Below are 144,179 nucleotides of genomic sequence, written 5' to 3' on the forward strand. Positions count from 1 at the left end.
CTTCCTTCTCTCTACAGAAAACAAAAAAACAGAAAAAGCACAAGAAATGAAGACACACAAAGCTCATAAAAACACAAAGTCAGAAACCGGAATATACAAGCAAAATACCTATAAGATAAAATGTCCAAACAAAGCATTATGAAACAAAAGGAGATGTATAAAAATAACATGGTGTTAGATTTGTGTTGGCCATCTGCTGGGCTTGGAGTCCACCTTTATGTGTGGATAGTGAGACTCCATTGGAGAAAAGTAATTTTTCCTTTGCAGCTGTCAAATTGAAATAGTTTTTTGTTGTTGTTATGCCCACCTTGCCCTCTCAACACTAGGACCCCATCTAGCTTAACCCTGCAGGCTGTGCATGCTGCCATAGTCTCCGTGAGTTCATATTACATCAGTCCTGTTTTGTCTGTAAGACACCATTCCTTGGTGTCATCCATCTCTGGCACTTAAAAATCTCTGCCTCCTTTTCCTCAGAGCTCCCTGAGCCCTGAGGGAGGGGTTGAATGAGGACAGCCCATTTAGGACAGTGTTCCAAGGTCTCTCTGCACATTGTCTAGTTGTGGGTCTCTATTAATTCCCATATACTGCAGGAGGAAGCTTCTCTGATGATGGCTGAATGGGATACTGATCTATGAGTGTAGCAGAACATCTTTAGCAGTCATTTTATTGCTGTTCCTTTAGCAGAGCATTAGTACTTGGTTTTCCCCTAGGCCCGTGGTCTATCTGGTCTCTTGGCCACCTGGACAGTGTGAGGCATGGGTTCTAGGTCATAGAGTGGGCCTTAAATTCAATCAGACAGTGGTTGGTTACTCCACAACATTTGTGCCACTATTGCACCAGTGTGTCATGCAGGCAGGTCACCATTGTGGAATGAGGGGTGTCGCTGGGTTGGTATTCACTGTGGTGGTATTGTGTTCCCCAAAATATTGTGCACCCTAATAAACTTAGCTGGGGTCAGAGAACAGAACAGCCATTAGATATAGAGGCCAGAAAATGGCAGCGCACACGCCTTTAATCCTAGCATTCCAGAGGCAGAGATCCATTTGGATCTCTGTGAGTTTAAAGCCACACTGGAAACAGCCAGGCATGGTGACTCACGCCTTTAATCCCAGGAAGTGATGTCAGAAAGCAGAAAGGTATATAAGGCATGAGGACCAGGAACTTAGAGCCTGATTAAGCTTTTAGGCTTTTGAGTAGTGGTTCAGCTGAGACCCGTTCAGATGAGAACTCAGAGGCTTCCAGTCTGAGGAAACAGGATCAGCTGAGGAACTGGCAAGGTGAGGTAGCTGTGGATTGTTGTGTTCTGCTTCTCTGATCTTCCAGCATTCACCCCAGTACCTGGCTTCAGGTTTGATTTTTATTAATAAGAACTTTTAAGATTCGTGCTACATCTCTGTGTGTTCAAGGATACAGCCAGCATGGAGACACATGCCTTTAATCTCAATACCAACCATAGAGACCTAGATGTCTGTATAGACAGGCAGTGACGAGGAGGTCATGTGGTTGGGTTTACAACCAATAAGAAGACAGAACAGAAAGTCAAAAAAAAAAAAAAAACAGACACACAGGAAATGGGCCTCTTTCTGAGGGGAAGGACGGCAGCAGCAGGAAGGGTAAGAAGGCTGTTTTAAGTCTCAGCTCTTACCTACTGCTCTGACATCTTGGGCTTTTAACTCTGATGAAAAAAAAAAAAAAAAAAAAAAAAAAAAAGATTCTGCAGGGAACCATGACCATGCCTAACAGCAACTTTGAAATTTTCAAAAAGATGAAAGGATCCCACAATGACAAATCCACATGGACTATGGTAAAGCCATTAAGCTGATTAACACCATGGAAAGACTGGAAACACTCATGCAGAGACTGGACAAATGATACAACTAACTCTCTAAGGACTTGACAATTAACCCAAAAATTTTCTTTTCAGGATTCCCTAAAGATGTCTTCACCCCAGAAAGCAGGAAGTAATTTTAAGAAAATGACACCCACATTCCCAAGAGGTGGGATGGGAGTTTTTTGGTTGTTTAATGAGTTATGGATATTGTCATTGTTTATGATGGTTGGTTACAAGTTGTTAATTGTTAATGGTCAGGAAAAAAGCTGAATAAGGAGATTAGATTCAGAGTTTTTGCTTAAAAAGAAAAAGAAAAAAGAATATAGATGTGAGGTATATCATTGAATCTACTCTGAGAAAAAAGATAAAGAAATAATAGGATAAATGAGTAGATCATTGAATCTACTCTAAAAAGAAAAGGGGAAGATATAAAAATGACAAAAGGTGGGTTATTGAATCTATTATGAAAAGAAAAAAGAGAATAGGGATATGATAAGATAAAAAGTTCAATTTTTAAATCTACTTCTAAAAAGGAACCACTTGTTTTAAATAGGATAAGTAATGAAATTTTTTGTCTGAGTTTATCAAATGTTACTAGACTGGACATTGTTAATATATATAATGGAATTTTTTGTCTGAATCTGTCAAATGTTAATGGACTAGACATCATTAATGTAATTCTTGACTGTATATATTATATATATTTATTGGATATAGTTTTTCTTGTATTCATTATAAGCTTTTTTAATTTTAGACAAACATATTTGCCTTTTTCAGTCTGGCTACCTCACTAGGTGTGATTTTTTTTTCCCCTTAGTCCATCCATTTACCTGTGAATTTCACAATTTTAGTTATTTGGTTTTAATAGCTGAATAATATTCCATTGTGCAAATGTATCATGTTTTTATCATCTGTTGATGGACATGTAGGCTGTTTCTAATTTCTGGCTATTATGAACAGAGCAGCAATGAATATGGATGAACAAGTGTCTCTGTAATGGGAGGTAGAGTCCTTTGCATATATACCAAGAGTGGTATAGCTGAATCTTTTTTGGTTTTTCGAGACAGGGTTTCTCTGTGTAGCTTTGCGCCTTTCCTGGAACTCACTCTGTAGCCCAGGCTGGCCTCAAACTCACAGAGATCCACCTGCCTCTGCCTCCCAAGTGCTGAGATTAAAGGCGTGTGCCACCACCGCCCAGCTTATAGCTGAATCTTGAGCTAGATCTATTCCCAGCTTCCTGAGAAACTGCCACACTGATTTCCATAGTGAGTGTACAAGTTTGAGCTCCCACCAGCAATGAATGAGTGTTCCCCTTACCACACATCTTTACCAGCATGAGCTGTTATTTGTTTTATTGATCTTAGCCATTCTGACTGGTGTAAGGTAAAATCTCAAAGTAGTTTTGATTTGCATTTCCCTATAACTAAGGATGTTGAACATTTCAGTGTTTGAGTCTTTCAGTGTCTTTCAGCCATTTGTTTTTCATCTTTTGAGGAACTTTCTGTTTAATATCCCTTTTTTAATTGGGTTATTTTTTTCTTGATGCCCAATTTTTTTAGTTCTTTATATATTTTAGATATTAACTCTGGTGGTTTGAAAGAAAATGGCCCCCAAAGGGAATGGCACTATTAGGGGGTATGGCCTTGTTGGAGAAAGTATATTACTGTGGGAGTGGTCTTTGAGGTCTCCTATGTTCAAGCTTTGCCCAGTGAGACAAAAGGTTACTTACTGTTGCCTTCAGATCAAGCTGTAGAACTCACAGCTTCTTCTCCAGCACCCTGTCTGCCTACACACTGCCATGCTCCGTGCAATGATAATGAACTAAACCTCTGAAACTGTAAGCAGCCACTGCAATTAAATGTTTTCCTTTATGAGAGTTGTGCTCATGATGTCTCTTCCTTGCAATAGAAACCCTAAATAAGATATTAACTCTTTTAGTTAGGGTTTCTATTGCAGGGAAGAGACAACATGAGCACAACTCTTATAAAGGAAAACATTTTATTGGGGTGGCTGCTTATAGTTTCAGAGGTTCAGTCCATTATCATCATGACAGAGAGCATGGTCTGCAGGTAGACATGGTGCTGGAGAAGTAGCTGAGAGTTCTACATCTTGCAGGCAACAGGAAGTGGACTGTAACACTGATCAAAAGTTAAGCAAAAGAGACCTCAAAGCCTGCCTCCACAGTGACACACTTCCTCCAACAAAGTCACACCTCCCAATAGTGCCTCTCTCTTTGGAGGCCATTTTCTTTCAAACCACCACATTCCACTCCCTGACCCCCAATGGCTTATAGCCATATCCTAACGCAAAAATTCATTTAGTCCAACTTCAAAAACCCCCATAGTCTATAACAGTCTCAAGCTTGTTTCAAAGTCCCAAGTCTAAGAATTCTGTATACGCACAGCAGCTCATCTGCTCAGGAGTCTCATCTGGTGCCTTATTACTTCATCAGCAGGCAACTGCGTCCCAGCCTAAAAGTGGACATGCATTCCCATGAGTTTTCTCTGTACTCTCCCTCTGCGTGGTCTCTCTGTCTCTCTCTCTCCTTCTCCTAATAAAGCTCTAAAAGGTACCATGGCTCTTGATTCCTCTACTCTCTTCTCCATATACCCGCGGTATCCAGCGCCGACCAAACCTTGGCTGCTGCAGTAGCCACAGTCAGCCAGGAGCGCCGCTCCATACCCTTCACAAAGTCTCTTCTGAGACTCATGGCAGTCTCTTAACTGGAATCTCCTGTAAAATTAAAATCAAAAGGCAGATCCCATACATCCAACATATAATGGGACAGGATATACACTACCATTCCAAAACATAGAGAAGGGAGCATAGTGAGGAAATACTGGACCAAAGCAAGTCTGAAAAGCAGCTGGGCAAAGTCCAAACACTGCATCTTCATGTCTGATGTCAAAATGCTCTTCAGATCTCCAACTCCTTTCAGCTCTGTTCACTGCAACACACTTCTCTCTCTTGGGCTGGTTCCACTCCCTGTTAGCAGCTTCCCTTGGCAGATATCCCATGACTCTGGCATCTCCAATATTTTAGGTTCACTAAGGCAATTCAGGCTTCAACTTCATAGCTTCATGCAATGGCCTCTCTAGGTCTCCATTCAGGGACACCCTTGGCACATGCCTGGCCTCAATGCCTTTCCTTAGTCTCAGGAGCAAATTCTATAGCCCCTTTCTTCTATCCTTAACTCCAGAACCACGTGGCTGAAGCTGCCAAGTTCTGCTACTTGCTGGAGCTGACCCGTGTTAGGCCCAGATGGCAGGAACCCCCAAAAGACCACCATAGAGACCGAATCCTGTATGTAAAAGCGAAGAGCCTTTCTTTATTCAAGCAAGCTCGAGCCTGGACCCTCTGTATGTCAGGCCCAGTAGTATGATCAGAGAGTGCTGAGCCTGGGCAGGTTGGGGTTTTTTATCACAGTAGAGGAGATTTCCAGGGTTCCGGAAATTGAACTAATTTCCTAATTGGCTAGGGGCATCTTGGTAAAAGGGAAATGGGTGTGTGCTTGAGCTAAAGGACACCTGGTGATACCTTATAATGGTTGGAATGGAATGCTGGAATGTCAGGTGTTTCCCTTTAGATGCTGGCCCTCCCTCAGTGGGATCAGCTTATGACTTTTCCTGGGGACCAGGTGGTACCTGCCTGTAAGCCTATCACCACAACTATGTGGTCAAGTTGTTTTGGGCTCTTCACAGTGTTATTTATTATCAATGTTGTTTATTAAGCAGTGCTGTTTACCATATGAGAGAAGCCACGAGGCATAACAAAGCCCACTATAAGAGTTAATTAAGCGAAGGGAATAGAAGGGTTATGCATAGGCCTATGAAATGATCATGTAGGAGGAGAGGGGAGGAATAGATGGAACCTGCTTTCATAGTTTCCCCCATGCACATATGGGCTTGTGTAGCTATACCACACAAGTTCATACATAGATTGAGTGACCATGCTGCCCACAGATTACATGATCACGCAGCTCACGGATTATGTAGGATGTAAGGCCCTAGGATGACTTAGCATCTTGCCTGGCTACTGGACAGCACACAGGTAGTCATGTAGCTGGGGGAGTGGCTAGGAATTCTAACACAGAGACCCCTTGTTCAATTACATCTTCACCAGCTTTCTTTCCTTTACTGCCTAAGCTTAGCTGTCCTGAAACTAGATCTCTAGACCAGGTATCCACTATCCTCTGCTTTCCCAGTGCTAGGATTAAAGGTGTGCCTCACCACACCTGGCTCTAAGCTTTTCTTTAATTCCTTTTTACAAGTTGGAAACTTAGCTGGGTGGAATCTTGCCCTGAGGTCACCACTTCCTTTATTCTATATCTTAATCCGTTTATCTTCTTGAACACAGGACAAGGCTCCGTTCCACTTCCTGGTGCTCTTTTTCTCCTCAAAATTTACATTTGTAATTTACCCTGCTCAGCTTGCTCCTTTTCATTATGAATCTCACTAGAGTTAACGCTAACAACCACACAACAGAATCTATACTATGCTGGGCTGAGGGTGAGAATAGAGAGATCATAATGGACAATAGGAAGGACAGTGTGACTTATGCACCTGTGTCCCTGTCAGATGTGGCCACTGGGAGTTCCAGGTAGAAAGTGTTTTAGGTGTTGTGGGCTGACATAAAGAATGGGAATGGATTAGTCGGGAGGGCTGAGAGGGTCCATAGGAAGGAAGGAAGCTGGGTCTACACCAAGGTTTGGTGAAGTCCCCAGGGAATGGGGGTAGGGTTGGAGGAGAGGCACCTACAAGCAGGGTGACACAGGGCTGGAGAGATTGTGTGGGCTTTGTAGATGCTAAGAAGCTGCTAGGAGCATCATGTCATGGATGATTTTAACTAAAATTAAAAATGGTTGATTGTGTACTACCTATAGCTCTGGGATAAGACTAGACTAGCCAATGAGTTCCAGGGATCTTCCTGTTTCAGCCACCTTCACCCCCAACCCTGTAGTTACAGAGGTAGCACCACCATTCTTCAATTCTGGTGGGTGCTGGGGATCTCAACTTAGGTTCTCAAGCTTTCCCTGCAGGTACTTTACTAACTAAGTGTAGGCAGAAGTTTCCTGTCCAGACCTCCTGCTCCCAAATAACTGGCAGCTGCTTCCCAAATAACTGACTCAGAGACTTAATATAAATTATAAATGCTTGGCCAATAGCTCAAGCTTGTTACTAACTATCTATTACAACTTAACCTATTTCTATTCATTGACATGCTGTCCTGAGGCTTGTGGCTTTTGCCTCTATCTTATTTTGTGTATCCAACTTGTTCTCTGACTGGCTGGTGACTCCTCTGACTCTGCCCTTCCTTATCTCATCATTCTTAGTTTGGCTTTCCCACCTAACTCTATCCTGTTCAGCTATTGGCCAGTCAGCTTGTTTATTAAACTAATCATAGTGACATATATTCACACAGTGTACAGAAGAATTATTCCACAGCAACTAAACCATCTTCCCAGCTCCATTTATTTTTAATGAAAATAGTAGGCACTCTGTTTAGTTTGTAGAGAATGTATGAACTTTTTCAAATACTAATTTCAAAAGGTATTATATGCAAAAGCATACTGCCAAACTCAGTGCCTATCAAGGATTGTGTCCAAGACATACTAGCAGAACTGAGAAAATATCTTCTCAACAACCACAACAACAAATTTTGAATTTCAACTCAAATTGTAGTCTGTGGTAGAGCACTATCTTAGTCAGGGTTACTATTGCTGTGATGAAACACTATGACCAAAAGCAAGGTGGGAAAAAAGGGTTTATTTGCTTACACTTCCATATCACAGTTCATCATTGAAAGCAGTCAGGGCAGGGACTCAAAACAGGGCAGGAGTTGATGCAGAGGCCATGGAAGGGGTCTGCTTACTGTCTTGCTCCTCATGGATTGCTCAGCCTACTTTCTTTCTTTTTTTTTTTTTTTCTTTTCTTTTTTTAAAGATTTATTTATTATGTATACAGTGTCCTGTCTGCATGTGTCCCTGCAGGCCAGAAGAGGGCGCCAGATCTCATTACAGATGGTTGTGAGCCACCATGTGGTTGCTGGGAATTGAACTCAGGACCTCTGGAAGAACAGCCAGTGCTCTTAACCTCTGAGCCATCTCTCCAGCCCAAGCCTACTTTCTTATAGAACCCAGGACCATCATCCCTGGGGTGGCCCAGTTCACGGTGGACTGGGCCCTCTCACATCAATCACTAATTAAAATGCCCGACAAGGTTGCCTACAGTGTGATCTTATGGAAGCAGTTTCTCAATTGAGGTTCCCTCCTCACAGATGACTTTAGCTTGTGTCATGTTGACATAAAACTAGCCATAACAATTGACCCCTTGTCAACTTGACACACCAATACACTAGTTAACAATAACCTTTTCTTTTTGTTGTTTATCCCCATATCATATCATAATATAAACATGTTACAAACTTAAAAGCATCAGTCTTTACAAATTCAAGTACTTTAAAACTCCAGTTTATAAAGCATACAAAATCTCTTTTAAAATCAAAAGTAAAATCCAAAATCTTTTTAAAAGTCCAGTTACTCAACTATGGGCTATTATTATAGGGGTCTCTGCAAATGCCACAGCCAGCAGAGTAACAATCCGCATGAGGCGAAAAAGAAATCTGGTTCAACAGGACGTAGTTAGCCAGTGTTGGTTCAAACTTCTAGAGTCTGACCCAGGGCAGTTTATTTTAGACATATTTAAGTATAGTAAAATTTGGGAAAATGTTTCCTGGTATAACACAATCCTATATGCACAAGGAGGCATAATTATACTGAAACTCTCCTCAAAGTACAAGACTTCTTCCATGAAGATGGAGTCTATAGATAGGCTACAATGTGTTATCCTAGGGGAGGATCTGGTGTGGTCTCGGTCATACAGATAGCACAAAGGTCCTCTAGACTATTAGCCACCTCAGTCCTGCTTGTGGGAGCATGAAGGAGACCCTGGCCATACAGATAGCACAGAGGTTACCTAGACTATTAATTATCTCTGGTCCTGCTTGTGGGAGCCTGGGAGAGTCCCTGGCCCTACAGGTAATACAAGGGTTACCTAAGCTATTAGCTATCTCCATTCCCAGCCTTCTAGGCAGAAAACAGGTTATACATCTTTTCTCTTAAAAAGACAACCCTGTATATTTAATATTCCTGGCTTTCCTAGTACTATCCATGGAAGTAAGGACCTTTGTGTTCCCGGACCTTTGTGTTCCCAACATCCCCTCCTTTCTAATTTTTTAAAGAAAAATAGTGGCTGTTATAGAGGCCAAGGTTGAATGCTTTGCCTGTATTGCTACTCTAATTAATATAGGCAAACATAAGAGAATTACACAGAGCATTAATTTGACTATCAATAGTATGAGAAAAATCTAACACATTAAAGCAACACATACCAGGAAATTGTAGACAATCAAGATTATGTTGAAGTAGCAAATAATCTATAATAGCTCTATTTTGTAAAACTGTGGCCCTCAGTTCGCCATCTCTTGATTAATTTCTGTTAATATTTTTTTTCTTGCATTGTCAACATGTCTGGTATAACTAAAACAGTGCCCTGGTAATGGTAGGGAAAAGAAAGGGACTTGTGAAATTAGAAAACAATGTAATTTCCAGCCTAAACTCAAGTTTATTAAACACCACTGCATAGTTATCAAGAATACTTAGGTAATATTATCAAAACAGCTAACTGTGCAAATCATCATCAAGACACAGTTTCATCGGGGCAGAGGGATTAGATCATCTGAGGTCCCAGGAATGCCTCAAGTGTTGATGCTGACTATGATGATGTTTACTCTCTGGAGTAAAATGGCTAAACTGAGGCCAAATGTTGAAAAGACTTAATTTTTATGTTATTATTCAGTTATGAAATAATTTGAAACATGGTTTCAGGATTTGGTACTCCCTACTGACTGGTTTTCACAGTACTAGAAGGTTCTCTGCTCTCTACCAGAGGAGAAAGATGAGCACCAGTCCAGCTACGAACCCTTTTATCTACAATGATGAGCTGCCTGCAGGACATGCCGGTGTGATAGTGGCAGAAACATTGCAGAAGCCACTATCTGACTGGATTTAAGTCCACTCCTTGAGATGCAGTCCATGCCTGACACTGCCCCGGTGGCCAAGAACCTGAGAGTAGACAGGCCATGGATCTAGGGGAAAACCAAATACTATTGGTCTGCTAAAGGAACATAGGAACAAAATCACGCCGAACTACATCCTGCTACACTCATAGGCCAGTGTCTCACTCAACCATCATCAGAAAAGCTTCCTCTTGCAGTAGATGGGGACAAATACAGAGATCCACAACTGGACACTGTGGAGAGAGACAGAGACAGAGACAGACAGACAGACAGACAGACAGACCTTGGAACACTAAGTCCTATATGAGATGTCTCTATCAAACCCCTCCCCTCAGGGGTCAGGGAGCTATGAGGAAGAGGAGGAAGAAAGATCGTGAAGACAGTGAGGATGGAGGACACCAAGGCCTTCCAGACGAAACAGGACTGACGCACATATGAACTCACAGAGACTGTGGCAACATGCACAGGGCCTGCACAGGTCCAAGCTGGATAGGGTCCAAGCACTTAGAGAGGAAAGAGACATGAGCACCCATCCCTAACCAAGAAGCCATCTCCAAATGACAACTGCTTACAAAGGAAAAATTGGTGTTCTCTAATGGTGTCTTACTGGGCATGCAAACCACATTTAAGGGCAGGCCCATGCCCAGCAGTAGGTGGCCAATACAACATGAACTCATTGGTATTTTGGGAGTTTTGTTTCTATTTTGTAATGCTTTGTCTGGGCCTTTAAAAAAAAAAAAACCTTACTAGTCTTTTGCTTATATAATATGGTTTCTGAAGTTTGTTTTCATGGGTTCTCTCTCTCTCTCTCTTTCTCTCTCTCTCTCTCTCTCTCTCTCTCTCTCTCTCTCTCTCTCTCTGTGTGTGTGTGTGTGTGTGTGTGTGTGTTTTTCTTGTGTTCCTTCTTTGTTACTTGTTATTTCTATTCTGGTTTGTATGTTTATTTTATTTGCCTGTTTATTTTTGAAAAGAGAATGAAGGTGTGGAATGGGGTGGGTGGGGAGGTAGGAAGGATCCAGGAGAAGATGAAGGAAACTATAATCAGAATATATTGTTTGAAAAAGATCTATTTTCAATTAAAAAAAAAAAAAAACTTCCTTGTGACCTGTCATTCAACATAGAGAAAAGTTAGATCATTTCTCCTTATTAGACTTCATTTGGTTTAAGATTTTTGTTTGTTTATTGCCATTATTGTTTTTTGAGACAGAGTCTCTCTACATAGCCCTGGCTGTCCTGGAACTTACTCTGTAGAGCAAGCTGACTGAACTCACAGGGATCCACCTGCCTCTGTCTCCCAGCGCTGGGACTAAAGGTGAGTGCCACCATACCCAGCTTCTTTACTACACTATAGAATCCTGTCTTTCCAGGGACAAATATCCTTTGGTTCGCAACATGATTTATTCATGTCATTACTTTCTGATGGCACTCATATTTGTGAGCAGCTACTTTGAAAAATGAAATTCATCAAGAGTAAAATTAAAACCAAAACACAGGATAAGCAGCCGCAGCTACAAGCGCCAGTGAGTTCATCTTGCAAATACGACATCAATATCCCACTAGTGTTGTTATTCTTTTTCACTTTTATAGGAACAAAAAAAAATTGATGAAGTTGTATTACTTAGGTGTAGTCATTTTACTAATTGATCTCAAACTTGGGACCTGCTCAGCAATTAAAAAGACTCTCTAAAATTTAGAATCTAAATGGAGCACCATATAATTATGACTATTACATGAGGAAACTTTTGCTTATCTGTGGAGGCAGATATCATAAAATTATACACTAACTTTTTCTCACCATTGATTTTTCTGTGTTTAATATGTGGTCCAAAATAATCCTTTACTCAACATGGCCCATGAGAAGCCAAGAAGTGGAGTACCGCTGCCTGATCTAGATGTCAGTTATGCTGTTTCCTTTGCTGCTATGACTGGGCCAAGGTTTCCCATAGGTCACCTTCTTAACACCTCTGCTTCAAGACATCAATGACCACATAAGGCCAAGAGAAAATATCTATACCCCACTCCACCTTTTCTTCCAGTTTTTACATTTTCCCACTCTTCTGCAGGGTTTCCTGGACCTTGAGGGTTTGATATGCATGTATGATTATGTTTTTCTCTGACGTTGGGATGCTGCGCCAAATCAATAGTAAAGACCACAGTAACAGCCGCTTGCTCCTAGTGCTTTGACCAGGTAGACACCCACTGTAACAAGAACTTCTCAAGGCTGAAAGCAGCCACGGTACATGGGTATGAGCACAAATGTTTAGAGGGCAATCTAATAGGGACCATCGTTTCCATTCACCCGAACAACAGACTCCTCACTGGGGCCCAGGTCTTTCCAAGACACAGGATTCTGCCCTGTTCTACAAGAGGAAGAATGCGGTGCCTCCTGTGAAGGGGGAGTTGTATCACTACAAGGTCACTGGGCACATCTTACCTGGCATGGTGCTAGCCTAACAGGTAGATTCCATCGCTAAGCAAGACTGTTGGTGACAATTCGGCAGCTTATAGGGCCCCTTCCAGCACTAGGAATTCCAGCCAGTTAGAGCTCAGGACCCCCTTGATTTCTCCACTTCCTGCAACTAAAATACGAGGGTGTTCGGTAATAGGGGCTTTTGAGAAAAATTGTTTCTTAGGCAAAGACATAGGGCTGGAGAGATGGCTCAGGGGATAAACTGTTTGCCATATAAGCATTAAGACCCAAACTTAACCCCCAGCACCCATGTCAAAGCCTGTAATCCAGTACTAAGCATCAGAGACAGGGGCACCCCAGAGGCTTGCTGGCTAGCTGTTCTAGCCAAAGTAGGAAGCATAGAACAATTGAGGAAGACACTCAACACTGGCCTCTGGCCCCATGGGAACATGCACACATGTGTGAATACACACTGACACACACAAAGTATTAGAGATATTACACATAAATAAGAAACAAGGAAATTAGAATGATTTAGTTTTAAATCACTTCACAAGTTGGCAAAATATTCAAATGCACATGAGAAGTTGGCAGTGTGATAGTTGCTCACCACATTGAGAATAGTCTTCTCTGTGGACAAAAGGCAGCACATACCACAGTGGCTTCATAGATTGGCATCTAGAAATATCTATTTAAAGTCGGGGTGGCGGGCGGCGGCGGCGGCGGCGCACCCCTTTAATCCCAGCACTCGGGAGGCAGAGGCAGGCAGATCTCTGTGAGTTCAAGGCCAGCCTGGGCTACCAAGTGAGCTCCAGGAAAGGCGCAAAGCTACACAGAGAAACCCTGTCTTGAAAAACCAAAAATAAAATAAATAAATAAAAAAAAAAAAAAAAAAAAAAAAAAAAAAAAAAAAAAAAAAAAAAAAAAAAAAAAAAAAATAAATAAATAAAGAAAGAAAGAAAGAAAGAAAGAAAGAAAGAAAGAAAGAAAGAAAGAAAGAAAGAAAGAAAGACCTATTTAAACTACGCACAGGCTAGAGGAAAGCAATTTCCCTTCATTGCTCTGTGATGGGTCATTTCTGAGTTTCTATCAAAAAGCTAGACATTACAGCTATCTTTTTCTTCCATACAGTGTACACCAGTGTCTAGACTTACGAGACTAGAAATTCATAACCAAGAAAGAAGATGTCAGTGTGGGTAAGAATTAGAAGAGAAACTGGGGGTGCATATCAAGTTTTAAAAGCACATTCAAAGATTTGGTCATGAAGGCTGATAGGCTATAAAATCTCAAATAATACTGAAGAAATGTAGGTTGATGTTGCTTCTTTTTGTTTTCTATTTAATTGGAAGGGCTTTTTGAGACAGTGTCTCAGCATGTAGCTCAGCTGGCCTCAAACTTGAAATCCTCCTGCCTCAGACTTTTGAGGTTGAGATTACAGGTGTAGTCACTGTACCTAGCTGATTTTTTTTCCTTTCCTTTTGTTTTTTTTGAGACAAGGTTTCTCTGTGTAGTCCTGGCTGTCCTGGGACTCACTCTGTAGACCAGGCTGGCCTTGAACCCAGAGATCCTCCGGCCTCTGCCCCGCCCTGCTCCAAGTGCTGGGATTAAAGGAGTGTACCACTACCACCTGGCCAATGTTGAATCTTAAAAGAGATGTTAAAACATTTGAGGGTTCTTCTCAGATATCCTGAGAGCAGAGTGGAGCAGTATGAGATTGTTGGCCTTAAGTCAGTCATAATTCTAGGAATTCTTGACACTGGAGGTCTTTGCATTGGGAGAAACATTGACATGCCTTTCTTTGCAAAAGGATCTACTGGGTTCTTTTTTAAATTATATTGTTTATTCTTTGAACACTGCATACAGTAGTACAATGCATATTGATCATATCCATCTACCGGCCTCTAATTTTCCCTAATATCCTCCCACCCCATCTCCCCCCCAGCTTGACGGCCTCTTTTCATTTATTTTTTGCTGTTAGTAATATCCCAAGTCTAACTAGTACCGCCCATATGCACATGGGTATGTAGTATCCACTGGGGCATGAACAACTACTACAAAGGCTGAAGGAGAATGATTTTTCCTACCTCATCAGCTACCGATTGCCAAAAGCTCCACCAATAGGGGTGAGCCTCAGGAGTTCCCTCCATCCATGCTTGAATTTTGACTGACTTGATCTTGTAGCTACAAATGCTGTAAGTTGGATGCCTGCAAAGGTCATGTCATGTCTAGAAAACAGCATTTCATAGCACTCACTCACCCTCCTCTCCAACTCTTAGATTCTTTCTGCCCTCTCTTCTGGGGCTCTCCCTGAGCCTTGAATGGTGGGAGGTAAATAAGATGACTCACCCAGAGCTGAGCCTCCCAGTCACTTATGTTGCTTATTTACTCCGCACCTGACCAGCTCCAAGTCTTTGCACTAATTGCTACCCACTGCAGAAAGGAGCTTCTCTGACCAGTTGCAAGCAGCTCAAATCTACTGATTCCCCCTTTAAAATATATTTTATTAAGTCTTTGAGAATTTCATACAATATGTTCTGATCATATTCATTCCCCGCTCTTGCTCCTAACCCTTTCCAGATCCATACTTCCCTCCCTACTGAGTTCTTTAATCATGACAAGTTTGGAATTCTAATTTGACAAAAGCCAAGTAGGACTTCCCTTACCCATCCTGAGCATGCCTTCCCTTATTACTAAAAGTAAGGGTACTGGGGTGGTAGCAGAGTATCGGATCTGTTGATCTTACAAGGCAGAGAAACGTTCCTAAGGCTTAAAAAAAAAAACAAAAAAAAAAAACTTTTCATCCACAAGGAAGGCAGCAGCAATATTTTTTCTCCCTTGCTTTCTTCCTTTTCCTTTTTTTTTTTTCTTCTTTTCTTTCTCTTTCTTCCATCATTCTTTGCAAACCAAGAAGAATCAATAATAGCAAAAGACCAGACTACATAAAATCTTGAATAATCTCTTCATATTACCACCTCATGTTGCCTCAAAAATTCCTGGGCCCAGTGGAGCAGCAGAGTTGAAGATTAGGGACACGTTGGAAATTTCCTTAACCTGTTGACTGCAGTCACCACGTGGAAATGTTTCTTGAAGTAAAGGAGGGAAGGGAATAAAAGAAGAAAGGTATATCTTTAGATAGAGTACTTAAGAGATAATGATGAAAAAACTTAGACCAATCTAGACTTGTAGGCATATTCAAAACTGGTACTCTAGTAGTAAGTGGGTCTCTGACTCTTGTGCCGTCTCTTGGGCTCTTTTCCTTCTGTTTGTTTTGTCCAATTCCAATGTATTAGCACTTGTTTTATATTATATTATTATATTATATTATATTATATTATATTATATTATATTTATTATATTATATTATTATCCCTTAGAAGCCTGTTTGTTTCTAACGAGAGACAGAAAGGGAGTGGATCCAGAAGGGAGGGGAGGTGGGGAGGGACTGGGAGAAGTAGAGGGAGGGGAAACCATAATCAGAATATATTATATGAGAGAAAAAAAATCTATTTTCAATAAAAGGAAAAACAAATAAAATGGGTACTCTAAAGGAGGCCAGGTTTTCAGAATAGTCAACAGTCACATTCTGGGCCATGATTGAGAAGAAAATTATTCTGTCCTTTCAAGCAGAAAATAGAGCTCTCTGGAACACGTTTTCAAAATTGTGACTCCTAAATCACCAACAGGCCATCAAATCCAACCTGTGCAGGTTTTTTTTTTTTTTTTTTTTTTTTTTTTTTTTTTTTAAGCAAATGGCACAGAACAGAAAATAGGCTGTCCTACACTGTTGGAGTAGTGTAAAACAAACATTTTACACATGGCTGTGTGCATATCTATGCTTAAGGTCTGACTCCAGGGAAAGGGATTCTGCTTCCATTGTCTATTTCTGAGTTGGGGGAGAGGGTTTTGTGGGGGCTTCTTGTTGTTTGTTTGTTTGCTAGATGCTGAGATTTGAACCCAGAGCCTCAGACATGCCGAGCCCAGCACAAAATCCTGTTCTTGTTTTTCCCCATGGGGATCTAAGTCAACAACAACACTTTGGGAAGCTAGTTCCCTGGGAAACAACTGCTGTTAAGATAGGTTCTGTGACAATGGTAACAAACAGATCTGTGGTGAATAACACTTAAAATATGGCTTTCCCATCTCACATTTCTGACATGTGATAGGATCAAGCCTCAAGCTACACACAGCTAAACCAGGATCCTCCCTACAATCACTGCTGAGAATATGCATTTAATTTCATCCTGGTACTTCAAGAATTCAGATGACTAAGGGCTAATATCACTTTTATGCCAGATTTCTAATCTGTAGCGTTTTTGTTTGTTTGTTTGTTTATTTGTTTTGGAATCTGGTCTCACTTGGTAACCCTGGCTGTCCTGGAACTTGATATATAGACTCCACTAGCCTTGAACTCAGTGATTTGCCTGCCTCTTGCTCTGCCTCTCAGACTGTTGAGATTAAGGGTGTGTACCATCATGCCCAGCCCTGTGGCATCTTTTAATCCAGCTAGCATCTATGACACGAGAGAGAAGTTTTCCCTTTAAATAATCCTTATACTTAGAATCCATGTCTTAGTTAAAACTTGGCTGTAATTCTTTCCAAGGACAGAAGACAAAATACCTTCCATTTACTCTGGGCCATATATTTCTGCAGCAACAGTTGGGATCTGAGACGAACATTGGATCCCGAGGCTTTGGCGGGCAGATGGTTTAACCACTCGTGTTTCAGACACTGGGTGGCACTCATCCTGCAGCTGTGGAGTCAAACACAATAGAAACTTCGAGTTGCATTAACCTTTGAGAATTGCCCAAAAGTCTGTTCTGTTGGATAGGAGGTCTGAGTCAATGGAACAGGTTCATCACTCAGGCAGATTCACACCATGCGCCCAACACACCCCTCCTTACAAGAGCCAGGAAGCTGTCAGTGGAAGTGTCCTGACCTCCTGGTAAGCTTTCATCCAGCTGACTCACACCACCTCCCGTGGAAGGCTGGGAAGCTAAGGCAGAGCAAAGGAAAGCCTGCTTGGATTGCTTTTAGGAGAATGTGATGCTTGAACAAAACCCGTTTCTCCGGCAGAGTCTTTAAAGCATCGGCCAGCTCATCTGCATTACAGGTTTGGGGTTTTCACCTAGAAAGTTTTTACAGCAGGAAACTCTGAAGATCAGAGAGCAGTGAGCTTTCCTAAAGACTGGACTCTTGGACCTTTCTCCTGGGAGTGTACTTTTGTTGTCATTGGTTATTTTCAATTATTTTATGTCTGAGTACCAAAAAACTCAATGGCTCAATCTATGACCTTGGTTGAGCTGCTTGTGCTGACTAATTTTAAGTCAACTGGACACAAGCGAAGGTCATCTGAGAGGAGGGGGATCCTCAACTGAGAAAATGCCTTCATAAGATGGGGCTGTAGGCAAACCTGTAGAACATTTTGTTGATTAGTGATTAATGGAGGAGGGCCCAGCCCATTGTGGGTGATGTCATCCCTTGGCTGGTGGTCCTGAGTTCTATAAGAAAACAGACTGAGCAAGTCATGAGGAGCAAGCCAGTAAGCAGCACTCCTCCATGGTCTCGGCATCAGCTCCGGCCTCCACTCCAGCCTCCAGGTTCCTGCCCTGCTTGAGTGTTCCTGCCCTCACTGCTTTGAATAACAAACTGTTACATGGAACTGTGAGTGAAATAAACCCTTTCGTACCCAAATTTGTTTTTGGTCATGGTGTTTCATCACAACAGTAGTCACTCTAAGGTGCTGCTGAAGTCTAAAAAGGCCTTTGTGGCCAAGAAATGAAGTACTCAGACTTGCATTCTGAAGGATGAAATCTTCATATATTGTTGGGAAATATTAGTTTAACTATGTAAAGATGTGTTGCATTTGTTTATGTTGTGGAATATTAGTTTAATTACATAAATATGTGTTGCATTTGTTTATGTTATAGAATATTAGTTTAATTATGTAACGATGTGTTACATTTGTTTACAGAATATTTGTTTAACTATGTAAAGATGTGTGTATTTGTTTACCTTGCCTGCCTAAGGCACCTGATTGGTCTAATAAAAAGCTAAATGGTCAATAGCTAGGCAGGAGGTAAAAGTGGTACTTCTGGGCAAAGAGAGTAAGTAGGAGGAGGAATCTAGGCCCGAGAGAGACAGAGGGAAACAGAAAGAAAAAAAAGATATGGGGGAGATGCCAGGGACCAACCAGGCAGACACAGAGGAAGCAGGACAGTAGGACCTACAGAATGAAAAAAAAGGTAAAAAGCCCCAAGGCAAAATATAGATGAATAGAAGCCGGTTAAATTAAGTTAAAAGAGCTAGTAGGACAAGCCTAAGCTAAGGCCGAGCATTTGTAATTAATAGTAAGTCTCAGGGCCATTATTTGGGAGCTGGCTGGTGGGACAGAGAAAGAGCTAGGCTATAATATCTCAACTTTCTTTTCAGCATTAGCTTATTGTAAGTGATAACTTGGAAATAGGACTCACTTGTAATATATACCTATGTCTAAGACTCTGTCTTGCCTATTGTTTTTAGAGTAATTCCCTTTGTCCTGCTGCTGCCCCTTTTAATGTCCCACTGAGTAGTGGACCAAGAAATCCCCAAAAAGAAAAGCATCCCAGCTCAGCAAGCAGATCAGGGTCCATTATAATGGCCACCAAGTGACCAGCAACTAAAAATACCTCTTCTCTTTGACCAGCAACCGGGAAACAAAGTCCTTGGCTTCCTCTGACAGTCCTTTGAAGGTATCAGCATCGAAATCCCAGCTACAGTTCACAATAAAATTCATGGTCTCTGCATCTGTTTCCCCTAGAAATGGGGACAAACCACTGAGTCTGCAGAGGAGAGAAAGAACCATGAGTGTGTCACAAGCTCAGTGTATCACATGCTCTACTTCTATTACTTCTTCATTGCATATGGCTCCACATGTTCATGTGAAGGAGGTGGATGGGAAAAGAATGTTCTCAACAATCTATAGCATGCAACCCTTCCCTTATCTCTAGAGTAACTGTAAAATGGAATCTAATACAATGTGTCCACTTATCCAGTATGTAGTTATTTATTTTTGTTGTTGTCTTTGTTTTTTGAGACTGTGTCTCTGTAGTTAGCCTTGGCCATCCTGTGACTCACTATGTAGAACAGGCTATCCTTGAACTCACAGAGATCTGCCTGCCTATGTCTCCTGAGTGTTGGGATTAAAGGTGTGCACCACCATGCCAAGTATGTGTATTTATTTAAAAATAGCTTTCTATTTTTCTGGGACAGCCAGGCTCTAATAGATATTGGCTTTACTATGCTCAGGCTAAGGCAGGGAGACAAGATAATCTAACTGACTGACTTTAAGACGTCAAGCTTCCCTAGCCTGGTACAGCGGACACAAAGTGCAGGAACATATGGTACAGTACAGTAAGAATAAGATAAGAAGCCAAACATTAATTGGCCCTGTATTAGTTAGCTTTAGCTGTCAGCTTGGCACAGCCCAGGATCACCTGAAAAGGGAATCTCAGTTGAATGATCCCCCAGATCAGACTGGCCTGTAGGGACTGTCTTGATTGTTAAATTGATGTAGGAGGACCCCGCCCACTATGGACAGTACCATTCCCCAGGCTAGAAAAGAAAGCTAGCTAAGCACAGGTGTATGAATGAACCACAAGCAGCATTCCTCTACGGTTTCTGCCCTGACTTCTCTCAGTGTTGACAATAATCTGAAACTCTGTCCTCCCCTAAATTGTGTCCATCTGGGTTTTATCACAGCAACAAGAATGAAACCAGAGAAGGCTTAAGGAAAAGCTGAGGAAATCTAGTCAGAGAGAGAAAAGAGGCTACTCTGTGTCAGAAGTGACACAGTTACACCACCCTGTAATGCACACCTTCCCTGGCCGGTACCCAGCTGGCCGGTACCCAGCTGGCCGGTACCCAGCTGGCCGGTACCCAGCACATGCATTTCTTTGCTCTACATCTTTCCAACTGAAGCTTCTTTTCACTACCCAGAAATATCAGGAAATTAACTCAGGCCCTGCACTTAAGAACAACCCACAAATAAGAACTAGTAAGAGCAGAGACAGGCAGACCTCTGTGAGTTTGGGGCCAGCCTGGGCTACTGCGTAAGATCCAGGAAAGGCTCCAAAGCTACACAGAGAAACCCTGTCTCAAAAAACAAACAAACAAAACAAAACAAAAAACCTAGTAAGAGCTGTGGTTGTAAACATTCAGCTCTTTTACCCCTCTGATAGAATAGCCCTGAGGGGTGTCCCACAATGGATTCAAGAGTTTCCCAACCTTGCACAGGTGTACTTTACTTCTGTGCTTTTGATACATTGAGTCACTTTAGTTGTTAATGTTAGATCTCAAAGAAACCCAGGAGAAGTCTCCCTCTACCTGTGGTTCCTCCCAGCACTTCTCATCTCACCCCCTTACCCTAAACCTCTTCCTCCTAGGGGCTGGGCTTTGCTTCTCCCAGCTTCCCTTCCTTATAGAACTCAGCCATTTTGGACGAAGCTCTCTTGGCTCTTGCTCTGTTCCTTGCTCCTGGTTCTCCTCTTGGCTCTCTTGGCTTGCTCTTGGCATCTTGGTGCACAGCTCTTCTCTTGATCCACTTCCTCCCCCGACCCCCCGACCCCGCGCACGCGCGCCACAGTCCAGTTCAGTCTGGACCCTTCCAGGTGCCTCTGGCTGTCCTCTTCCTCGTATCTACATTAAACCCTTTTCCTCAACCATTCCTAGCAGTGGTCAAGCCTCATTTTCATTCTTCTAGTGCCTAAACCGCAGGATTGGCAGAGTTGAGATCCCTTCCACGGGACTCGGCCTCTCCAAACCAAGCTGCTGACCTGACTGTCCTGAGGGATGTGGGATCATTTGTTTCTGCCAGCTTCTGCCATCCACCAGATTTGACTCCAAATTCTAGAGTCCTCCTCTTCATAGCTTCTTCCTTCTACCTGCTCTAACCACCCGCCTTTCCTTACCTACTCGGTAAAGTGTCCTCTCTCTGGCTCCTGGGGCCTCCCAAATCCTCATCTCTCTAAGAAGCCCCTACGCCCTCTGGGGCCCCACCATGTAAGCAACCCTTACACATCATCTCCCTCCATCGGAACCCTCCCTTTTCCCAGAGGCCTCTCCCAGTGCACCTCCCCAGCTGTGTATCCTCTACCTGCTCTAACCACTCATCTCTCCTCCTCTACTAGTAGGTGTCACCCAGGAGCCGCGTGCTTTGTCTTCTATTGCTACAAAAGCCCCACCAGTGAGCCAGGAAGCTCCTCTCGCCCTTCCCGGCCCCTCTCACGTGGAAGGGGACGCCTCTGCTCTGTGTTGGGACATTTCTCTCTGACAAGCCTCTCAGTTTGCATGGGGACCCCCTATATTGAAATTCTTGTCACCACAACACTTACCTCCTCTGCTCCCTTTGTGGTCAGCTCTTTCCTGGGAGCATCCTTGCCTCCCCTGAGGAGCCGCAGACCCTCAGCCTCTCTATACCCTTGTGGCCTCTATGAGTCTTCCCTCAGGCAAAGTTCCTATTGTGAGCCCTGTTCCTCATGGCTACACTGTTCTCATCTCTCAGCTCCCTCTTGGAGCTTAGAGGAACCCTCTCTTTGGTGGAGTTCATTTTTCAACTCTTTCTCCTTTTGTTCTTGGACTCAGAGATTTTATTAAAACCTCACTGTCTTGCTGCAAATGGTGTGGCCTCAGTGATAGGAATTCCAGCCATGCCCCCATGATCACACATGCCACTTAGTCATTTCCACATTGCCATTTCAGGTCATACATGCTATGTGACCCATACTCTGCTTGCTCACGTAAATTGTGCACGGCGTGACCACATGATCTATGCACATGCGTGGAGTAGCCACATGAAGTAGCCACGTGGGCCTTTGTGTGTAGGCTCAAGGAGATCCTTAAAAGGCAGGCCCTAGGTGGTGGTGGCACATGCTTTCAAACCCAGCACTTGGGAGGCAGAGGCAGGCAGATCTCTGTGAGTTCGAGGTCAGCCTGGGCTACAGAGTGAGATCCAGGACAGGCTCCAAAGCTACACAGAGAGACCCTGTCTCAAAAAAACAAAAAAAGGGGGGCAGGCCCCATGTCCCCCCTCCCTCACGCGTCCTTCCACAGGCCTGAACACCGCTATCCCTTCTCCCTTCCTCAATAAAATTATTGCTAGTGGGTTCTGTCGTGTTTCGCGACTTTTCCTTGCAGGCTGAGAGCGCCGCGAAAAACCATCACTTAGTACAGTTCAAAGGCCAAAAATTGGTACACTCAATTTTCAAAATCTTCCAAAACATAACAGCTTCTGCCACCATACAAACAAATGATCCCCAAATCTCTATATCTAAGTTTTCTCTGCTCTATACTCCCCAAAGTCTCTACTTTTCACTCTTCAAAATCCTTTATTTCTAGAATTCCTCTGCATTCTGCTCTCAAGAAATCTTCTAAGACTATTGTATAAACACTTTATCTCAGGATTTGTAAATTCATTGGGTGTGGTTAAAGAATCTGTAAAGTCTGCAACAAAAAAATAAGCTTAAAACTTGTAACAAAAGGTTTAATATTAATTTGCTATAAGTGATTCAACGCTTATTTAGAAAAATAGATCTACTTACTGTATATGTAACTTGAATTCAACTCATGTTTAGGAAAATAGATGTTTTAAACAGCAACATGAGGCTTGCCTCCATCTTGACTGATGATCTCATTAGGACAGAAGCAACCACATGGCTGGCAGCCATCTTTACTAAGGTTACAGGATACATACATGTAACTTCACCACCATCTTGAGTAAGATGACCACGTGGTATAAAATAACTAAAGCAACAATCATAAAACTTCTTAGTCCTACCACATCCTCTCATTATCATTGTATCTCCTTTTAGACTAAGGAGGCAACAACAGGTCTCCAAACATCTCAGTTTAGGAGGGATGATAAATTCCTGAGGCTATAAAGGTCTACTCAGGTTAACAGAAACTTATTTAGAGATGTATGTGTAACTATGTATGTCTTTGCTAAGTGTGTTCAACACCAGGCTTCTAGAAAATTTAAATTAGGAATAACATGTTTGATAAATAAGATTTATAAATTCCCATGGTCTACTTAGGTTGATAGTAACTGACTATACGTTATGTCTAGCCTCTTTGTCCTTGTTAACTTTGTTAAGCTTTAGCTATTTGGATAAATTGAGCCATACAAGAAACTGTGATATTCTGTAATCATGCACTATAAAAGGATCAAGAAAAGAAGGTCCCCAATCCCTTTGTGGATTTCATTTAAAGTTTCCAGTCTCTCTATGAACTGTATTTATGGTTTAAAGTTTTATTTTGATGGTAAAGAATCTTCAACTCAAATTTTTAAGGCTCAAACTTAACAGGAATAAAACTAAAATCCTAATCTTATGAGAGCTACTGACTTGTAAACTGTTAAAAATAATTAAGACATGCAAGTTAGGTCAGTCACCTTATAAAAATGACCAGATTCTTTAATGTGCTCAGAACTAGGCTCATAGTCATGCTAAGTGCAAATGTAATTCATTTAGTAACAAGTTTTATTTAGCCTCTTGTGTATGTTTTCAAGGTCAAGCCTAAAGCAAGTAACTAAAAACAAGTAAGGTTTGTTTAGATCAGGTATACAAATAGATAATGGTCCTCAAATTCTTCAGAAATCTACTGAATGTGGCATTTAAAGTGTTTAATGAAGAAAGCTTCCCATGATAGAAATGCCAGCTCCTAGCAACGACCAAAGAAGACAATGGGACATAGACAACTCTACATGGATTGTGGTCACTGTGATAAAAGAACTGCCCCATGCCTCACCTGCTGCCAAGACCTTGCCCAAACTGTGGACCCTGTTGGGTTGGTTACCCTACTCTGCCTTGACAGGGTATATCAGTTTTCTCAGGCTCCTCTGTGAAACAGTAAAAGTCTCCCCCTCTATCCCCTACAGACAAAGAGAAGCTTAAACCAGGATTCCTAAGTGTAAATAAGAACTTAGAACCCTTTTTCTCAGGTGGCGGTATCAACTACAGGGACTTTAAAAAACACAGTCAGGATATTTGACCAAAAGACTTAAAAAGGGAGGCGGGTCGTGGAAAATGAATTATATGGTCTGTGCCTTTAAGAATTAGCCTCACAAAGAAAGGGGAGCACTCCTTCCAACCTCCCTGCCAAGGCTTGTAAACTTAGAATACACCTTGCTTTTGCATTCTGTACCTAAAGTCTCCGTTGGCTTCTTTGGGAACGCTATCTGAGCATAACACAGGCCAGTTTGGGCTATAGAGATCCTGTCTCAAAACCAAATGGGATGGGAATATGGTGGCACACGCCTTTAATCTCAGCACTGGAGATAAAAGACCCAGACACAATTTCTCCAGAAGCCCAAAAGAGCTGAGAAAAGAGATATCTTAAAAATAAACAAAACTGAGTCAGTTTCCCCTTCCTGGAGAGGGTAAAGACAGGTGTTTTCAAAAGAACAAAGTCACTATGTCTGGTGGTAACCGATTAACCACGAGATGCCCCTCTTCAGAGATAACATGACCAGACCCCGGAGATGAGTTGTAAAACTCCTGACAGGGCAAACAGACAAGGTAAAATAAGACAAAGTCCAGGCCCAGGAAAAACTGGACCAATCAAGGATGGACCCGTACTAACCACCTCCCCTCTAAGAAATTTCATGGGTTTTGCCTATAAAAACTAACTTCCCCAAGGAAGAGTAACTCCTCCCTGACTCACTGCGCTGAGTGAATGCTAGAGATGAGTTCCCTGTCACGCAACTTGTAACAAAGATAAACCTTGCTTTTGAATTCTGGTATGCTCGTCCTTGTTGGTCTCTCTGGGGGTCACGATCTGGGCACAACACTCCTCCACAGAAAAATCTCTGAGACCTTCTGGGTCTGGCAGCTTATGCTGTCTTATGTGACCTATGACCACTGTCCCCAATGAAGCCATCAAGACCAAGGGAGGCTAGGGAAACCATCCAGGTAGAAGGAAGTCATTATCATTCTAATTGATACATAGGCCATTTGGATCATACTTCCTGCTAAATTATCCTTCTCAGATCTCTGATAATATTGGCAGCTAACTATGGCCTTCTGTTAACAGCAGCAAGCACCCAGCTGCTCCCCCTAAGGCTGTAGCTGCCTGCCCCACTCATTTCATATGTAAAATTAGGCTTCACTTCTCCAGAGCTACTAGGTCTCCAGCTGAGAAAGGCAGACACAGTTTACCTTGCTGACAGACTTCACACTGAGAGATATAAACTCACAAAACAGGCTTCAGTATACTTTAAAAAAAAAAAAAAAACACAAAACTTTTCCTTTATTTAAAGGAACTTGCTTTGCAATGACTGCTCTCAGTAATCAACCACTTGTGTCTCACGGTAAATGATTAGATGGAAAAAGAAAAGGTTTAAAACTTCTCTAAGTTGTGAGTCTAAAAAAGTCGATGCAAGCTGTAAAGGTCTGAGGTGTGCAAAAAGGGCGAAGTGTTTCTGACGTCTTTCCCTCTCTGTTATTGTCACACGAAGACTTCAGAAGTTCAGAGTTCTAACACGAATCAGTGGAGTTCCGCCAAGCTAGTAATCCAGCTCTGGTGGCACTGCTACTGTTACCATAGTCACAGCTCAAAATTCTAGATTCCCTTTGGTTGTCTTCTAAGTAGAGACTTAAAAGTGCTTCTCATCTGAAATCATCTCTGTTCAGTCTGTACACCCAGCCCTCTGGACAGAGGGAAGACTATTAATGCTTTTAACCCAGAGTCATTTCTTGGGATACCCAAGCGTTTACTATGACTCAAAGGCATGAATCGACTCTGGATGTTCACCCCCTCATATCTGCACTAACACCTTCTCCTCAACCACACCTAGGAACAGCTATGTCCTCACTTTCCTTCAGTATCTAGAAGTATGATAAAGATACTGAAAATGATAAAGACCCAGTTGTGGCACACCCTTAGCTGACTGCCTTTCTTCAGTCTCACTCCCCTGCTTCTCTATGAATGTTCCTGAGAACACTTCCCAAATTGTGATTTTCTGCTTCTAAAAGTACCAACGTAAGGTGGCTAATCCAAGCCCCACCCAGAATGAGGTCCCTGAGTACTCACAGCATGTAGGTGATAACTCCCACACTCCACATGTCTGTTGGGAATGAGACAAACTCATAGTTAACAACTTCTGGGGCCAGGAACTCTGGAGTACCAAAGTTCACTTTTAGCTTCTCCCGAGGCTTGTACCTGAGAAAAAAGGAGAGATGGCAATGTACCATGGGAGAGAATGTGTGGGGCAGATGCTGATTCTAAAAGGCAACATTTCCCCACCCTACCTATCAAGTATGTTGCCTGAACTCAACACTCATACTACACACAAAGTTTCCCAGGGAATAACTGTACCCTCAGACATGCCTTCCGGCCTTTTAAAGTTAGTGGTAGACCAGAAAACTATGGTCCTTTTGGCCACTTACAATCTGAAGATGAAAGGAGACCAATACATCTTGCTTGGCATGCAGCCACATGAATGAGTACGAACAAATGGGACAGAGCTTCGGGAAAGTGAGCGCTCTGTTGGTGTGCACAATGTGCTAGAGGGATCATAGTAAGGAAAAGACACCATAGTCATCATCAGCAATCATTAGAGAAATACAAACCGAAAGTACAATGTGGTTCCATATGCACCTATATAAATGTCTACAGTACTAAAACACACACACACATACATACGGAAAAAAACTATAGCAAGTGTTGACTAGAATGTAGAGAATTCTGATCCTCTATGGAATGTAAGGAATGTGAAGTGGAGCAGACACTGTTGGTGTCTTGAACTGTGATTCTCATGCCCCAAAGGCTAACACATGAGGACTGAGATGAGTGAGACCAGGATAAGTTACTAGGAGCTTAGGCAAGCATAGATGACAGACTCTCAACAAAACAAAACCCAGAGAGATAGCTAATCAAAACATTAAAAATAGAATTATGTGATCTAGCAATGCTTTTGAGCATGTTTTCAAAAGAATTAAAAGTAGGGCTCCAGGAGACATGTGTGCTTTCCTATACCCCATTTCCAACCCCTGCATCCTGAGATGTGATAGTCCTTCCACTACAAGTGGAAATACCTGGTTCCATTCCACTAATGCTGGGACTGGCCTTCGGAGTTGCTTTAGTCAATGAGATGTGAGGGGAAAATTACACAGGGTCGACTCCAAGCTAGGATATAACTGCTCCTGCGTTACTGCCACGAGAAGAGAATGAGAAACACAGTGCATATCTGACCTCACTGAAGGGCTGGAGAGGTGGCTCAGTGGTTAAGAGACTGCTGCTCTGGCAGAGGACCCGGATTCCCAGAACCCACATGGTGGCTCATAGTTATTTGTAACTCCAGTTCCAAGGGATCCAATGCCTTCTTCTGGCTTCTGTGGACACTGTGCACATGTGCACATACATACATGCAGGCAAAACACCGCCCCCCCCCCACAAATGTATATACATGTTGAGCCAGCTCAATTATCTCAAATAGTGGTTTGTAGGTAAATATTCAAAATTAGCTGTCCAGATTTTTTTTAAGACTTGATCTGCAATAATTGCCAATTTGGGTGATATAATACTGATTTTTTTCAGGCTAGTGTTAAGGTACCATAATGAAGTTACTGAGTGGTAAGATTCGGTGGCCTTTCAAACTTTTGAGCCTAACATTCTAGTTCCTTCTTTTGTGTTCTTGTCTTCTTTGTGTGTGTGTGTGTGTGTGTGTGTGTGTGTGTGTGTGTTCTCATCTTCTACTGTGTTCTCTGTTCTCCTTAGTTTAGCATGCTCACACTCACACATTTGTTCTCAGGCCATAACTAATGCCATCTCCCCTGACTTCCCTCTACAGCTCCTGTTCACACTGGCTCTGGCTCTCAGAGAGCACCAGAGCCAATCGTGTTTATCAATTTATAAAAATTGGAAAATATTACAAGTCAACCCTCTGTTCTCACTTCCCTCCTCTTCTGAGCTGGTAGTTGAACATTCGCCAGTATATCACTCTCTGCACCTGACAAGTCCTGTCCATGAGAGAGGCTTCCCTCATACCAGGAGTTTCTAGTGAAGCTTCGAGCGTCTTCTTGCTCTGAATTCAGTGTCTCACTGTTAAGTGCTCATATGACAACTGGCATTGAAGTGTGTCCTGCAAATCTTGTATGCGCATTCCACTAAGTACAATGTTATGCCACAAGGATCCAAAGCGGGAGCTTTGGAGAATCAAAAAATGTTTAGCTATAACGGCTTTTCCAGATACACAGTGCTTCAGTGACACTGCACTCCACTGAATGGAGGACAATGTGAGTATGGAAAAGGTCTAAAAAGGCCTGCTGGAGGCAAATGGTGATAATGAGAAACAGGGTGAAAAGCACCACTCTCTTGTAGAAGACGCGCAATACGTGCAAAATAATCTCAACTTTAGGAGACATTATTTAGGAACCTATGAAGCAGGGTTTCTTTCTCTTTTTCTTTCTCTTTCTCTCTCTCTCTCTCTCTCTCTCTCTCTCTCTCTCTGTCTCTCTCTCTCTCTCTCTCTCTGCCTTATTGAGACAGGTTTCTCTGTGTAGCTTGGAGACTTTCCTGGAACTCACTCTGTAGCCCAGGCTGGCCTCACAGAGATCTGCCTGACTCTGCCTCCCAAGTGCTGGAATTAAAGGCATGCAGCCACCACTGCCTAGTGCTGTGGATATTGCTCTGTATAAATAAAATGCTGATTGGCCAGTAGCCAGGCAGGAAGTATAGGTGGGACAAGCAGAGAAGAGAATTCTGGGAAGTGGAAGGCTGAGTCCGACAGACGCTTCCAGCCGCTGCCATGAGTACCAACATGTAAGATATTGGTAAGCCACGAGCCATGTGGCAACTTATAGATTGATAGAAATGGGTTAGATAGAAATGGGTTAATTTAAGATAGAAGAACTAGATAACAAGAAGCCCGCTGAGGCCATACAGTTTGTAAGCAATATAAGTCTCTCTGTGTTTACTCGGTTGGGTCTAAGCGGCTGTGGGACTGATGGGTGAGAGAGATTTGTCCTGACCATGGGCCAGGCACGACCAGAAAAACTCTAGCTACAGCCCGGCACAGGTTTCTACATCATAAACAGAATGTGATTTTCAACTGTGTGGATAGAGGGGTTTCATATTGTTCACTGAAGGTGGTGGAGTGACAAACTTCTGTTATAGCAACAGCATGTGGGGGCAATAAAATGTATCTTTCACTCCTGCAAAGAGGTAACACTTTAACCAGTGGAGGAGTGACCGGAAAAGACTGCCACTGTGGTTCAGGATGTTGCCTGGAAGCAGGAGCAGAAGCCAGAGGCTAACTGCAGGCGAGTAGCTCTGCTTCCGGGTGGATGGTGGGGAAAGGGGAGGATACTTGGCAGATCAGAAAGCAGCAAAGACAGCTCCTTGTGGGAAACGCCATCAAGATGACAGAAAATCCGGCTGCAAAGGCACACACACATAATCTTAGCACTCGGGAGGCTGAAGAAGGAAGATCACAAGTTTGAGGCCAGCCAAGGACCACATAATAAGACCTTGTCTCATTGACAAACCGATAAACAAAGCTACGTGGTGGCACTTGCTATAATCCCGACACTAAAGAGGGGAAGGCAGGAAGATCAAGACTTCAAAGGTCAAGGTCATCCTCACTGTCAGAACAAGGTGTCAGAGACCACTTCCTGTTGCCTGCAAAATGTAGGGCTCTCAGGGCTTCTCCAGCACCGTGTCTGCCTGTGTGCTGCCATGCTTCCCACCATGATGAAAATGGACTGAACCTCTGAACCGTAAGCAAGGCACCCCAATTAAATGTTTTCCTTATAGGAGTTGCCGTGATCATGGTGTCTCTTCGCAGCAATAGAAACCCTGACTAAGACAGTTACTATACTCAGAACTACCCAGAAAATGTGTGATTCCCAAAGAAGAGTCCTTCCTGGAGGAAAGAAGTTTGGAGGGAAGTTTGGAGGATGGCACACAACTAGAGAATCAGTTTTAGTTAGCATCCTAACTGAGACTGGAGGTGTGGTGGGCAGTCTTCCTAAATACCACAGTGTAGCTAGAGTGTTCCTGCCTTGCCCAGTCAGGACAAATCTTTGTCACCCGCCAGTCCCACAGCCGCTCAGACCCAACCAAGTAAACACAGAGACTTACATTGCTTACAAACTGTATGGCCATGGCAGGCTTCTTGCTAACTGTTCTTATAGCTTAAATTTATCCGTTTCCATTAATCTATACCTTGCCACATGGTTCGTGGCTTACCGGCATCTTCACATGCTGCTTGTCATGGTGGCGGCTGGCAGTGACTTCCTCTGTCTTCCTGTTCTCTCCATTCTCCCCTCTGTTAGTCCCGCCTATACTTCCTACCTGGCCACCGGCCACTCAGTGTTTTATTTATTGACCAATCAGAGCATTTGACATACAGACCATCCCACAGCACCACAGATTTCTGTAGCCTCTTCTGGGAACCCATGCTTCCAGCTGTGCCTGTCCTGGGCTTGAGATTGTCAAGACTGGGAAGTAAAACTGTGTGCACTTTAGGCTCTGTGGATTTTAAGATATTTTAAAAATTATGGGGCTGGAGAGATGGCTCAGAGGTTAAGACCACTGACTGCTCTTCCAGAGGTCCTGAGTTCAGTTCCCAGCAACCACATAGTGGCTCCCAACCATCTGTAATGAGATCTGGTGCCCTCTTCTGACCTGTAGTCATACATGCTATATACAAAATAAACAAAAAAATCTAAAAAAAATAAAATTACATATAAGGAGGGCTAGAGAAATACTAGGTGGTGAAGAGCACGGGCTCCTCTTTCAGAAGACCCAGGTTTAGTTCCCAGCACCTATATGGAAATTCACAACTATATGTAACTCCGGTTCCAGGGGATCTTTCTTATCTCGGTGGGCTTTCACATATTTTTTGCAGACACACATGCAAACAAAACAGCATATACTTATACTAGAATAAATCAATCTTTTAAAAAGATTATATATAAGAGCCAGTAAGATACTCTGGGTGAATGTGCTTGCTGCCAGGCCTGATGACCTGAGTTCGGCTCCTAGGACCCATACACACAAAGAACAGAACCAGCTCAGCTCCCGGAAGCTGTCCTCGATCTCCACACAGAATCTACAGCACGCACTGTGCCTCTTTGCTCCGACATTAAATAAATGTAACAAAAATTTAAATTGTAAACAATATCCATTTAATGTACTGAAACTTGAGGACCTAACGGAGTTTGCACTACCCATGTAAGGTCCCATTTAGGCCTCGTGACTCTCTCCATATGAGCGAGAATGTCATTATGCCACCACTGTACTAAATTCCAATCTAGTCTTCAGTGGCTCCAGATCTACTTATCATGGCCCCACCCTGTTCACATTCGTGGTTTCATATTAAGCTAGAGATTTCTCTGAGTGCAAGGATGGCGGTGAATGTACTGCCTAGCTTGGCCCCTAGCAGAATGGAGAACTGACGGAATTCAGTCCGCCTTGAACCCTGTTCAGCAGTCCCCGCTAACTACGGTCTTCTGTTCACACAGGTGGTTTGAAATACAGTTAATTCTACAGTCTTTTAGGACAAATGGAGCCTGTACTATAACCCCACTGGATTAACAGCAAGCCAGAGGCCACCAGTCTCTGTGTGAGAATTTCTTACATCCATCTCCAAACTAAAAAATTGGCTAGATCTCAGACAGGTAAGTACATTTCAGAGAGCTGTAGGTGCCTCTGAAGAAGGGATTTTGTCAAAATATCAGGAGCCTTACCTTCTTGCCAGCCCAAAGTCAATGATCTTAATTTGATGTCCCGTCTGGTTGACACACAGTATGTTTTCTGGCTGGAAAAGAGAAGGAGGGGGGGGAGACATTTTATCCTTATTACCCTGGCTAAGGAAACCTACAACTCTCACGTTTATTTGTTCATAGGCTCCTTCTCCCAGAATCCAAGGGAAGCGAATGGCTTAGGGTAGTCATACGGTGCTAGACATAATAAAAATAAATGAGCTGCACTAACGGAACAGTTGTTGGCATGGGGGGCTGGAGAAATGGCCCAGTGGTTAAGAGCATGCGCTGCTCTTGCAGAGGACCTGGGTTCTTCCAGCACCCGTGTTGGACAGTTCACAACCACCTATAACTCTAGTGTATCTGACACCATCTTTTTGTCTCCATGGAAAACTGTACTCACCTGCACATTCTCACACAGACAGACAGATGGGCACACACACACACACACACACACACACACACACACACACTCACACAATGAGTTAAAAACAATATCTTGGGGAGGGCAAAGTCTGCAAGTCAGCAGTAATAACTATGACCCATAGGGTTGAAATTGTGGCCTTGACAAATTTTTCTTTTTAAGTCTTTCAGAGCCAGGCGGTGGTGGCGCATACCTTTAATCCCAGCACTCAGGAGGCAGAGCCAGGTGAATCTCTGTGAGTTCGAGTCCAGCCTGGTCTACAGAGTGAGTTCCAGGACAGGCACCAAAACTACACAGAGAAACCCTGTCTCGAAAAACAAAAAAAGAAAAAGAAATAAGACACAAGCCTAGTGAAATGGCTCAGCTGGTCAAGGCACCTGCCACCCGGCCTGATGGCCAGCTTTGACCCTGGAAACTACATGGTGAAGGACAGAACTAACTCCTGAAAGTTGCTCTCTGACTTCTACACAATGCATTGTGGCATATGTGTATCGTGGAATATGCACATCTATGCACACACACATACTCACACACCACAGTGTAAACCAGGATGCATCCTATGACCCTTTGTAGGTGTTCCTGTGTAGTGTTAAGGCACTCATACAGAAGGCCTATGTTCGTGAAGACTGGTTGGGAAAAACATATTTTACACATTTTTATGTTGCCCATACTTGTTACCACAAGCATATATCCCCTTTTAAACTGTGTGTGTGCATGCATGTATATATGTGCAGTATATGCATGTATGTACATATCTGTGTGTGGGTATGTATGATTGTATGTGTAGTGGCCAGAGGTCAACAATGAGTGTCCTCCTCTACTGCTCTTCACCTTATTTTTGAGACAGGGTCTTTCACTGAACCTGGAGCTCACCTGTTGGCTAAACTGGCTGACCCCAGAATCTTCTGTCTCTAGTGAGATTACAGACACAAGATATCACATGATACTCTTTACCCAGATAGTGGAATTCTGAGCTCAGGTCCTCAGGTTTTTACAGCAAGCACTTTACCCACTGAGTGGTCTCCTCAACCCCTTGAACTTTAAAAATAATACTTTTATGTACTTATCTGTGTGTGAGTGTATGCATGCTCCTGAGCACATGCACTGAGCTGGAAGAGGGCATTGGATATCCTTCTCTATCACTCTACCTGTCTTCTTTTAAGGCAGGGTCTCTCCCTGAAACTGGGACTCCTGTTTCCCCAGTTATTCTGGGAGCCAGTAACCCCAGCAATCCTGTTTCCACTTATCTTAGTGCTGGGGTTACAGGCATACTACTCTAGGGTGTGCTGTATGGGACACTGAGCTTGTTATATGGATGCCGGGACCTGAACTCTGACCCTCATGATTGTGTGGCAATCTCTCCAGCCACTCCAAGGATCTTTATTTATTCTTTCACAATTTTATACATGTTTATAATGTATTTTGGTTGTGTCACTTCCTACCCCTCCCCACTTCCTCTAGAACTCTCCCCTTGAACTTTATTTTTTAAATTACATTGTTATTTATTTGACTCTCTCTCTCTCTCTCTCTCTGTGTGTGTGTGTGTGTGTGTGTGTGTGTGTGTGTGTGTGTAGGAGTGGGTATATGGGTATGGGTGTGTCTGGAGGGGTGGAACAGGGGTGCGTGTATATTCATGTGCTGTGATATATGTATGGAAGCACAGGATCCTTTGCTGGAGTCAGTTCTCTCTTTTTCCTATGTGGGACCTGGGATCTGATCAAACTCAGATCATCAAGCTTGGCAACATTTCTTCCAAGCATCTCACAGGCCCATCCCTTGAGGTTTTTAAAAAGCAATTTTAAAGGTTTATTTTTATGTGTCTGTGTGAGTGTATGCCATGTGTATGTGGGTGCCTGTGGGGACCAGAGGAGGGTATCAAACCCCTTGGAGTTGTAGTTACAGATGATTGTGAGCCACCCAATGTGGATGTTAGGAACTTAACTTAGGTCCCTAGGGAAAGCAGCAAGTGTTCTTAAGTCATCTCTCCAGACCAAAAAATTAATTTTAAGACACTTCAAAAGAAAAAGGCTACTGTATTATTTAATATTCAAACAACACTTAAAGAGGCACAATTATCTATAAGTCCCAAACAAGAATAGAGAGGCAAAATAACAGGTCTGTTCTAGATGCCAGAACTAGGAAATGGCAGAGCCAGGAAAGGAAGCTCCTGGTGATCTGGGCACGGGATGCTCAGGAGGGACCTGCCGAGGCCCGGCACATCACTGACCTTGAGGTCCAGGTGCAGGATGTAGTGCTGGTGCAGGTAATGCACACCCTCACAGATCTGCTTCGTGAACAGGACTACATCCAGTTCCGTCAGGTGGTACTTCTCATCCGTGATCCGGTCAAAGAGTTCCCCTCCATCCACACTGCCAGACAAAAGTAAGATGCGAGGGCCAAACTGAGTGCAGCTCTCAGAGGGCCTGAGAGCAGCCAGTCTCGGTATGCCTAAAGTCACCTAGGCCACCGAATGCCAAGGCTGGTTACCAAGGGCTCCTGACACTGCTGTATGGGGTTGGCTTGGGTCTTTGTTCTGATACATATGCCACAGAAGGTTTTCCTTGAACCTGGATAATCTAAACTAGGGTTGTAAACTCAGCTGCTTGGGAGTGCCAGGTAGCACCCACATGGCAAGAAGCCTAAACGAGTCTGGCATGGTGACCCACAGCTATTATTCTAGCACTTGGGAGGTGGAGAAAAGATTGTCAAGAGTTCAGGATCATTCATAGCTACACAATGATTCCAGACATGTGCTACATGAAACCCTGTCTCAAAAAAACAAATTAATAAATTAATTAACTGAAAAGCTAAAAAAAAAAGTCTAAATAGGCAAATTAGATCACATGTGAGACAAAAGTTTTCTCTGTTTTCCCAAATATTTTGGCCAGTACTAGTGATTGAATGCCAGGTCTCAGACATGCTTGGCAAGCACTCTACCCACTGAGACCACTGTTTTCCCTACTTTTATTATGACAAAAGTTTAACTCTCATTACCCCTGTCTGAGGTAAACAACAACACAAGCACAAAAACAAATGGCCCCTAGTCTGCAGCTTCAGTGCCAAGGGTTAGTTTGTGGGCTAGAGAGAAGGATCAACTCCACTGAGGTACAGTACCCCAGAAGGCTGTGGTACACCAGTACACAGAGTAAGCTGTATTAGATCCACACACAGAGTGAGCTGCAGGACACCACACACAGAGTGAGCTGCAGGACACCACACACAGAGTGAGCTGCAGGACACCACACACAGAGTGAGCTGCAGTACACCACACACAGAGTGAGCTGCAGGACACCACACACAGAGTGAGCTGCAGGACACTTCTGCACAGAGTGAGCTGCAGGACACCACACAGAGTGAGCTGCAGGACACCACACACACAGTGAGCTGCAGGACACCACACACAGTGAGCTGCAGGACACCACACACAAGTGAGCTGCAGGACACCACACACACAGTGAGCTGCAGTACACTCTACACACACAGTGAACTGCAGGACACCACACACAGAGTGAGCTGCAGGACACCACACACAGTGAGCTGCAGTACACCACACACAGTGAGCTGCAGGACACCACACACAGAGTGAGCTGCAGGACACCACACACACAGTGAGCTGCAGGACACCACACACAGAGTGAGCTGCAGGACACCACACACACAGTGAGCTGCAGTACACCACACACAGTGAGCTGCAGGACACCACACACAGTGAGCTGCAGGACACCACACACAGTGAGCTGCAGGACACCACACACAGAGTGAGCTGCAGGACACCAACAAAAAAACACAGAGTGAGCTGCAGGACACCACACACAGTGAGCTGCAGGACACCACACACAGTGAGCTGCAGGACACCACACACAGAGTGAGCTGCAGGACACCACACACAGTGAGCTGCAGGACACCACACAGAGTGAGCTGCAGGACACCACACACACAGTGAGCTGCAGGACACCACACACACAGTGAGCTGCAGGACACCACACACACAGTGAGCTGCAGGATACCACACAGAATGAGCTGCAGTACACCTCTACACAGAGTGAGCTGCAGGACACCACACACAGAGTGAGCTGCAGTACATGCCTACAGACATAAATGTGGGTCCAATCTATATTTTTTATATTTTCATGAAAGCCGGATAGAAAGATTTTCCAATTTCTATCAATTAATCTCTCATACATAATCATTAACAACTATTTAGACCAAACCAACATAATATCTGCAGGTCAGATCAACCATGCTTACTACTGGTTTGTGAGAAAAATGCTTTGTCCTCCAACTCCACGCTCAGGTTTTAAGCACTAAACCAGGGAGGGTGGCAGGGCTTGGGCCTGCCTGTGCGGAGCGGAGACGGGGAGTTTTATGTAGACTGTAGTTTCTCCGTCCCTGCCATGAGGCCCTGGGTAGAAGCTAGCACCACACTTCTGAGATACTCACTACTCCATGATCAGGGTGAAGCTGTTCTTGCTCTCAAAAGCATCGTAAAGTTGGATCAAGTTCACATGACTGAGCTGGTTCATGATGTTGATCTCATTCTTCACGTCCTCCTTGTGGGACCAGAGGAAAAATGGTTTTCCAAGAAAATAGATCAGGAAGAGAAGCCACTTGTATCTCCCAAGATGTATGCATGTGTGCCCACTTGCATACACACAACAGTTATATTCACATGTATTTACACACTTACACATACACTCACACACATATACACACATTCACACATATATACCCTCACACATATAGTCACACATTCACACACACACACACACACCCCTCTTATGCTTCTTCCAACTTCTGCTGTCAAACCAGGTCTCCTCAACTCATCACTCAAACTGTATTCTTATAACAGAAAGGACCTTGGTTCAATCCACCCACTCACACCACAGACAGGAGGCCCAAGAAGGAAGAGCCCTTGGTGCCCAAGGTCCTGCAAGCATGCTGGCAGAGCCTGCTAGGCCATCCACATCAATGAGGTCTGGAGTAAGGAATGTGGGTATCTGAGTGACTGGTGTGTGAGAGCCAAGGTAAAGAGGGGGGGAATACATCAAGGTTCCTTCTTGGAATGGAGGGGGCTGGAGCAGGGTGCTAGGGAGGAAATGAAGCTTCAGGGTCTTGGCTAGAGGATCTGGCTGGCCTGAGGCACATGTCTTACCCGGTCTTTGATGTTCTTCACTTTGATGATCTTGGCTGCCAGTGCAAGGCCTGTGGACCTCTCTGTACATCTGTGCACTTGGCCAAACCGGCCCCTACAGAGACACAGGTACACAGGAAGCTGAGAATATGAAAAGCCTACCAAACTCCCGAGGGCCACCATTCCTCCCTTCATACACACCATGTGGACGGTCTTACACCTCAGGCTATTGTCTTAGTCATCACCCTGGGCTAACCCGAAGTCTAGAAAATCACATCTTCACTACTCACAATCATGTGATCATTTCTATAACCTAGAGGAAAACCTAGGTTTTCTCCTGACCTTACCATGGGCTATTCTGGATATGGGAATATCCATTCCACATCATACCAGCCTACTTATCGCTCCCATGCCTGGCATTCCTGCTACCTCGGGAATGTTTCCCTTGTCCTACTTCGAGAGTCTCCTACACTTCTCCTCCCTCACATGCACAGCCACCTGCATCCCAGGGAGAGCTCTGTTCATTCTCTGTGCAGGTCAGCCTCCAGGCTCCAGTCCCTGCCCCTCACCCAGGTGGACGCTGCACTTACCCTCCCAAGACTTCGTGTTGGGACACTGTGTAGCCTGCTGAGATCGAGGTGTCCTTGACACTCACTACCCGATGTTCAAAAGGGGCTGGGGGTGCGGCACTGTCATCTGTAGAGAGACAACAGAGAACCCATGAGTCTCCTGCAAGTACCCTCCCCATCTAAACCCACTAAACGTCACTTGGATTACCAGGTGGCAAGCTCACTACCCTTCTTACAGCCCCCCACATCAGAGCCCTGTCTCTAGAGTCACCCCATTGGAGCTACACGTTTGGCAGGAGAGGAAGCTGAGCACGCTACATTTTCATGAGGCAGCTGTGTTCAAAGGCAACAGGGCTATGGGAACTAGTCAGGGGAGTGTGAGAGGGAGACAGCTAGAAAAACAAACACACCATCCTCACTGCTCAGCCTTTGCCCTGAGAGCTGGTCTCAACTAGATCCCAGAGGACAGAGAGCCTGTGGTGGAGCCCATGGTGAGCATCTCTTAGGGCATGGGTTGTTGAGGAGGGATAATGGATCTAGAAGGGAAGCAAAGAGCAGCTAGCACTTGGGAAGACTGTAGGGAAAGACATTTAGGATTTTTTTCTTTTTAATTTTATTACTGTGTGTGTGTGTGTGTGTGTGTGTGTGTGTGTGTGTGTGTGTATGTGTGTGTGCATGTACCATGACACACATGTACACATGGAAGTCAGAGAATAATTTTCAGGGTCCCAGGAACTGAACTCAGGCTTGGCAGCAAATGCCTTTGCCTGCTGAACTGGCCCTCGGTATTCATTTTAATTGGGTAATATGAATGTTTAATTGGGTAATATAATGACACCTAGAAATGTCACATGAAATTATTTTTTTAAAAAGGAAACATGCAACAGTCATAACACTACAAAGTGATTCTTGCACAAACGGCTGGAAGACGCTGAGGCTGGGTCATTGTCTGTTTTCGCCTGTCCTCAAGAATCCTGCGTGCTCCCTGAGTGTAGAGAGTGCTCCACAGACAATTCTCCCACCAGGAGGGAGACTTCTGAACTGTTGGAGCTGAAGGTCTTTGTGGCAGAAAGACACAGAGACACCTAACACCCCTCAGGAATGACAAGTAGGTCAAAATCTCACCACTTCCACCCCATTGCAAAGGGCAGTGGAAATGACTCACTGTGTCTTACACGTATCAGTCAGTGTCTTTTCTCTATTTTTCTTTTCTTCTCCACCACCTCTCTGAGGGGAGAGCATCCTATGGAATATAGGCTGACCTCAAACTCATTATGTAGCTATGAACGACCTTGAACTTATCCTTGCACCTCCATCTCCCACATGCTTGGGATGGAGACGTGCCATACCACATTCGGTTTTATGCAACATTGGGGATCAAACCCAGGGCTTCAGCTTTAGGCATACCAGGCAAACACCCCAGCAACTGAGCTACATCCCTAGCCCTTGTGTTTTTGGCATTCTTGTCTGCTCTCATTTAAAATGGTGCCAGTGGTGGAACCCTCAGGTGGGGAAGTCGCTTTGAGAAATCTACCCAGTTGGGCCCCAGAGGTTCCCACTTCCCAACCATCAAAGCCATTTCAAGACCTGAGTCTAATCCTTCACATTTCTGTATCTTGGACTCTAGCACCAGGACTTAACTCTCCAGAACCTTAGGCTTCCTCAGAACCACATCATCTATGGAAGGTGTAGGAAGGCTCCCAGCCACTCACCTCAAGGCCATTTTGAGCTGAGCCACGGCCCTACTTACCGAGAACCATGACGGCAGCCTCTTCAGGAGCAGGCATCCTCCTTCCAGCTTCTGTTCCCCCTGAGCCCTTGGCTGCAGGGTCCTTCCCAGGCTCAGGCTTCCCTGCTCCTGGGTCTGTGTCTTGCTGCAGGTCTGTGGTCCCAACAGCCTCATCTCCACAGTCCCTTGTGGCCAAGCTTGGTCCTGTGAGAGGCTCAGCCCCAGGTCCTGCCTCCTCCTCTGTGCTCACTCCTCCATTGTCGCTGCCCCTCTCTGGCAGGGGTAGAGATGGTCTGGCTCCCTTAGGGATCTGCTCTTCCAGCTCAGTTCCAGGGCCTTTGGGATGTGGGTCCTGCTCATCAGGCTGGGTAACTGCTGGTGCTTCTGCAGAGGCCATGGGAATGCCCCTTTGTGTCTCAAGCAGCTCCCCAGCAGTATCCATCTCTTGCACATGGCTAGAGATCCTGGGCAGAGAGAAATATGGCCCTGAGGTTCCGAACAAGGAATTTCAGGGGATGAAACTCAGCAGCAAAGCATTGCTTAGTGTCATAGTTAGCTTCAGCTGTCAATTTGACACAAACTTCGAGTCACCTGGAAATAGGAAACCCTCAACTGAAGGGTTGTCCAGATCAAACTGGCCTGTGGCCATATCAAGGAAGCATTTTCTTAATTGCTAATTGATATGTGAGGGCCTAGCCTATTGTAGTCAGCACTCTGCCCAGACAGATGGGCCTGGGCTATATAAGAAAAAGGTAGCTGAGCTGCAGAGACCCTCAGTCCATACATTAGGCAGAGCTCAGGGAATCCTGCAGAAGAGGAGGAGGGATTGTAGGATCCAGAGAGGTCAATGACACCACAAGAATATGGACCAGAGAATCAATTAAGCAGGGCTCCTAGGGGCTCATAGCAACTGAAGGGATGATCAGGGAACTTGTATGGTCTGACCTAGGCCCTGTGCATATGCCTTATGGTTGTGTAGCTTGGTGTGCTTGTGAGTTTCCTAACTGTGAGAGCAGGGGCTGCCTCTGACTCTTTTGTCTGCTTTTGGGACCCTTTTCCTCCTACCGGGTTCCTCACCAGCCTTGATATGAAGGTTTATGCCTCGTCTTACTGCAACTGGTTATGCCATGTTTGGTTGATATCCCTGGGAAGCCTGCTCTTTTCTGAAGGGAAATGGAGGAGAAGTGGATCTGTGTAAGAGGGGTGGTGGGGAGATGGACTGGGAAGAGAGGAGGGAGGGGAAACTGCAGTCAGGATGTAATATATGAGCAAAGAATAAATAAATTAATAAAGAAAAAAGAAAAAGCTGAGCAAGCCATGAGGAACAAACCACTAAGCAGCACTCCTCCATGGCCTCCAGGTCCCTGCCTTGAGTTTCTGCCTTGGCTTCCCTTGATGATAGACTATAACCTATAAGTCAAATAAAGTTTTCTTCCCTAAGCTGCTTTTGGTCGCGGCGTTTTATCACAGCAACAGAAAGCAAACTAAGATATTTAGCATGTGCAAGTTCCTGGCTTCAATCACCGCCTTGTCAGAAATGTGTATTCTACAGAATATCTCTCCATCATGGTAGTCCAGTGTCCCTAATAATTTTGTCTTTTTTTAAGCCAACTGATGAAAGGGTCTGTTAAGATTTTAAAAGTGCTAGTAAAAAATAAAACAAATACTTAGAGATTTACAAATCATAATTTAAAATTTACAAATTAAAAATACAAATTTAAAAATCATAAGTTAAGATTAACAATATTTTAGTTCTTCATTTATCCCCTTGTGGAAAATTAGCCTCCAACTTTGAAGCTCTGAAAATGTTGGGGTTGGAGAAATGGCTGCCAATCAAAGACTGGAGTTCAAATCTTACAGCACCCATGTAACAATCTGGGTCTCATGAGTCTATAACTGCAGCTGTGACAGGGGAAGAGACAGGATGACTGGAGCTTCCAGCCTAGCAAGAATAAAACAACAAAAACAAAAAACAAAGAGCAAAGACAACAAAATACCCCATGAGCCCCAGACTCAAGGACAGAGTCTGCCACAAAAGAATAGAAAGTAGAGGAAGACCCTTGATGCCTTCTTCTGACATCATGCACATAGGCACATATACCTGCAAATACAAGTGTGCATGCTCTCATAGACATGTATACACATAAACAAATAGATAAAGAAATACATCTTTGTTTAAAAATGTCTACAAAAATAAACACAAATATGGCTCTTTTAGATTTTTAAGAAGAAATAAAAAATGGTTAAGATGGGCCAGGGGTGAAATGGTAGAGCCTTCATCTAGCATACACAATGCCCTTAGTTCCATCCCCAGCTAAACACACACAGACACGCAGACGCAGACGCGCACGCGTGCACGCACACACATACACACACACACACACACACACACACACACACGTGAGGATTCTGCCCTTACTTTAGCTCGTGACCGCACATGCACAGTTCAGGAGTTAAGCAAAAGATCTTGTGTCTTATGCCAGCAGTGTGCGCTGATGACTAGGTACGTGCCTTAAAAAGGTGGACGCAGACCTCATGCTCTCTCTGCTCTGCTTCCCCCCCAATCTTTCTCTCTCTCCAGGCATGCTTCTCCCCGCCCCCCCCCCACTTTTCCCTCATAATAAAGCTCTAAAAACTAACAGTGGGTTCTGTCATGCTCGTGACCTTTCCATGCAGTAACCAGTGCCGCCACCAGCGCTGTTTATCACCCTTTCAACAGACTAAGATAGATGGTAAATTCTATGTTCCATGTCATTTATCATAATAACAAGAACAAAGAAGAACACAAGACCTTCCTCCAGCAGCTGAAAGCCTAGGCTGCTCTCTGAGGTTTAGGCTTTTGAGAACGGAAGCTGCCCTAAGTGGTGCAGTTGAGAGACCTGGCAGCCTGTCTACAGTTAGGCATTGGCAGGAGTGCTTGGGACTAGATAGGCATCAGTGACCACAGTGGAGGAAAGGGGATATCAAAGCTGAGTCACAGGGGCCTACCTCAGACCACAGGGTCCACAAAACCTGACAAGCCAATTGCTGGAGGAGTTTCCAGGTGGTCAGTGGAAAAGGCCATTGGCCACTTCTGCCCTCTCTGGCCTCTTCCAGTGGGGTAGGAGGTGACCCCAGTGTCACGCAGCTCTGTGTCATGTTTGGTGTCCAGAGCTTCCTTACCTACCGCACAGCACGCCTACTACAGACATCGCCAATTAACCACAATCTCCGTGCTGCCAAGTTCAGGAACGGTCTCAGGATACCCATACAAGCAGTCCCTTCTGGTCAGAACTAACACTTAATTTTCAATCTACTTTCCTCAAAAAACACATTCTAGGTGGGGAAGGGCAGGTGGTGACCTCCCCACTTCCGGAGACCCGCTTCTAGTCTGGTGTGTCTGAAATTCAGCACAGGGCTATGACTGGGGTGCACAGTGCTCCTCATTGAGAGGTTTTTTGGAGATCCCTAACACTTTACAGGAAGTTCATGCCTACTGTGGTCGCTACATTCAGAGCTTTGGCCTGGATCCAGGCACATCTACCAGGAATCCCTCCTTCCAGTCTGTCAAGGCCCCTGGGACAGAGTGCGTGGGGTGCGGGTGGGGTCCCATTTCCTTCCAGAACCCATCACCACAGCAAAAAGAGGCTAGATAATCTCCCAGCACCAGGTCTTGTGGTCTCTGTGATAGGTTAAGGGAGTTGGGGCAGGTATGGCCAGCATCTAGTAACTCTGAGAAAAGCCTAGAAAGGCAGGGCCCTCTGAGTCTGTGACGTTACAGCAGGGCTGCACCACAACACTGAATACAGACTGGATACAGCCAGCCAGTTCTCTTTTCTACAGTTTCTACTGAGCATAGCTCCCAAAGCTATGTCCCAGGCATCACTGCCTCTCCAGAATGTCTGACATAAATCTCCCAAAAGTCCCTAGGATGATTCCACCTGTCTGCCCCACCCTTTCCTCATCACCATATTGTTTGGGACTTAAATGCTGGCCCAAGGGAGCAGGTGTGTGGTTAAGCACATAGATTTGGTAGCTTTGTGTGATGGTAGCACTCTGCCCAAATTTCACCACCAGTAAAATAATATGACAACCACTGCTGTGGGATGGTCTGTATGTCAAATTGCTCTGATTGGTCAATAAATAAAACACTGATTGGCCAGTGGCCAGGCAGGAAGTATAGGTGGGACTAACAGAGAGGAGAATTGAGAGAACAGGAAGGCAGAAGGAGTCACTGCCAGCCACCGCCATGACAAGCAGCATGTGAAGACACCGGTAAGCCAGTGGCAAGGTATAGATTTATGGAAATGGATTAATTTAAGCCAAAAGAACAGTTAGCAAGAAGCCTGCCACGGCCATACAGTTTGTAAGCAATATAAGTCTCTGTGTTTACTTGGTTGGGTCTGAGCAGCTGTGGGACTGGCGGGTGACAAAGATTTGTCCTGATTGTGGGCAAGGCAGGAAAACTCTAGCTACACAACCACCTTCACATGCTGGGAATACTGGGAGAATAAAATGAGATGATGGCTGCAGAAGTCTATACCAGTGCTTGGCACGTGACAGAGTGCTCTGTGAAACCCACTTGCTGAAGTAACTATTTATCTAAAAGTTAGTCATTCTCAGCCCTATTCCCCATTAGAAAGAAAAACAAAAATTCAAGAATGGCACCTGAGGGCCGGGCGGTGGTGGCTCACGCCTTTAATCCCAGCACTTGGGAGGCAGAGGCAGGCAGATCTCTGTGAGTTCGAGGCCAGCCTGGTCTCCAAAGCGAGTTCCAGGAAAGGCGCAAAGCTACACAGAGAAACCCTGTCTCGAAAAACCAAAAAAAAAAAGAAAAAGAAAAAAAAATTTAAGAATGGCACCTGAGAATCACTCCAGACCAAAGGAATCAGAATCTCTGGGCATGGATATTTCTTTGTAAACCCCACTCCCTACCTCCAGGTAATTTTCATGGCCAGGAAGATTCCAGCACCCCCAGGATCCCAAACATAAGATCTTCCCCTTTGAGTCTAGTGCAGCTCTCTATATGCAGCGGTCACCCAACATGTGCCACTGGCCGTGATGCATGTCAAGGGGTGCAGCCAACTCCACCCATGGCCAACACAGAAGAACATCCCTTACCTGGGGAGTGCTTCACCACTGTGAACTTCACTGGCTGGAGTCAGTGGCCCCAAGGGCTGAGAGCTAGGCCCTGAACTCAGTCTCATGCCCTCTTCTGAGAGCCAACAGTCAGACTTGCTGGATGAGGTTCCTTGTCCCTCATTTTGTGACATCTTGAGGCTGGTGAGGACCTCGCTGATTCTGTCCAGTGCTACAGACAATTCCAGGGTAGTCCCAGTATTCTCACTGGATGTTTCGGGAAGCCTGGATTCTGCTTCTGTGGGTGGGGCTACTTGACTGGGGCCAAGAACTTCAACTCCCTGCCTCAGTGAGGCTCCTGCCGGGGTGCAGTCAGCTCCCTTCAGTGAAGTGTTGATGATGAGAGGCAGCCTCTCCACTCTTCCCACTGGTGCGTCCTCCTGGCTCTCTGCAAGGTAACAGGAGGGGTGAAATGCACTCCAAGAGAAATGGATCACAAAGGAAAGACGGGCATATATGTGTCATTCCATGTACCACATCAATAAAAGCCAGAACTGGACATAGCCCACACATGGGAGATGTGTCTGGGTAACAGAACAGCCACCCAATGGAGTGTTGTATAGCCATTTTTAAAATGAGAAATAGGGGCTTGAGAGGTGGCTCACCAGTTAAAGGCACTGCCTACTCTTCCAGAGGATCCAGGTTTGATCCCCCAGCACCTACAAGGTAGCTCACAGTTGTCTGTAACCCCAGTTCCAGGACATCTAATGCCCTCCTCTGGTCTCCACAATGTGCACACAAGTGGTGCACAGACACGTGCAGACCAATACACACTGAGAGAAGAAGGGAGGGTGTTTGTGAGTGTGCACATGTGTAAATACATAACTACTTACAAGTGCTTTGCATAGACTGGACCTGGCAGGCAAGATAAGAACCTTTTAAATGATCACAAATAAAGGCCTTAGGGAGGAAGGACATACACTGGACTTCTCTTAGCATACCTTGTTTTGTCAATCTGACCTTAGAACCCTAAAAATATTATTCAAAAAAAGAATTTGTCGATTCTGGAGTGATGGCTCAGCGGTTAAGAGCACTGACTGTTCTTCCAGAGGTCCTGAGTTCAATTCCCAGCAACCACATGGTGGCTCACAACTATCTATAATGAGATCTGGTGCCCTCTTCTGGCACGCAGGCAGAACACTGTATGCATAATAAAGAAATAAATCTTAAACAACAACAACAACAACAAAAAGAATTTGTCTTCTTGAGATAGGGTATCACTGTGTAGCCCTGGGTGGCCTGAAACTCAGAGATCTGCCTACCTCTGCCTTCTGTGTGCCAGGATTAAAGGTGTGCACCACCATGCCAGACATGTAAAGTTTGAAGAGAGAATTAACCTCTATAAAAGCAATCCAGCCAAACCCTTAATTCTGACACTCTGTAGACGGAGGCAGGAGGACCAGAAGTTCAAGGTCATCCTCAGCTGCATGGTGGAGTTTGAGACCAGCCTGGGCTACATGAGATCCTGTCTCAAAAAGCCAAACAGAACTAAAACAACCACACCATGGTGATGCACTTGGTACTTGATTCTGAACCCTTACGTGTGCAGTAGAATCAAGCAGGTGCAGCCGCTCACCTTCCCACAGTTTCCTGGGGGGATCAGCTTGCTCACCTCGGGGACTCAGCACATGCTTCGACTTTACTCCCGTAACTTCTGCTTGTTCCTTGTTCTAAAATAACCACATAAAAACACATCATTCAGACATCCATGGACCACCTACCACACACTTTGATGTAGTTGGTTTATTTCAGATGATCCACAGTAGTGTTAGGGGATGCACAGTACTATCACTTTGGGGACAAAAACACCGAGGCCGGGTGAGCCTAGTCTCAAACCCAGGACCCACATCCTTCCCAGTGCTTCACTGAACAGCTAGGGCGCGGGGCCTCGTGAGAGAAGGTTCTAAACACACTGCAGTACAAGGCTCCTAGGCTAGGAATGGGAAAAACAGCTCGATCCTAAATCATCAACTCAGCTCTACTATTCATGCTGCTATAGCTCTGGTTGAGAGTGGATTCCAAAGTCAAATCCATGATTAGGGGATGGGGCACCTATCCTATTAGTCAATGGCTAACCTCAGCCTGGGAGCTGAGGAACGGCCTCCATCTGAGCTTTATCATTTGGGCCTAGAGTTGCTAGATCTTCTTTGTTTTACAAGAGAAACTGGAATTAGATTTTTGTTTAAATCAGACTTATTAAAGTATAAAATTAAATAAAAAATAATTTATTAAAGCATCATTTGTATACAATAAATTTCACATACAAACTATAAACTTTTTTGTGAGACAGTGTCTCACCATGTAGCCCTGACTGGTCAAGAACGCCCTCTAAAGACCAGACTCACAGAAATCCTCCTGCTTCTGCCTCCAGAGTACTGAGCTTAAGGTGTGCACCACCATACCAGATCAACAAATGTACAAGATATAGGACAGTTCTGCTACCTTCAAAGGGATTTTTTTTTTTTTGGTTTTTTTCGAGACAGGGTTTCTATGTGTAGCTTTGCGCCTTTCCTGGAGCTCACTTGGTAGCCCAGGCTGGCCTCGAACTCACAGAGATCTGCCTGGGTCTGCCTCCCGAGTGCTGGGATTAAAGGCATGCGCCACCACCACCCGGCTTCAAGGGGATTTTTAATCCAAAGATTTTTTTCTAGAGTTTTAATCCAAAGATTTAAATCTTCAGTGTTGGAAACCAATTAAAATCTTTTTAATGCTGCAGACAAAATGTGTCTTCAGCTGTCCTTATCTCTGGGCTCCCCATTAAGGAACTCTGTAACTGGGGCCTGAGAGAGGCCTCTTACTGGTGAGTCATATCCCCTGGTGTACGGGGGACCAAGGGTATGTAAACCAGGGCTATTTCTGTGACTTAACACCAGGAGCCACATTTGGGACTACACTGGTCAAAGGTTCAAAACCCTTGAGGGTCCCAGCAAGAGATGGAAACCTTTTCTGGAGAGCTCCCCGACAGTCACAGAGTGTCCAGGACCAGTACAGGGCTCTGAGCTTGTCTATCAGGCCCTGGTCTCTAGCAGACCTTTTAGGTTTAAAGGAGAGTTCCCCGGCATGTCTCTGGACCAGCAGCGTTCAGCATCCTTACACAGCGGCCCCTTGACACTGGTCACTGTTTCAAAATAGCTGTAGCTGTTGAGTAACTTTTGTGTGCGGGTCACACTTTTCAAACATTTCACAGATTAGGTCCCACTCTTCCTGCCCTCTCTGAGGCAGATTGTATTTACTAATGGGATGATTCCCGGTTCACAGAGAGAAAGTGAGGCGCAGAGAAGCAGAGGGTCGCCCAGGTCAGAGAGCAGAGTTCAAAGCAGCAAGTTTGACTGAGAGGCCAGGTGGCTGCCACAATGCTGCACTGGGAAGGCTGAAGTGGGGCCCCCAGGCGGCTCCCAGGCTCGGGTTAGACACTGACTGGGGTGTCCCATCCCCCGAGCATGATTTGACTTCGGAATTCAATCTCAGCCAGAACCACAGCAGCTTGAATGTTGATCTGACTTAGGGTGGGGCCTGTTTTTCCGTTCCTGGCCTGAGTCCTTGCGTCATCCTCCAGGGCAGTTCCCCAAAGTCCTCCCACCTCCCAAACCCCCTCCAGTTTTCCTTTGCTCCACTCACTTCTCTCAGTCCTGTTCCCTCCTCACTCCTTTGTGGTCCCAGAGCATCAAGTACTGCATTCATTCATTCATTCATTCATTCATTCATTCAATGTGTGTGTGTGTGTGAGTGTGTGTGTGTGTGTGTGTGTGTGTGTGTTAGCATGAGCCCCACCCTTGGAGATCACATGACAATTTGCAGGAATTCATTCTCTTCCTTCTGCCGCTGGTTTTTGACTCAGGCTTTCAGACTTTGTAGCAAGCGTCTTTACCCACTGAACCATCTTGCAAGCCCAAGGACATTAAGCTTTACTCCCACCTCAGTTTGCAGAGTTCTCTGAACTCCAAGTTCATTCCTGACAGCAGAAGCATGTCATGATCCAGTTAACAATTGGCAATGTAATGGAAAGACAGGACCCAACCCAGCAGACAGTCAATGGTACATGAACTAAGCACAAAACCAGAGGGAGATGCAGTGGGGCCACGAAGACAGGGAATCAAGCAAGAATGACATGACAGTCCCTGACTTCCCACTCTGCGATGCTTGTATATAACAACAGGGGCATCAGTTCGACCCATTATCCCACAAACAGCTCTTATAAATAAATAAGGAAAGGAAGGGAATGAAATAGGAAAGAGGAGGAAAGTTTGTGAACAGGTCGTTCACTGAAAATGCAAGAAGGTTTTAAACAATAGTCCATCCTTTAGTGAAAGATGTCAAAGCTTTAAAATATGTCATTCTGTCTGCTTGTGGTTATGTTTGAGGCTTTCCTTATTAAAAAGACAGTTTTTTTATGAGTTCAAAGGAAGAATTAGTTTTATAAGACATCACCAATTGCTTCATTTGGGTCTGATTTAATAATGAAACTGTAAGGATTTTAAGAAGTTTAAGACATTCGGGGATGCTTGAATACTAACTTCAAATAGTAGCAAAGCTGTTTGCTTCGGGGATACAGTAACAGCGATACAATTGTGTGTCTGAGGTAGCCCTTGTCTTTTAGACACAAATGCTAAATTCTTCTTGTTGTTTGTTTACTGTAGTGCTGGGTTTGAAACGATGGCCTTAGGGCATGCTGGGTAAGAGCCCCCTTTGAGCAACATCACTCATTCCAACTTAGTTCTCTGCCTTATATAAATGTGAGACCACTGCCTCTCAAAAGCATTGTCCAACATTTTAATCCTCTTCCACTACTCTTTTCATTCTGATGGATGGAAAATGGGATCTCATGTGCATTTTTAATATTTCAACACTATAAACTTCAAAATCATAAGCAAAACAAAACAACTTCTTCAAGAACATTCACCCCATAGCATCCAGGACACACAGGAGACTTAGTGTTTGCCTCCAGCCTCGATATTCCTGTGGACTTCAAATCCTCTGTACATTATACACTGTATAGTATGGTTCCTAATGTGATGTGCTATGTAAATAGTTACTATCTTGTAGCAGAAATATCCCTCAGGATGGGGTAGAATTCACTCCCCACACTCAGAAAACCAAGGAGAAATTTCTTTACTGAAGGCATAATGAACCTCCACCCACAGCCCCTGGAATGACTTTTTATTTTTTTAGACAAGGCACCATATAGCCCAGGCTGGCCCTAAGCTCCTCATCCTGCAGGCGAGTGCTGCTACACTTCCCCTTAAATGACATTTTTTAAAAGGCTGATTAGGCTTTACCCACATAATGTGCTTTTAGTTGCAAAACCTTTACCTGGGTAGCTCATAGGAACCTGGAAACTGAGTTTCCTGGGGACCCGGGAGTGAAATCGGAAGGAGACTATTTTCATGAGTTTTTCTTGGATTTATATTTGCTTGATTCCCCGCCCCCCCACACACACACACACACACTCACTTTGGTGTTGGGGATTAAACCTAGGGCCTCCTATAGCAAAAATGTTTTTCTTTTATCATGTTAAATTATCAAATTAAAAGCATTTTAGATTTTAGTTTAATTTTCTTTTTAAGGCCATTAATTCAATTTATTTTAGGAGTGTAATTAGATTCCTTTTCTTTCACAAAATCCAGGCTGGTTATCAGCAGCCAGAGCCCTGTGTCCCATGTTCTCTGCAGGCCAGCATTTCCAGGGCTGCAGAGCAGGATCAGGGAGCTGAGGGAGAAGTGTGCTCCAGGAGGAAGGAGCTTCAGACAGGGGGAAGAGGGACAGCTGGGGGGCTGGGGACCTGCTGGGCTGGGAAGGAAGGCATCCTCTTCAAGCACAGACCTCATTAGACCCCAATCCATTCCCTGCCAGGGGCAAGTGATAATCACAGAATCTTAAATGGTGGCTCCAGGTTATCTGGTGTTGCTAAGTGGCTGGTCCTCAGCTGTTCTCAAACAGGGTGTTCCCTACACAGACACAGACACACACACAGACACACACGGACACACACACACACACACACACATACACACACACACACACCCTTGACCATTGGGCAAGCTTCTATTAGCCAGAGGGTGTGATTATACAACCCTTGGGAACAGCTACTCCCAGAAATGCCATCTTTCACCTTGAGGGAAAGTCAGGCTTCTGCTTGTCCCCTGTGAGTCACTGTCAACACTCATTTCCCCACAGGCGGCCACACACTTTGCCTACTCTGGGACAAAGCACAGTGTAGGGGACAGAGAGGGTTGGGTTGTTGACCAAGGGCTGTGGGGTAAATTGACCATGTCTCTTATTCCAGGAATAAGGGGACAGAGAAGTCCCAGGAATGTTAAGTGCAACACCCTCCTCTTCCTCACAGCTAGTTTGTCCTCACATCTAGGTGGCCCAGGAGTTGCCCAAGGGACCTACCTTCTGAATGGACCACTCACTACCTCATCCTTTTTTAGAGAGAGCAGGGATCAGTGGACTGCACGAAAATCCGTCTATAGTCCCTAAGTTTCCATCTTTCATTTCCCCATCAACAGGACACAGAACGCATGATGAGGAAACAATGTCCCCAGCTCTTCTAAGAATCATTTCCTGGCCAGTCTCCCCACCAGGGTCCCGGAAACCCCTCCAGCCAGGGCAGGGAATCCAGAACCAACCTCCTCAGAGCGGTCAGCTAGGCTGCCTTTCCTCCAGGGCACGTTCCCTTGGGTGACGACATCACCCACCTTTGAGTGCTGGAAAGCGGTCCCTACCAAAGCAATAGCCCTGTCCACAGCCACCACCATCTTGAAGAGGGCTTCGAGCCTGGCACCGTGCTGAGCACCCTCCTGCCGCACGGCCCTCACCAGCTCCAGGACTTCAGGCCATGCAGCCTGAGCAGCGGCCTGAGGAGGACTGTCAGGCCCTGTCAGACCAAACTCCCGGGAGGCCTCTAGCCGATGAAGACCTTGTTCCAGGTGGTCCATGCCTTGGCACACACACTGCAGCTTCTCCGTGACATCTTCTTGGAAATGCAAGAGTCTGTCAACCTTCTCACTCAGCGCGTTAAGTTTCTTGTCCACGGTGGTTAAGCAAGCTCTGCTCAACGCTGGCAGACCCAGAGGGCCCAGACCCTCGGGATCCTCCTCCGAAACTCCTGACATCCCAATTCCGGCTTGGTAAGGGCAGAGGCAAGGAAACAAGCACCCCAGGCCTGCTTCTCACTTAGGTGGTAACGTCTGGAAGGCCATCGTCCTGGTAAGAGCCTTGCTGCACAGCGCCAGCCTGCCCTGCTGCCTGGGCTGTTTGGGGAGCTGAGAGGGCCAGGTTTTCTGTGTGTCTGCTCTATCTATCTCTCACTCAGCCACTGCCAGAGAGTAACAGGCTGAGTTTGGCCCAGGCCCTTCTCTTGGGGCCTCTTTGACATCATGGTAACAATTAACATTCCCCTTTGAGAGGCTGCTGACGGCAGATATTTTAAGAATCTGCCCGGAGAAGGCTGGGGTTCATATAGCTGATGTTAAAGGTTGGGAGAAAAATGTCTTTTAGCATGCAGACTGGGAAGGGGGAATCCACGGCACCCCACCTCTAGACAAAGAATTACAGGCAACTAAGGAGAGCTGAGAGCAGGAGAATTAGTCTTCCCGGGGATGAGCTCCCTAATTGGTTATCCAATACCAGGTGGTCAGCCCTGAAATAATATACAAGTAACACTAAACAAACTCAGTAGGTTGTAGTGATCAATTCATGTGTTTGTATGCATATAATAATAACAATAAAGAAAAAAGACATGACTTTGAGTGTGTGTGTGTCGGGGGGACATAGAAGGTGTTGGATGGAGGAAAAGGAAGGGAGAAATGCTATAATTGTAATTTAATTAAAAATAAAAATACCTGGGCAGTGGTGGCACACGCCTTTAATACCCAGCGAGCACACGTGTTCAGCAGGGCAGGTGGATCTCTGAGTTCCAGGCCAGCCTGGTCTACAGAGAGAGTTCCAGAAAAGCCAGGACTACACAGAGAAACCCTGTCTCAAAAAGCCAAAATAAAATAAACATAAAATACAGAAAAGCATGTTCTCATTTAACATACAAATTCACTTTGGTCTTTTTAAATGATAAAATTGTATGTATACCAACAAACTGTCTTAAAATAAATTTATTTGTGATTTATTATTAGCAAAAAAAAAATCCCTAAGAGAGTGTATCTGTCAGCTGGACTCCACAAGGTGGTTTTCAGACTTCCAGATGCTGAAGAGATGGTGTCCCAAAGGCACACATGCATTTAATTCACAACAAAAGGCAGAGTGAACTGAGAGACCGGTCCGTTATGTTCTGTCTTTTACCACCATGAAAATTTTAATGTTTCTGCAAGCTAAAAACAACCTTTCTGTTGTCGTTTCCTACTTGGATGATACATGAAATGTGGATTTGGGGAGAGTCTACAGGTCTTGTCCCTACCAAACATGCACATGGGTCCCTGCTTGTGCCTAAAAATAGATCTGAGGAAACAACAACCTAGGCTACTCACCAAGTGCAACCCCACGGGTCGTGTTCCTTAAAAAAGCCCTCTGGAGACTCTGATCAGTGACCCTCTGGCTCCCAGTAATGACGACGAACACATCAGAAGACCGATATCTAAGTTTCCAGGCTCTGGAGTGTCACAGAAAACAATAAGGCCTGTGTTCCTGTGGTTTGCAAACACTTTATCTTCAATAATTCTTAGCTCTAGTCAAACCCTTACAGAAGCATCGATGTCTGAAGTGGACACATTCAGGTCGTCACTGGGGTGGGACACACAGGTGAATTTGCACCTCAGAATGCCAAGGATGTCTGACAACTTTCAGTCAGTCCCTTGTGGGAAAGAGCAGAGCCCAGAAAAGAAAATATGTCCAGAGCACACAGGTACATGGGCTCAGAAGGTGGTTTTGCCACAGACACAGAGGCATCAAGGGAAAGGGACTTTAGAGCCCCCCAGGTCCCCTTTACTGAACACAAGCAATTTCGGTAAACCAGCCTGGAAATTTAGCATCCACAGGCACCATCAGTCCATTTTGCTATTTTAAGCCCATAGGTGGCCTTTCAATAGTGTCCTTGTTATGCTTGACCACCCCACCCCCGTACTCTCCTTCCTCTTCAGGACACCTGTTCCTCTGCATGGGAGGATCCACACTCATTTCTGGGGGCAGTGCTGAGTGTTGGAGATGGAATGATCAGCAAGCTCAAAAGGAGCTTGGTCCGTCCTATTAGTGAGATTAAAGGCAGATGCATAGAGTGGGGATGTGGCTGGGCTGGTAGAGTAATTACCCAGTGTGCCCAGAGCCCTGGACTCAGTTCCTGGCATTACATAAACCAGGTATGGTAGTGCATCTGTCTGGCAAGGGTGAAGATTTCCTACAGAAACTCTTGTGTCCCCTCACGTCAGCTTTCAGACTATTGAAACTGACAGACCTGCAACCCACAGTTCCCAAAAAGAAGCTGTGTGCAAGGGCTGACCGCCTTAAGCTCCAGGATTGGAGTTTGGAAGGTTGAAGTTTCAAGGCTAAATTACAATTTGTCTTGGGTGATCTTTAGCCTGCCAAACAGCTAGCCTTGCCTACCTGTATCAGCCCTAACATCCTGACAAACAGATAGAAATGCATTAACTTAGCAAAACCCTCCCCTCCACCACTGGAAGAGCTAAGAACGACGCTATCTCGGGGCTGGAGAGATAGCTCAAGATGGATGGCTCAGCAGCTTAACTGCCAGCGCTCACGGGGTGACTGATGACTGTCTGTAACTCCAGCTCCAGGGGATTTGATACCCTCTTCTGACATCTGCTGACACCATGAGTCACGTGATACATGTTTATATGCACACAAAACACTCATACACGTAAAATAAATAAATCTAAAGTAAAATTCTTTTTTCAAAGAGCATTATCAGAAAACACCTGAGGCCTGTTGAGATTCTCCCATCTTGCTGTAACTACCTCTCTGATGTGTACACCAAATGTATTCTGAAAATTCCTTGATTTGTGGCTTTGTCTTGTTCCCATAAAAACTATTTTCATGTCGGAACACTGTATTTGGGAAGACCTAAAGCTATGTTCTAGGGACCATGGTCATGTGTATCTTAGCTCTAAAGGAATCTATCTCTTGCTTCCTCTGAGTTGAGAGATGTATTTTTGTGTTAACCTCAAATTAGAGTACCCCAGGCATCACATGCCTAAAAAAGAGAAGGGCTAAAGCCAGGGCCAGCCTGGATGAAACATCTCCAAGAGAGAGAATGCTGTTTCCAGATCACCTTGAGGGAGTGTGGAGCCAAAGCAGTGATAAATCATTGCCGTGCAGGAGCAACACATCTTGACCAGGACTGCTTAGTTATGTAGAGTTCTGACCTCTACCTAATCCTAAACCTCAGGACCCTGGAGGTAGACTTGGGTGGGGCTCGCTGGATCTATTTCTTCCTTTTCCCAAAATGGCCACATTGAATAAATCTCTTTTTTCTGATTTTTGCTTTAATTTGGTTCTTTTAATCAGTTTATTGAGGGCAGGTGAATGATTCTACCTCCAGGCTGTGACCCTATCTGGTAACAATCATAGACACAATGAAGGGACCAAAAGGCACATTTAGGGGTGGCTGACACCCACAGAAAGTTGTCTTTGAATGGAGAAGAAAGACTGGAAGGTTCTCGTAGTTGCTGGTGTCATGTTATTTCAAGGACATTTTTCTATCTTACAACTTCAGGAGGCACCAGCTGCTTTTTACACCACAAGACTTTACATCACTTCTGTTGAATTATTGCTATGTTTTGTCCTCACGATAACATATGAGTGATAAGTATAAGATTTTTATTGATGCTTGTTGTGGAATAATCTTTTTATACACTGTGAAGATTTATCACTCATATTGGTTTAATAAAAAGTTGAATGGTCAATAGCTAGGCAGGATTTTCAGGCCAGAGAGGATCTGGAAGAAGGACCAGCCAGATGGAGAGGAAGCAGCATGGGTAGTATAGAGTAGAGGTAATAAAGACATGAGACAAAAAACAAATTAATAGAAATGGGTTCATTTAAGTTGTAAGAGCTAGTTAGTAACAAGCCTAAGCTATTGGCCAAACTTTCATAATTAATAAGAAGTCTCCATGTGGTTATTTGGGAGCTAGCAGGAGGGACAGAAAAATTCACCTACAGAGGCTGTGATATAAAATGCTGGATATGCATGTTTGTAAAAAGTCCTTGATAAGTTTCCTTTTTTTCAGGGGCTGGAGAGATGGCTCCATGGTTAAGAACATCAGCTACTCTGGCAAGGACCCAAGTTCAGTTCCCAGACCCCATTCTTTCATTGTAATGCAGAGAATAAGCACCCAATTCTCCATCTGCACACGGCTTGTCTTCCATTTGTCCCAATAATTCTGTTTCCTGGAACTTGTCTGGTAGGGAACTTGGTGCTGCAGTAGACTATGCTGAGTATTCTGTACTCGAATCTTGGCTGGGGTGTATCTCAGTGGGTAGACGATCACCTAGCCTACTAGAGGCTCTGGGTTTGACCCCCAGCACTGCCCAAAATGGGGTAGTGAAGGCACATAGGCCTATGATTCCAGGGGTGAAGGATCAGGACTTCAAAATCATGCCTAGCCTCAGCCAGCTCCAGGCCCACCTGGGCTATATTAGACCCTGTCTCAAAACAAGAGAAAACTGTATTGTGTATTGAAAACTGTAAGGCTATCTTCTCTTTTCTGCTATGACTCTGCTTATTGAGCTATTAGATGAGTGTGGTGGTTTGAACGAGATGCCTCCCCATAAGACTGCCATTTGAATGCTTGGTTTTCCGTTGGGAGCCCTGTTTGGGGAGGGTTAGGAGGTGTGGCCTTGCTAGAGGAAGTATGCCTTTGGGGGCAGGCTTAGAGGTTTCAAAAGACTCCCTCCATCTCCAGTTCAGTCTCCTGACAGTTGAAGATGCAAACTCCAGCTTTCCCTGCCTCCATGCTATGGTGCTGGTGCCATGCTTCCCCGCTGTGGTGGCTATAGACCCCTGTCCCTCTGGATCCAGGACCGTGAGCCCAGCAGGAGCCCTCCCTTCTGCAAGTTGCTTTGGCCATGGTGCTTTATCACGGCAACAGAAAAGTAAGACAGACAAGGAGCTGTAAGAGGACTTAATAAAAGAGCCCATTTTTAAAGAACAAAAGCATTCCTAAAAATCCATCATGTTTCCACTACCTTGCACCCTTTATCTTGTCTTTAAATCTACAGTTTAACATGAATTCATCAGTTTTCCTTTCTAAATGACACAATGAGCAGGCCTAAGAAACAGCTGAAGCTTCCTTTCCTCTTTGCACCGTCTGTTTTAAAAGACATGTCCCCTTGTAAACAGACGTTTGACATGATTTAGATTTCAGTAGAGGAAACAAGCCCATTATGCATGTTTTCATTTTGCCAAACTATATAAAAGTTTTTACCTAATTGAGAAGTTCATCTAGTTACTGTTACAGAAAAAAATATACTATTGCTTCTTCTTCTTCTTCTTCTTCTTCTTCTTCTTCTTCTTCTTCTTCTTCTTCTTCTTCTTCTTCTTCTTCTTCTTCAGGAAAATACCAAATGGTGGACGACGCCGGTGCAGAGGACGGGTGTGTGTGTGTGTGTGTGTGTGTGTGTGTGTGTGTGTGTGTGTGTGAGATATGTGGCCATGGTCAAGGCCGCAGGGCTGGTGGAGGTAAAGCTGAAGACAAGGAGTGGATCCCCGTCACCATGCTGGGCCGCCTGGTTAAAGACATGAAGATCAAGTCCCTGGAGGAGATCTACCTGTTCTCCCTGCCCACTAAGGAATCCAAGATCATTGACTTTTTCCTGGGCGCATCCCTAAAGGATGAGGTCCTAAAGATCATGCCAGTGCAGAAGCAGACTTGGGTTGGCCAGCGGACCAGGTTCAAGGCTTTTGTCGCTATTGGGAACTACAATGGTCATGTTGGTCTTGGTGTTAAGTGCTCCAAGGAAGTAGCCACTGCCATCCGAGGGGCCATCATCTTGGCCAAGCTGTCCATTGTCCCTGTGCGGAGAGGCCACTGGGGGAACAAGATTGGCAAGCCCCACACTGTCCCGTGCAAAGTGACAGGCCGCTGTGGCTCTGTGTTGGTGCGTCTCATCCCTGCCCCCAGGGGCACTGGCATCGTCTCTGCTCCTGTGCCTAAGAAGCTACTGATGATGGCCGGTGTTGATGACCGCTACACGTCAGCCAGGGGCTGCACTGCCACCCCGGGCAACTTTGTCAAAGCCACCGTTGATGCCATCTCCAAGACCTACTGCTACCTGACCCCAGACCTCTGGAAAGAGACAGTGTTCACCAAGTCTCCTTATCAGGAATTCACTAACCACCTTGCTAAAACCCACACCAGAATCTCTGTTCAGAGAACCCAGGCTCCAGCTGTGGCCACCATATAAAGGTTTTTATACAAGAAAAATAAAGTGAATTAAATCTGTTTATATATTTGTTAACACTTTGAAATTTGTAAAGGTCTTTAAAAAATACTTGTGAGTTAAAAATTAGATGTAATTCAATCTTTCGAGATTTAAAGTGGGCATCTATTGATGCCCAAAATACATTTAAATTTTGTTTTTCCTTTCTGGAAATGACTATGATGACTATGTCATCAACCGTCCAGAATCACGAGAATGCTGAGGAAGCAGACTATGCTGTTTCTTGGCTCTTACAATGTGGGCGATTATTTTAAAATAATTTGGGTGCTGGCTCGTACAGCATTTGTTTGTTGGAGACCTGGGAAAATCACAAGGCAGTCTGCAGCATAGATAGTTATGCCATCTTAGGATATTTTAAACCTGAAGTCCATTGTTCTGTTCTTAATAACATTTTATATTTAACCTAAAAGATGAGATTTGATATTTAGTTTAAAAAAAATTATAGCTGGGTGATGGTGGCACACACCTTTAATCCCAGCACTCGGGAGGCAGAGCCAGGCAGATCTCTGTGAGTTTGAGGCCAGCCTGGGCTATCAAGTAAGTTCCAGGAAAGGCCCACAGAGCTACACAGAAACCCTGTCTCGAAAAACCAAAAAAAAAAAAAAAATTACTTATGCTTCAGACTTGGGCTGCTTGGGAAATTACCTTACCAAAATGCAGATTCATTTAAGATGTGGCTGAGGGAGAGACAACAGCTGCAGCCATGGTCAGCCCAAGCAGCATCACATCAGGCCAGAGTGGGGTCCTGTTTCCCCTCGGCCTGTAGCCAAGCTAAGCCAAGCATGGAGAAATGCAAGGCAGCCCACAGCGGCACCCCAGGTGAGAAAGAAAGACAGAACATGAGGGGCGTGGATTATGGAGGACTGACAAGACAGTGTCTCCCATCCACAAGCTCTACCTAACTTGGCTCTTTAAAGGGAATCCTGGCACATTCTGTGTTATACCTTCCGAATGGTTTTCTTTACTTCCTGTAGTTCCCTACTGACTCCTGAAACTGAGTCAGTTTCTGCTTAAAATGGATAATGATGAACCAAGGAGATTCTGCCCACCCTCTGTGAAAAAGGCTTCATCGTACATGTAATGCTGCCCACTTAGGAAGCTTAAACAACATCCGAGAAAAATCTTCCACCTGGACAATCTTGCTGTTTGAAAGCCTGGTGAATAGCTGCTTGTCCTGACAGTGTTTTTTATTTTATTCGAGAGACACTTGTACATGATCTATTTGTAACAACTAACCCTGTCCCATAAGCCTGTAAGAGATCTAAAAATTTAGGCAGTGTTGTAGCCCCCATTGCCCTGCTGAGAGAAAAATTCTGAATCTCACTTCCATAGGAGAAGCTGGCTTCATATGTTAAAAAAACCTCCATATAACTCTTACATATCGTGGAGCTAGTTGTTCTGGCTGTCTTATATACGTACTCTATAAGCAGTCTACGATACAAAGCTTTAGGAAACACCTTACAAAGATGATAGTCTATAAAATAGAATTGTTAGGGATGCTAACCTTATCCAGGCTTTGTGTATTCCTGTGCTGGCTAGTTTTATGTCAACTTGACACAAGCTAGAGTCATCTGAGAGGAGGGACCATCAATTGAGAAAATGCCTCCTTAAGAGCTGGCTGTAAGGAATTTTCTTAATTAATGATTATTTGAGGAGGGCCCAGTCCACTGTTGGTGATGTGTGGGAGCCTGTTTTCAGGTTCCTTGTGGATTTACCCAGGAGGTCCGCATAGAGAAGGATGATTAGGACCACGGGCCTGAGTGCAGGTGTCTGAGATGGTCTGCACTTGGCTGTGCTGGGGGAGGAGGTCTTTTGCTCCACCCCTTGGTGTCTCTATAAATACCCTGGGGCAGAGACAGTCAGGGCCCATTGGAATAGGTTCCAGGCCCTCTAGTGGCTATTCTTTATTTTCTGTTTATCTCCACAATCTAAATCCTTCTAATATTTCCTGCTGCTCCCACTCAAGAAAACTCTGGGGAACTGTGGGGCTGGTGGGTAAATGCCCCACAGTGGTGCCACCCCTGGGTAGGTAGTCCTGGGTTCTATAAGAAAGCAGGCTGAGCAAGCCACGAGGAACAAGTCAGTAAGCAGCATCCCTCCATGGTCTCTGTATCAGCTCCTACCTTCAGGTTCCTGCCCTGTGCAAGTTCCTGTCTTGACTTCCTTCAGTGATGAACATGTAAACTAAATAAACCGTTTCCTCCCTAACTTGCTTTTTGGTCATGGTGTTTCATGGCAGCAATAGAAACCCTAACTAAAATAATTCATACCTGTATTAAGAATATGTTCCTCAGGAAAGGCAAGCACACAGGCCCTAACATTGGCCCCCACACTGGGCCTCCTGGTGATTAAAAGATAATGAACACTTATAACTCTACAAATAGTACTTAATATTCAAGTTAGTTTTACTCTTGGTGGTTTCTGTAAATTTCACACCTGTTGTCTGTTAATGTTCTGAGAAAACATTTGCTCTTGATCACTGTGTTCTTGTTAAGCTTTTTTTTTTTTTTTTTCTAACATAAGATCTGTAGGAAAGAAGATATGTGTGCTTGGATACAGATGTTGGTGGAGGCCAGAGGTGTCAGATTCCCTGGAGCTGGAGTTACAGTTGCTTGTGAACCGTTTGACTTGAACTCAGATCCTCTACAAGAGCAGGATGTACTGCTCTTCACCACTGAGCTGCCTATCTGGCCCTGCGGCTAAGCTTTATAACTATTGTATATGAACTGTCTACAGAACTATTTGCTCTTCAGTGGTGTTTCTAGAAAGTTTTATGGCTAATTATTGTCCTTTATCATGCTGCAGAAGTACAACTTCTGACAAAGGAACAGCAATGGATCCCTGAGACACTAGAACGTCATTCACAATGCCAACAGCTTGGACTCCGGGTATAGTCGACCTAAGAACCACTCCTTTCATACCTTAGTTGCTTAAAATTGGCCACCAAGGGTTGATTGGCACTGACTTCCTGGCATCTGTCACCCCACATTGTGGAATCAAATCAGACCGACTCTGAGCCTTGAGTCACTGACACCCATCAGTGTAAACAGCGGCACCAAGAGATTCATTCACAGTTCACTGTTCCCCACATCTCCGCACAGAGAAGGCACAGCTAGGAGACTGTAGCCCCGACAATGAGCCTGCTTCTAGGGACATGCAAGGGCCTGCAGCACAAGAGTTCTATGCACTGGAATAGAGAGGGCCCCTTGGAAACCACCCCCAGATGATCTTCAGCAAAACAAAGCAAGGCCTCAGCCACTCAGTTTTTAGTGCCATATTCTGAAATACACAGAGACAAAAAAGATCACCAGGTATTCAAAGAAAGCGTCCCAATGCAAATAGACAATTAACAAATAAAGAAATAAAATCAAGGAGGAGACAAAGACTATGAGAAACAATAATTCTAAATGGCTGTCATTTATAGTCAAAAACATGTGGAAGGCTGTCTGCTCCGGCAATTAGAAGAGGGCTATGGAAAGGATAGGATGCAAATAATGGAGAAAATTAAAAATATGAGCACTAAATTTTAAAACTACAAAAATAGGGATTACAAAAGAAAGTTAAGATACTATCTCAGGGGATAGTTAACTCCAGTTTCAGGGGATCTGGTACCCTCTTCTCTCTGTGGGCATAAGGTACACATACATATATGCAGGCAAAACACCTGTACACATAAAAGAAAATAAATCTTGAAAGTTTTAAAGATATTATCTCAGACAGTGGCACTAAAAATAAAGACACAGGGTCCGTGAGAGGGCTCAGTGGGTCAAGGCCCCTGCTGCCAAGACTGGCCACCGGAGTTCGAGCCCCAGAACACACATAGTGAAAGAACAAACTCCTACAAGTTGTCTTCTGACTTTCACATGTGTGCCATGGCATTTGAGTGCAGACACACATGGACATACAAATGCACACAGATTAATCAATCAATAAGAAACAGATAAATATAACTTAAAATTAAAAAATACAAAAAAATAAAAATGAAGAAATATGCATAAGAAGCAAAAAGAGGAATTGGAGAGATGGCTCTGTGGTTAAAAAACACTGCCTGGCAAATGGATGGAACTAGAAAAAATCATCCTGAGTGAGGTAACCCAAACCCAGAAGGACAAACATGGTATGTACTCACTCATAAGTGGATTCTAGAAATAAAGCAAAGAACAATCAGACTGCAACCCACAGAACCAGGGAGGCTACATAGTAGGGGGGACCCTAGGATGACTGTGGTTTATAGTAAGTTTTGGTTTTACTCAATTACTGGGCAAGCTTCAGTGAAACATTTCACTATTAGGATAAGAATTTGTACTCTATCAAGCTGATAATAGAAAAAAATAAATAAAATGTAGAAACTTAAAAAAAAGAAAGAAAAGAAAAGAAAGAAGGAAAACCAGCTGGAAAGACAGCTCAGCAGTTAAGAGCACTGGTTGCTCTTCTAGAGGTTTTGAGTTCAATTCCCAGCAACCACATGGGGGCTCACAACCATCTATAGTGGGATCTATGCCTTTTTCTAGCAAAAAGTCAATAGAGCACTTATATACATAAAATAAATACATAAATCTTAAAAAAAAAAAAAAAAAAAAAAAAAAACACTGCCTGCTCTTCCAGGGGACCTGGGTTCAATTTCCAGTGCCCACAACATCTGTAACTCCAGGTCCAGAAGATCTGACTCCCTCTTCTGGCCTCCTTGGAGACAAGGCCCATATGTAGTGCACAGACCACATGCAGGCAAAAACACCCACACGCATAAAATAAAATAAAAAATGTTTAAGGAAAGAAACAAATCTATTAGACTATGTATCTCCCCTAGCGTCACTTCTAATTAACTGGGGTTTCAGGGACTTATCAAACAAGTACTGTGGTCATCGTGCAGTTCCATGGCAGAGGTGGCCCAGTGGCTAGGAGTCTGTACTGCCTTTCCAGAGGACCAGCACCCAGGACCAGTCGACCCCACAGCCTGTAACTCCAGCTCCAAAGAGTCAGACACACACACACACACACACACACACACACACACACACACACTTTAAAATAAAATAAAATTTTAATTAAAAGGTAAATAAAAGCTCCCAGAAATTAGAAAACAAAACCATGCCGGGCAAGCCACCCCACCACACTTGAGTAAACCAACCAATGAGAACAACGTAAGTGTACCGCAGAACAATGTTCCTAGGAAAGTCTCCTATCCCTGAATCCTGATTGGTGGAAAATGTAACTGTAACTTGCCACAGATGTTTGTGGTTTTCAGGCTTAAAACATTCTGGCTCGGGGTGGCAGTTCAGCTCTGGAGTCTGTTCTGCAGCCCTGGTTGATGGGTAGCAGCTTGATTACAATAAATTTTTGTCATCCAAATTGAAAAAAACAAACAAACAAAAAAAAAAAAAACAAAAAAGCCAACATGCGGGGCGGTGGTGGCACACAACTTTAATCCCAGAGGCAGGCGGATCTCTGTGAGTTCAAGGTCATCCTGGGCTACAGAGTGAATTCCAAGAAAGGCTCCAAAGCTACACAGAGAAACCCTATCTCTGAGAGAGAGAGAGAGAGAGAGAGAGAGAGAGAGAGAGAGAGAGAGAGAGAGAGAGAGAGAGAGAGAGAGAGAAGAAAACAAAACAAAACCCCACAAGGAACAACTGAACTTAGACTTCTCATCCTGACGACTGGATACCAGAAGACAGTTGGGCAGAACCTAGACTTCTAGGTCAGGAAGTGTTTCCCTTCAGAATTTTGACTACACTGCACCCTTGCCTAAGAGATCTGCAGCTCGCAAAGATGTAGAACCAGGGACACTTTAGCTTCCTTTTCTCACTGCCCCCTCCCTAGGGAGCTGCTGTAGAGCTGAATTCTGGTCCAAGTAGGGAAAAAAAAAAACAGGTTCAACACAGTCTTGAAGTTGAAACAGGAAATGAGGAATCCCCCCAAAGGATGACTCTAAGGGAGCAGGAAACTGATGTAAAATAGCTCTAGGTGTGGCAGCCGGCGCCTGTGACCGAAGCAGCGGCAGGAGGATCAACAGTTCAAGCTTGAAGCTACATGAAGAACGTGAACCTTTGTCTCAAAATCCAGCAAACAGTCCCATCCCTCCCCTCCCCCTACCGCTGTTTTTGTTTTGTTGTTGTTAGAGGGTTGGGGGAGTGATTTGCACATGCATGCTAGGCAACACACACACACACACACACACACACACACACACACACACACACAGAGTTTTTGTTTGGTTGTTGGGGATTGGAGGAGTGATTTATTTGCACATGCTACGCAAGCCTTTTACCTCTGAGCTAGGCTCCCAGTCCTGAGATATGTGAGAAATGTTAAGAGCTTGTGCCCTAGAGTCAGAATGGCTGGATTTAACTCCTACCTCTCTCAGTCTCCCAGTTATTAGCTAGAACGGCCAAGGGTTACCTAACTTCTGAGTCTGCCATTCTTGCCTCTTCTGTGACATAAGAAAAATACCTCTGTGTGTATCTCATGGAGTTGTGGAAGGTTGCAGGAGAATGCTGAACCTTACATTGTTTATCAGTGATTGACACATCGGAAGTATTCAGCAGTTAGCCTGATGGTTGGCAGGCATGGCAAATAGAGAACAAACAGAAAAAGAAACCCCGAAAAAGTCTTACAAGAAAGAATGATGTTCAAGTACAATCACTGATTTATCAATGAATATATACAGCCCTAATAAAGTAAATACTTTATTATGCAAAACCAGAAATGTATCAACTTTTAGAATGAGCTTGAAAGCCTGAGTGAGAAAGGTCCTGTCCATTTATCTAAGAGGAAGTTCAGGGATGGAACTAACAACACAAATATGGCGGGGGGGGGGGGGGTGCGGTGTGCAAATAAAAAAAACAGCTGAGCCAGTCATGGTGGCACATGCCTTTAATCCCAGCACTCAGGAGGCAGAAGCAGGTGGATCTCTGTGAGTTCCTGGCCAGCCTGGGCTACAACGAGAGTTCTAGGATAGCTAGGGCTACACTGAGAAACCCTGTCTCGAAAAACTAAAACCAAAACACAATTAAAACACAACAAAAAACAAGCAAACAAACCAAAACAGCTGAAAATTGTCCACGGTTGTCTGTGGGGGAAAAGAGGTCCTGTTGTGGGGGAGCTCAAGAAAGAGAACACAGGACACCCCTCCTTTTTGTATATTCATAACAATATTGTATATGGCAGAGATGGGTCCTACTCTAACAAAATCATAATATTGAGATTTTTTCCAAGAGAAGGAAGCCAGTGGTCGGAGAGTGCCCCTCACAAATGCCACAGAGACTGCTGCAGGTGTGGAAACTACTTCACCGGGTCACCCTCAGCATTCCTCCTCACAGGGGTTCCTCCTCACAGGGGTTCCTCCTCACAGGGGTTCCTCCTCACAGGAGGCTCGCCCTGCAGTGTGGTTGACAATGGATGTCAGTACAATACCTGCACAGTGTCTAGCACACGGCTAGTCCTTCTAAATTGTAGAGATTAAAACTGCCATCGCCACCGTCTGCCCAAAGCTGTCAGCCCAGAAGGCAGTGATGGATACAGGCAGAGAGCACATTTCTGCAGTCTCCGGTCAGTCTGCCCTACACCTCCCTGTGCCTCCCACATGCAGCATTAGACGACATGCTTAGAACACACAGACACGTCCTCTGCAGAGCCAAGCTTAGTCAAGAAAGTAAAGCAAATGGAAATCGGTCCCAGAAATCCACAGAGTCCAGTGCCCGCTGGAGGGTTAGTTGACAGTTGACATTGCCTGTCCTTTACACCCCGCTAGTGGCTTGGGAGGCTCAAGATGGCTATCCACAGACTGTACCCATCAATCAAAGTTTTCTATTGACTACATTTCTTTGTCCGAAAGGACCTAAGCCTTGGGAACAATTGTCATTGTCTCCTTTAGTTCTGCGACCTTACCAATTGTTCCTCAGACTCTAACATCAAAGCATAATGGCTTGACGCCACTCTTACCGCAAATATCTGGGTGTAATCTGATGCCCGCTGCTGGCCTCTGGTGCCGGGCCTGCACAGTGCTGGGACAGGGCACAGAGTTCCCATCCTGTGGCCACAGTGGCCAAGTCGTGTTTACTTTGCCTGGAGATGTTGCCCAACTATGTGGAGCCCTGGGAATGAGGTGGGCTGGTTGGCTGGGGTGACTTCTCTGGAAGAGCTCGGGCTTAGCGATAAGCCTGGTATTTCCGCTTATCTTTGACCCTGTCCAGGCCCCAGAAGCTTCCAGAGGCTTCACTCAGTTATCTGCTTTGCTGGGCTGTATCTGCCTTCCCAGGGGGCCCCACTTCCTGCAACACTTAGCAGACTGTCTACTTGTGAAACAAACATCACGCCTACCAAAGAGCGGGGAGGGAGGGAGGCCTGGGGCTGAGCTGAGCTGACTTCAAACACTCAAATCAGAATCTGGTGCGGGCCTAGATGAACTGGGAATCCTTGTCTTCAACTTTCCGGGTCAGAGAAGGTCCCAACCAGCACCAGAATGGGTCAGGGGCTCTCATTTTCTTCTACAGGGCTGCTCACACTCTGGCTGGGAGTCTAATTGATCACCTCTGGGCTAGGAGGCTCCAACAGTTACCTTCCCAAATAAAGGGACTCGGGAAGCCATAACTATAGATTCCATAAGAACTCGGGCACACTGCCGTTGGGAGAAGGCAGTGACTCTAGGCATCTGCTACATGATGTGCCAAGGAGTCAGTTCTTTCCCAGAGTACCGTGTGGAGGCAAGAGAAACTTCAGATGGTCCAGGTCATCTCCCTTGGTTTTCCGATGGAAAATCTAAGGACCAGAGAGGGGAAGGGTGTTTCTGGAGCTCACCCAGCAGGTGACTGGCAAAGACAGAACCAGATGACTAAACTGATGACTTTAGAGAGATCATGGAACACCCCACCTGTTCTGTGGGTTGAGAGACCTCAGGGGCAGCTAGAGAGGTCAGACTGGCCTGTGTTCCATAGTCTCAGCTCTCACAGTCATTTGGGGGTGTAAGGAAGGGCTGAAATTCAGGGACTCCCAAATACCAAGATTGGTTGCTAATTCTTTCACAGAAAAAAAAAAAAAAAAAAAAAAAAGTCTATCACTTGGCTCATCATAGCAACCTCAGAAAGAGAATTGAAGCAGTCCCAAATCCTGACAGGATGAATCCAGAAACAGGACCCTGACCAGGCTGGCTCCTCTGAGGAGGCAGAGTGGGAGGGGCCCCTGGGCTGACCTCGCCTGGGTGTGGCGGTCCCCTCCAGCCCTTTGGTGTTGGGACATTTGCCTCCAGTCTGCTGCACTGGGTCACCTGAGCCCCGGCTGAGACCCTCTTGTTTCTTTTCCTTCCTCCCTGCATCCCCAGCGAAATAGCTCCCTGCCTCAGCAAGGTCAGACGGAATTAGCCTGACACTGGAAAAAAAACAAAAACCACCACCAGGAACTACTCCAGATGAATAGTAGTAAGTAATTTATGTACTTATTCATCATTTACTGAAAAGCACATGCATTTTAGGACTGGCAGACACTAGCACTTTCATGTGCCAGGCATTCGTGCAAGATCGCTAGATAGATGACCCTATTTGCCCTCCCAACAGGGGTAGGAGGTAGGAGCTGTTATCCTTGGGTTTAAAGACAAATTCAGGCTTGCAAGAATCAAGGAGATTTCTAAAGTACACAGAAGAACTTCAATTTAAATTTAGGCAATCATCTAGAAGTCTAAAACTTCCTCCTGTCTATCTGGAATCTGCAGTTGTCTCTAGAGGGCTGTATTTGCCAACTGCCAATCCAGAAAACCCAAATAAATTCATAAGTGAGAACCAGGCCAACCAGTTCCATGCTAGCAATTGCCTGGTTTATCCTCCAGCCAGCTCACACCACCAGGGAGCGTCTATCTGTGGTGTGTTTTCACACGTGCTTCCTCACGCTTGCTGCTCAGCTGAGGAAGAGGGATTAGCATCTCTGACTCTTGAGGAGGCTCATAGCGAGCTGGTGGGGAGCTGGGCCTCTGTATCCCTGAAGTTAGTGTTCACTGTAGAGGGGAGAGTTTCTGTAGACCTCTACATGCCACCCCCCCACACACACACATTGCTTGAAGACCTTATCTCATGTGTTAGGACTAGTCAGAGTAAGACCTTTAGACCTTTGATATTAAATGATCTTAATTGCAACCATATTTAAGCTCCTTGGCTGTATTTACTTTGAGCTCCGAGTTCTCCTTGTGCCACAAGAAATCCCAAAAGTCTGGATGGGAGTAAGGGTCACACAGCAGAACAACAGATGAAGGGTGATAAAACAGTGACCAAAAGCAACTTGAGGAAGACAGGGTTTATTTCAGCTTACAAGTTATAGTACATTACGGAGGGAAACCAAGGCAGGAGCTAGAAGCCGAAACCAGTGAAGGAGCGCTGCTTACTGCTCTGCCTCCTCTGCCTGCTCAGCTGCCTTTCTCAAACAGCTCAGACCCACCTGCCCCAGAGTGGACTGGGTCCTCCTGCCTCAGTTAGCAATGAAGAAAATGCTCCACAGACATGGCCACAAGCCAGTCTGATGATGAGGGTAATTTCTCAGTTCAGGTATCCCCTTCCCAGGTGTGTCAAGCTGACAGCCAAGGGGTGGTTAGCCATCACAAATCCACCCCTCTCCAACCTGACACACAAACACACCACTGTTAAATCAAAACTTTTCCTTGTCCCCAAGCTCTCATATTGATGTCACAATATAAAGCATAGTACAATTTCAAAAGTCACTCAATCTTTTAAAATTTCAACACTTTAAAAATCCAATGTCTCAGCCGGGCGGTTGCTGGTGCACGCCTTTAATCCCAGCACTCGGAAAGCAGAGGCAGGTGAATCTCTGTGATTTTGAAGCCAGCCTGGACTACAGAGGGAGTTCTAGGAAAGGCACAAAGCTACACAGAGAAACCCTGTCTTGAAAAACAAAAAAACAAAACGAAACAAAAGAAAAATCCAATGTCTCTTTTAAAAATCCAAATTCTCCTTACTGTGGACTCCTGTAAAATTCAAAATAAGTTATATGCTTTTTTATCCCTACAGGGCAGAACCAGGGCACAGTTACAATGAGATCCAAGCAAAACCAAACCCTAACAGTGTAAAAAGCTGTGTCCAGTGTCTGGGACTCACAGTTCTGAGATCCAAGGACTTGGACAGTCCCACATATCTGCAATCAGCAATGCATACATGTTGTCTGGTAGGCTCAAGCTGATTCTACTCCACACTTGTTGCTGTCTTTGGTAGACGTCCCTGGCTCTCTATTTTTCTGGTGTCTCCTCTGCAACCGAGGTAGCACTTTCAGCAATGGCATTCTGGCTCTCTGCAGGGACTCCAACCCTGCCACATGGTGCTGAGTCTCAGCTGCTCTCCATGACCCCCTCATGCCCTCAAAACCAGTACCATGTGGGAGACTCTTCACATTACCAAGTTTGACTCCTCTTGAAATGCAGCCCTGGCCCCCTCCGGACCACAGCTTCTATGTGCTGACCCTGAGGAAATACTTCCCAGAAGATTTCCCCTCAGAGACTCCAGTCTCTCGTTTATTGCAGCTGGCATTTCAGGCCTGGCTAACCAGCCTTGATAGTTCCAGTCTCACCAGTGGTGCTGGTCTCTTGTTAACCACACCTCATTCTTCAGCCCCCAAGGACCAAACACCACAGGTTCTTCATTCAAAATAGCACACCAACGGCCCTGGTAGATTCTTTAAGGGACTTTCAAACTTCCCTCTAAGACTTCATGAACCAAGCTTCCCTAAGTAGCATTGCCCGCAGCATCATCTTCAAGTTCCCATGACAGTTCATTAGGTCCTGAGGGAGCAATGGCTTTTCCAGCCTAAATCTTCAAACATTTCTGCAATCCTCCCTCAAAGCAACAGGTCCATTACAGCAACCCCCAACTCTAGGTGCCTATTTCTGCCCTAATTCTCTTTATGCTGTTGTGATAAATAGCATGATCAAAACTCATCTGTGGGAGTAAAGGGTTTATTTCTGCTTACAGGTTACAGTCATCACTGAAGGAAGACAAGGCAAGGTAGGAAGGAGAACCATGGGGAAGCACTTCATATTGGCTTGCTCCCATAGCTTGTTCAGTTACTTTTCTTCCATAGCCCCCGTCCACTTACTGAGGGGTGGCACCACCACAGTGAACTGGGCCCTACTGCATTAATTAGCCATCAAAACACTGCCCCCACAGAAATGCCCGACAAGCCAATCTGATGGAGGCAATTCCTCCTGTCAGGTGTGTGAAACCGATGACCAAATTTGCCATCACAGTCACTCACAGATATGGGCAAAGGACGTAAGTGTGATGGGGGAAACTGCACAATAAAAAAAGAAAGAAAGAAAACTGTACAATATGCAAGTGTTTCCAGCCTGCCTGTGTCTGATAGAAAGGAGTGTTATCTTCCTCTGTTTACATTCTTTCCTCCATCTCCCTTCTCCTCTTTACCTGAACCTATGTGTGCTCTGAAGGACCCGGGGAATAGAGAAGAGGCTCCTGGCTCATCCTGGTGACAAAGTCTTAAGAACAGGGAAAAGGGTGGGGACATGAACACACCAAGCAGGTCTGGGGTTCGATGACTGACAGACCCTCAAGAAGCCCTGCCATGTGAGGGAGTGAGGATGGGGTTCAGAAAGCAACTGTAGAAGGAAACAAAGGGTCTCCAGAGTCAGGAGAAGGAAAGGCATGGCAGTTGGCTGGATTACCACAACCATCTCTCTGGAAACTGAGGCACAGAGTGCCATTGTGAAGGAGGAGGCAGAGGGTTTGGGGAGTTTCTGGAGAAAACAGCTTTAAGCTGAGCCTTGGAGGATGAGTTTAAAGGGGCCAAGGAAAGACAATTCTAGTGAAGACCAAGCTAACGAAACTCCAAGAAGAGCCTGGCAACATCGGGCGTCTGTTTAGGGGCTGTCTTTGGGTTGAGGTGCCAGGGAAAGCTTGGTAGATCCAACAGGATGAGATGAAAAATAAGGAGAACTCTTTAGACTGAAGTAGTGAGGAGACAGCTATCCACGAAATTTCTTGAGGCAGGAAGGACCATGGTAAAGTCACTGGGGGAATGGATGGAAATGATCAAGGGTGCCTGACACAAAGCCCCTTCTGGGATGCAGGAGACATTTTAAATCTTGGGTGGTAGTCACATGTGAGATCAATTGCTGGGTCACAGCCAAACAAAACTCTCCAAAGGTGGCAAATCATGGGAGAAAGAACAACAATTTTTGTGTTTTTAGTTGGTATATTTTTTTTAAACCACTCTACAACCTAAGCTAGGCTGGAACTCACTACGTGGCCCAGATTAATGTCAAACACAGCAGTCCTCTTCCAAGTACTGGAATTGCAGGCTTGAGCCGTGATATCCGTTGTGCTGTTTTGTTTTGTTTTATTTTTTAATAGACTCTCATTCAACTTAGGAAGAAAGGTTCTTGACTTGCACAATTCATAACATACAAGGTAGAATTAATTTGGGCCTTTCTTTTTTTGTTACAAAACAAAGTTAGTAAACTTTGGGAACAGTCACCAGCTACCACATTCTCAAATGATTTAAGCATCTCTATTACTAATCAGAGCAAACAGTTTGAAAACCACTCTGTGAACTCTGAATTACACATGCCATTTCCCAAACCTAGTCAAACTAAAGCCAAATGTATGCATCCAAGACCAACAAGCTGTTCAGTTTTTTATTGTTTTAAAAACCAAACTCTAAAAGCATTTTCTGGAAGGTTTACATGCACCCAGCACACTGCTGAAAACACAAACACACAGTGAATTTGTCACCTGAACTCGAATAGCGCCTTCATCCACGGTCCAAGTGGCCAGTCAGAAACATCGTCTTCCTAAGTCTCCAGTAAGATGTGTAAATATCTCCATCTTACAGGCAGATGCCATTAGACCTGGGCAGGTAAGCAGCTCGTCAACAGTTATAACGCCAAACAAGATCTGTGTAGGCCGTCTCCTGGTCTGCCTTCCTCAGCTGGCTGTCCCTTTGAGCCTTCTCACTGGCCCCAGTATAAATCATGCACACGCCGATTTCACTGGTGAAGAAGGGGACATTCTATTTCCTGCCCTGAAGCTGGCCAGAGGCCCTGGCAGCACCACATTTAGACACAGATGCATCAGCCATGTGTGAGTGGGGAGTTTGGCTCCTTGGAAACCTAAGTGGCATGTGTCAGCTGGCCCCGCCCACTGAGGGCCCCAGCCCACTGAGGGCTCCTCTGGGCCATGTTGCTAACTCCTCTATTATCCACCTTGCACGACCTAATGGGAATGTGGCAGCATCTCTTCATACTGAGCAAAGAAATGAGAACTCACAAGCAGACCCACTGCCTCACACCTCACTGCCCTCGGAACTCACAGGAAGAAATGATTCTTGGCTCTCTGAGACTCGGGCCTATGGTCTAGGGCAGTCCCCCGTTACTTATTTCTGGCCATTGATTAGTTGCATAGTTAGCAACTGAACTCGCTTGTAATTTCCAACTGCAGCATTACTTTTACTTATTAATCTGTCATAGAACAGTCAATCAGAATCGAATCCAGAAAACTAAAGTTACTGCAGTATTTACCTGGTAACCCGGATGGTGCCAGCATTTCTGATAGCTGAGGTCACTACCAGAAATCAAAGTTGGGGGTTGGGGCTACTCACTGAGAATTCCCTCCAAGCCTGGTGAGACCTGAGAGAGATTCTGAGAACTGCAAGCAGAAACACAGAACAAAAAGAATATTATGAAACAAGGGCTTCGTGTGTGAGGGACAAAGTAAGAAGAAGCAGTACTGTAGGAAAAGAACGGCAGAGGAACCAGGAGCTTTTCAGACTTGGGTGTTGGTTAGGAAAGTGTAAACTGGTTCACTAACCCTAAGCAAAATCAGAGAGATTGGTTCTGCATCCCACGAGAGCTAGAGTAAAATAACATGAATTTTAATAGTCTTGGTGTGTCAGGAAGACAGCAGGCTGCAGAAGAGACTTCTAGCCAGCTGTGTGAACCAGGCAATGAGAGTTAACAGCAGCCATTTGTTTTCCTTCCCTGACTTACAGTCACTCCAGACATAAGTAAACAATGATCTGATGCCCATTGTCCTAGAGAATCTCGGGTTTTTTAGTCACCAACTTGGTGGCCCCTGAGCAAAGTCCTATCCTATTAATCAGGTGGCCTCAGGCTAAAAATTCATTTTAACCTTGCCGTATCTCACCAGAGCACCACACCATAACTCTCATTGTTGAGAGACATCCAATCCCATAGGTTCTCTTTCTTAAGTATGGCCACCAGGATATTAGCAAAAGTATCAGCCTGAAAAAGAAACAGCAACATATATAGACACGAAAAATCAATTCTACAGAAAATGAAGGTAATTGGGGAATAGAGAAAAATGACTTAAAAATAAGTCTGAAAAATAAGGAAGTTATTAGAAACCAATAATATGATACTTAAAATACAGTGTTCAAAATAATGAGATAAAGAGGAGTTATTTCTCAGAACAGACTGAAAAGAAAATGTGAAAGAACAGATAAAAGACAAGATAAGATCCAAAAGTCCAATATTCGCTAAATGGAGTTCAGGAAAACAGAGAGAAAAGGCCAGAAAGAATTGTCAACAAAGCCTCAAAAGTAATGAGGGGAGCTTATTCTGGAGCTATTTTGAGTAACCCTAGGGGAACACAAAGTTTGGTTCCATGTTCCAAGGTGGAAGCAGTTTCATGAAGTTTTATGGTTTTACAGAACGAAGGAAGTCATAAATCCAGGCAGGTTTCAAACACATTGATGGGAGCATCAGCGAGGTGGGGACAGTGAGCCTCTTCTATAGGCCCAAGATGCTATCTGATGACATCTTAGCCTTTGGTTTGGTAGGAGCTGGTGGTCTTAGGTAGGATTTCTATTGCTGTGATAAACACCACCACCAAAAGCAATTTTGAGCGGAACAGGTTTATTTCATATACACTTCCAGGTCATGCTTTGTCACTGAGGGAAGTCAGGGCAGGAACCTAGGGGCAGGAGGAAGGGCTGAAGCTAGCTCAAGCTAAGGTAATTAGTCTCTGGACCTGCAACATTCCAACCTCTCCACACATTGCATTCTCATCAGCCAATCTCTGCAGAGACCGCTTTTCTCCAGGAATTGTCACTGACGAAGGGATTTGCTATGGATTAATTCCAGGGATTTTCCTATCCTTGTATCACTTGTCCCCAGGGGAACTTTGATTTAAAAAACCCATTTGGTGGCCACTCTGGGAGAATTGTTTCTAGACTTAGCAGCCCTCCAAATCAAGAAGTGAACTGAAGGAGGGCAATCAGAAAATAAGAGTTCCATCTTCTCTTTCCTTTCCCTCCTTCCTTCCCTTCCCTTCCCCTTCTCTCTCTTCAAACCTCCTTCCCCTTTTGAGAGAGTGACTTGCTACATATGTAACATAAATATTTTCTCTTCAAAGGGAGGATCAGGAGAACAGTAAGGAAAGATCAGACCAATGCAAGACAGATGACATCACCACACCCCTCCAACCCTGCAGCCTACAGCGTGCACAGCCTCTCTACTGAGTGCCTGTTGTTTTCTTTAGCAGATGTCCCATGTTCCTGGCACCTCCACCATCCTGGGGGCTCCATTACACCTTTACAATTCCACACACGGTCCACATGGGAGCTCCATGGGAATTCAGCTCTTTGGAATCTTGATGCAAGTCTCCATGACCCATTACTCTTGGATCTTAGATAGGCAAAACCAGCACCATGTGGACAAGGTCCAGTTCAGCTGCCAGCTCCAGCAGTAGCATGGCCCTTTGGGGCCACAACTGCAGCAACTTCTGTGTGCCTCCACGACTGAATCTGGGGAAACACTTCCCTGGCAGCCATTTTCCAAGAGGGTACCACAAGGCTCATACTTTCTGTCAGTCTCTTTTCAAGTGTGTTCACACTGTTACACACCGGGGCTCTGGAGGTATAGGATCTTACTCTCCAGGCATCTTTCCTCTTGTCCCAGGGCAAGGCCTGAGGTCTCTCCTTAACGGTACTAGTCTGGTTCCAGTCTGTGTGGCAGTTTGAATGAAATGCTTTCCCACAGCCTCATGTACTTGAACACTGGTCCCCAGTTGGGGCACTGTTTGGGGAGGCTAGGGGAGTGTGACCTTGTTGGTGGAAGTCCATCCCTGGAGGTGGGCTTTGAGAGTTAAAGGACTTGTGACATTTCTAGTTTGTTCTCTCAGCTTTGTGCCTGTGGTTCAAGACATGAGCCCTCAGCTTCTCTTCTGTCGCCACGCCAGCTGCTTGTTGCCCTCCCTCTGCTCCACCGTCATAGAGGGAGACCCCTCTGAAACCGTGAGCTGGGATAAACTCTCTGTTGGCTGCTTTCCTTAGTGATGTTTTATCACAGCAACAGAACAGTGACTGGCAAACAGCTCCATCCCCAGTGGAGCTGGGTCCATATTCTCCTCCAAATGCACACTTCTCCCATCTTTCTGCTCCACTTTTTCTTCTCTCACTGTCAAAATAGGTAAACACAGTAAGCAAAAACCACACCACAGCCGTGCCTCAGCCTAGATGTTGTTCTGTCTTGAAATTTCCTCTGCCAGACAACTGTGTCCATTGCTTTTTTTGTTGTCATTGTTTTTGGATGTTGAGACAGTGTCTCTCTATGTAGCTCTGCTTGTCCTAGAACTCACTATACAGGCCAGGCTGGCCTCAAACTTTGAGATCTGACTGCCTCCTGAGTGCTGGGATTAAAGGCGTGCGCCACTGCATTGGTTTGTTCATTGCTTTTTCAGTTCAGCCTGACTCAAGTTTTCAGGACACAGGCCAAACACTGGCTCCGTGCCAGAATACAGCATGAACAGCAGAGTCCTCTAAAACCTCGTGTGCCCGTGTTTACTGTCCACTTTTCTATCCGCATTCTGGTCTTCTAAACGCCCACTAGAATGAACCATTTCTCTGCTTCTCTATCTACAGGTACAAACCTTCAACGTTTCTTCTAGAAATCCATTCCAAAGGCCCAAGAACCAAGTGTCAAAACATGGTCCAAGAATGGAGTCATATGAGGAGATTTCTGAGTGCTTGTGAGAAAACTCCAAGATATCTTGTGACCTCAGTTTCTTAAAACACATGGACTTGTTCTTGAATTGTGCTTCCATGCCCCTCCCAGGTATGGCAGATAGGAGTGAGTTTACTTCAGATTATTCATTACAGCTGGCTATCATTTGTTTATATGCTTCTACGGGAAAACATGTTTTTGCCATGTGTGACTTGTCCTTGTGATTGTATGCTTTACTCATGTGATTTTTTTTCTTAACTCTCATTATAAATTGGTCCACTGAATAAAGTTGACTATTGCATAAGACTATTGCATGAGAAAATAGTCTGCCTCATTTTCATGGCTGGCTCTCCCAGGTCCCACCTCCTCTAGAGCAGTAAACAACCAGATCCTCAGGGTTTTTTTTTTTTTTTTTTTTTTTTTTTTTTGGTTTTTCGAGACAGGGTTTCTCTGTGTAGCTTTGCGCCTTTCCTGGAACTTGCTTTGGAGACCAGGCTGGCCTCGAACTCACAGAGATCCGCCTGCCTCTGCCTCCCGAGTGCTGGGATAAAAGGCGTGCGCCACCACCGCCCGGCTTCAGTGCCAGGTTTCTGCATTTGTGCTTTTCTCATTGCTGTGACCAAATTCCTGACAAGAAGCAACTTCTGGGAGGGTTAATTTGGCTCACAGTTTGGGGATATATAATCTATCATAGCAGGGAAGACATGCTAGAAGGCATGGTGGCCTAAGAGTGTGGTAGCTGCTTGCTCACATCGGTGTGCTCACACATCAGTGTGCTCACATCATCGGTGTGCTCACATCGGTGTGCTCACATCATCAGTGTGCTCACATCAAAGCAGAAACAGAAACAGAGGGGCAGAAAGTGGAGCCGAGTCATAGGTCTCAAAGCCCACTTCCTCAGCCAGATCCGACCTCTAATACATTGTTACCACCTCCCAAAGCAGCATTACTGGCTCAGGAGCAAATGTTCAAACATGTGAGCCTATGGGCAGACATTTTACATCTAAACCATAACATAAAGATTTCACTTCATTGTCTTATATTACTACAGCCCCAGAAATGACATTTAAAACTTTCAGCTAAGATCTCTAACCAGGGGCAGAAGTCATGTATGTGGTGATGTTTTGTGTGTGCTCTAACAAATAATGCGTGACTGAAGATCAGAGTGCAGAGCTAAGCCACCAGTTAGCCATAGAGGCCAGGCAGCGGTGGTGCACACCTTTAATCCCAGCACTGGGGGGGTGGAGACAGGAAGTGATATGGCTGGGCAGAGAGAGGAATATAAAATGGGAGGAGAAAGGAGCTCAGGGCCCTTTCAAGCTGAAGATTTTGCAGAGGTAAGAGCTAGTGGCTGGCTGCTTGTTTCTCTGATCTATCAGCTTTTGCCCCGATATCTGACTCCAGGTCTTTAGTACTAAGACCAATTAGGATTCATACATTGGTCTGCACTGCTGGCACCAAGGTATATTTGGCTTCCAATTTGGCACTGATTGGCATGCAAGGAAGGGAATGAGGGTATTGAAGAAACTCAGTCCTTCTCTCTGGCTGTCTGGACCCTTAAAACAAGGCTCCCCAGGGATGGGCATTCCTCCCAGGAATCTTAAATTGGAAGATGAAAAGCCTGAAGCCCTGGAGGGATTTTCTGGCAGAAAGATTACCATTCGTCAGAGGATTTTGCAAGAGGGACTAGAACTGAGACAATGGGATGGGGACCCCACCGGGGCTAGACTGCTTTAGCTGTGTCTCTTGTCTTCTCTTTAAACCTTGTCCTCATGTTAGGACCCTGAAGATGGACTCAGGTGTGGGAGGTGAGTAGGGTAGTATCCTTTGGATTTCTTTTTCCTCTTCCCAAAGCAGCCATGTTGAACAAATTTTCACTATTAATTTCTCCTTTAATTGGTTTATCAGAGAGCATTGACTGAACCTGGCTGAACCTGGCTTCTTAGGGCACAGCTGTAAACCTCAGTCCTGCAACAATCATGGAGACCTAGATGGGGCAAAAGGTGCATCCTGGGGTACCCACCATCTGTAGCAGGTTCACCTCAGATTGAGGTGAGACTGGAAAGTCCCAGCGGCTAGTGGAGCCATTTTATTCTACAGACGTTTTTCTGTCTCCCCACTTCAGACAGCACCAGGTTTTTTTGGACTTCTGTTTCTTCCCAGTCAATCTGCCTCAGAAGAGGCAGCATAAAGGATGGAAGGCAGAAAAAGACAGGGATCTGACCTCAACAGACTGAACTGATTACTTCAGACAGCGAAGGACAGACACTTGCTCATGGGAAAGGGGTGCCTCCAAGGGGAAAAAAGATCGAGACCCTTCATAGGGTGGAGTGAGGGGCTTGAAAATGGGAAATTGTTGCAGCCTTGGGAGCTGGGTGCAGTTCTGTAGTCTCCCCTTCCCTAAAACTGTCTTCTGCCAAGAAAGACAAGTCATCTTGTGAGATATTATCTCTGCAAGCAAAATATTCCTTGCAGGGATGACAGAGGTCATCTAACCTTGTAGGAATCCAATTGGTTTATTCTGACCCTTGAGGTATAAAAAAAGTGGGGTTGGGGGCATCATCTCTACCTTAACTGCTCACAGCTGAGAAGGGTTATATGTGGTGGTGTGTGTGTGTGCATATCTTGATTTCTCGAGCCCATATATTGTCTCTTCAGGATCATATGGTTCCAGGACTCTGAGGGGTTGGGAGTTCTCAGGAGGAGTTGCGTGACAGCTGAGGAGGTAAGGACTTGTACTCTTGCTGAAACAGATAAGAGAGGAACTTTAATACACAAGGACCTAAGATTAGAGTCAGAACTATCATATGTGTGGGGTAATCTGTTAATCCCACCAGGTGAGAATAAGACCACTACCACAGTTTTTTAGCCAAATTCGAAGCAAGCTTTATTAAACAGCCAGGATGATGGACCCTGGCTGGGTCCATTCCCAGGATTTCCAGAAAATGGCCACAAATTATCTTAGGTGCTTATAAAGGCAAAGCCTATATGACTATATACTTCTTGCCTTCATCCAGTCAGGGGCAAACACACATCCTGACTTAACTTCATGCCTACACACCTCCCACCAATGTGTGATCAAGCACATCTTGTGCAATTGGGGCAACCAAGCTTGTTTACAGAAATGAAAACACATGGCTTGTTTACATGAACAACAGCCCCCCACATTCCAAGAAGTCATCTGTCCTTGGGCAAGTAGGGCTTATAGGTTGGAGGCATTTTTGTTTTATAGATCTCTTAATCACAATAATTTAATCTTAAAATATAACTTTAGCCCTCACAATCCATGTTCCCCAAGTACCCCCCAGAAACTTCTCAAGCCTGGTGGGGGTGTATGTGGCCCATGAGTCTATTCTTTTAGCTGTCTGGCATTCTCCCTTAGACACCTGGTAAATCCTGTAGAAGCAACATTCCTCCCCTAACATAGCACAGTCTCCTCCCTTCTTTGCCGTAACAAGATCGAATCCCCAGCCATTCTGTAATGCCATTGCTGCCAGGGAGTCCCACTGAGTCTGGAGTTTTTCAGAGCTGCCCTGTACCAGTGTCAGATCTCCTTGTTGGGTGAGTTGGCGATCTTGTACGCGTTAGAGTCCACTGTCTGGTCTCCCCAGGCCCACAGCCCCTGCTGTGATGACTCCTCATAAGAGTGGAAGTAATATGCTGTTCCTTTTGGTCCAGACAGGGGTGGAGGCGTCATTTATTTTAGGAACGATTGTAAGATTGAACTCAGTATACAATGAGGCAGGAACTGACAGAGGAACACGAGAAGAGGCCATTGGGGCATGTGAAACAGGTGCCATCGGGGGCTTCTGAGCTGGAGGTTAACCTGGTACAGTGGGGAGGGGGCCCCCAGACAGCTGTGCCCACACTTTGTACAGGCAGGGCACAGGGGCAGGTCATGGGTGTGGAGTTGGTAGCTAAAGGGATTTGAGTTAAGCCTGTGTAACTTGTCTTGTTCTTGGACAAATCCAACAGTCTTTTCCTAGGTCAGGTTGAATTTTAGAGAGCATTTCATGGCTGCTGTTTTTGAGGCAAGCATTTTAAGGAGGGAAGACTTGGGATCAAACGAGTGAAATCTGCTGGCACTGGAGCGAGGAATTGGGACTCCACATGTATCCCAGGAATGGATGGGAGCAGGAAGGCTGACAGCTCTCACCTCCAGGCAGAGGGTGGCCTTTGGAGGGAGATCCTTGCCATTAGCTACCCAACTGAGGCCAAAATCCCACTTTGTTCAGTTTGTAAGGTTTTTAAAAAAAACGTGATTATATTATTTATTGATTTTTTTTTCTAGTCTGTGTCCAGCTAGATGTCCTGGGAGTTCTAGCTACTGATTCAATGTAATCATTGGGGGTAGGGGCCCTCCGATGTACTTAGGGAGACATATTGGAACAAGGTCAGTCCTGCAGAAAGGACTAGCAGGTGTGCCTATAGTCACCAACAACAGGACTGTGGCCCTAGGGCACACAGCTACAATGTGGCTTGTTCCCATCGTTGAGGATAATGACAAGACTGGTACAATTAGGTTGTCATTGCCAAGAAGTCATGCACCATCTGAAAAGACACTAAATGGGCTTCCTGCATGCAGACTGTCTTATTGAGAGCCACAGAAAAGCCGTAGTTTCATCCATGGTCCAGTGTTGTTACCCATATTCTGGAACAGGGTGACTTCTCTTTTAAGATTTCAGACATGTTTTACAGGGGAAGGTCAGAGGTAGGAGTGAGAGTAAGAGAAGACGGATTTTATAATTAAGATGGGGTTCTAACGAAGGGACAGCACCAGGTAGCACCTAATGAAACAATAATCAGGTAAAAGATTACCAGGAACTTCTCCCCACAACCCCAGTCATGGATGGGGGTCATCATAGACAGCAAGACCACCGAGAAAAGCCATAATATAGCTAAATGATAAGGTCCAGGGGTTTCAGAATGTCACAGAATGGGGCTTAGAGAAGGAAATACAGGCAGATGGAGAAAAACTGGATTTGGTCTGGAGTGTCTGGATAAAAGTTCCCTGGGGCCACAAGTCCTACCTGAGGGTAGTCCCAGATGGTGACAGGTTGTGGCTTCCAATTAAGGTCATTCTGGAAGTCCTTTGGGAAGGATGGGACAGTTCCCTCAGGCTGTTCTGGGACAGAGTGGAGCTGAGTTTTAGTGTAGTAGGCCCAGTTCTGTTCTGGGACAGAAGGGATCTTATTTTAGTGTTGTAGGTACAGTTCTGTTCTGGGACAGAAGGGATCTTATTTTAGTGTTGTAGATACAGTGGGGACCGCTTTGTATGAGCAGACAGGTCTTTGAAGGTGGGACAGGTGTATCCAGGATGAATGCTTTTCTAGTTTAGCATTTGTGGGGATCAGGAAAATAATTTTGTAGGATCTTGTCCATTTGGGACCCAGGGTGGGGCGGTAGGCCTCTACCAGGTAAATCAGGTCTCCTATCCGGAGGGCTGAGTCTCCCTCCTCAGTGGGGAAAGAGGCCAGGAAAAGGAAGTATGTTCTTTTTCCATAGCGGCTTCTTGAGAAATGATAGGAATTGAGATGGTATCTTGGGGGAGGGGTTAAATGCCCCAAGGGAGAACACATGGCCTCAAAGGACCTGAGGTGTGTGGATTTGGGGGAGGGAGCAGACTCACAAACGGACTAGAAGAAGCTTTATCCAGTCTAATTTCAGTTCTAGGGAGAGTTTGGTCAGTATTCTTAAGAGGTCAGTTAGTTCTTCTCACCTTTCCAGAGAACTGTGGACGATAAGGGACCTGGAACTTCCAGTGTATGTTAAGAAAAGAAATAAGGTGTTGGAGAAAGCTGAAGAGAACTCACTGGACTGAATAGAGGTTGAGAAGCCAAAGGGGAATTCCCCTGCCAAAGAGGAGAATAATTGCAGAGAGAGGGAGCTGGGTAATGGTGGAGGAGGCTCTTTTGTTGGTGATAGGAAAAAACCTCCACCCACCCTGAGAAAGTATCGGTTAGAACCAAGAGATATTTGTGTCCCTTTTCCAGAGACATAAGTGTCAAGCCAACCTGCAGCTGGCAGAAATCCTCTCGTCTGGTGAGTGGGGAAGGTGATGGCCTAAGGTTAGTTCACAAACAGAAGTCTCATGTCTGGGAGAGCTGTAGAAGGAAAACCTTCTCTTCCTGCCTGGGCCAGACTGGGTATTGTTTGAGGAATGTGAGAGTCTGATTAGCGGGTGGAATAGGGAGTGTGTAGGTAAGAACTTCAGGTGTGTTGGGGGCAGGGAGCTTGAGGTTTAATGTATGTATTACCATTATATTATAGGGTGTGGGGATTAGCTTTCTGTCTCTCCAGGTCCTGGTGGATGAGGGCAGCTTCCCTGGCCAGGTTAGCCACCATTTATCAGCCAGGGAGATATAGTGTCTATTTTTTGATGTTCCCTGCGGAGTACCATTGCGACCGGGATGGTAGGCAGCAATACTGCCTCTGGGAGTTTCTGGGTTAAGAATCCCAGGTCTCCAGACCAGTGTGTTGGAGTGGATGCTGCTGTAGGCATACTTGGAGTCAGCATAGATGTTAACCCCTTTGTCTCTGGCCAGGGTGAAGGCCCAGATGAGAGCTGTCAGACCTGAGAACACGAGAAAAAGACCAGGTCCACAATTTTTGAGCCAAATTTTAAGCAAGCATTAATTAAATACTGGCCAGGATGATGGATTCTGGCCAGAACTATTCCAGGGTTCCCAGAAAAAGGCCACAAGTCACATTTTGCAGAAGCTTAAAAAGGCAAACCCATAGGCTACCATATTTCCCAACAGGTCCAATCGGGGCAACCATATACCCTGACGTACTTCATGCCTGCATATCTTCCCCTACATCCAATCAGGCAAGCATACATCTTGACACTTGATCTATTTCCTACCCATAAACCTCCCATCTACATGTGATTAAGCACATCTGGTGCAGTTGGGTCAAACTTGTTTAGGGGAGCAGTGAAAACATGTGGCTTATTATCTTCCATAAACAATACTTTCTGGCATTTCAGGAAGTATCTGTCCTTGGGCAAGGGGCTTAAAGGTTAGAGACATTTTTGTTTCATGGATCTCTTAGACACAGTAATTAAAATTTAAAACATAACTTTGACTCTCACACTGCCTGTGGAGAGAAGGTGCAGCGGCGGCGGGGGAAGAAATTTGGCCTCAATGAGAGTGTGTGGGGTGGGGGAGTGGCAGTGTCCTTGGATAATGGCATATCCAGCTGCATGTTGGGGGGCATTGTTGGAACTGCCATATGAACCAGTTCATGGTATGTGGGATAATCAAGGTATTCAAGGATGTAGGAGAAGGGATTCATGGCGAGACCCAGGATCTCAGAGCGGGGGTGATACGAGTCAGTGGCTAAAGAGGTGATGGTAAAGGGTTGAGTGTAGGGGAGGGTTCAAAGGTGAGGCTGGGGTCCAGAAGACAGGCATGGAGGATCTGCACCCCAGATGCAGGTAAGGAGAGGGAGGCTTGATGACTTAGAGATCCCTATGTAACTATAAAGTGTAAGTACATGAAGCAGGTTGTGTAGTGAAACTGTGTTAACTTCCAGAATGTGGAACAAAGCATTAGCCAAGGTTTGTAAGGATGGGGCCAGTGTTTTGACAAATAAGCTATGAGGAAATAGGCACCTCCTGCTGCTTGACAAAGGGCTACGAGCTTGCCCTGAGTGGAGTGAAAGAAAGAAGGATCTGAGCGGTCTGGGAGCTGCAGGGTAGAGGCCCAGGACAGGGCACGTTTCAGCTGATCTGTGGAGCTTTGGTAGGACTGCAGAGGAGAGGTTCCTCCATGAGGCCCTCGGTGGCCTCACAGAGGGGCTGGGCTGTGCAGAAGTTGGGGATCCAGATATGGGGAAAGTTAAAGAGGCCCAGGAAGGCTATGAAGCCTCCCTGTGTCTTGGGTGAAGGGTATGGGAGAGCTGCTGAACCAAAGGGGGAATGGAGAGGCTCTGAGGGGAGGGAGACCTAGAGAGTGAACAGTGGGAGGTGCATACGTGTGCCTTCTCTCTGGACACCCGATAGCCCCAGGAAGCCAGAGCACTGAGGAGAGCTGCGGATTGGCGGGGATCTTCCTGGTGGGTTGGGCTACAGAAGAGAAGATCATTCCCACGGTGCAGAAAGAAAGGAGGGAAGTCTAGGGAAGACAGATCTTCTTCAGGGCTTGACCGAGGAAGTGGTGTCTGTCTTGGAAGCTGTGGAGGACTGTACAAGTGAGTCCCAGGGGAAGGGAGGAGGGGGGGGAGGAGTAAAGAAGGTCTTTGATGTTGAAAACGGGAAAATAGGTGGTGCTGATGGGGATGGACGAAAGGAGAGCACAGGGGTTGGGGACTGTGGCCTCGTTAATTTTTCTAAGGTTTTTGGACCAGGCAGAAGGACCATTAGGTTTAACTCCCAAGACAAGAGTGTTGTGTGAGGAGTGTGTGGGAACTAGGAGTCCCGCCTGTGGGAGGCAATGAATGAGGGGGTTTTAGGCCTCTGTGTATTTGGGGATAGGGAGTGTTGTTGTATAGGAGAAAGGATCTTTCAGAGAGACAAGGACAAGAGAGTGATGACGGGCTACGGGGGGATCAGCAGTGTCCCATACCCCAGGGTAAAGAGAGGGTAGCACGGATGAGGGGGGGTGTAGCAGACAATGGCCTGCTGCCGGGTCTGGTTCCATGGCTAAGAGAAAGGTGGAGGTCGTTTCTAAGTGGGGTAATGTGAATAGAGGCTTTAAATTCGGTGAGCAGGTCTCATCATAGGAAGAGTAGGGGCGCAATTTGCCATAATTATGAATATATGTGTTAGAGATAAGGACACAAATTGACAGGAGTAGAAGGGTGCTTCTGTGTCATATGGGGACCCCAGATACTCTGGTAATTGTAAAAAGGGAAGGGAATGTATCTCCCTGCCATTCAGTTAGCGGAGAAGAGCAAGCCCCTGTGTCCAGGACAAAAGAGACTTACTGTTTCTATCACCCAGAGTTCAGAGGAGCCAGCAGATGCTCCAGCTATGGGCATATGTTATAGCCTAAAATAAGGAGCTGATACAAAATTACCCTGAGAAGGAACTGTTAGGATAGAGAGCCTCATAACCACTGTGGGTGGGGTGGGTGGTCAGGTTTAAGGTGGTCGAGCATTAGAAGAGAGAGCGCATCTTACATAAGCAGCAGGGTGGGGCCTTGAAGGGAGAGAGAATCTAAATCCTGAGAACAAAGGGGATGGGCACACTTTGTGTCACATTGGTAGATCACAGGCCTATCCCTTTAAGACTCCAGTCACTAAATCAATGGTTCTCAGCCTTCCTAATGCTGCACCCCATTAATACAGTTCACGATGTTACCCCAACCATAAGATTATTTTGTTGCTGCTCTGTAACTGTAATTTTGCTACTGCTATGGATCATAATGTAAATACCTGTGTTTTCCAATGGTCATAGATGGCCCTGTGATAGTCATTCCACCTCCAGAGGGGCTGTGACCCACAGGTTGAGAACCACTCTATAAGGTTAGCTCCCACAGCCTGAGAAAATCAGCCATGCCCCTCTGCAGCTCTCTCTCTATCCTGCTCTCTTTCTGGGACAGGGAGTCAAGGACCCATCTGTGCTTTGGATCTTACCCAGCATCTGACTCTTCCATCTTGTCATGTAGACTATCCCAGACTAAACCACACTGTGTGGAACTTCCTGCCACCCCCTAAAAAGATAAAGTCAAATATTTTCAGCTGTTCTGAGGACTTCTTGGCAGGCTCTCTTTTGTGGCCCCTTCCCCATCACCTGCCTAAGGAAGTCACTGCTTTTACTTTAAGCAGTTTTTTTCTTTTTCTAATTATTATCATTTTCCTTGTATTCATGTGTATGTATGTGTGTCTCATGAGTTTATGTGTAGCACACGTGTGCAAATGCCCATGGAGGCCAGTTGTGAGCCGCCTGATTCAGGTGCTGGGAACCAAACTCAGGTCCTCTGCAGGAACAGTATATGCTTTTACCTGCTGAAATCTCTCTCCAGGTCCCATTCTAAGATCTTCACAAGAGAAAGATGACCACCTCCACCACTTCTGCTCGACACAAAACTAGAAGTTGCACCAAGAGCAAGCAGATGGGAAAAAAGCATTAACATCAGAATATAACTATTAACCATTTGCAGAGAGCATGATTGAAAACTAGAATTAACAAACGTTTTCAGCAAAATTGAAACATACAGAATCATTTGAGGTTTTGTGGTGGTGGTGGGTTTTTTGTTTTTTGTTTTTTTGTTTTTTTTTTTTTTTTTTTTTGGTTTTGTTTTGAACACAGGGTCAAAGTTCTTTGTTTTTATTTAATGTGTTTGGGTGTTTTCCTGCATGTATGTCTGTATATTATGTGTGCCTGGTGCCTGTGGAGGCGAGGAGTCAGATCCCCGAAAACTGAGGTTACAGACAGTTGTGAGTCACTGTATTAGTGCTAAGAATCAAACCCAGGTCCTCGGGAGAACAGCCAGTGCTCTTAACCACTAAGCCGTCTCTCCAGCCTCGGGGTCAAAGTTTTGACACAGTCTGGCTTCAAAGTCCTGGTCCTTCTGCCACTATGTCCAAAGTGTTGGAATTCCAGATGTGGGCCACCACTCCTGGATCAGTTGCTTTTCTTTGTACCAGGAACAATCTATATGAAAGAGAAAAAAAACAAAACATTGAAATAGTATAAAAATAATGAAATAGGTAAAGATAAATTTAGTTAAGGAATTAAAGATCTATATCCTGGAAACTAGAAAACACTGATAAAATTCAAAGTCACAAATAAATAGATATTTCATGCTTATGGACTTGGATATAATGGATTTAAAGCACACTGTTCAAACATAAGTAGATAAACACAGTTCCTATCAAAATTCCAATGACATTTTGCACAGAAACTGAAAGCAATTTTAATAATGGAAGCAGAGAAGACTCCTCCAAAGGCCAAAACCATTTTCAAACAGAAAACAAAACAAATAAGAGGTATCACATTTCTTCCATTTTTATTTCATGTGTATGGATGTTTTGCCTGCATGGATGTCTATGTACCACTTGTGTGCCCAGTACCCCCAAGGCTAGAAGAGGGCATCAGATTCCCTGTAACTGGAGTTACAGATGGTTATGTGGGTGCTGGGAACTGAACTTGGGTGATCTGGAAGATCAGCAGGTACTCATGGTCACTGAGCCATCATTCCAACCCCAAGATTTCCTGTTTCTTGATTTCCAACGACATTACAAAGCTTCTGTAACCTTTGCACTGCTAGGACAAAACACTGGTCAGTGGACAGAACACAGAGCATGAGACAAGCCAGAGACGGCAAGCAAATGCTGGCATGCTGTTCGCTTACTGCACTTCACAGATCCTTATTTTTTAGATAAGATTTGGGTCTGACACAGCCCACTGCAGGTTGGCTTGGAATTCACTATGTAACCTAGCATGGATTAGAGTTCACAGCAATCTTTCTGTCTCATACTCCTGAGTGCTAGGATTACATGTATGAGTCACTATGCTTTAATGTTTATTATTTGTATGTGTAATGTGTGCACACATGTGCAAGTGTATGCACCTGTGTGTGGGTACAGAGCCCAGAGAACATGAAAGGGAGGAGTCCTGCTCCATCACTCTCCACCTTATACTTGAGACAGGGTCTCCCACAAAAACTGGAGCTAGTCTAGCAGCCAGTGTGCCTGAGTAACTCTCTCTTCCCCTCCACAGTGCTGCTGTTACAGGCACTTGCAGCCATGCCCAGCGTTCAGAGGATGCTCGTACAGCAAGTACACTTCCCCAGTCATCTCCCTGTGCCCCACCCCCGATATTTTCTTCAGAAATGGGAGATTGGAGGCTGAGATGATGACTGGGTTGGTGAAGTATCTGCTCCACAAGCATGAGGCCCTGCATTTGGATGCCCAGCACCCACATGACAGCCAGGTGTGGTGGCTCACATCTGTAACCCCAGCACCCACACGACAGCCAGGTGTGGTGGCTCACATCTGTAACCCCAGCACCCACAGGACAGCCAGGTGTGGTGGCTCACATCTGTAACCCCAGCACCCACAGGACAGCCAGGTGTGGTGGCTCACATCTGTAACTCCAGCACCCACAGGACAGCCAGGTGTGGTGGCTCACATCCATAACCCTAGCACTTGGGCCACAAAGATAAGTACACCCTGGGTACTCATTGACCAGTCAAGCTCCAGAAAGGGTGACTTCTGGATGCAGTGAGAGACTGTCTAAAAAAAATAAGGATGGTCAGTAAGAAGACACTCAATGCCTACCTGTGGCTTCCACAGATGCACATGCATGGGCAAGTGTACCGACACCCTCATATACACACATGTATTAACATATAAACAACACACAGGCAAGTGAACACATATATACATGTTTATGTGTATGCACATATATACAACACACACACACACACACACACACACACACACACACACACACACTGAAGATTTGTTGCAACCCTGTGGTGAATATGTACCTCTTTTGTCAAATGTTGGTAGTTCTTGCAGTATTTCAAACTTTCAATATAACTATGTGTTGGTGTGATCTGTGATCTCCACAAGCCATACCCACACAAGATGGCAGAAACATGCATGTGCTGTAACCGCTCCTCTATCTGGCTATTCTTTTCTGTCTTCTTGGTCCTATTCTGAGACAACATTATAATAAAATCAATTAGCAGCTCACAGTGCCCTCTGGGTGGTCAAGTGAAAGGAAGATTCATGCATTTCTCTAATTAAATAAAAAACTAGAATTGATTGAAGTTCAGATGAAAATAGCCACACAGACTAAAAGTTAGAACGCCAGTGGGTAACCATGCTGTACAGTATGAGGAAACGTTCCTCTAGTAAGAGGTAGGAAAGCTGCTTAAGAGAAGGCTGAAGCCAGCAGAGGTGGGATCAGGAGGTTTAAAATCCAAGTCCAAAACAAAGGCACACCAGGCAGTGGCGGCACGCTAAAGAACCCCAGCAGTCCTAAGGCAGAGGCAGGCAGATCTCTGAGTTCGAGGCCAGCCTGGTCTACAGGCTGAGCACCAGGACAGCCAGGGCTGCACAGAGAAACCTTTTCTCAAAAAGCAAAAACAAAAACAAGATGACAAAGTGAGTGCAGCAAGCAAGGGAGAAGAGCTAGCTAAAATCACAGACGAAGGTAGCTACAATACACGGATTTTTCCATGTAGTAACAAACAGCCTCATATTGCAAAATGCTGTCTAGGACTTTCATATCTCTACAGACATCAATGCTTGGCTTCAAAGTTCCAAAGGATCTGCTAGCTGACACTGGGGGGCAATACAACTGGGAACTACATTTAAGGCAATGCTTATTATCATTCTGAAAAAGTTCTGTAAGACATACATTATAGGCAGACAGTTCTCTCCTGCCTGCCAATTCCTGAATAACCACCCAGAGGCTTAATATTAATTATAAATGCTTGGCCAGGAGCTCAGGCTTATTACTAACTAGTTCTTACACTTAAATTAACCCATAATTCTTATCTATGTTTAGCCACATGGCTTGGTTACCTTTTCTCAGTACAACATTCTCATCTTGCTTCCTCTGCATCAGGCTGGTGACTCCTGACTCCGCCCTTCTCCTTCCCAGAATTGTTTGGCTTTCTCGCCTAAATTCCAGCCCAGCTACTAGCCAAACAGCATTTTATTAAGCCAATTCAAGTGACAAATCTTTACAGTGTACAAGAGGATTCTTCCACAGCAATACATAATGGATCTACCATGTACTATGGAAATGAAACAAGGCCTAGATGACATTGTTTACAGCATGATATTCTGAATCTTTTGAGCTCACTGTTGAGATCTAATGCTCAGTATCACTGCTCATCTGACAATGCATAAGAGTGACAATAAAAATGTGCAAGATGACTGTTTACTTGACTGTTCTCACATCCACTTTACAGAATAGAGATTAGGAGCAAGTGTGACTTTCAAGTCACAGGAAGTTTTGCAAGGTGCTAGAGTTGTGGATTCCACTGGATTCGGGATTCAGATGCCATTAAGATCCATGGGAGGTAGTTAAAGTATCAGGAAGAATTTGGGAGAAGCTGATTCCAACTTTCATAGTTTACTTGAAGCAGAACTTAAAATGTGAGTGAATTACTACAACAACAAGGTAAGATTTTGGTAGGGGCTGGAGAGACATCTCAGCAGTTAGGAGTACTGGTGATTCCCAGCACCCACATCTGGTGGCTCATCACCACCTGTAACCCCACCTCCAGGGGATCTAACCTCTAGTTTCTATGGACACCTGAACACATGTGGTATTAACTCACACAGACATGCACATAAATAAGTCTTTTAAAAAATGTGATAGTTGTATCTTAAAAATAAGCAAGTGGTATCCTGAAATGGAATCTACCACAGGTGAAGATGCTCTCAACAGAGTTAAAACAGAATTCCATGGGGGCTAAAGAGAGCCTGATGGTTAAGAGCTCTTGTTGTGTATGTGGAGGACTTGAGTTTCATTCCCAGCACCTACATGGTGGCTCACAACCATCTGTAACTCCAGTTCTAGGGGATCCTGATGCCCTCTTCTGGACTCTGGGGGGACCAAACATTCACAGTGTGCACATACATACATGTAGGTAAAATACTCATACACATAAAATGAAAATAAAATCTTTAAGAGTGGTTGGGGAACTGGAGAGGTGGTTCAGAGAGTTTAAGAGCACCCAGTGAGCTTGCAGAGGGTCCCGTGTCCTAGCCTCCTTGGCACCTACACCCATGTACACATACCCATACACAATACACATAATTAAAAATATTTTTTAATTCAAGTATGTGTCTGTTGATATAGTAGCAGCATCTGAGAGCACTGATTCCAATTTTTAAAGAAAGTCTATTGTAGGTTGGGGATTTAGCTCAGTGGTAGAGTGCTTGCCTAGCAAGTGCAAGGCCCTGGGTTCAATCCTCAGCTCCGAAAAAAAAAAAAAAAAAAAAAAAGTCTATTGTGAGTAAAATGCTAAAGAAAGAATCCATGCTGCCCCAACTTGAATAAATACAACTGTGACCAGTCAGCAGCCACCAACATCAAGGCAAGGTCCTCTACCAATGAAGATGACTTGCTGAAGTCTCAAATGATCATTAGCACTTTCTAGCAATAAAGCATTTGTAGATTAAGGAACTTTTTCTTTTTTTTATTTGTTTGTTTTGGGGTGTGTGTGTGTGTGTGTGTGTGTGTGTGTGTGTGTGTGTGTTTGATTGAGACTGGGTCTCACTATGTAGCTCTGGCTAATGTAGAACTCACTATATAGACCAGGCTAGCCTCAACTCACAGAGATCCACCTGCCTCTGCCTCTGAAGTGCAAGGGATTAAAAGTGTGCTCCACCACATCTGGTACATATTTTTGATATAATGCTATTGGTACATTTAGACTATAATAACATGAAAACTATTTTTATATAGACTGGGAAACAAAGATGTGATTTGCTTTATTTCAATATTCACTTTGCTGCTATAGTTTGGAACTACACCTTTAAGGCATGTTATGATTTCCAACAAGCCACCAAAAAAAAAAAAAAAATACAATGGAAAAAGACAGATCCTTCAGTACATGAAGCAGGGGAAACTGGATAGCCACATCCAAAGAATTAAACTGAAGCTACACCGCACAAAACAATCAACTTAAAATGGACTAGTTAAGACCTGAAACATAAGACCCCAGACTAGAAAACAGCCGAGGACAAGCTTCAGTGTAGGACTTTAACAGTGTTTTGGCCACACAACAAAAGCAGAAATAGAAGCTGTACGCCAAACTAAAAGTCTTCTGCACTGCAACGGAGAAAACAAAATGAAAGGCAACACACAGAATGAGAAAAAATATCTACAAGACATACATGTAAAGGACTTCAAACAACTCAGTAGTAAGAAAACAAATAACCTGGTTAAAAAGTAGGAAAAGGACCAAAGCAAACATTTCTCAAGACACAAATGCCCAACAGGTACTTGAAAAGGTGCTCAGTATCAATCATTAGGTCAATGAGATCAACCCCTGGGGGAGGTGTTATCGTGCACCTGTTACTGTAGCTATCAAACAAACAGCATTAAGTGCTGGCATGATGTGGAGAAATGGGAATCCTGGCACACCAGAGTGAGAATGTAAACCAGAATACCGATTTTGGAAAACAATATGGAGGCTCCTGGGATGAGATGACTCAGTAGGTAAATTGATAAAGGATGGCAAAAGATTATTTAACTGTCTATTATAATTATAATCCATGCACAAATATCTCAAGACAAATGGGGAATCTAAATCGATCACCTATTGAACTCTGCCACAGCTCATTCCTCACTCGAAAAGCCCAGCACTTCTCCACCTCGCCTTTTCTTTCAGTCACGTCCATCCCCAAGGAAAACCCCACCTCTTGTACCAAACCACTCAATTGGCTATGGGAACAGTGACAGAATTCCCATAACAGTAAATGCATTTGCTGCCAAGCCTGATGACTTGAGTTGATACTTGGGTCCCATACAATAGAAAACCAGCTCCTACAAAGTGCTCTGTCTCTCTCTGTCTATCTCTGTCTCTCTTGCACGCGCGCGCGCGCGCGCACACACACACACACACACACACACACACACACACACACAATCATAACTTTGTTGTTTTTCCAGACTGGGTTTCTTTGTGTAGCCCCGCTTGTCCTAGAACTCACTCTGTAGACCAGGGTGGCCTTGAACTCAGAGATTCACCTGCCTCTGCCTCCCAAGTGCTGGGATTAAAGGTGTCTGCCACCACGGCCAGGCTAAATTAACGTAATTTTTTTTAAACATGGAGGGTCCTCAAAAAACTAATAATAGAATTACTATATGATTTAGCAATCTCACCTCTTGTATTAAGCCAATGAAAAAGAGAGTAATAAAATGAAAAGATATTGGTATTCTCAAATTCACTGAAGCAGTATCTACAATAACCAAGATAGGAATCAAGCTGTCTGGTAAATAGGTAAAGAAAGTGAGCATTACACACACACACACACACACACACACATACACACACACACACACACACATGAAAACTAGTATTTAAAAGAATAAGATTCTATTTGTGACAACAAAGATAAAATGGAGATTAAGTAAGCCGAGTTAGTGGAAGATGTTCAAAGGACATAAAGTTTCAGTCACGCAGGAGGAAGTTCAAAAGACCTGTATATTTGATGACTAGTAACATTTTACTGTCAATTACTTAACAAATGGCTGAGTTTTTACCTTTTTTTTTTTTTTAATGTATGCAATGTTCTGCCAGCATGTATGCCTGCAGGCCAGAAGAGGGCACCAGATCTCATAGATGGTTGTGAGCCACCATGTGGGTGCTGGGAATTGAACTTAGCCTCAGGAAGAGCAGCCAGTGCTCCTAACCTCTGAGCCATCTCTCCAGCCCTCACCTTTCTTTCAAGTCTTTTTTCGTACAATATATTTTGATATTCTTTTCCTCAACTTCTTCCAGAACCTCCCCCTACCTCCCCAACTTCATGTTCGCGCTCTCGCGCTCTCTCTCTCTCTCTCCCTCCGTGTGTGTGTGTGTGTGTGTGTGTGTGTGTGTGTGTGTGTGTGTGTGTGTATTGCTCTGTCACTCTAAGGAAAACAAAACCAAAAAAGGGAAAACAACAAAAAACAAAAGGAAAATCAAAACAGACAAACTAAGCCAAGCAGTGGTAGCACACCTTTAATCCCAACACTTGGGAGGCAGAGGCAGGCGGATCTCTGTGAGTTTGAGGCCAGCCTGGTCTAAAAAACAAGTTCCAAGTCAATCAGGGCTACACAGAGAAACCATGTCTTGAAAAACAAAACAAAAACTAAAATCAAATTGCTAAGAAAAAATAACGGAACTAAAAGCACACAAAAAATATGGGGTCTGCTGTGGGACAATCTTTGTACACTGTAAATCTGTGTTGCTCATTGTTAACAAATAAAAAAACAAACAAACAAACAAAAAACAAAAAAAACCTGATCAGCCAATAGCTAGGCAGAAAGAATGCTGGGAAGAAGGGCAGAGTCTGAGGAGTCGAGAGCCAGACTTGGAAAAAGCAACATGCGAAGTTCACAGATGTGGTAAAGAAGCTGCAGTGCTTTATGGGTTGATTTAAGTGTTAAGAGCTAGCTAAACACAAGCCTAAGCTATTGGCCAAGCATTTATAACCATTAAGTCTGTGTGGTTATATTTGGGAGAGATTGATGGGACACAGAGAATATCTGCCTTCAAAGAGTCCATTTTGTGTTGGCCAACTACACCTGAGCATGGAGCCCATACCAGAATGGGGTTGATACTATAGTGATACGCCATTGGTGAAAACTGATTTTCCTTCCCCCAGAAAGCATCAAATGCAAATAGCTTTTTGGTTTTGGGGGGGGGGCTGTGTTGGCTTCTCCTCTGAAAAGAAATTTTAAGTGTTCTATTCAGAGGGCTGGCGAGACAACTCAGCAGTTAACAACACTTGCTATTCTTGCAGAACACCAGAATTTGGTTCCCAGCATCTATGCTGGGCAGCTCATAGTCACCTGTAACTCTGGCTCCAGGGACCTGAGGCCTTCTTCTGGCCTCCATAGGCACCTGCACTAATGTACATCTATACACCTACATGTACAAAATAAAAATAAAATCTACGAGGAAAATTAGAAATGGTGTGATACAACATAGCTCAAGGTATCCTTACAGTGGGGGGAAATGGTTCATATTTAAAACTAATAAAGAGCAAACTCAAGCCTCAAACTGCTCCCAAAAATATTTTAGAATACCATGAAGTTGAGTTGAGTGGTTAACATTGCTACTGCAGTAATAAAACATCATCACCAAAGGCAACTTAGGAAGAAAGGGTTTATCTGGCTTACAGGTCCCAGAATTAGTCCATTAGGGGAAGGTCAGGCAGAAACCTGAAGGGAACTAAAGCAGAGATGGTGGAGGAACACTGCTCTCAAGCTTTGTTCCTCATAGCTTGCTCAGCCTGCTTCCCTATGCACCCAGGCCTGCAATGAGCTCGTTCCTCCCACTCAGTCACTAAGACGAAGCCACAGACTTTCCTACGGGCCAATCTTACAGAGGCATTTTCTCGGTTAAGATTCCCTCTTCCCAGCTAAATCTAGGATTGTGTCAGGCTAACGAAAACCAGCCAGCACAGAGGGCAAGCACCCAGATTTGTGATTCAGCCTACCTCCCAAATTACTTTAATCTTGATCACATTTGAAAATATTTTCAACAAACCTAACCTAATCTTTTAATCATCTTTAAGAGATCTTGAATTATCATATATGGATAATACCACAGAATAAAGTTTGGGATCAAGTAATTAAAGAACTACCTGTTCCAGGGACATCTGCTAATGCTTCAATGCCAGAGACAAAGTAGTGTTCTGGGATGAGACACCTAGACAGATCCATTAATTTTTTAATGACAGCTTGCAATTAAAACAGAGAATAACCAGCCCCCCCCCACACGCCTTTAATCCCAGCACTCAGGAGGCAGATCTCTGTGAGTTCAAGGCCAGTCTGGTCTACAAAGCAAGTTCCAAGAAAGGCGCAACAAAAAACAGAGAATAAAGTGTTTAGATAAACTGCCTAAATGGGTTATGCTGTAAACAGTAAAAACCTAATTTAATTTGCTTCTCTGACAAAAAAAGTTGAAATAACCTCACAATTTTAATATTATCTAAAGTAAAATAAATTCTACATGGCAGGCTCAGCAGTAACTCATTATCATATTCAATGAAATTTTGTTTGTTTGTTTTTGTTTTTCGAGACAGGGTTTCTCTATGTAGCTTCATGTCTTTCCTGGAACTCGCTTTGGAAACCAGGCTGGCCTTGAACTCACAGAGATCCACCTGCCTCTGCCTCCCAAGTGCTGGGATTAAAGGCGTGTGCCACCATCGCCCGGCTCATATTCAATGAAATTTTAACTTTAAAAAATTCAGTTTTGAGTAGATAAATTCTGTTATCTATAATTCTTTATAAAGAGATGCTTTCTCTGCAAGCTATGCTTTACTTACACAAACTTACACAGAGAAACACAGACACAGAGATTCTTATATCACTATTAAATATTTTTGGTAAAAAACTGAATGTTTTTATGTTTCAGAGATTAAAAAAACTTTTATTAGGCGTTACAAATGCATATAACTACAGTAATATCTGCAGTTGCAGACAAAAGAATCATGAATTCCAGACCAGCCTGAAATACACATCAGGAGATCCTACACACTGAGGACTTGTCTCAAAGACACTGCTGAGGAGCAAGGGAAAGAAGGGGAAGAGAGAAGCAAGGATGTGGAGAGAATTCCTAAGAAAATCCTACACCCTGTCTACAGTGTCTCTAAAGCTCCCTCTGCTGGATGCCAATTTAAGGGACAAAAAATGTAGACCTTTTGGGAAATGACAGCTGAAACTAGTCATTCGAATGAGATGTCCCCTCTGCAAGTCTCGGGCAGCTCAATACTTGGTCCCTGTTTGGTGGCTGTTTAAGAAAGACTAGGAGGTGTGGCCTTGCGGGAGGAAGTCTGTTACAATGAGCAAGCTTTGAGGTTTCAAAAGACTTGTGCCATTTTGTGCTAGTTCACTCTGCTTCTAGATTGTGATTTGAGATGTGAGCTCTCAGCTACTGTCCAGCAGGCTGCCGCCTATTATCTCCACTCCACCACCATGGAACCCTAAGCCCAAAATAAGTTCTTCCTTGTGTAAGTTGCCTTGGTTCATGGCATATTCCCACAGCAATAGAAAAGTAACTACCATGTAACCCATAAGTATGTCTAATTTTACATCTCAAAAATAAACATACATACTGGAGGGGTTATCTTAAACGGGCAAAAATGTCTATATAAGCAGGGGCTAACAAGATGGCTCAGTGGTTAAGAGCACTTGCTACTCTTACAGAGGACATTTAGTTCCCAGTCAGTGTAACTAGTGACCTGTAACTAGCTCCATGAGATCCAACATCTTCTTACGGCCTTTTCAGGCATTGGTATGTATGTGTGTGGATGTGTATGCATTTTAATGCACATCACACACATACAAAATAATAAAATTATTAATCTTAAAAAAAAAAAAAAAAAAAAGTCCACTAAGCAATGACTCATGTCCCCAAGGCAGCTGTGGGAATTCCAAGCAGACTGGGGAAGAAAGAATGAAAGGAAGCAAAGCTGCAAGTGTGAAGAGATTAATCACTGCATTGCTGTGTCAACATGCAGTGCACTGGTGTGTCAACATGCAGTGCACTGGTGTGTCAACATGCAGTGCACTGGTGTGTCATCATGCAGGAGGCAAAAGGAACAATGATTTAACAGTGGAAAAACTGGCTGAAATATTTTACAAACTTCACTAGGAAAAAAAAAGCTATACCACACTAATCTACTCACTTTCAATATTAAGGTTTATTTTTTTCCAGAATGAAGTAACAGTTTAAATAATTACCAGAATTATGTATAAATGAACATTCATTCAGACAAAACATCACTGTTTATAAGTAGCTAAGAAATATTTTGCATGTAATAAATATATCTTGTGTTTAGGTTAACAGGCACCATCTTGATAACAGAAAAGTTTTTTTAAAAAACCAATAAATAAACATTCAAGAAAACAAGGTGTTTATATCTGAAATGATACAGCCTTAAATGCTTTTCTTCATATAGCACCCAAATTTCCAAACTGTCTAGAAAGTTTCTGAAAATATAACTCCTACCTTAAATCATTAAAATAGTGGCCAAGAAAAGTCAATTGAAGACAGAATAATCTATATTCGTAATTCTCCATTCAATAAAATATTACCAATTTATTAAAAGTCAATGGATTGTATATATGCAATCTGTTAATGATGAAAGCCTGAAATATATATATTTAAAAGTCACTCTCTTGACAATACTTAAAATATTGCATCTCTGGTGCAAACTTGAAAACTTTGAAGCGTTTCAATTGCCCTAGTTTTCATATTTCCACCTTTACTCCTTTTCCCTTAGTCTGTAAATATCTATCCAGTTTTGGGGGCTTATTTTTTTGGTAGTTTTTTCTGTAAATACATTTAGTTATATTCCAACACAAAACACTGATAATAACCCTTGGTAAACAAGGAAATCCCAGCAAAGTCTAAACCCACAGCTTCGCTCCCCAAGTGTGGCACCCGACTACGTAGCAGAGAAAAAACAATCAATGGCCCTCATTCATACAGTCAGAGTGCTCCTGAGAGTCCATAACTGTCTGAGAATTTGCTGATGTAATCCTGAAGAAAGTGTCAACAGACTTTGCAGACAAATATCAGAGAATAAGTCTTTGATTGATAATTTTTCTATTTATTTCTGCCAAGGCGACTGAAAACACGAAAGCCTTTTCATCAGAGAGGTTAGCATAGATGTCAATTTCCTTTTCCTGTTTTTCTGTTAAAAGAAAAAGGGAAATCTTAATACAAAGGTGCAGATGCAGTAGTTTAACAACATTTTTGAGGCTTTCAATATTTATTTGACAAATATATGTAATACTATAATTCTATTGAATTACATAATTTCTATAAAAATCTCATATTTTTCTTTCCCTTCACCAGTATGAACTGTCTCTGTCAAAATTAATTTTCAACCTAGAAGAATGATATCCCCTTCTGAACATCAATGATAATTTTCTGAATATATTAACCTTAGCCTCACTACAGAAATGATAGCCAACTTTTTAACTGCCATTTTCTCCACCCAATAACATATGCAAACCACATTCAAAGCAGAAAATTTGAAAATTAAGCAAAAGAAAAATCTCCTACAGTCATAAATCAGCTAAAACATCATCTTTGTGTATGTTCCAAATTATTTTTTCATATTTTACAATAATAATATTTTTGCTTTAGTATTTTGCTACTTGAATCAAAGTTAAGCATGCATATAATTTGGCCAATTCATTTTGGCAAAAAAAATTGTTTTAAAAAAATGCATCCCTATATGCACATTTCCTAATTTCCAACTACTTCCCCCTTAGTTGTTCCTTCCTTTTTATAAAGACAAATCTTTATCTGTGTAATAGTTACATAATGCTCCTTCTTAAGTTTTCTGCATTACTCATTTTCTACTTTGGAATATTAGAATTTTACTGTTTTGCATGTCTTATTGTCATCTCAAACACTGCATATCCCTTCATCTTATTTTTTTTAATAATTTATTTTTATTTTATGTACATTGGCATTTTGCCTGCATGTATGTCTGTGTTAGGGTATCAGATCTTGGAGTTATAGACAGTTGTGAGCTGCCATACTGTTGCTGGGAAATTGAACCCTGGTCCTCTGGAAGAGTAGTCAGTGCTCTGAACCCACTGAGCTATCTCTCCAGCCCATCAATTTTCAACGTCTACATTATGATTTTGTGAGTGATTTTCCTTTCTTTGAAGTACTAGTTTTCTCTGCAGAATCCTATGTATTTAACTGAGTGTGCATGTGTGTGCACACGTGTAATACTGCACACAGGTGGAGACAAAGGATGACTAGAGTCTGTTCTCTCTTTCCAGGTGGCTTTCAAAACTCAAATTCAGGTGGTTCATGCTTGACAGCAAGGGCCTTTTCCTGCTGAGCATTTCACAGCCTCGACTGATTCTTTGGTTTGCTTAGCTCTCATGTCTAACTCAACTCAAACTGTTCCAGGTATACAAATCTTCAGGATGTTCACACATAATTTTATCGTCATGGAAAGATCTCTGCAAGCCTCCCCACCTGCTTCATCTGAAATGGCTGCTCTCTAGGATCACAGGGCAATTATTACCCTGTGGCCCCCCCTCAAAAGGAGATCTGCCATCTCTCTTGAGTTGGCTGCTCTTTGTTCTAGATCCCAGTATTCTTTTTTGGCTCTCCTCTGTGGTGCATGCAACTTTCAGCAGTTTCCTGGGAAAGGAGTATGGGTAGCATACTTTTTGAAACCCTGAATATCACAAAGTATCATTAGTCTATTTTCACACTAAGCTGTAGTTTGGTTGAAAAAGATTTGTAATTTCCCCTTAGAATTATTAATGAAATGAATTGTCTTCTGACCATTGGTATCACTGTTGAGAAAATCCAAACCTTTTAAAGTTATTTTAATTACTGCTAAATTTACATGCCATGAAATAATGCACAAATCCTTTAGAATCAAAATGTGCTCTGACAGATGCATATATTCATGCAACCCAAATATTAATCAAGACACGTATGTTGTTTTGACTGAAAAATGCCTCCCAGTCTTGGGCATTTGAACTCTTTGTTCTCGGTTTGTTTGAGGTTTAGGTGATGTCGTCTCGATGGAGGAAGTATGACATTGAGGGGTGGTCTTCAAGCTTACAGGTGAGGACATGAGCTCTGCATGCTGTTCCTGCCCTACGCCTGCCACACTTCTCCACCACCATGCTCTCAGCATTCTGGAAGCGTAAGCCCAAACAAACTCTTCTCTATGGTGCTTTTAGTCACGGCATTTATCCCAGCAACAAAAGAGGAGCTAATGCACTCCAGAGACCTTCCTTCACTCCGTGCATTCCTCGCGTTCTTTTCCAGTCACTCCTCACTACTTACACTGCCCTTATTTGGAACATAATAGATTTTGGGTTTTTTTGTTTGTTTGGTTTGGTTTTTCGAGACAGGGTCTCTCTGTGTAGCTTTGGTGCCTGTCCTGGATCTCGCTTGGTACACCAGGCTGGCCTCGAACTCATGAGATCTACCTGGCTCTGCCTCCCGAGTGCTGGGACTAAAGGCTTACGCCACCACTGCTGGGCCGATTTAGGTTTTTCTTGAACTTTAATGACAATCATTTATTGTATGTAGCTTTTCTTTTAAGGCTTCCTTAATGCTGTTCATACAGCTAGTCAGTATTCCACTGTACTCACTCAAATATTTTAATTATTCTTTTTGTCTAAAAAAAACAAAAACAAAAACCTAAGCATTTATTTTCCTTTAACCAAACAGTGATATATTTTGTTCTAATTTTTGACCTTCCACTGGATTGAGAATTTCAGGGGCCCTATTAGTGTCTTTCAGGTTTGGGAAATTTTCCTTATCTTCCATCTTCTACATTCTATTTTCTGAAACTCTTTATATATAGTCAGTAGATTTTCGCATCGGTCCTTTAAGTTTCATATCTTCTATTTTCTCCACCTCTTCCTATTTCTATGCTTCCTGGAGTTTTTCTTCAATTTTATCTTTAAACCTATTAAACTTTTTCATTTTGTGACTCACATTTTGGTGGTTTTCGTATTTTAAAGCAATCCTTGAAGACTGTTTCCAGGCATGTTTTGTCTTCCCCCTGCGCTGCCTCTCAAGGCTCATGTTGCTCCTCCCACCAGGGAAGCATCTCTTTCTTATTAAGGATGTTAACACTGGTTCCTTTCCCTGAAAAACACTTTTTCTCTCCCCAGTACCTTTTTCTCCTTTTTATTTATTCTTGACCTTTTCTACTAGATGCTTTCTTCTAGATATCTCAGTAATTTCTGGTAATTTTATATTTAAAAGTACAAAAAAGGCCGATTAGAAGCAGCATGTGAATATGTGAGGCCAGACTGTAGCTGTGGTCTACTAGGTACATCTCTGTGAACTCCTAAGTAACAGTGTGTTTATTGTAGGTCTTTTCTCCTGGGCTTTTCCAGTTCCCTAGGAAGACTGCTTCTGGTCTCTCTTACCTGTAAGATAGAAGCCCGGTCAGAGAACTCAGTATTCACCATGTTCAACCTTCGTCTCCCTGAGCTTTTTTTATACTGCCTTTGCCCACCTTATCACTGCTGGTTCCCTAGACCAAGACTGCTTTTTCATTTCTTTTTCAAAGCACTGACCTAGTGGGTAGAGAAAAGACTTTCCTTTTCCATTTTCTCCTCTTCCTAGTCTTTTTTCCCCCAAAATAGAAAGCAATAAAGTCAATTAAAATATTTTTATACAGTGTCAAGTTTTTCTTAATTCATTGTGTTAAGATTCAATTTTAACTTAAAATTATGCTTACTTCAAAGTTTTCAAGTTCCTGAACAGCAAAGGACCAATAAAGACAAAATTAAATTAACCAGCTGCTTAGCCCTACAAAGCATTAGTAAGAGATCTTTTATAAAATGCATGGACATCATTAGTTGTGTTATATTTAGAGACCAATGAACTATATCATCTTCCTGTTTTTATGAAGTTTTACTAAAACACAGCTTTCTTGACTCATACACTGTGAGTTCAGTAGTTGAGACAGAGCCCACAAAACCTAAAATATTTATGTTTGAGCTCTTTACAGAAAAAGTTTACTGAGGTCCCATGTACATAAAAGATTCAACTTTATTCCAGATGTGATAGGATATGCCTATAATCCCAGCTCTTGGCAGGGTAATACAGGAAGATCTTGAGTCAGAAAACTTGGTTAGAGAGCCTTGGTTAAATAGCAAGATGCCATCTTTTTAAAAGGGGGGGGGCAGATTATACCCTGAAATTTTTATCAAAAGCAAAAAAACAAACAAAAAAATTTAAATAATTTGGCTTGTGGGGGTGTAGTTCTGTAGAGGTTCCAGGTTCAAGCTCCAGGAACTGGTGGTTAAGGAGGAACAAGGCCTTCTTGGAAAATAGAGATCTACCTGTCTCGAGTCTCCCACATGCTGGGATAAAAGGCATACACCATTACTCCCAGCCAAAAATATTCTTCAACAGAAAATATCTGAAAAAAATATTCACTGGCAAAGAAATGCTTCCTTTTTCAAGTAATAATAAAATACATTTTCAACGCTGCATCCCTAGAACACAGACATGCTCAACAACACAGCCTTTGTGTCCCCAGCCGTTTCTTTAATCTCAGAACCAGAGCACTCCTTCCCCATTTCTTTTCCGCTATATTCCCTTTACTTCAGTTGAAAACAATGTTCTGTTTCCTGATCAAGTAGAGCTTCTTTTTTTTTTCCTTCTCTGTGGACTTTTCTTGTCCAGTTTCTATTCCAAAATAGTCTTTCAAATAAGATTTTCTGATGACCTCACTGCTAAAAACACCTATTTAAATAACTCAAAGTGCCTGGAAGAGTATAGCAGAAGGAAAGAATAAGATTGCTCAACAAATTGAGGAATACCTAAGGGAAACCTTATACAATAATTCATTATGAACTTTATTTCTTTAATTGCACAGTATCAAGACACTTTTCATTTTGGTAAAAGCTAGAGATAGCTATATATACCAGAAAAACCATGAATAATTCTGTGTCTCAAATAACATTTGTATTTATATAGAAAATATTTGTCTATCTAAAATTAAATATCCAAAGATATGCAAAACATAACTAACAAATAATAATTATAAATTTCTTTCACTGAAGATGAAATCGTTTTGGCTGAGGATTCTAAATAAATACAAAGAGCAGCCACCCAACTCCACTAATTATTGACTTCAAAGTCTCAATTTTCATACAGGTATTACAGGGGCTCATTATATCATTCTTCTTACTCTTTAGTGGGGTGTGTCTTTTTGAGACAGGGTTTCTCTGTGTAACCCTGGCTGTCCTAGAACTAGCTCTGTAGACCAGGCTGGCCTTGAACTCAGAATTCCACATGTCTCTGCAACACCCCACCCCTCTAACCCCAGGCTACTTCTTGCTCTTTTATATGTTGAAATTTTCCATGATAAAATTTTCTAAAAGATGTACAAATAAAGGAAAAAGAGAAGCAGAAGTTCTAGCAGAAGTCTAGAAATAACTTATGAGTAGAAACACTACTTATCAAAAGAAGAAGACCTGTAAGGGGAGACAGAACACTCTGGACCAAGAACACACTATACCAGTTGTATAGGAAGCATGCAAACCTTCCAAAGAGCAATTAAAAAATGCATAACAAACGTCACTTTAAAAAAAATGCTTTAAATCCACAGTAAAATGGTTTAAAATAACTGCTTAGACCGGTCTTTAAAAAAAAAGGTACAATCATTTTTATTGATATCTGAAAGACATATATACAATTATCTTTGAACTTTTTTACTACCAGTTAACAATGTGGATTTTGCCTAATGTAAGCCTTCAGGTTTCTAGTAAGAATTTGTTTTGTTTTGTTTTGTTTTCATTTTAAAAGTAGGAATATAAGGGCTGAGAGTGCAGCTCGGTGGTAGAGGTTTATCTGGCCTTTGTGCTGGACTCAAAACCCAACACTGTAATTAAAACAAACAAACAAAAAACTACTTTTTTTTCTTTCACAATTCACAAACTATGAATTGTAGTATTTTTTAAGTCCAAGAGCTCAAAGCTTCCACCGCGTTCTAATTATGTCTCTCATCAATTTACTACTTGAACAGGGCTGCGGGGACTGAGCCATACCTCTTTCTTCCTCGTGTTTTTTGGCAGATGTACTTTTCGGTCGTCCTCTTCCTCGTCTGATATGATCTGAGTGGCTGTTACTTCGAGACCTCTTTCTGTTTTCTAAATCCTTATTTACTGTAGAATTTATCTTCTCTCTCCTAACTCTCTCTGTTCGCCTCCTCTTGGCCTCATGCTTGTTTTCTGTATGGATGAATAAAAGTGATTTATTTTAGGACTCCACAACAACTGTCTGCCCAAGTTTTCATCAACTTCCTTTTACTTTCTAAAAACACACTTCCCGGCACATCGTGTACTTTTTTAATATCTAGCCGTACCCCACACTCACACAGAACAAAGAAACAACACAATTCACATCTACGGAGGTAGAAAAAGTCTTGTAAGAGAATATAAGTTTCTTCACTTGGTAACTTACTAATTTCATCCCCTTAGGTCTAAACAAGTCCACAGCAACCTTTCCACTCTTTTCATCACATTTCCAAGTTTAACGTAGTGAACTACATGGGAAGGGGGAAACCCACTGCTTCCTACCCCTCCCTAAGTTACAGATTAACTACGATGTGAAAGATGAGCCACAAAACTAGCCTTAGGCATAGCAAAGGTTACAATACAAGCCAACCACAGAGCAACCAGACAACATGGTTTTAAAGCACAGAAAATAGGAATGTTCACTTAAACCACAAAGAAGGTGACCATTGACGTAACAGAATTTCTTCCATAGAGGAAACAAAGTCCAGGAACTTTACTAATAGAGTGATTTCATTACGCAAGAAGCCACTCCCCTACACCAAACCAAAATGTTAGATTAAAATTTTTTTACTTCAGGCAGTGGTGGCACACACCTTTAATCTCAGCACTTGGGAGGCAGAGGCAGGCGGATCTCTGTGAGTTCGAGGCCAGCCTGGTCTACAGAGTGAGTTCCAGGAAAGGTGCAAAGCTACACAGAGAAACCCTGTCTTGAAAAACAAAAACAAAAAAAAAAAAAAAAATTTTTTTTTTTACTTCAATATACATCTAACTTTAAAAGCCAGAAAATTAACTCCCCAAATACCTAAAATCACAATGATAAAAGGGGAAAAGGTGGAAACTTCAGGACCAGTCTAAGCTATACAGCGAGACTATCTTGAAAAAAAAAAAATGTGTTGGGGATGGGGAGATAGTACATACCCTCAGGAGGCAGACGTAGGTAGGTGGATGTCTGTGAGTTTGAGGTCAGCCTGGTCTTCAGTTTCAGGACAACCAGAGCTCAGAGATCTGTCTGCCTCTGCCTCTCAAGTGCTGGGATTAAAGGTGTGTGCCACAACTGCCCAGTTAAAAGAATCTGTTTCTATCTTTCTATTCAGACCACATCATTTGGTAGACAAAGAGCAGACAAAGAGAAAGTTTTCATTCTTAAGTTATTAAACCTACTAAATAAATGAGTGCTAGAGCCAGAGTGTCACCACTTTTTAACCTGCAATGAATTATTAAACATCAACAACTGTTTGCATCTCTAAAAGACAAACAGGCTTGAAGTACCCATTGCAGACAGGAAAAAATAAAAATAAAGAATCCGGTCTCATGGGTTTTTGTTTGCTTTGAGTAAAAGCTTGTGATTTTATTGTCTTTATAACAAATCAGCTTAGAACTGGACCACTGGCCCTTTCTCCTGTTACAGCCTCCCAGTTCAAATGCTCACATCTCTTAATGGCCAGCATTCCCTTAGATCTACAGTCAGGCTCGACACATTCTTTCTTCTCTGTAGTCTTAAGCCTTTTTACTGAGAACAGGCTTAGTCCGCCCATTGCAGTCACACTGTTTCCTGTCACAATGCCAATTTCCCTAGGCATACCAAGAGTCTTTTGCCTTTCTCTAATTTGTCACTTTGTGGGGCTGGTGCTTGTTATACTTCTTGCAGAAAGTCTAAAGTCTAAAGAATGCTCAACATGTTTGCAGAAAGACAAGAAAGTGTGCAGTTTTGTGAGGAAATGAATGCGAGCTTAAAGTTGTAGACAATGATGGTGCAGACAACGCGTCTTCGCTAGAGATTGGTGTCACTCGAAAGAGACCTCTAGTCTGCAGTGGGTCAGTCAGGAAAGGTGCTGGAGGCAAGCCATCACCCACTGATGGCCCACCTCATCTTGTAAAAAAACCAAATTCACCTGAATGGGTCAAGACTGACCTGGAAACTCTGCTGAAGGGATCCACCTAATACAACGCTTTCTCAGATTCAATTGCAAAGGCACAGAGGTGGTTCCAACTCTAGTCCAAGGGAGTCAGGCTACATCTAAACTGGCAATAGGACTTGGCATTATCGTCTACATGGTACTAGTTTTGTAGGAATGAAAAATGCAAAAGGAAGTGTTTATGAAGGCCTGTGCAACGTTCCAAAAAGCCACTATGGCCAGGGAGAGTAACAGGGTTGGATGGACAAGGAGGCACCAAGAAGCCATTACATTAACCTTGGAAATTAAAGCCTGAGCTCCAATAGAGACCCCAGGACACGAGAAGTCCTGGAAAGAAAGCTGCAGCATGCAGTACAGTAAGGCCAAGTGAGAGGCTGTATGTGCTACAGGTGACCGAGACAGAAGGACAGGCAAGGTTATGCAACCTGTGGAGCTCAGCTGACTCCTTCACAAGCACCAGATGTCAGGCATGGAGCTTCCGGTTTTGGTGCTTTCCCTGGAGGGTTTCCGTCCTGCTTCAGTCTGATCCTCCCCTGCTTCGCCCTCATTTCTTCCTTTTGGAATGTATACTATAGGTATCTAACGGTTTGGGTTTTGTTTCATTTTTTTAATTTTGCAGGGGTTCAGTTAATAGACTCTCGAGTCTTAGCAGATAATTTGGCTTTTGAACAATGTTAGGATTGTTCAACACTATGAAGACTTACAAAGTTGGAATAGATACATTTTCCATAATGACATGGTCATGAGCACATAGGTGCTAGGGGCAGAAGGTTGTATTTTGAATGTGAAATGTCTCCTATAAGTTCATGCGTTTGAATAGTTGGCACCTAACTGTTCTGGAAAATTTAGGAGGTGGAGCCTTGCTGGAAAAAGTGGATTGCTGTGAGCATGCTTTAAAGTTGTATAGCCCAGTTCCACTTCCTATCTACTCTCTCTTTTCTGACCTCACACTCCCATTTACCATGCCTTCCCGGTCCTCATGGACTGTGCCTCTTACAACTGTCAGCCAAAATAAACCTGCATCCCTTAATGCTTTCTATCAAATATTTTGTTACAGCAACAAGAAAAGTAACTAATACAGTGACAGAAAATGAAGAAAACACCCAATAAATCTGTAACATACCTGTGACAAAACCGTTATTTGTTTGGGTGGTGTTGTTTGGTTTTTTGTTTGTTTGTTTGTTTGTTTGTTTGTTTGTTTGAAGAAAGGGTCATTATGTAGCCATGGCCTTCCTGGAATTCAGAGAGATCCACCTGCCTCTGCCTCCCCAGTGCTGGGATTAAAAATGTGCACCACCATACCCAGCCTGACAGCTGTTAACAAGATGTTACACTCTCTCAAGACTCTCTTGCAAGAAATGTGGCCAGGAAAACTAGCACTGACCAACACATTTAGTGGAACTAGTAAGGTTTCCAGAAAGGTTTTTCTTTAAACATGGCTATTATGTCCCTTTATTCTTCTGTCCTTCCATGTTCTTCCTGTGTAGGAATGTTTATGGGATACACACAGACAGATACAAAAGTTACCTTATAAGAAGTATGGCAGCCCTATCTTTCCTGTGAGAAAGGAGCCCAATCCTTCACCCTTCCTCACTAAGTAAATTAACTATAGCCACTAAGTTACCAACTCCCAGTGGTCTGTAAACTGACATATCACCCACTAAATACACAAGAATAAGGAAGAGGAGAAGAAAAAAAAAAGAAACAATGATTTTAAACTGCTCCGAGGACAGCTCAGTTGATAAGAGTGTTTGCCTAGAATGCACAAGGACCTAGGTGTGACCTCCAGCACCACGTCATCCTAGATGCTTGAGAGGTAGAGGAGTTGGAGATGATCTTTGGTTACAAAGTAATCTTGAGCTGAAATCAGGATACATTCAACTCTGTCTTCAAACAATAGTTAATTTTCAAAAGATAAGTAAAAACTGCCCCAAGTAGTAGAAGCCTTGAGCTTCAAGTGGAAGACTTGTATATATGTATACATGCATGCTAGGTGAACTATCTACCTTGAGTTACTCCCCTAACCCTAAAAGAAAACACTGCAAACCAAGGAAAAATTAGAGTAATATTAGTGTTAATGTCATAATACAAGATAGGGAATACAATGCCACATGGTGGTTTTTTCTAGAACTTTCTAGGTATGAAACAACTTCTGATAAATTTGTTCCAGAAATAGAAACACATGTGATTAAAACACACACACACACACACACACACACACACACACACACACACACACAAACCACATGGGGTGGGGTGGGGGAGACAAAGAATGAATGAATGAATGAACAAACAAACGAATGAATATACAATTATCTTGAGAGTATGGCGGGAAGAAATTCCAATGCAAAACTGCACAGGAGACCTTAAAATAATATCAAGCTGCTTGGTTTATAGCTTGCCTGCCCTGTGTTTTTCCTCTCAACTAATAAAAGTAGTTCTTGAACTTGCTTCTGAGTCTGTTTTTAATTTTTTTTTCCAAGATAGGGTTTCTCTGTGTAACAGCCTTGGCTGTCCTGGAACTCACTCTGTAGACCAGGCTGGCATTGAACTCACGGACATTTGCCTGCCTCTGCCTCCTGAGTGCTAGATTAAAGGTGTGCACCACTACCACCTTGCTTTACATTATTTTATTAACAAGACTAAGAATCCACAAAAAAAGGAGCCCCTGACACTGTTCTTAGAGACCAAGGGTGGTTGGCCTGTAACTCTCAATCTTCCCACCTTTGTTGCAGAATATGTGGTTTACACTGCGTGAAGATGTGTCACTGTGACTGGTTTAATAACGAGCTGACTGGCCAATAGCTAGGCAGGAGAGAACAGGCAGGATTCTGGGCAGAGAGAGGGACTCAGGATGAATCTAGGTGCTCGAGAGACGCCAGCAAGACACTGAAGAAGTCGGACATACAGTAGAGGCGAGGTAACCAAGCCATGTGACAGAGCATAGATGAATAGAAACAGGTTAATTTAAGTTATAAGAGCGAGGTGGGAACAAGCCTAAGCTAAAGGCCAGGCTTTCATAATTAATAATAAGTCTCTGTGTCATTATTTGTGAACTGGTAGCCCAAAGAAAAGTCCAACTACACACCTTGGCCTCCTGAGTGCTGTATCTCTCTCTTGAATTAAAGTGAATTTATCATTTTAAGATGTTTTTATTTGTTTGCTTGTTGGCCTTTGCCTGTTCATGGGTAATCACTGTCCTATTTATCCTGCTCTCAATAAAAAAATAAGGTGGTAATTTGACTAAACATTTACCCACTGAGAAGTGAACAGGTAATATTAGTGAATTCCCGTTTTAACTGTCTTGAATATTTTTCTCACCTTTAAAGGAAGTCTTATAACTAAATTTGACTTAGAATTCATTTACATTTTCTTCTACATTTTCTTCTACAAGTTTTATAATTAAAATTCTAGAAAGGAAAACAGATACAGTCAGGAATCAACTGTAAAATGGCACCTCTGATGAGAATCTACATCTGGAAAATAAAAGTTAAAGATATGGAACAAACTGAGTTAACTAATACTTCCCTTAGTAACAGCAGTTGGCTAAATAGTTGATTTGGAACTACTCCAGAGAGAGTGAGATGGCTCAGTGGGGAGGGGTGTTTTGATCCCTGGAACCCACATGGTGAAAGGAGAGGACCGATTTTGGCATGTTGTCTTCTTACCCTGCCTCTAACATGCATGTCATGACATGTGTCCCACACACACAAGTAAATAAATGTAGAATTGGTACAGATTCACAGTTTTAAGAAATACAGTGTATCCTTTAATTCCTCTTTTAAAGCAATCAATCCCTTCAGCACTGGATGTAGTGGTACCTGCCTACAAATGCTTTTGGAAGACTGAGACCATCCTGTGCTAACACCACATTCTAGGCCAGCAGAGGCTATATAGCAATAGCCTCAATTTCAAATTTAATTGCAAAGCTTTGTGTAGGGGGAGGGGAGCCTCAGTGGGTAAAGATGCTTGACATACAAGCCTGACAACCTGAGTTAATCCCTGCATCTATGGTGGAAAGGAAGCACCAACTCCTAAAGGCTACCATCTGACTTCCATGCTCCACGTAGCGCATGGGTGTTATCATACATACATATATACAAAATAGTACTAAACACAACGACAAGCATTAAGCCTAAGGCCTTATGCAAGGCAGGTTTTCTCCCACTAATCTACATCTCTACCCTTTCTAGGATACTTTTTAAACTCTCAGTCAACCATTCAACTTAGAAATGAAATCCTGACTTAGTAAGAATTTTTACATTATTACTTTATATGTACAAGTGTTTTGTCTGAATGTATTTCTATGTACTACATGCATACAGTGCCCCTGGAGGCCAGAAGAAACTTGGAACTAAAGTTGCAGATGGTTGTGAGCCTCATATGAATGTTGGGAATTAAACCCAGGTCCTCTGGAAGAGTAGCCAGTGTTCTTAACTACTGACCCATCTCTCCAGTCCCCTGAATTAATGTTAAAAACAACAACAAAAACAAAAAACAAAACAAAAAAAAAACTTACCTATTTCATACAAAACAAAACAAAACTGCAACACATACCTTATTTGGAAATATGTCAAAGAATAACTGCCTTAGGTTCTAGTTTCCTGCACAAAACATTTTTTTATTATTATATTTTTGTACGTGTGTTTTTGTGGGCATGTATATGCACAAATGTGCCATGGTGCAGGTCAGAGGACAACTTGAGAAAGCTGGTTCTTTCCTTCCACCATCTGGGTCTGGGGATCAAATTCAGATTGGCAGTCCTGGCAACAAATGCCTTTACCTAACACCTGGAGCCATCTCACTGGCCCCCATCACTACTTTTTTGTTTGTTTGTTTGTTTGTTTTTGTTGTTATTTTTTCAAAACAGGGTTTCTCTGTGTAGCTTTGCGCCTTTTCCTGGAACTCGCTCTGTAGCCCAGGTTGGCCTCGAACTCACAGAGATCCGCCTGGCTCTGCCTCCCGAGTGCTAGGATTAAAGGCGTGCGCCACCACCTCCCGGCTTCCCCACTTTACTTTAACCAGTCTACCCACTGTGTCTACTAATGTATTTGAAAAGTGTCTTAATTTGTAGCTTTTTTGTTCTGTTACTGCTGGGGGATGGTCTGTATGTCAAATTGCTCTGATTGGTCAAAAAATAAAAAAATGATTGGCCCATGGCCAGGCAGGAAGTATAGGCAGGCGGAACTAACAGAGAGGAGAATTGAGAGAACAGGAAGGCAGAGGGAGTCACTGCCAGCCACCGCCATGACAACCAGCATGTGAAGATGCCAGTAAGCCACAAGCCATGTGGCAAGTATAGATTTATGGAAATGGATTAATTTAAGCTATAAGCAAAAAATAGCAAGAAGCCTGCCACGGCCATACAGTTTGTAAGCAATATAAGTCTCTGTGTTTACTTGGTTGGGTCTGAGCAGCTATGGGACTGGCAGGTGACAGATTTGTCCTGACTGTGGGCAAGGCAGGAAAACTCTAGCTATATGTTACTTTTAAAAATTCATCAAGCTGCTATCATTTTGAAAGATGGAATTTGAGTTAACCTAAATCTGTGTTCCTGGGCCACTGTCACTCATTTGGCATCAGAATAAACTTTCTCTGCTTTTGAGGTGAGAGTTGTCTTTGTGTTCACCAGACATATTTTGACATGTGCATAAAAACATAGTATAACCACTATGGAAAACAATATATATAATTTTAGCAAGCTAGAAGTATCATATATAACCTAATGGCTATATTATCAGGTACACATACAAAGCAAATAAAATGAACACATAAGAGTTGCCTGAACTCCCCATGCTTACTCCAATACCATTTACAACAGTGACTCTCCATATCTTGGAATCAACCCAAGAGTTCATCAACAGATAAACTAGTGAAGAAAATCACAACACACACACACACACACACACACACACACACACACACACACACACACCCCTCTAGCATGCATGAATATTATTCAGCTATTAAAACTGAAATCCGGGCTGGAGAGATGGCTCAGAGGTTAAGAGCACTGGCTGCTCTTCCAGAGGTCCTGAGTTCAATTCCCAGCAACCATATGGTGGCTCACAACCTTCTATAGTGAGATCTGGTGCCCTCTTCTGGTGTGCAGGCAGAACACTGTATACATAATAAATAAATAAATCTTTTAAAAAAAAAAAAAAAAAAAAAAAACTGAAATCCAGTTGACCAGTGGTGGCATACACCTTTAATCCCAGCACTTGGGAGGCAGAGGCAGGCAAATCTCTGTGAGTTCAAGGCCAACCCGGTCTACAGAGCTAGTTTTAGGACAGCCAGGGCTACAGAGAAACCCTGTCTCAGAAAAACAAAAAAAGAAAAAAAAGAAAGAAAGAAAAAAAGAAATCCTAGCACCTGCAGCAATGTGACAGACCAGAAGATGTATTGTCACTCCTGTTGCAGCAGAGAGCAGGGATGAGAGGCAGCTGGTCACACTGTGCCTGCAATTAGGAAGCAGAGAGAACACTAGAGCTCAGCTCCCTTCCCCTCTTCCTTTAGTCTAGGACCATGGCCCATGGAATAGTGCTGCCCACATTCAGAGCACATCTTTCCTCCTCAGTTAAAACTCTCTGAAAAAGCCCTCAGACATGCCCAGAGACATGTTTCCTAGGTGATTTGCATCCAATAAAGTAGACAATGAAGAGCAGCCATAACAAAGAGCATCACATCAAATGAAATAAAGAAAGAACAGAATAACGATGCCGTATGTTGTCACTCACGGTTCTAGAACAATGGTCTATGGGAAGGCACAAAAGAAAGGAATAAAACAGAAAAAGTAATACATGCCAAAATAAAGTTTGACAGAAGGAATAATTCTAGTGTTCTAAACATAGTTTGGTAACCACAGTATGCAATAACTGACAACATATTTCCAATAACTAGAAGACTCTGAAGCTCCCACAACAGAAGTGATAGTGTTTGAAGAGATGCAAACGCTAATAACCGTGGCCACATACATTACATATCACACAAATGTTTGTGTTATACCCCACAAACATTTACAAGAATTATGCATCAATTACATTTTTCAAATGTAGCCGGGTGGTGGCAGCGCACGCCTTTAATCTCAACAGGGAGGTAGAGGCATGCTCTGTGAGTTCAAGGCCAGCCTGGTCTACAGAGTGAGTTCCAGAACAGCCAGGGATACACAGAGGAAACCCTGTCTCAAAAAAAAAAAAACCAAAAAACTTTACCCTTCATCAAAAAAAAAAAAAAAAAACACCCCTCTTTGCAACAGATGGAAATCATTACAGAAAACCACAACCAATTAAAATGCAGAGTTGTGGAGCTCAGACCCACCAACAGATACATCTACAACACAACTCCTGCACCTAAGGCCCAGCGATCACTGAAGAAAAAGTGTGACAAAGAGATTCTAAGCGCCAGAGGAACAGGAAGTTTGCTGTGAGACTATGTTTCTTAGAAATGTCAGAGAAACTACACCCGTGAAGTCTCACCAGCACGGCTTGCCTACACAAAACCTGAACAGGGAGGGGTGAAACCAATAGATATGCTAACATGGAAAAGGAAGCTCATGAGGCCCCAACCCTAGACAAAGCTAAGGAACACTGAGAGTGAGAGAAACAGTATTCCTCAAGGAGGAGCATGCCAATTGGTTATCTAATATCATATGGTCAGGCCTGAAAACACACACATACAATTAATGTTATATGGACTGAACAGGCTGTATTTGTATATTTAGGAATACATTCTCACACACATACATACATGCAACAACAATTAAAGAGAAAAGGTCAGGAATTTGAGAAAGAGCAAGGGGTTGTACAGGGAGGGGAGGGAGGAAGGAAAGAGAAGGGGAATGATGTAATTATAATCATGAAAAAAATTATAATTAAACAAAAAAAACTTCAAAGTTATTACAAATTCTACCAGCATTATGAGAGGGAACAAAAATAAAGACAATGGTCCACCAGTAGGTGAAGTGATAAATGGAGGCATATCCATATAAAGAACGCTACTGAGCAAAAAACACAAACAAAGTAAATGTTAAACACTTTGTTCAATGACAGAGGCCAGACAGTCTCACATACTGTGATTCCACCGACAGGACAGTCACAAAGAGCGGCAGTGGGAGACATGAAGAGCAAGAGATATGGTGAAGAGGGACTGGGCCCCCACACATCAGAACCATCAAATGGTAGACTATAAGCTGTCCTTCACTTTACATAGTTATCACTCTTAGTAAGCCATTTTTTTAAAAAAAAAAATTTAAATAGAAACAAATAAATAAGAACTGTATCACAAACTCTATTAATATTCTAAGGGAGTTCAATTTAAGTGAAATGAACCCATGTCACAAGCTGGTTTTCAAGGGTGTTGTGTTTAATTTTCACAATTACCTGTAGAAGATGGTGATTTCTCTGAATGTTTTGCATTCAGTAGTTTTCTGCTAATAAATATGTAACCACAGGGACATGATTTACATGCAACAGGAATCTGCAGGGAAAAAAGAAAACTTGGATTACTCTTCTTCCATTGTTAGATTTCTCAAGACTTAGGAAGTCTCTTGGTAATAAACTGCTTGAAGAACCACAGATTAAATGAAAACCACTTTGAGATAGTTATCATTTCACAAACATTCACATTTTCCTAGTGCTTATGACACTGAAATACCTTCCGGTACCAATGTGATAAATACTAACGCAATGTCAGTGTGTGTAATAACGAGAATGGAAACTGAAAAATTAGATCAGCCACATTTCACAGAAAGAAAAAACAAGAAATGGATCCAAACCAACTACTGGTCATGTGAGCAGAACACAAACTGAGGGTTATTAACAGCACAGGAGGAAAACAGGTTCTTTTTTTTTTTTTTTTTTTTTTTTTTTTTTTTTTTTTGCATTAAAGTACTGAACACTGGGCCAGGCATGGTGGCACATGCCTTTAATCAGCAGAGACAGGCAGATCTCTGGGAGTTCGAGGCCAGCCTGGTCTACAGAGTGAGCTCTAGAATAGCCAGGGCTGCACAGAGAAACCTTGTCTTGAAAATCAAAAAAAAAAAAAGTACTGAACACTGGCTCTTTTTTTAAAACGTATTATTACTAGTATTATTATTACTAGTGTGTATATGTGTAGGAGAGAGGTGGGGACACTGTAAAGTCCATCCTCTCCTTTCAGTTTGACTTGGCTTCAAATTCAAGACATAAGGCTTGCATTCATGCAGACACCTTCACCCACTGAAGCACCTCAGCTGCCCTGGTTGTTGCTTGTAGAGACAGGGTCTCATGTGGTCTAGACTGGTTGGGCTATGTGTGGCAAAAGCTACCCTTGAATTCTTAATTCTCCTGCCTCTCCCTCCCAAGTGCTGGATTGCAAGCATGGATAACCGTCCCACACAACGTAAGATCTTTAATTTACACTTAACAGACAACAAATGGGGCCTACAAGATCTTGCAAGTCTGATGACCTAAGTTCAATACCAGGTAAGGGGTAGGAGAGAACCAACCCTGAAGGGCTGTACTCTCTAAGCACACATGCTTGCCCACTGACTAATTCAACTGATGATTTTTCTTTAATGAGTTCAACTCAAGACACTTTCCTACATCAGAGTTAATGCACTCTAAAGTCCTGTTTAAAAGTGGAATGTCCCTCTCAACTCCTGCCCCAAAAATCTGTAACAAAACCAAAAAAACCCACCACAGCCAGCTCCTATAAAAAGAATCTTCAAACAGGTTGGACAACTTGAATAATGCCCAAAACGCCCCTTAAATTTCAGTTTAAGATAATAATTTAAGTTCTAATGCTATACTTCCAATTTTTTAAATGGAAAAAATCCAAAGTATTGTTTACTAAAATTTATTATTTATCAATTCATTCTTTGAAAAGTATTATTTAGGTTGTTTATTTTAAGGAGAAAGGGAAAAAAGGGGGTCAGCTACACATTTGTTCAATGTCACATTACTGAGGTCTATATGCTGTGGGATATCTTTCTGTATGCTGTGAAAATGTGTTGCTCTGATTGGTTGATAAATAAAATTGCACTGGTCTATGGCAGGGCAGGATGGAACCAGGCAGGAAAATCCAAGAGAGACAGTGGGAGGAGAAAGGAGAGGAAGGAGACGCTGCCAGCTGCCGGCAGGAGAAGCAAGATGTAAAGTACCAGTAAGCCACAAGCCACATGGCAAGGTATAGATTCATAGAAATGGGTTAATTTAAGATGCAAGATGTAGCTAGCAAGAAGCTTGCCATGGACATAGTTTGAAAATAATGTAAGCCTCTGTCTGTATGTATGTTTATTTGGGTCTGAGTGGCTGCGGGACCAAGCAGGACATAGAAAAACTTCCAACTACATCTATACTCATGTCTAGCACAAAACAGACACAAATATTTGTGTGTGGTGGGGGGGACCAACAGATATAAAAATGACAGCACTGCTAAAATTTGGACTTGAAATTGTCCAGGACCAAAAATAAAGAGAGGAAGAAAGAGAAAGAGAGATGAAAGATTTGAGCACTACAGTATTTCTTTTTAATCCCTAAAATAACCAAAACCAATATAGAAAACTCATTTATAGAAATCTCATTATTTTCCTTTCTGAGGTTTTAGTTACCTAAAGTCAATAAGAAGGATAAAAATGTCAAAGGATTTAGAAAGAGATTGAGGTTGTTGATGCAAAAACACAGCACTTACATCAAAAGGAGTAAGAGTTATGCTGGAGCTAAATGTGAGTAACCAAGGCCTAGGAACAGATGTAGGTTACCCCAAATTCTATGTTCCAACATGAAAGCAGTTCCATGAAGTTTTCACAGTAACAGAGCAGAGTCAGAGATCAAAGCACTTCTCAAACACACTAGTGGAAACATTAAGTAGGAAGGCACAGCAAAGCAGAGAAATCTTCACTATAGGACTCTCAGATGCTGTCTGATAAAACTTTTAGCCCTTTGATTGGTAGAAAATTAGGTTTTTAAGTTCATTCATTCCAAAAGCTTTTTATCTTTTCAGATTTAGGTCTGACACGGAGCAAGGCAGAGAACAGCTTTTTGTAGGCTAAAGATAGCTCACATTGCAACTGGGCCTTTAACATTCCACCCTCTCCACATAACTGAAGTTTTAATCAATCAGCCTTTGTAGACAGTTTCATTTCAGGAATTCTTGTTAACAAGACATCACAGAACTTTTATTAGAATACATTGTTCTAATCATTCTATTTAATTAATTATTAGCTATTGACTACTTACGCCTAATTTACAGATTTCATTATAGGTGCATGTACATATGCAAAAACACAGTACAGACAGGGTTAGCACTGTCTTAGATTTCGAACATATACTACAGATGTTAATGTATCTGCCCAAAATAAGGGAAAGTATTAAGTTTCTTCTGTGTTAAACAGATCAGAGATGGGTATGGGTACAATACACACACTTGCTAGATATGACACAGACATAGAAAAACAGTGCATTGTTTAAAAGGAAAGCAAAGCCCAAAAGACACACTAAAAAAAGAGAAAACTGTTCAATATCTTGAACAATATATACCCAAAATAGTTTAGTAATTTTCCAGTCAGTGAATGAGACCTCCATGAAAGTATAGAATACAAAAGTTTAAAACTTTTAAAACTGTATTTTTTTAAGGGCCTACATAAGAGATGTTAAGAGCTGCTAAAAATCACCGGGCAGTGGTGGCACACGCCTTTAATCCCAGCACTCGGGAGGCAGAGGCAGGCGGATCTCTGTGAGTTCGAGGCCAGCCTGGGCTACCAAGTGAGTTCCAGGAAAGGCACAAAGCTACACAAGAGAAATCCTGTCTCGAAAAACCAAAAAAAAACCCGAAAGAAAAAAAAGAGCTGCTAAAAAAATCTAGTTTTCGGCTTCCTCGTAACAGTTTTTTAAAGTGGTCCTATCTAGTCAACTGAAGAAATCTCACTTAAAAGATTTAACATTTATGTTTAGAAATACACACAAAAATCTAATTCAATACTCATGCAGTAACTTTGAATCTTGGCAATATTCTATTGTCATGTTTAAAAAGTTACTTACAATTATAATTTGCTTCCTAGTTTAAAACCAAAAGCTTTGACTTTTTTTTGAGACACGGTTTCTCTATGTAGCCCTGGCTGTCCTGGAACTCACTCTGTAAAACAGGCTGGCCTCAAACTCACAGAGATCCGCCTGGCTCTGCCTCCCAAGTGCTGATATTAAAGGTGTGCACCACCACCGCCCAGCAAGCTTCTAGTTACTTTTTTAAGTAATTAGAACACTAAAATTAACCTATTACTTTCTTCGACTCAATTACTATTATTTGAAAAAAAAAATCAGCAAAGGGCTCAAGGCCCTGGATTCAACCCTACCACTGGGAAATCACCAAAAATTCATTTGTCATCATGTGTATTCTCTTCAGTATTGAGAATAAAAGACAAAACAAACCAAAACCAATGTACTAGTTTATAAAGGACTAAATTGTGTCCACTATCCAAAATTTACCCACTGAATCCATAAACCCCACTGTGACAGGATCTCCAAGTAAGGCTTTTCAAAAGACACTTGAGTTGAAGTGAAGGGGTGCTCCTAATGGGATCCGTGACCGTAATGGGACTACAGCATGAACTTTTTGCCACGTGAGGACACTGGCAAGACACCTGGAGGACACTGGCAAGACACCTCGGCATGTACAAGCCAAGAGAACTTTAACTAGAACACACCCTGGCCTTGAACTTCGATTAATGCTGGTTATTACTTTTGGTATTTCATTAATGGTATTTTATTATTGCAGCCAAAACAAACCAAGATAAAGCTGATTTTTTTATGAAGGAATGCATGTGAGGCCTTGGAAATGGCTCAGAGGGTAAGGGCACTGCTGCCAAATTTGAATTCCAACCCTGAAAACCTCACATGATGGAGAGAGAGGGGGAGAGGGAGAGAAAGAGGGAGAGAGAGAGAGAGAGAGAGAGAGAGAGAGAGAGAGAGAGAGAGAGAGAGAGAGAGAGAGAGAGAGAGAAAAGACTGCCACAGGCTGTCCTGACTCCCACGGAGGAACACACATACACACAAAATTAAAATGGAAAAAGATATATGTGTATTTGTATACCAAGATAAACATCTTTCCGAATAAACCCTGATGTGCTGAGCAGTCTCAAGGACACCGACACTGTCTTCTGCTCTTCCTTTGCCCAGGGTTTCTGGGTGTCTGCTTTCTTCTGTACCCACACCCATCTCTCATCTGTTAGCACTGAATGTGGAGTCACAGGGCACCTCTGTTTGGCCAGTTCTCTTCCTCTCCCTTTACTGTGTCCTGGGGGTCCACCCCAGGTGGTCAGGCGGGGGCAGCAGCTCTTTCACTGGCCCCTAACCAGGATATTAAAGAACAGGTATTTTCCCCCAAAAGATTACTTTATGCCAAATAAAACAAGAAAAGAATTTACAGGGATCTGTGCCCTACAGAAACTGAATGCATAATTTCTATTATATAAGCCTTAACTGGGAATTATTTAAGCATCGAAGTAATGTGCCAACAGACTGACCACAAAGTCCAAGTTTGTTAAAATTTGGTTTGGTGGAAAGAATGAACGTAACACATGTTTGTTTTTAAATTGCATACTGACAGAGCTCTATCGACTCCATACTTGCACAACTTTCCCTGATCGGTGTTTTTACCACTGCCTATAAATCATACTGAATAAAACATGTAACACTTTGTTAAAAGATTTGATAAACCTACAAGAACGCACCCTAAATAATATATTAAAATCAGCCTAAGTCTCCGCCCATTTCAAATTACTCCAGAGGATGAGAGAAGGAAGGGGGAGGGGAGGAGAGAGGTAGTCATTTTGGAAAGATTCATTCAGTGGAAAAATATGTATACCCAGATCTGTATGCTGGTATGAAGGGCCTTAAGGATGGTTTTAATTAAAAGAGTTTTAATTCATTACACTGTAATGAGAATAAGGCGTGCTTAAATGTAGGAAAGAAAACATGTATCATTTTTTAAAAATTACAGCTATTGCTCCATGAATTCAACCTAGACGATTCGTTTCAAATTCACGAACCCGCATAAATATATTTTTTTAAAAATCTGGAAGCAGACATGCCAAATTTGCAACAGTAAATAGCACGAGTAGGATGGGGCGCACGCAGAGAGGAAGAGCCTCCACGCCGACTTCATTCGATCGTGTTCCGTTAACAACGCAATGGAAGGACTAGCAGTCACCCATCAAAACTGGTTTTATTGCGGTGTTCCGGAAGTCCACAAATTTGCAAAAAGTTAGCACCATTACTGTCCTTTTGTCTGCTTTATGCTGCCACCCAGGTGGCGGGGGCGACAGCTGAGGAGCCGCACCGCACTCCCCCCAGCGGTGAACAAAGCCACCCGGGGCAGCAGGGGGCCGCGGGCCGGCCGGGGACCAGAACGGGCAGCGCCGGGTCCCCGCTTCCAGACCCCCGCCGCCCCCGCCCGGCCGCGGGCCGCCGCGCACCGCCAACCGCCCCGAGCAACGGCCGCCCGCCCTGCCCGTCCCGCCCGCCCGCTCGCGCCGGCCCGGCCCACCTGTTGGTCGCACTCGGGCACGATTTGGTGGCCATCTTCACTTTCTTGGCTCGAGTTGCAGACATGCTCCCCTCCTCAGCAGCTGTGGAAGCAGCGCCGTAGCTCCGCTGCTCCACAGAGCGCTTCCTCACTCCAGCCGCGACCCGGCCGTGGGGGCGCGCGTGCGCGTGCGCGGGGCTGCGTGCGGGGGGGGGGGGGGGAGGGCGGGGGGCGCCGCAGCCCTTCCAGGGAACTCCCATCGACACGCCCTCTACGGCGGCTGACCGCGCGGGGGCGTGGCTTCGGCGAGACTCCACCAACCAACGCACCGGTGGGCCGGGCCGTGGGGCTGGGCACGCCCCCTCGCCGGCCCCCGAACTCGAGACCGAAAATGGATACTGGCAACGAATACCTCTGTAAATGTCAGCAATGCTAATCCGTGAGAAATTATAATAGACAGTCGATGAAACCTCTAGGTACCCAGCGTCAAGGATCCAAACGTTCATTATTCAATAAATAATTGCCTACGATCCAACTCTCAGGCACACTGAATAAGAAATCTCTGCCTTCAAGAACAGTCTACAGTGCTTTGTTTTTGGCCTGGGGGAGGTGAGGGGCTGGGCTTGGGGAGGATGCCCTGTTTTGATTCAGTGTGTCACTGATACTTACTAGATTAAAGTTAAAATTAAATTATTTGAAAACTGAAACAAAATGTCACGCACTCCTGTAATCCCAGCTTGTACTGCTCTTGTTCAGATCTATAGTGGGAGAACAGGAGGATATTTTTTAAATGTACAGTTTGTTGAAGAAAGAAGCATGACTTGGGTTTAAAGTTGCAGAAAAGAGAGAGGGAAGACAAAGCATCTGCGTACTCTGTACCATAGGAAAGGTATCCTAAAGGCAAGACACCATATGTCAAAAAAAAAAAAATCTAAACTTGTGAAAATGTAAATCCATTTAAAAGAAGTGCTTGTGTGTATAGAATCCTGCCACAAAGGTTTGCTGCTCCAAAATGGCCCCCTAAGGAAGTCTCCAGGATCACCCTGAAGGAACACAAAAACTACTGCCACTTTGTATTGGTGAAATTATTAAGGCCACTCCACGTAGTTAAAAGGAATATTTATTTAGTGGGTGACTTACAAATGAAGGGATAGGTAGATTGCAGGGGTGTGGGGAAGGTGTATCGCAGTCCAGCAGTGTTCTCTGGAGCTCTGCTCAGTCAACCTCCACCATCTAGGGTCCAGGAACCGAGCAAGCGCTCCCCATCCAGGTCTCGGGTCTCCAGACGCCTCCCTTGGCCCCACCTCGTAGGCGTGACAGTTGCCAGAGTCTCAATGGGGTTGGAACTTCCAGATCCAAGCTGGAATGGCTACCCACTACAACTTTGTATCAAAAGGACCAGATGACATCTGGTGCTGACAGCCTGTGGTCTTGCAAGCAAGGGAGGTATATGTGTGATAGGGCCAATCGAGCCTTGTGCTAGAGCTGCAGAGACCCTGCACTGTGTGGCAGGATCAGATTTCCGGAAGGGAGGCACTGAGAGACAGTTTTATGAAACTAGGAAGGTGAAACCTAAGTTTCAACAGAGACCCCAGATGTTAGAAATATCACAAGCACTGTACAACCATGGAGAAAAGCTATCAGCATGGGTCCAGAAAGGCCATCACAGGATGTAGGCAGGATAGCTGGAAGACTGACCTGTTTAAGGGTCTCAGATGAGTCCATGACAAAACCCAGATGCCACACAGGGAGCTGCAGGGTTTAGTGTTTGATCTGAAAGTTTGAGCATTGCTTTGGTTAGATCTTTGCTATGCTTCATTCTCCCTTTTGGAAGGAGAATATTTACTCTGTACCATTGTGTATTAGAAGTATGTAGCTTGTTCTGGTGTTGGCTTTTGTTTTGTTTTGTTTTTTAATTTTACAGAGGCTCACAGTTAAGAGTGTGTCCTGGGCCAGACAGTGGTGGCACATGACTTTAATCCCAGCACTTAGGAGACCAGCCACCCAGCTACACAGCAAGCCACGGAGTAAGAAACAAAAGTATACCGGAATAGAAAAGGAAAAAGATAGACGAGATAATTTAAAGTTAAGAAAAGCTGGTTAGCCGGGCGGTGGTGGCGCACGCCTTTAATCCCAGCACTCGGAGGCAGAGGCAGGCGGATCTCTGTGAGTTCGAGGCCAGCCTGGGCTACCAAGTGAGTCCCAGGAAAGGCGCAAAGCTACACAGAGAAACCCTGTCTCAAAAAACCAAAAAAAAAAGAAAGAAAGAAAAGCTGGTTAGAAACAAGCCAAGCTAAGGCCAGGCATTTATAATTAAGAATAAGCCTCCACGTGTGATTTATTTAGGAGCTGGGAGGTGGGCCCCCTATAACAGCAACATTATGGTGTACCAATGTGGAGCTCAAATTTCTATAGTGCCTGAAAAAGCTTTAAAAAAAATATGGCTCCTTTAAGAGGTTTTGCCTGCTGACAAGCCCTTGAGCAGCCAATATCTTAAGTAGGAACAAAAAACTAAGTAAAAATTCCTACCACAATATAAGCCATCAGCATTCTAGAGCTCTAGGAAGGTTGAATGCAGTTCTCAGCATAAACATCTGTCCTACTGCAAGTTTCACACTTGGCTTTCATGGCCTGAGAAGCAGGCAGAACCAGCTGAGAGCTGCATGTGGAGGATCCAGGTGTAGGTTAGCAATTTAAAGGTTTGCTCACTTGGTGAAAAAAAACAAAAAAACAAAAACAGCTGAAGATACACAATAAAAGAGATTCAGATGAAAAAAACTCTAAGCAGATTACAGTGTGTTTAACAATGTGCATAGGCTTAAGAAAAGAAAAAGTTTAAAAATAACAATAAAGTCTTTAAAGAAAGAGTAAAAGTAATATAAAAGAAAAAAGTCATGTAAGATAGGAAATATACAGGGAATCTGGATCCTAGATGTTATTGTGTTGATTTTGAATTTTTTGATTATTGAAAAGCAAATGATAGCTGCAAAGAGACCTGGAATTGAAATACGGACTGTTGAAATAAGTCAGCCTATATACTTTAGGAATGCCTTAACTTTTAATAAGTCAAAAAGATTGTCAATGGGGCTGGAGAGATGGCTCAGAGGTTAAGAGCACTAGCTGCTCTTCCAGAGGTCCTGAGTTCAATTCCCAGCACCTACATGGTGGCTCACAACCATCTATAACGAGATCTGGCGCCCTCTTCTGGCCTGCAGGCATACATGCAGACAGAACACTGTACATAATAAATAAACAAATCTTAAAAAAAAAAAAAAAAAAAAAAAGATTGTCAAATTGAAATAAAAAATGCTTTGGAGTTTTGTTCCCACAGGAGATGAGAGACTGTGGATTCCTTCAGGGTTAATATGGATCGGGTTTGATCAGGGGAGACCTCCTGAAATTTGATAGGTGATATCTATCAGCAAAGATTATTGCTGGTCTTCCTAGAACTTGGTCACTATTTTAAAATTCTCTCTCTGGGACCCTAAAGATACTTTGTCTACAGACACTAGAAAGCAGTTTGGAAAACACTACCAAGAGGGAGGGGTGTGGGAGGCTTTTGGTTATTTGGTGGGTTATAGATGTTTTTTATCATTTAGGGGAATATGATAATATTGATACAAATTTAAAGTTTTTTTGTTACACTGTATATATGTTTCTAGTTGTTTAAAGGATTTTTGTATATTGAAACAAATTTAAGGTTACTTTTGTTACAACATATTGTACATATGTTTCTATTCTTGTTTAAAGTATTGTACCTATGCAGTTTATTTTAAAATGTAAGATAAAATTCTAGTTTTTAAAAGCTGTTATTACAAACTATATAGGATAATCAGGAAACATAGGTTAGTGGTTAGTCATTTATAACAATCAAATTTGTAGATATATTAGGTATGCTTTCCAGATCATATAGATAGATGGTCTTCAAACCTTTCAAAGACCTACAGAATATGGCATTCAAAATAGTTTGTTAACATAAAGTTTTTCATAGCAATGAAACACATCTGTTCCTGGCAGCACTAATTTACTCAGAGATGATGGGCATTGAAGAAACGCCATAGGAGTTTGCTTTCATTGTGGCAAGATTAGCCATTTGGACAAGAAACTGCTTTTGCCTTGACTGCTGTGCAGACTGAACATGCAGGACACACAGGAAAAAGACTGTTGAACTTTGCCAAAACAAGGCAGGACTTCAAATGTCCTGCTTCAAGCCAGGCGGTAGTGGTGCACACCTTTAATCCCAGCACTTGGGAGGCAGAGCTAGGTGGATCTCTATGAGTTCGAGGCCAGCCTGGTCTACAGAGCGAGATCCACAACAGGCACCAAAATGACACAGAGAAACCCTGTCTCAGAAAAAAAAAAAAAAAAAAAAAACACCAAAAAAATTCCTGCTTCACTAAAAATTTTGCCAGATATTCTGGGCCTGTAGGCTGAAGATGGATGCCCCAACATTGCAGAAGAACTCTGGGTGACTGTTCAGGCAGCCAAATATCTCTGTTGTTAAATAATATTACATCCTTCTGGGTCTTTGATGGAGTTGAAGACTAGATGGTTATAGTTGCAGTTTTTCCTAGTTATGATAGAAAGTAAGTTAGGTGTAAAACTTTGGACTCACTAAGATAGGATAGATAATGCATTATTTTCTTTGAATATGCTAACTACAAATGGACAGAATATTATAAATGTAGTTCTTACTTGATAACTATTTTTGTTACATGTAGTTATACTATGTTAAAGTTAAAACTTTTCTTTTTAGTTAGACAAAAAAGGGGAAATGTTGGGGAATATTATTTTAAGTTGTGTTACTTTTGTTTATGTTGCATTTGTTTAACTCTGAAGCTGTGTTACTGTGCCTGTCCAGAACACCTAATGGTCTAATAAAGAGCTGAATGGCCAATAGAAAGGCAGGAGAAAGGACAGGCAAGGCCGGCAGGCAGAGAGACTATATAGAAAAAGAAATCTGGGAGGAAAAAAGAAGTAGCCAGAGGAAGAAGAGGACATCAGGGGCCAGTCACCCAGTTACACAGCAAACTATGGAGCAAGAAACAAAGAAAGGTATACAAGAATAGAAAAGGAAAAGCCCAGAGGCAAAAGATAGACGAGATAATTTAAAGTTTAGAAAAGCTGGCAAGAAACAAGCCAAGCTAAGGCCAGGCATTCATAATTAAAAATAAGCCTCCATGTGTGATTTATTTAGGAGCTAGGTGGTAGGCCCCCCAAAAAAGCAAAAATAATAACAGGGAAAAGCAAGTGGAATCATAAAAAGAAGGAAATTCCAACATATGATACAATATGTATGAATCTTAAAGACATGTTTCTTTTCTTCTTCTTCTTTTTTTTTTTTTTTTTTTGGTTTTTTCGAGTAAAGACATGTTTCTAAGTGAATGATACCATTTATATGATGTACCTAAAGTAGCCAAATTCATGGGATCCAGGAGCATATCTGGGTAGTATATTGCTTGCTTAGCATGGACAAGCTCCTGGGCTGAATCTCAGCTCTTAAAAAAAAAAAAAAGAAACAGAAAGCAGAAGCATGGCTACCAGACCCTAGAGCAGTAGCTCTCAACCTTCCTAATGCTGCAACCCTTTAATACAGTTCATCTGTTGTGGTGACCCCAACCATAAAATTATTTTTATTGCTATTTCATAACTGTAATTTTGCTACTGTTATGAATCACAATTTAAACATCTGATATTCAAAATATCTGATATGCAACCCCCAAAGAGGTCGTAACCCAAAGGTTGAGAACCACAGGCTGAGAACCACTGCCCTAGAGAAAGAGAGGCTGGTGAGACATTTTTTAATGGATACAGAGTTTCAACATGCAATGATAAAGATGGATAGTAGTAAGGATTCTAAAATACAATGTAATTAAAGGACTACCCATATGATTAAAATGAAATGGCTAAAATGTAAATTTTTATTTTCTGCATATTTTACAAGGTAAAAAAGGAGAAAATAATCCAGTAAACCGGGAATAGAACATCATTTCTTTAATGTGATAAAGACTGTATATGAGAGCTGGAGAGATGGCTCAGAGGTTAAGAGCACTGCTTGCTCTTCCTGAGTTCAATTCCCAGCAACCACATGGTGGCTCACAACCATCTGTAATGAGATCTGGTGCCCTCTTCTGGCCTGCGGGGATATGTGCAGACAGAACACTATATACATAATAAATAAATAAATCTTTTTTTAAAAAAAAAAAGACTGTATATGAAAAACCCATCACAGATAATGTCATATTCCATGGCATGGGACTGAAAACTTTCCCCTTAAGTTCAGGAACAAAACAATAATATTCAGTTTAATATTATACGTTCTAGTCAGAGCAATTAAACAAGAAAAGGAAATAATGAGGCATTGAAGCATGTAATTTGGAAAAAAAGAAGTAAAATATTAGGATCATTGAAAACACAAAAGACAAGGGTAGGACCTGATCAGGGTACTGTGCCCAGATGCACAGGGACTAACAAAACAGGGCGACAGTTGCAGAACCTTGAATTAGGATTGTTGACCCAGGGTAGGGCTCCCAGGTACACAAGGACTCAAAAACGCAGTGGGGACAGCACAAGTGGGAAGTGGGCCACACATGACCCAGAGTGGGCACCTAAGCACATGGGAACCCACAAAATATGTCCAAGATAGTACACCCCCAGACTAGGGAAGGAATCCAGGTGTGCAGGGACCACAACACATAGTGGAGGTGGGAATAGGCCAACCTGGCCAAGAGCAGGGTTCCCAGGAACCCACAACGTACAGAGGCTGAAGACCACAAAAGCAACAAAATGACAAAGAATGAACACATCTCCATCAATAATAACTCTTATTCTGATGGCCTCAATTTTCCCAGGAAACAGATGCAGACTAGCACACAGGATTAGAAAACTGGGCCCATCTTTCTTGCTGCTTCAAAAAAGCACACCTCACCTCACCACCAAAGATAAATACCATTGAGGGTAAAAGGGTGGGAAATGGCACTCCAGAGTAAAAGAGAGTAAGAAGCAGGGATAGCTATTCTACATTCTAACAAACCAAAACCAGCCAGAGGAGATAAAGACAGTCACTTCACACTCATTAAGGAACAATCCCCCAAGAGGTTATTACAATTCTAAATATATGCAAAACAAACTCCAGTGTACCTAATTCCCTAAAGCAAATGGAGCCATATGCAAAGTCACAGACATTGTATATTACATAATACAATAACATTAACACCTATACAGTAATAGTGGGTGCCTTCAACACCTCTCTCACCAAGGGACAGATCATTTGGGTAAATTAAACAGAGATACATTAAAGTTAAATGATTTCATAAGTCAAATGTACCTAACAGAAATCTATATACTCAATTGCTAAATACACATTCTTCTCAGCAGCCCATGAGCTTTCTTCAAAATTGATCATATATTAATACACAAAGCCAATTTCAACAAATATAGGAAAATTAAAGTAACCTCTTATATTGTATCTGAGCACAATGGATCTAAATCTAGATACCAACATCAAGAGAAACTACAGAAAGGACACAACTCATGGAGATTAAACAGCACAGGATTGAGTAATGAATTAGTAAATCAACATACCGAAATCTATGAGATAAAATGAAGGCAGACCTAAGAAGCAGCTTTATAGCTCTAAGTGCCTGCAGCAAATTAATAAATCAGGGAAAATTCAAATAACTTTATGGTGCATCTCACAGCATTGGGAAAACAAGAATAAATTGAACCTAAAAACAGCAAATGGAGAGAAACAAGATCAGGAAAGAAATTAGTAAAATAATACAAGACTTGGATAGTTTTCAAATATATATATATATGTTTTTCGAGACAGGGTTTCTCTGTGTAGCTTTGCACCTTTTCCTGGAACTCACTTGGTAGCCCAGGCTGGCCTCGAACTCACAGAGATCTGCCTGCCTCTGCCTCCCGAGTGCTGGGATTAAAGGCGTGCGCCACCACCACCCGGCTTCAAATATAACTTTTAATGATGTGCATGTGTGTGCTTCTGTGTGTAAGTACGTGCCTGTCAGTTCTGGTGCCCACGGAAGGCAGACTATGAATGGATCTCCTGGAGTTGGACTTACAGGGAATTGTGAACCACTCAGGGCTGAGAACCAAACACCAGTTCCCCATAGGAGCAGCAGATGCTCTTAACTGCAGAGCTGTCTCACTAATCCAAAGAGTTGGGTTTTTGTACAAATAAACAAGATTGACAAACCCTTAGCCAAAGTAACCAAAAGAAAATAAGAGAAAAATCTAATAAAATTAGAGTTTAAAAAGGAGCTATTGCGCCGGGCGGTGGTGGCACACACCTTTAATCCCAGCACTTGGGAGGCAGAGGCAGGCGGATCTCTGTGAGTTTGGTCTACAAAGTGAGTTCCAGGACAGCCAGGATAGTTTCACAGAGAAACCCTGTCTCAAAAAACAAAACAAAACAAAACAAAACAAAAAAGAAACATTAACAAAAGCAACTTGGGGAGGAAACATTTATTTGGTTATAGGTTAGAGTCCACCTCCCAGGGAAAACAAGGCAGGAATACAGCAGGAACCGAGAGGCAGGAACTGAAGCACAATCCATAGAGGACTGTGTCTTACCAGTTTTCCCTCTTTGGCTTGCCCAGCTCCTTTTGTTTAATACAGCCCAGGCCCACCTGCCTAGGCATGGTGTCACTTACATTGAGCTGGGCCCTCCAATATCCACTAGCAATCAAGAAAATGCCCTCTCCACAGACATGCCCACTGGCTAATGCAATGGAGGCGATTCCTAAATGAGTTCCCCTCCTCTCACGTGACTCTAGTTTGTGTCTCGTTGACAAAAACTACCCAGCAGAGCTGGTATGGGTGTTTGTCACCAAGCCTGATAACCCAGTTCAAGCTCCAGGAAGGAAAGAAGCTACAAATTATCCTCTGGCCTTCACACAGTGCTGTAACAAACATATGGTCCTATAGACACACACAAAACAAATACAATGTAACTTACATTTTCTTAAAGTAAGGAAGGGGGCTGGAAAGGGGGCTTCACAGAATTTAAAAAGAAGAAATGAAAATGGTTATTAAACACTTAAAATGTGTTCAACATCCTTACCCATCAGGGAAATGCAGATTAAAAATCCTCTAAGATTCTACTCTTGGGGATGTGACAGCCAGCCCTAACCTGAGGGCACTGGGTCACTGCCTGCTCTATCCTAGCCAGTTAGTGACACTTCCCCCAGAGTGCTCAGACCCCATAGTAATTTACACATAATTCCCTGTGCAGCTAAAGGAACTTAATCCGCACCAGGCATCCCTTAAGGGCTGTTGACCTTTGCTGGGGAATGCTGGTGAGATCCCAGTGGCCTGCAGGTGAGGTAAGAACAGGACAATGGTGCTCCTGCTGTGAGGTTTTAACCGCCAGTTTCTGCTTGTGTGAGCTTTACGTACAGCAGTGGGACTGGGATGAAGTGGTCTTTTTATTACTATACAAAGGGATAGAGAAACAGCTGAGGAGAGTGAAACAATTTTCTTGCCCAGCTGCGGATTCCATAGATAACTGTAATATACACCTTTGACATTCACCTTCACAAGCCCTCCGGTTAGCAAACCCTTCAGCACAGCGTGCTGTTTGGCTCTAAGGCTACCGTCCTTCTGCTAGCAGTAAGAATAAATTCATTTAATCTAAATTTGAATTGAGTCTAAGTCTTCGGTCTTCCCCAGTGAATTCAACACCTCAGCAACTGCATCCAGTCCATCACCAGGAATACAAATGACATTAAATGCTGGCGTGGATGTGGGGAAGGGGAATCCTCCTACACTGGTAGTGAGTGTGTTAGTGAACACCTGGGAGGCCAGTGACAGCAGTCTTGAAGAACAATTCATGCTTTAAAATTTAACTGATTTGCTGGGCAGTGGTGGCGGCGCACGCCTTTAATCCCAGCACTAGGAGGCAGAGGCAGGCGGATCTCTGTGAGTTCAAGGCCAGCTTGGTCTACAGAGTGAGTTCCAGGACAGCCAGGGCTACACAGAGAAACCCTGTCTTGACCCACACCCTCCGTCCCCTCCCCACCTCACTCCCAAAAAAGAATCTTTTAATTTTAATTAGACACCTCATACACCTTGTAGAAACTATAAATAATTATTTTGAAAAAAAAAAAGTAAATGTTTTCTTTAGATTCTAGGAGCAGCAAATTCTAGAGAGTCACCTCTGAGGAGAGGACAATTGTCTCTGAGGATGAAGTTGTACCTGAAACAGAAGCCACTGTGTCCTGGAGGCCAGTCTATTTTCCCAAGCAATGGGAACAGTTTTAGATTGCTTGTGGAATCAGAGCTGAGACAATGATTAACTAAAGAGCATCTGGGTAAGATGCTGCCTGATGTTTTTCCAAACTTTCCTTACACTGTGAATTAAAAGGGCTTTGGACTAACTTTGTACTTTCAGTTAAGATGATCCTTGATATCAGGTACAAAGGAAACCCCAGTTACCCAAACCCAAAAAGGCTGTCCAAATAGCCAAAAATGAGCTCAGCCTGGACTATAGGAGGGTGTCTGGTGGTTAGATAAAAGCCAGCACGCCTCTGGAACTTGTGAAACCAGAAAACCAAACTGTGTGAAGGGACATATGGCTACCTGTGACACCAAGCCCATGCTGGCCTCCAGGCCCCCTCAGTATCACAAGAACCTGTTACACATTCAAAATCCAGGCTAGCATCCTGCCCTTCTCGCCTGCTCTCCACCCTAAACTCCCTCCAGCTCACAGACTTCCCTCCCCTAGATACTCACTCTTATAACCCTGCTGTTCTCGGTGTTTTTGCGCTCTCTCCCTCTCTCTACTCCTCTCCTGCTTCCCTCACTGTGTTTTCTGTATTCTCTATCCTCTACTATTCTCCCCTCTCTTAGAGACAGCCCTAGTCACATCCTGTCTACTTCTTTCTCTCTCTGCTCCAGACTCCTGCAGATGCCTCTGGCTATTCTCTCTCTCATATCTGCAATAAAAACCTTCCCTTAACCATACCATGGAGCAGTCATGTCATCAGCTTATACAGTTTACTTAACCTAACTTGATATCATGTAAACAATATAAAATATAAGCATATGCAAATAATGTGTGTACACATAGCCATGTACATAGATTTTTTTTTCTTTAAATTAAAATAACCTTGAAAACCTTGTTTTTTAAAGGAGCTTACAAGCAGACAGGAAATGTTTCTTATTACTTAATGTTATGTTTAAATTTAAATCATCTGTGCTGCTAGCTTTATTTTATTTTGGTTTAGAGGTTGTGTAGTCCTGGCTGTCTTAGATCTTTCTTTGTAGCCCAGGCTGGCCTTGAACTCACAGAGATTGCCTGCCTCTGCCTCCCGAGTGCTGGGATTAAAGACGTGCGCCACCATGCTGGTTGTGCTGCTAGTTTGTGTTGATTTGAAACAAGCTAGAGTCACTTGAGAAGAGGGAACCTCAACTCAGAAAATGTCCCCACCAGATTGGCCTGGGGGCAAGCATGTGGTCCATTTTCTTGACTGATGGTTGATATGGGAAGGCCCAGCTTACTGTGGATGGCCCCCTCTAGGGCAGGTGGTAGTTTTGAGTGATAAAGCAGGCTGAGCAAATCATGGAGAGCAAGCCAGTAATTAGCACCTCTCCATGACCTCTGCATCAACTTTTGCCTCTAGGTTCCCTACTGGAGTTCCTGCCCTGACTTCCCTCAATGATAGCTGTAAAATGAAATAAACCCTTTCCTTCCCAGGTTGATCTTGATCATGGTGTTTGAGCACAGCAATAGAAACCTAAACTAAGGCAGTGTTAGCAATGTAAGAGACTAGTGCCCCCCCACATCATTGCCTCAGTTGCAGGCCAGCAAGGAAGACTCCTGTGGGCAGGCCTCCCCACAAACACCCCCCAATAGGACCTTGCAATCTACAAGACCCACTCCCTCACTCAAACCTACCCATCCCCCTGAGACCTCCTTGGCTCCCTGAAACACAGAATCCATCAGCTCTGATTGGACCAAGAGCTCTGATTGGACCAAGAATGACCCCCTGACACACAAACGCAGTAAGCACAGATTGGACCAAGAGCAGCTCCCTCAGACACAGACACCTCTTGCACCTAGTGGAGGAAGAGATGGGTAGATGCCAGTGCAAAAAATACATACAACAACATAAAAAGCAATATGGCACCACCAGAACCTAGCAGTTCTACAACAGCAAGACCTGAACATCACAACAGAAGAAGCAGAAGAAACCTACCTCAAAAATAACTTTATGAAGATGATAGAGGCCTTTAAAGAGAAATGAAAATTTTCCTTAAAGAAATTGAGGAAAAGACAAACAAAAAAGTGGAAGAAATCAATAAATCCCTTAAAGAAAGCCAAGAAAAACAATTAAACAGATGAAGGAAACAGTTCAAGACTTGAAAACTGAAATAGAAGTAATGAAGAAAACACAAACTGAGGGAATGCAGGAAATAGAAAATCTGAGTAAATGAACAGGAGCTATAGGTGCAAGCATATCCAACAGAATACAAGAGATGAAAGAGAGAATCTTTGGCATGGAGAATACAATAGAGGAAATAGATTTGTCAGTCAAGGAAAACACTAAAGCCAAAAAAGCCATAACACAAAATCTGGGACACCATGAAAAGGCCAAACCTAAGAATAATAGGGATAGAAAAAGGAGAAGAATACCAACTCAAATGCACAGAAAATATATTCAACAAAATCATAGAAGAAAACTTTCCCAACTTAAAGAAGGAAATGCCTATGAAGATACAAGAGGCTTATAGAACACCAAATAGATGAGACACCCCCCCAAAAAAAATCCCCTCATCACATAATAATCAAACCACTAAACATACAGAATAAAGAAAGAATATTAAGAGCAGCAAAGGAAAAAGGCCAAGTGACTTATAAAGGCAGATCTATCAGAATAACACCTGACTTCTCAATGGAGACTCTAAAACCCAGAAGGTCCTGGACAGATGTTATGCAGACACTAATAAGAGGATGGCAGGGTTCCAGCCATCGACTGGGGGCAGCAGGCCCTGGGAAACCCACCAGAGGATGTGCTGTCCCTCTGCCCTTAGGCCTTGGGAAACTCATCAGAGGATATGCTGCCCCCAGACCCAGACATTTAAGAGCCACATAAAAAATGCATTCCACCCTGCCACCTTTAATCCAGCACTCAGCAAGCAGGCGATTCTGTGATCAGCCAGCCTCTACCATGAGTAGAAAATTAAAAAAAAAAAAAAAAAAAAAAAAAAATGCATTCCAGACATTTCCTGCCATAACCTAAAGGATATGATAGATTATATACCATAGCTGTCAGAGGGAGCAAGTTTCCTGCAGATAAGAAATAAAATGTCTTATTGTCAGAGAAAATGGGTCTGCTGATGATACAGATGTGATGACATAAACTGCTAGAGGATATGGCCATTTCCTTGTAGCTGCAACTCTCCAATCAGTTCAAACCAAGCATCTCTAACCCAAAGTAAGCACCAATCCTGAGCTTGTAACTATATAGAGTTGGAATTCCCCCAGATCCCCTATCCTAACTATTATAAAAACCCTGCTCGATTATACTCAGGGTCTCTCCTGCTCAGCTGCTGTGTCAGATGGACAGACTGAGAGTCCCAGACTAACTCGCAACAATGAAAAGACTCTTTGCTTTTGCATCAGATTTGGTTTCTTGGTGGTCTTTAAGGGACTCTGGGTACAACAACTAAGAGACCACAGATGCCAATCCAGACTACTATACTCAGCAAAACTTTCAATCACCATAGACAGAGTACACAAGATATTCCAAGACAAAACCATATTTAAATAATACCGCACAAAGCTACACAGAGAAACCCTGTCTCCAAAAACCAAAAATAATAATAATAATAATAATAATAATACCTATCCACAAATCCAGCCCTACAGAAAGCACTGGAAGGAAAACTCCAACCTAAAGAGGTTAGATTCACCACAAAAACACAGGCAATAGATAACCCTCCAGCAGCAAATCCTAAAGAAGGGAAATACATACACACTACCACCAAAAAATAACAGAAATTAACAATCACTGGTCATTAATATCCCTTAATATCAATGGACTCAATTCGCCTATAAAAAGACACAGGCTAACAGAATGGACATGAAAACAGGATCCATCCTTCTTCTGCATACAAGAAACACACCTCAACTTCAAAGACAGACATTACCTCAGAGTAAAGGATTGGGAAAAGATTTTCAAATGGACCTAAGAAACAAGCTGGTGTAGCTATCCTAATATCTAACAAAATGGACTTAAACTAAAATCAATCAAAAGAGATTGGGAAGGGCATTACATATCAATCACAGGAAAAATCCATCAAGATAAAGTCTCAATTCTGAACATTTATGCCCCAAATACAAGGGCACTCACATGTGTAAAAGAAACTTAACAGAGAAACAAGGGAACTAGCAGATGTTATGACTCAAATGGATTTAATAGATATCTACAGAACATTCCACCCTAACACAAAAGAATATACCTTCTTCTCAGCACCCCATGGAACCTTCTCTAAAATCGACCACATACTCAGTCACAAAGCAAATCTCAACAGTTACAAAAAAAAAAAAAAAAAAAAAAAAAAGGAATAACCTTCTGTATTTTATTGGACCACCATGGCTTAAAGTTAAATTTCAGCAACAACATAAATTCCTGAAAAAGGGCTCCCACACACAGGAGACCACTTCCTATATATAACCCCATTAGCACAGACACTGAGAGCAACAATTAATAAATGGGACCTCCTGACACCAAGAAGCATCTGTAAGGCAAAGGGTACAGTAAATAAGACAAAACAACAGCCTACAGAATGGGAAAAGATCTTCACAACTCCATATCTGACAGAAGGCTGATCTCTAAAATATATAAAGAACTCAAGAAACTAGACATCAAAATACCAAACAATCCAATTAAAAAATGAGCTACAGAGCTAAACAGAGAATTCTCAACAGAAGAATCTCAAACAGCCAAAAGACATTTAAGGAACTGCTGAACATTCTTAGTCACCAGGGAAATGCAAATCAAAAGGACTCTGAGATACCATTTTACACCTGTCAGAATGGCTAAGTTCAAAAACACCGATGACAGTTTATGTTGGAGAGGATGTGGAACAAGGGGAACACTCTTCCACTGTTGGTGGGAGTGCAAACTTGTACAGCCACTTTGGAAATCAGTATGGTGGTTTCTCAGAAAAATTGGGAATCCATCTATGCCAAGACCCTTCTATACCAATCTTGGGCATATATCCAAAGGATGCTCAATTATACTACAAGGACACTTGTTCAATTATGTTCTTAGCAGCATTATTCATAATAGTCAGAACCTAGAAACAACTTAGATGCCCCTCAACTGAAGAATAGATAAAGAAAATGTGGTACATATACACAATGGAGTACTACTCAGCAGTAAAAAACCCGACATCATGAAATTTGCAGGCAAATGGATGGAACTAGAAAATATCATCCTGAGCGAGGTAACCCAGACTCAGAAAGACAAACATGGTATATACTCACTCATAAGTAGATACTAGATGTAAAGCAAAGGATAACCAGGTTACAACCCATAGCTCCAGAGAAGCTAGCTAATAAGGAGGACCCTAAGAGGGACTCATGGATCACCCTGGGAAGGGGAAATAGATGAGATCTCCTGAGTAAACTGGGAGTTGGGGGAGCAACAGAGGGTAGGGATGGGGGATGAGAACATAAGGGAATGGGATGGTTGAACTGGAGCAGGGATGGAATGGGAGAGCAAGGAAAGAGATATCTTGATAGAGGGAAACATCATGGGGACTGGGAGAAACCTGGTGCTAGAGAAGTTCCCAGGAATCCACAATGATGACCCCAGCCTAGACTACTAGCAATAGTAGAAAGGGTGCCTGAGCTGGCTTACCCTGGTAATCAGATTGGTGACTACCCTAACTGTCATCACAGAGCCTCAATCCAGTAACTGATGGAAGCAGATGCAGAGCTCCACAGCCAAGTGTCAGGTTGAGCTCCAGCAATCCAACCGAAGAGAGGGAAGAGGGATTCTATGAGCAAGGGGCATCAAGATCATTATGGGGAAACCTACAGAGACAACCAAACCAAGTTAGTGGGAACTCATGAACTTTAGACCAACAGCTGTGGAGCCTCCATGGGACTGGACTAGGCCCTCTGCATAAGCAAGAAAGTTGTGTAGCTTGATCTGCTTCAGGGACCCCCTGGCAGTAGGATCAGGATCTATCCCTGGTACATGAGCTGGCTTTTTGGAACCCATTACCTATGGTGGGACACCTTGCACAGCCTTGAGGCAGGGGGAAGGGCTTGGACCTGCCTCAACTGAATGTACCAGGATTTGCTGACTACTCATGGGAAGCCTTACCTTTTTGGAGGAAGGGTTGGGTGGTGGGTTGGGGAGGGGAAGCTGGGGTGGGGCGCAGAGTAGGAAAAGGGGAGAGAGGGGGATCTATGGTTGGTATGTAAAATGAATTTTAAAATCTCTTAATAAAGGAAAAGATAAAGATACAAATTAACACACACACACACACACACAATCTTTTTAGGGCTGGGCATGATGGTGCATACCTGTAATCCCAGAATGATCCACAGAGAGTGAGTTTCAGGACAGACAGGGCTACATAGAGAAACCCTGTCTTGAAAAACAAAACAAGCCAGGCGGTGGTGGCACACGCCTTTAATCCCAGCACTCGGGAGGCAGAGCCAGGCGGATCTCTGTGAGTTCGAGGCCAGCCTGGGCTACCAAGTGAGTCCCAGGAAAGGTGCAAAGCTACACAGAGAAACCCTGTCTCGAAAACCAAAAAAAAAAAAAAAACTTTTCCAAAGAAACCATGTTCAATACCCAAATGTATCCCAACTTTATATCCTTTTATTTTTGTTACCCATGACTATCACACAAATGAAATGAAATCAATAATTTCTCTTTTAAAAAATCATTAAAATATTTGTATTTAATGAACAAATGTTTTTGAGCCAGGGTCTCACTATGTAGCCCTTGTTGGCCCTGAACTCATAGAGACCCACCTACCTTTGCCCCTCAAGTGCTGGGATTAAAGACCTGTGCCACAATGCCTAGCTCTAATGTTAAACTTTATAACCTAATGAGACTTTTATCCTATGACCTTAATGATCTTGTTTTATATAAACAAATAATATTTTAAGATTTTTATTAAATATTTAATAGACCCGAAGATACCATTTTGATAGGCCTGAAGAAGGTAAGCAAGTATCTCAGTTTATAAGTACACACTTTATGGCCTTTTAATACATCTTCAAAACACTTGCATTTACACACACACACATACACACTCACAGTTTTAAGTATGGCAAGCCATTTACAAAATAATTTCAGCATGCAAAAAAATTAATGAAAAGGAGAAATCTAAGTTGTCACAAGTTTATTACTCAGTTGCTGTGGGGAATTCTAATGGTACACTGCATTCTGCTCCATGCTGTCATAAAATAGAATGACACACAAGTGACTACACAGAAACACTTATGAACACACATTACACAGTTACGTCAGTGAGGCAAAGAGTTCCCATCTCTGTCTTTGGAGGGAATGGGGTTAACTCGAATGGCATTGAGGAATCATTACAAGTTTAAGGCCAAATTTCATTACAAATTATACAGATTTTAAACCATACCCAATGAGCAATTTACAAATCCTGATATAAGAATTACAGCTTTATTATTATTATTATTATTATTATTATTATTATTATTATTATTATTTGTGTGTGAGAGAGAGCAGAGTACAAAGACCTCACAGTGATAGATGATTTTTAGGAGTGGCAAGTAGAGCCTTAGCGGTAAGGGACTTTGGAAATGTGGCAGACCAAGCTTAGGTGTAAGATATTTGGGGACCATTTGTTTGCAGCAGCAACAGTTGTTAACAATTTGTGAGAATTTAGAAATCAAGTTCGCCAATTTTAGCCATGAATTTGTATTGAGGCCAAACTGTTACAATAAAATCTGAGTCCACGGAGGAAGAGAGAGAGAGAGTTGCAAAGTGGAACACTGGCGGGTGTGTTCCCTCTAAGTGTGAAGATGAAGGTGAGCGTGAAGGCAAGCTGCAGGACTGCAGGCTGGGTGCAAGGTGAGAGAAAGCCAGTGGGCAACAGACGAGAAGGGAGGCGTCCACGTGGGTCAGCAGGCCACAAGAGCCAGAGCCGTGTGGAGAATACAGTGGCTAGAGCTTAAGCTGTGGGACTCCCAGGCTGCTGGGAGAGGGGAGGGTGCAGCAGGCTGCAGGAGGTAAACCTGCACACACGTGCCAATGTGGGGGTAACATAGGGTAGAGGGAGGCAGCAGCTGAAGAATCAGACTCTCACATTTAGAATCAGATTCACTCAGACAAATAATCCATATATACCTTCCTGAGGGTTAGATCAGCAGATGTTGCAGGGGGAACAGGTGCATGTTGAGCACGCCAACTGCTGGCCTTGCCAGCTCTGATTCCCATGTTGCAACCAACAACACAGACGGGTCATTTACGAAGTTTAGAGAGGGAAAGCAGACAGAAACAAGCAGATCTTAGAGCAAAGAGAGAAAGAGCGGAGGATTCTTTCTTGGTTCTCTGACCGCCTAGTCCATGGTGTACTGAGGCCAGATTTGATCGGAAAGGAGTGGCCAGGGGTTCTCTAAAAGACATCCCAATGGGAGCGAGGAGTTGTATGACAGAGTCCCCAAGGGTGAGGCAGAGAACCTGAGAGCCTCAGGCGTCCCTGGGACTCAGAGGAGGACCAAACTGTACGCTGTGAAGCAAGAACAGAGGCCCAGGGCTAAAAACTCAAGGAAGGTACAGTCGCCTGGAACCAGGACTTGGAAAAAAGCCAGAGAGCAAGGACTGCCTCACATCCAGGGGAATGGTCAGAGGGGGTCTCCCTACCAGAGAGCCAATCGCTGGTATTGAATGGAAGGCAAAGCTGTCAGTGAACCAGAAAGCAGATCTATTGCAGGTCGAAGAGTGATCTGTTGCGGGTGGAGCGGCAGGTAGGATCCCAGCATGGCCAGATTAAATGCCAGGAGAGCTGGCGAGTCTTAGCACCAATGTAAAGATTTTTAAAAAAAGAAAGACAAAGTGGGTACCTTTTGGTGGGTCCTGCCAATGTATGCCAGTAAGCAAACACGCCACGCACAACAGAGTTAGTGGAAGAGGTTTATTGGGGGAGGGAAGAAGAGAGGAAAGAGGCAAGAGAGCGAGCTGTGCCTGGAGGACACTTTTAAGGGGTGCACATGTTGCATAGCTGACTGCAGAAAGGCACCCCGCACCAGGTAACGATGCAACTGCTTCCGGGGCAGAGACAGGCTGCTGCCTCGGCGGAAGCTAAGACAATAGTTTATGTATTTTTATTTTAATAGCTTAATTTTGTTTATAAAAATTAAAAATAAATATTTTTTAAATTGAAATAACATATTAGAGTTGGCATGGTGGTTGCACAGGCCTTTATAAAATTCCAGTACTGAGGAGGCAGAGGCAGGTGAATCTCTGAGTTTGAGGCCAGCCTGGTCTACAGAGTGAGTTCCAGGACACCCAGAGCTACACAGAGAAACCCTGTCTCAAAAAAATAAATAAATAAATAAATAAAATTAACATACTTGAAACACAGAAAAGGCATACATTGTATTCCAGCTGTTCAACAATCAAAGATAGATAGAACATGGTAATCATGTTAAATATGATGAAAATGAGAAACTTACACACAGTTTTTAAAAATTAAATCACCTATTCAGGTGGAGCATACCATTAATCCCAGCACTTAGAAAGCAGAGATAGGTGGATCTCTGTGAGTTAAAGGCCAGCTTGGTCTACATAGTTCCAGGTCAGCCAGGATTACACAGTGGACCTTGTATCAAAAAAAAAATAAAATAAAATAAAAAGTAAAGCACCTTAAAAGTTTACACACACACACACACACACATTCCCCACACACATTTATATCCCCATCCATATATACCTGTGAGCATTCACACATCTTAAAATCAGGGTATCTCTCTATCACCTTTTTTGTGGTTACCTAAAAGCTGTTGCAGAAGGGCCCCGGGGAAGCAAGGGTGGGGGCAGAAGAAGCAGGTGAGACAGAAGACGTCTTGGTGAGCTAGAGCAGCGATTTAGAGTTCTGTGGACTGAATATTGACGGGCTTTTAAAACTGTAATGGGGTGGGGCTAGGCTCTAAGAACAGTAAAGACAGCAAGAGTGGGCGTAGAATTTGGTACTTGCTTTCATCTGAAAGTGCGGGCTAGGAGAGACCACAGGGGGAGTGGGTTAGCAGGTTTTGCTAGGAAGGAAAAATCCCAGCACAGAAAAGCCACAGAGTCCCACCCCTAACCAAGAAGCTATTTGCAAACTGATGCCTGCTGGGAGAGGAAAAATCGATTTTCTTCATTGGAGTGACACTGGGTGTCACCACATTTCAGGGTGGGCCCCATGCTCAGGCAGAGTAGTTGACCAACACAAAGCAGATCCCATGCTCTTTGTGTAATCTTTTCTTGTGGGTTTTTATTTTATGGTTTGATATTTTTTCTTTTTGGTTTTTTGTTTGTTTTGATTTTTTGGTGTGGGTTTTTGATGTTTCTATTTATTTATTTATTTATTTATTTATTTATTTATTTATTTATAGAACATGAACTTGGATAGGTAGAGAGATGGGGAGGATCTGGGAGGAATTGAGGAAGGGGAAAGAATATGATCAAAATATATTGTATGAAAAAACAGGCAGTGGTGGCACATGCCTTTAATCCCAGCACTCGGGAGGCAGAGGCAGGTGGATCTCTGTGACTTCAAGGCCAGCCTGGTCTACAGATCGAGTTCCAGGAAAGGCACCAAAGCTACACAGAGAAACTCTGTCTCGAAAAAACAAAAACAAAAAACAAACAAACAAACAAATTTCTCAGCCAGGCATGGTGGCACACACACACCTTTAATCCTAGCACCAGAGAGACAGAGGCAGGAGGATATCTGAGTTCATAACCAACCTTTGTCTACAGAGTGAGTTCCAGGACAGTAGGGTTACACAGAAAAGCCCTGTGTTGTGGGGGTGGGGGAAAAAGAAAGAAAAAATTCAAAGCCAATAAATAAATAAATAAATAGTGTGGTGGTATTCTAATTGTACTGAAATGTGATTTTGATTGTATGTTAATAAATAAAGTTGCCCGGGGGTCAGAGCTATTAGAGCCATAGACAGAGTGTGGCGGTGGTGGCGCACGCTTTTAATCCCATAGATCTCTGTGTGTTCAGGGATACAGCCAGCATTGGAGACATATGCCTTTAAGACCTGGGGGGCTGTACATACAGACAGTGATGAGGCAGTCACGTGTTTGGGTTTACAACCAATGAGAAGGCAGAATGACTATGAAACGACTTACACACAGGGAAATAGCTCTCTTTCGGGAAGCTGGAACCACGGCATTAGGAAGGGTGAGATTTTAGCTCTGAGCTCTGACCTCTTGGCTTTCTCTTTTACATTGGTTCTGTGTTTCTTATTTAATAAGATGGTTGGTTACACCTACAAAATAGCAAAAAGAAATAAAAGTAGAGGAAGGGGGTGGTTGTGGCAGTGACGATAAGAGAGGGTGAGTGTGACCCAAATGTGTTACACATGTGTGCTAAATGCCAAAGAGCAGATTAATTTTAAAATTTTACATTTATTTTATGTGTGTGAGTATTTTACTACATATTTGTATGTGCCCCATGAGCATGTCTACTGACGGTTGTGAGCCGCCAAGTGAGTGCTGGGAACTGAGCCCAGGTCCTCTGAAAGAGCAGCAAGCACTCTTAATCACTGAGTCATCTCTCCAACACCAAGAACAAATTAATTTTTTTCTCCTCCCCACCCCCGGAGCTGAGGACAAAACCCAGGGCCTTGTGTCTGCTAGGCACGCACTCTACCACTGAACTAAATCCCCAACCCCGAGAGTCTTATTTTTATTTTTATTTATTTATTTATTTAGGTTTTTTGAGACAGGATTTCTCTGTGTAGCTTTGCGCCTTTCCTGGAACTCACTCTGTAGACCAGGCTGGCCTCAAACTCACAGAGATCCGCCTGCCTCTGCCTCCCAAGTGCTGGGATTAAAGGCTTGCACCACCACCGCCCGGCAAATTAATTTTTAAAAACAATTTGATACCAAAGATGAGCAAGTCTGACTGATGATTTGCTTGCTTGTTTTTTGTTTGTTTTGTTTTGTTTTGTTTGTTTGTTTGTTTTGAGACAGGGTTTCTCTGTGTAGCCCTGCAACTTGCTCTATAGACCAGGCTGGCCTTGAACTCACAGAGATCCCCCTGCCTCCGCCCAACCCCAAGTATTGGGATTAAAGGCATACACCATTATGGCCTGGCTATCACTGATGATTTCTTGTTTTTGAATGGTTTAAACAGAAGCCAGGCCTGGTGGCACATGGTTGTCATCTTAATACTTGGTGGGTGAAGGCAAAGGTGCCAGTCCGTTCTCAACTACACGGCAAGCAAGGTCAAACTGGAGGGCGTGGCGGAGCCGAATAAATCCCTCTAATGCTAAAAGGAAGGTAATTTTGTTCCCTATCACATCTAGAATTGCCTGAGGCTCACATCCATAGAGAAAATAGGGGAGTCTCAGAAGAACTCTGTCAGTCCTCAAAGAGGAGGGAAGTCCCTTTCTTCAATGGGCTCCTCCTGGTTCAGGACAAAGTCGGGTACGGATACGGCCCTTCGATGGAAGTTGGTCCTCCCTCACGAAGAAGAGAAGGAAACTGTTGCTTCCAGTGGACCTCACTTTGCAGGTTAGACATGGTTCTCGGGGACACTTGCAGCCCAGTGTCGGAAATATCCCAGCGGACCACGATAACAGGATGACCCAAGGCTGTTTTAAGTCACTTAGCCACTAGATGGAGCTCTAGCATTTGCTCAGATGGGAGGGACGGCCGCAGTAGCTGTGGCCATAAGGCCGTAA

General features: G+C 43.4%; 3 protein-coding genes across 12 annotated transcripts; 1 reads left to right on the forward strand and 2 right to left on the reverse strand.

Annotated features, from left to right (window-relative positions):
• Positions 1-14,135: 14,135 nt before the first annotated feature.
• On the reverse strand, positions 14,136-72,191 carry Mylk3 (myosin light chain kinase 3). 10 transcript variants are annotated; one of them, XM_028893985.1, is made up of 13 exons: positions 72,162-72,191; positions 46,601-46,694; positions 45,007-45,412; positions 39,928-40,370; positions 38,199-38,304; positions 37,630-37,723; positions 36,918-37,027; positions 34,705-34,846; positions 32,039-32,109; positions 26,379-26,507; positions 18,983-19,135; positions 16,935-17,067; positions 14,136-15,400 (listed from the first exon to the last, which is right to left on the reverse strand). In XM_028893985.1, exons 3-13 carry the CDS (start codon positions 45,156-45,158, stop codon positions 15,341-15,343), a joined length of 1,593 nt encoding a protein of 530 aa, XP_028749818.1. In that variant the 5' UTR covers positions 45,159-45,412; positions 46,601-46,694; positions 72,162-72,191; the 3' UTR covers positions 14,136-15,340. The 10 variants fall into 10 exon arrangements, with proteins under 10 accessions (XP_028749818.1, XP_028749819.1, XP_028749817.1 ...); XM_028893986.1 differs by having other exon boundaries at positions 46,637-46,694; positions 72,162-72,187; XM_028893984.2 differs by lacking the exon at positions 72,162-72,191 and adding an exon at positions 66,367-66,514 and having other exon boundaries at positions 46,637-46,694.
• Positions 57,688-58,392, forward strand: LOC114709972 (40S ribosomal protein S2-like). Its single transcript, XM_037206318.1, has one exon. It carries the CDS (start codon positions 57,703-57,705, stop codon positions 58,390-58,392), a length of 690 nt encoding a protein of 229 aa, XP_037062213.1. The 5' UTR covers positions 57,688-57,702.
• A 25,513-nt stretch (positions 72,192-97,704) lies between the features above and the next one.
• On the reverse strand, positions 97,705-121,460 carry C5H16orf87 (chromosome 5 C16orf87 homolog). Its single transcript, XM_028893976.2, is given in 5 exon segments — positions 97,705-98,719; positions 104,592-104,774; positions 115,135-115,231; positions 121,277-121,290; positions 121,293-121,460. Coding segments are annotated over 5 exon segments (462 nt in total). The 5' UTR covers positions 121,342-121,460; the 3' UTR covers positions 97,705-98,600.
• Positions 121,461-144,179: the final 22,719 nt, after the last annotated feature.

Source organism: Peromyscus leucopus, chromosome 5 (genome assembly GCF_004664715.2).
Source record: "Peromyscus leucopus breed LL Stock chromosome 5, UCI_PerLeu_2.1, whole genome shotgun sequence".
Lineage (NCBI taxonomy): Eukaryota > Metazoa > Chordata > Mammalia > Rodentia > Cricetidae > Peromyscus > Peromyscus leucopus.

Coding starts and splice junctions, on each gene's coding strand:
- Mylk3 (XM_028893977.2), bottom strand. CDS start 52,139: ATGTCAGGAGTTTCGGAGGAGGATCCCGAGGGTCTGGGCCCTCTGGGT. Junction 40,371..45,006: donor AGTGGTGAAGCACTCCCCAG/GTAAGGGATGTT, acceptor CTCTCTGCCCAG/GATCTCTAGCCATGTGCAAG. Junction 34,847..36,917: donor TTCACCCTGATCATGGAGTA/GTGAGTATCTCA, acceptor TTTGTCTGGCAG/TGTGGATGGAGGGGAACTCT.
- LOC114709972 (XM_037206318.1), top strand. CDS start 57,703: ATGCTGGGCCGCCTGGTTAAAGACATGAAGATCAAGTCCCTGGAGGAG.